The following is a 117,827-nucleotide window of genomic DNA, read 5'->3' as shown; positions in this document are numbered from 1 at the left end:
TCAAATATTATCCTCCATGCCCTTTTCACTCTTGTGAGTTTACATCTGATTTTGTGTAGGTGCCACAGTGATAAGAATGTTACTGATATGTTGCTGCACTCAATATGCAAAATCTCTTGAAAGTCCTGATACAACCAACCCTTATTTAACAGATATAAAGACTGCAGCAATACAACTGAATGTAAACACTGTCAATTTTGAACCTCATATTGGAACTGTTGTTTCTATAGATTATAAATCTATAGTCAAAGTGGCTGCTTGCTCAGCTCTTGAACCAGTTGGCTTCTTGGCGATACCTAAATAACACTTGGGTAACTTCTCCTGTATAGTGTTAAGCCTGCAGTCTATGCATTAACCTCATGGCACAGCCATCCGCACTGTCCGTTATAAAAGAAAATGAGGAAAAAAAAATCCATTTCTAATTTAAAACTTTTATTTTAAAAGAAAACACAACATAAGGAAAAATGATGCCTTGTTTATAAAAATACCTCCATTTCATAAATTTAGGAAAAAAAAAAACTTTCCAAGAAACGGACAAAGTAAACACAGTAAAACTACATAATCTATTCCTAGTACAGTCATAGGACTACTGTTAATTTTAGCTACTTCAGCTATTCGGCATCATCACTGTGGTTTTTAATGAGTAAAACACAGAGTGGTCTAGAAATGAGTCCTGAAAGAGTGTCTCTCCTCCTGTAAAGTTATTTATAAATGGGAATAAGCTTCTAAAAGACAGCTTTCTGGAAAGGAAATGTATTTCCTTTTTTGTCCAAAGGTCTGCCTGCTGACATGCAGGAAGGTTAAAAGGCATTGGAAAAGTAGGTGAAAATATCTTCCACAATGAATAGAAAATGTGCTACAGCATAAAAATATACTCTAGGAAAAGAAGTTCATATACCTGAAATTCTGCTGTGATAAAACAGCATTACTGATCATGATGCTCATCATGGACAGTATTTTTAATCTACTGGCACATGAGGCTTCATGTGACCTGTAATATAATTTGTATGCAGCATTTCAGGGTTACATGACTTAGGTACATGCATGTAGTCATGTGAAAGGTACCCTGTGGCATCACAGGAGTGGATGTTGCTACCTTTGATTGCTCGTCAAGGAATGTGTGATTCTGCTTTGCGTTTTTTGCAGTAGAACAGCACTGTGGATTCCCTCTGGCCTCAGATTTTGACACGTCAGATACAGCCCGAAACAAGAGACAAGTTATATTGCTGTAGTGTGAAGGCATGAGTTTTCTCACACCCCGGCTGTGGTGCTGACAGAGGGGACAAATGTAGCAATCCCACTCTGATAGCTCTTATATGGTGATTATAAGATGATAAATGTAATTGTGAGGTTTTGGAATTACTGAGATTCCAATCTTGCAGACACTACTGGTTAAAAGACTCCTTCCTGTGAATGCACCTTCTGAATTTTGAAGTTGTTTCTTGGCTACTGCTATGCTGTTTTGATGGTTGTCCTCCAGTTAGGACATGTGGCCTCTGTTGATTGTCAGACCATACCATTAAAGAAAAGAAGCTTGCTTTTATCTCTGGAAGAAAAGGCACACCTTAAAGGGGGCATTTGCACCTTTTATAGCAATAGAAGTTGTAGAGTTAGGAGTGTTAATGGCAAAACAGAAAAAAAACAACAAAACCCCACAGAATATGAGCAGTATGAGGTGTAAGGTAAACACAATGAATTTAAACTCTATTCAGCTGGAGATGGGAGGGAGAGAATTGCATGGAAAGTACACCATGTTGGTCATAAAATTGGGTGGTATTTGTCTTTTATCTTTAGATTTGTTTGATTCTGTAGTGTTATTAAGTATCAAAATCAATGCCATAACATAAATTCCCCTGAACAGCAAAAAACAACCAGTAGTTCAAAGTGACTGCTGAAGTGAAAAGCCTGTATTCTCTTGATGTTGCTGCTTGGCATTGCTACCGACTGGGTAGTGAAGCGGATAACAAATATTGGCATGGGTAAGTGGGAAGTGTTGCTGAAGACCTAGATTTTGTTTGTAGAGCAAACATCCACAACAGACGGAAAGATCCAACCTGGCAGACCAGCCAGGGCTTGAAGTCAGTTAAGGCAAAAGAAATGTAGTTGAAACATTATTGTGTGGTAATAAATTAGAGAATGAAAGTCATTATGAAAGAAAATAATATACATACTTCACAGCTGCACCATACCAACCAGGAGAGACTCCAAGGAAAAAATAATCTTAAGAAAAGCAAAGGATGCATTTTTTTAGTAACTTAGTGAAAACATGATTGATGGGTCTCTGATATTTCAATTACAAAGCTGATAATTCTCAATTCATATACAATCTGTTAACAACTCTAAAATGTTTCTGATTCTAATTTATTTAAGTACTGATGAAAGCTTCAAGACTCTGGTAGGAGAGAGTTTGTCTTCATCAAATCAAAAGCTGTGATGGATAAATTTGGCACATACACACTAGCTACGTCTTTTAGGTGTAAGGTCATAAAGTAAAAAGCATTTGGGATGAGAGAATGAACACCTAGTAAAGAGGCCAAAGCAGCTGTCTCAGTCGTACAGTGTAAAAGAAAGAAGCTGAATATAAAAGAGAGAACTGGAAGAAAATGCTGTCTAAGATAGTGTGGAAAGGATTAGATAAAGTGGATACATGTGCATTAATAATAATAGTAGTATCATCCTCTAACTTGCAGAGGCACATCTTATTGCTGTCCCATTAAGATAATTAAAGGACAGAGCCCACATGTTCTTAGTGCAGGGATGTGCATAGGTGCTGTTGCAGGAACACAAGGTTTCTGTGTGCCTATATAATCTCTAATCTCTACTCCTTGAAGAATTGTTATTACCAAAAGCCTGTGGACTGCACTGATCACACTGATCTGTTTTCCTCCTGGGGTTAAAGATTTTCTTGTTTTGACTTTCAGTTTGCAATTTCAGAGTGAGCAGATGGGGTTGTGTGAGAGAGGGCTATGGAGAACTATCATGTTTGAAAGGCATTTTCACGCAGCTGATAAATAGAATCTTGGAAAAAATGTAGCCTGGGAGGGATGTTTCTTACTTATTTTGGAGTCCCATGAAAGCTGTGCCAGATAGGCTAAGGTCCCACTTTGGTCGCATTACCCGTGATGGCAAAATGTGTGTTTATGTCACCAGCATGGTATCTATCATACGTATTGCTAGAATCATCCAGCTAAAAAACTTGAAACCAAGCTGTGGGTAACCTTACCACTTAGCAAAGTTCAAAGAAGCTGAGTCTGATTATAACTCAGTATAAATCACTTAACACCTCATAGGAACAGACTCACCATTATTCTTTAAAGAAGGTCTTGTATCACAGTGGCCTATGGTAGGAAGCCAAACCATTCACCAAGAATGCTTTGGAAAGAACGTACTGCAATGTGACAGAACACACAATGAGGAAAGATGATATTGGTTAATTATTGGTTATTAATTGGTTAGTTATTAACCTCACGACTCCGCATGGGAGTCTTGGCCTCACTGCTCTGACAAAGACAAACCAGAATATGCACCAGAATACTTGTAAAGGAATGAAGTTAAATTCCTTCAGGATCTTTGAACAGAATATTTCTATACTTCCCCTACTGCTTTATAAAATGTTTCAAATTTCTACCACTTGCTGACTTTATTTTCCTGCTAAGCTTTGAAACTTTCCAATGGCAAAAAGTTAATAACAGGAATTCACAACATAGGCGCAAAATCAAATCAGCAACACCCCTCAAAAACAACCACCAAAACCAACCACCACCCATGGTAGTTACACATTTCTTCTCCTCACAGTTCCAGTAAAGAGAAAAAAACCCATAGATTTGATACCATATCCAACCGTATCCCTGAAAGCTAAAACTTTTTCAAAATAAAAAACATATCCAGCATCCACTGCTTCTCTTTGGGATATGTGCTGAGGATCCTCTAAAGCAAGTTTTCTGAGGCCATAGTGAGGGACACAGGTGTGTGTGGTGTGTGTCACCTCCTGTTTCATTTGTGGAACAGGGATAACCACAGCAAATGCTCCAATGGAAAAATAATGTTAAGAAAATATTTAGGTTCCAGCCTTCACTTTCTTTGTGAGGACACTGCATATAAGGATACAAAAGGTAGTTAAGATACTTATATCTGTGCCATTCCAAGTTCTTAAATAAGATCCCTGACTTTTTTTTTTTTTCCTGGCTACTCCTCTGAGTATCTGGAAAGAAGAAAGCAGCACTATGTACCATATCATCTACAGACCATTAGAAAATTGCCTGCTGATCCCATCTTGGAGATTGCTGCTATGGAAAACACAAAAGTTGTGTGCCTGTAACTGTAATAATAAATCCATTTCACTTGATTGTGACATAAAACTTCTGTAATAGTTCAAGCTTATCAATAGCTTGGTCCACTGCTACAAAGAACCAGGTATTTACAGAATATCTTTCTCTCATACCAGTACTTGTGTGACAACCCAGCTCCTCCTAATGATGTGACTGTGTTCCCACAACTGCGTAAGCCTTTCACAGAGCAAAGAAAATATAATTAATAGGGAATGTATTTGCAGCAGCTGAAGCAGAACAGAATATTCAGGTTGGTGTTAGTATGTGAAAATAAAGTTTCCTGATTAGCAAGGGGTTTATTCATAAAAATATGTCACTGGATATGTAGCATGTCATGTGTATTTTGTGACACTTCATCACAACTAAGAGAGATTTTTTTCTTCCAAGTAGCTGAGTTTTTTCCTGAGTGCAGTCCCAGTATTCCTCTCTTAGTTTATCCACATACTTTTCTACAATTAGTGTGTTTTGTAAGCACACATTTCCAGTATCTCTGGACTTGCTTCCCAGGGTATGACCCAGTCATTAAGGCTGAACTAAGTCAAGTGATTTAACATACAAGGATTTCAGGTAGGGTGTAACCGGAGAAGGGAATGCAGCCCACCCAAGTCTGAGCCTGTGAACGCCAAGTTTAAGTAAATTTACTAGAGCAGGCTTCTTCCATTTAACCCCCCTTCTCCCCCAACAAAACATAATCAAAAGGTGAAAAGTTCAGTTACGGAACAAACAGGACCTCTTTAAAAATATGTAGCTTGCTGTAGCCAGAGACAAACTATGATGTCATTGGGTGGGAACTTCCCCTCACTGTATGCGAGCAGCATTGGTGGGATGTGATGCAAGATGAGAATAAAATCACACGGGTGATTTTAATACATTCTGGGGTTTAGTTGTTACAAGTAATCTGCAATATCAGTGATTTTCTGTTTGATACCTTTGACCGTTGTTCATCTGCCATAAATTGGGGCCCATGCAATTTTTGGTTCCTGGCCACACTACTATCATACACAGACTGAAAGCTAATCTGATTTGCAGAGCTGTCAATCACAGCATCGATTAGGTGGTAGATAATGCTGTTAATGCAATCATTAAATGGCAAGCAGCTTTTGCAATGTTTTCTTTGAATAGCTTGTGGAGCCCCATCTATATTGCAACCATGGCTGATTCAGGGGACGTGGCTATTGACAAGTTACCCTATAACTGGGTTTTTATGTTTGTATTGATTGTCCCAAGGTTGCTAAGACCTCAGTCCTGCAGACCTTTAGGTACATAGTTCATACCTTTTGTCTGTTTGCAGAGCTAGAAACTAGGTTTGCCCACAAGAGATTTCCCATGCAGCCTGTTAGGCTTATACCTTCATAGCAAATTCCTTGAGAAAAGACCATGTGCACTGTTGTCAGAAAATGTGTCAGAAAAATGTATTTTAAAGCAAAATTGTTACTTATGTTGATGTTTCTAATTCTCACTATTCCAGTAGAAAGTCCACTGACTTCAGTGGTGGTAGGAGAAACAAAGGGCAAATCCTGGCTTCACTGCATCACTAAAAACCAACCTCTCTTGACAGTAATGGGACCTGAAATTTATCCTGTATGTTTTACATTGAAATATGGCCAGTAGTGTGAAACAACTCTTTAGAGCTTAGACAAAAATAAGATGAAGAAGCAAATGAACTTGGTGGTTTGTTCTTACACAGTGTTTTCTCATGGAAAGGTCAGGATTGACTTTTGCAAGTTTTTATGGTCTGTGATGAACTATATTAATATATATATCTGAGAGAGATCCAGATAAAACATCCACCTCTTCTACATTTTGCTTCTCCCAGGAAGAATGGAATGAGTATTTCATTTTTAATCAATTACAGTTTACAGTTTCAATTATGTGATGTTTTATTATTAATCACACTCAAGAACAAATAGTGGGTAACAAGCAGCTTCACAACTGGCATTGATTTTCAAAGAAATCTGTTACCAGTATTCAAGTACTGTATTCCAAAAGGTCAATAAACTCAAAATGCACAGACTTACAGTTCAGACCTACAGAGTGATGAGGGGAAAATGTGCATCACAAAGAGCTAATTTCTTCAAAATCATCTCTCTCAAGTGTTTGCCTCATGTCCTTTCTTAGCATAAAAAAAAAGCATACCATGTATAGCCATGACATTCCCAAGACATCTGTGATGTCTTGTATCAAAAATAATTAATATCCTGATTTTCAGGTAATTTAAAATTTGCCTGACCCAGAGCCGAAAGCTTCACACTCTTCTTTTTTTCAATATGTATTATTCATTTTGCTTCTTGAAAGGAAGAAATTACAATGAATATAGGGCCTAGTTATTCAATTTCCAATTTTTTATTATTGCATGTATCCATAAAATCTTTAATCAAAATGGTTACTGACATTTGTCATGATACTAACTTTGATTGTTATTCATATGACATCTAGTAGTATTTCAGTTTCATACAAATAAAAACATCCCCCACTATTAAAAATTTATGTGGCTAACTGTATCATTAGTGAGAAACATGGTTATCCTGTCTGCAGTTTTAGATTAATGTGAATTAGCAGTTATGTTGTCCTCTGGGTGAGTGGAAATAGCCATTATATATATACATATATATATAAAATCAGAGACTAGCAGTAACACAGTGTATTTGTTTGCATCACTAGTGTTTTGCCCAGAAACTCTGGGTAACTAACTTTTGCATTCAAGATCTGACTTGCACACACACAGTAACACATACTCATGGGAGTTGTGCCCAGAGCAGGTTAGAGTTCGTTGCCAATTCCGTATGCACAAAGTAAGTTCACTTTAAATTGATTTACTGTGTCTGCACAGCAGGTGTGTGCCAAGTGTGTGATTCAGGGGAGACTAGGAGTGCATTTCTCTGGAGTTGGCCTCCGACAGCTTTTGAAAAAGAAATGACAGCAACATCAGTGTTGCTTGTAATGTCCTTTGGAGGTGAGCAGAACAGTGGTGCCCTTTACAGCCCCTTCCACTGACTCACTGCACTACTGAGAGGGAAGAGGAGCCTGGAGTAAGGCATGGCTGACTTCTCCTCAAATGCCCTCACAGTCCGTAATCCACAAACCCCGCTAATCTGCACTGGGGCTTCCCTGCATTATTGTGGATTAGTGATGTTCTGCTGTATCATATAGTGTTTGCAGACCCTATGCAATTTAACTCACGGCAAGCATTGGTCTGTAATTTCATATACCTTCAACCTTGTTTACTACAAGTATAAATAAAAAAAAAGTATATAAAAAATAGGTATAAATAATGTTATGCTTATTTTACAATAGAGTTCTATACTGCATGTATACTTTATAGCCAAACAGTTTTTCACAGCCTTGCAAAGGGAGGTTAAATATCTCTCCGCACCTTCAGCTTTTCCTTCGCACAATGGCAGCCTCTCACAAATATGTCATTTGGAGGTGGTGGTGATCAGGGACTTCGCCTGGATTCCCCCTTTACTCCACAACTCTTTTCTAGTGGCTCGGCTTCCAGCCTAGCAGCGTTATTCATTCTCCCTCTCTCAAATAAAATCAGTAAGCCTCTATCCTACAGGAAGCCTGAAGGTCTTAGCCTCTCTGCTCCTGCAGGCATCAGTCACCCTGGTTTTGTGAGGTCTATTTGTAGTTTTCTGCCAAGCATGGCTCTGTTGAAAAGTGGCCCTGACTAATTCAAAAGGAGCAGCAATTTACAGGACCCACTGAGTTCCTTTAATCATAGTATTTGTTGGCTCTCTTCCCTACCCATCACCATCATTGTCTCTTTTCCTCCACTTTTCATGGTGAGCCAGAGGGCAAGTTGCTGTAGGTGAGATCAGGAGGACCAGGAGAGACCTCTGCCAAGCTCCCCATGCTTCTTCTGGTCTAATGTGAAAGGTGCCTGGCACCCAGGATGGTGTTGGCCCCTTTCCTCCCCCTTCCACTACTTCAGTCCACAGTCTCACTGTGTATAGTTGCCATGGGAAGCCACCATCGCAAATGGAAATATATCCCCACAGGCACTACAGAAGAATAACAGCACTGAACCATTTTCTCTTGGTCGATACGAAGGGCTGGAGCCAAGCAGCATGGTGCAAAGTGCAAGACCCAGAGAGGAGATTTGGGGTTCTGTGGAAGGACAGGGGGGTGACTGTGCAGGGAGAAAAGGCAACCAAATGCCTCCTAAGAGTCTGCTAACAGCACATGGAGAAACACACAAACAGTTCTGCATGCCTCGCTAATGCTTGCATTGCAAATCCTCTTAAGTTCTCTTTCTTTAAGAAGAGAAAATATTATAGCTGGAGTTGCTGGGGATAGTCATGTCCATCCATTCCTTCAGGGCTCAGCCAGGGCACCCAACATGAAACACCTCTCCTCAACATCACCTATCTCATCTGCAGGCTTTTCCCTCTCTTCCTTTCCCTGTTTGACTTGTTGCAAGGCCCTGTATTAAATCCCTGCTTTCTGTTAAAGCTTCAGCTGAGTGACAAAATGTGACAGGGACAAGGGGTAGGAAATAGGCATCACAGAAACATGGTGGGATGGCTCCTATGACTGGAGTGTTGGAATGGAAGGTTACAGGCTCTTTAGGAAAGACAGGCCTGGCAGGTGGGGAGAGGGAGTTGCCCTTTATGTTAGGGATAGGCTGCAGAGTATGGAACTCTGTCTGGGGACAGGTGAGCAGTCCACAGAGAGTTTGTGGGTCAGGGTTAAAGGGAATATAGCTATGGGAGACATTACTGTGGGGATCTGTTACAGACCGCCTGGTCAAGGAGAACTTGCGGATGAAGCACTCCATAGACAGATAGGAAAAGCCTCACGCTCGCAGGCCCTTGTTCTCACGGGTGACTTCAACCACCCTGACATCTGTTGGACGGACGGTACGGCCCGGCACAAGCAATCCAGGAGGCTCCTCGATTGTGCAGAAGACAACTTCCTTCTGCAAGTAACAGAGGAGCCAACAAGGAGAGGTGCCATGCTTGACCTTGTGCTCACCAACGGGGAAGGGCTCGTTGGAAATGTGACTCTCCAGGGCAGCCTTGGATGCAGCGATCATGAGATGCTCGAATTTGAGATCCTCAGGACAGTGAGAAGAGCGTGCAGCAAGCTCACTGCCCTGGACTTCAAAAGAGTAGACTTTGGCCTCTTCAGGAACCTGCTTCAGAAAGTTCCATGGGATACAGCCCTAGAGGGCAGGGGGGCCCAAGACTGTTGGTTGATATTGAAGGATCACCTGCTGCAAGCTCAGGAGTGTTGCATCCCAACCAGAAGGAAGTGCAGCAGGAGGGCCAAGAGACCTCCTTGGATGGATAAGGAGCTCCTGAGGAAAATTCAATTGAAAAAAAGAGGCTTATAACAAGTGGAAGCAAGGACAGGTGGCATGGGAAGAGTACAGGGATGTTGTCCGAGAAGCTAGGGACCAGGTTAGGAAAGCTAAGGCCCAGTTAGAATTAAACTTATCTAGAGGTATTAAAGATAACAGGAAGGGATTCTACAGGTACATAGCAAATAAAAAACAGACTAGGGAGAATGTAGGCCCCCTCAGGAAGCTCTCAGGAGAACTGGCTACACAGGATTTGGAGAAGGCTGAGGTTCTGAATGACTTCTTGCCTCGGTCTTCACTGGCAAAGGCTCTGACCAAACCACCCAAGTCTTGAAAGGCAGATGCAGGGACTGTGAAAATGAAGACCTTGCACCCACTGTAGGAGAGGATCTGGTTTGAGACCATCTTAAAAATCTGAACGTGCACAAGTCCATGGGACCTGATGAAATCCATCCACGGGTCCTGAAGGAGCTGGCAAATGAAGTTGCGAAGCTGCTGGCCATCATATTTGAGAAATCGTGGCAGTCAGGTGAAGTTCCCGATGACTGGAAAAAGGGAAATATAACCCCCATTTTCAAGAAGGGGAAAATGGATGACCCGGGGAATTACAGACCAGTCAGTCTCACTTCCGTGCCTGGCAAAATCTTGGAGCAGATTCTCCTGGAAGGCATGCTAAGGCACATGAAAAACAACAAGGTGCTTGGTGACAGCCAGCATGGCTTCACTAAGGGGAAATCCTGCCTGACCAATTTGGTGGCCTTCTATGATGGGGCTACTGAACTGATAGACAGGGGTAGAGCAGTTGATGTCACCTACCTGGACTTGGGTAAAGCGTTCGACACTGTCCCACATGACATCCTTGTCTCTAAATTGGAGAGACATCAATTTGATGGATGGACCACTCGGTGGATAAAGAACTGGCTGGATGGCCACACGCAAAGAGTTGTGGTCAATGGCTCAATGTCCAGCTGGAGACCAGTAATGAGTGGTGTCCCTCAGGGATTGGTGTTGGGACCGGTCTTGTTCAACACCTTTGTCACTGACATGGACAGTGGAATTGAGCGCGCCCTCAGCAAGTTTGCCGATGACACCAAGCTGTGTGGTTCGGTTGATACGCTGGAGGGAAGGAACGCCATCCAGAGGGACCTTGACACACTTGTGAGGTGGGCTGATGCCAACCTCATGAATTCTAACCATGACAAGTGCAAGGTCCTACACCTGGGTCGGAGCAATCCCAGGCACAGCTACAGGTTGGGCAGAGAAGAGATTCAGAGCAGCCCTGCAGAGAAGGACTTGGGGGTGTTGGTTGATGAGAAAATGAACATGAGCTGGCTTCAGTGTGCACTTGCAGCCCAGAAAGCCAACCATATCCTGGGCTGCATCAAAAGGAGCGTGACCAGCAGGTCAAAGGAGGTGATCCTGCCCCTCTACTCTGCTCTTGTGAGACCTCACCTGGAGTATTGTGTGCAGTTCTGGTGACCTCAACATAAAAAGGACATGGAAGTGTTGGAACAAGTCCAGAGAAGGGCCACAAGGATGATCAGGGGACTGGAGCACCTCCCGTATGAAGACAGGCTGAGGAAGTTGGGGCTGTTCAGCCTGGAGAAGAGAAGGCTGCGTGGAGACCTCATAGCAGCCTTCCAGTATCTGAAGGGGGGCTATAGGGATGCTGGAGAGGGACTCTTCATTAGGGACTGTAGTGACAGGACAAGGGGTAACGGGTTAAAACTTAAACTGGGGAAGTTTAGGTTGGATATAAGAAGGAAATTCTTTCCTGTTAGGGTGGTGAGGCACTGGAATGGGTTGCCCAGGGAGGTTGTGAGTGCTCCATCCCTGGCAGTGTTCAAGGCCAGGTTGGACGAGGCCTTGGGTGATATGATTTAGCGTAAGGTGTCCCTGCCCATGGCAGCGGGGTTGGAACTAGATGATCTTAAGGTCCTTTCCAGCCCCAAGGATTCTATGATTCTATGATTCTATGAAAGATTTTGATGCCGGTGAGAAGGTGCAAGCCTGAGTCATACAGAAGAGTAATTTTTGTGACAACTATTGACTATTGCTGTACAGTCTTCAGCTCTAACCCTAATTTCACTATGAACAAATTGCTGCTATTCCTATAGGTACTCTTGTGGCTTGCCACACTTTATGTACCATTTTTTTATGAAAAGACTTAAAATAGAACTAAAAAAATATGTCCTTCTTCTCTTCTAATGTGGATGAAATTTTAAGTTTCCTTCTTGGTCTATTTTATTTTTTTACTGGGATCATAACTAATGTGAAGGCAGGAAAGTTAACTCAGATGAGTTTTGTGGTCTGTCAATTTCTCCTCTACTTCCTTCAGAGTGTCTGGAGATGTTACCTCTCTCTGTTCTCCCTTTCCTGTTCCATCCGTTGTTTTGGGTTTTTTATGATGCACAACTGTCTTGGGAAGCTGTCCACAAAAATTAGAAGTATATGCAGGACCTCCTGCATACAGTAATGACAACACTGAACTGCATTCTGCACTCTCTGAAAACTGTAAAGGTTTACCACAGGGGTGCTGTATCTATGGAAGCAAACCGGTAACACCTACTGAAGTTATTATCCTTATTGAAGCACTTTTTTCTCTTGACTTGGAAGCATCTTGGAGAGGCTTCTGTAACTTGCATCTCTTGAATTTTGTACTAGATGCAGCATTTGCCAGCATTTTTGAGGAAATTTCTAAGCAAACAGAACTGTAAATTGGCTATGACTGTGGCATACTCAAACAAATTGGAGTTCCTGGAGCAGGAACAGTCTTCACACAAGATGCACAAAACCTCTTATGATTTAAATGTGAACAGACTATGTATCTTTGCCATGTTAGTTCAGTAATCCAAACTTCCCTTGGGCAAGTTGCCTGTGTGTCTAAACAGCACACATCTGTTCTTTTCCACCACTTGTTTACATCTTCTTCCTATCCATGTGCCGGCACCATCCTTATTTTAAAGACATTCCTTAATGCTTTGTTTATTTCTCACATATATTTCACAATTGCGTGCTGTAACAGTAATTATGTCTTGAGTGATGGTTTTATACAATTTATGATCCAGTGGGATTTTTTTTTAATATATTAGTGTGTATTAAGAATAACTCCACAAAGTCATTCAAGGTTCAGATCTGGCTTTTTGGCTTCAGGCTGACTGGGCAGCATCATGAAATACCACATTGCATGGTAATGTAACTAATGAATCTACAATGATACGTATTATAATACAGAGTAAGGGATTTAGGAGAGCAGGAAAAAAATAATTAAATTTAGCAATTTAATAGTTGCATTCAGAACAATATATTTTTACTAAGCATAGTAAGAGGAAAATACACATTGAATTCAGAATCACAGAATCATAGAATAGTTAGGGTTGGAAAGGACCTTAAGATCATCTAGTTCCAACCTCCCTGCCATGGGCAGGGACACCTCACACTAAACCATGCCACCCAAGGCTCTGTCCAAGCTGGCCTTGAACATCACCAGGGATGGAGCATTCACAACTTCTCTGGGCAACCCATTCCAGTGCCTCACCAACCTTATGCTAAAGAACTTCTTCCTTATATCCAATCTAAACTTCCCCTGTTTAAGTTTTAACCCATTACCCCTTGTCCTGTCACTACAGTCCCTAATGAAGAGTCCCTCCCCAGCATCCCTATAGCCTCACTTCAGGATACTGGAAGGCTGCTATGAGGTCTCCACGCAGCCTTCTCTTCTACAGGCTGAACAGCCCCAACTTCCTCAGCCTGTCTTCACACAGGAGGTGCTCCAGTCCCCGATCATCCTCGTGGCCCTCCTCTGGACTTGTATCTGATACATGATTATTTTTTAAGTAATGACTTTAATTTTCTGTTCTCAGGTGTTAAACAGCCTGATTTTCAGACATGCTGAGCAAATATGTGTTCAGTAGTGCTGAGAAAATAATGCTGAATAGGTAGATTCTATGAAGTCCACCATCTTTGCAACATTAGTACAATACTGTACAAATATTAGGACAATGAAGATGCTCATTTTACCCTAAGGATGGAGGAAAGCATTGCTGCTGTTTGAGAATTCTTGCTAGAGCAACCCAGTTCTGAGCACTGCCTTAGAGAGCTTTTCACTTTACTTTGTGTTTTACATCTTTACTATTTAAAGTGTTCTACAATTAGATTTACTATTTAAATTGTTCTACAATTCAGATAGTCTGAAGTGACTTGTTTGTTCCTCTACTGAAATGACAATTGGTGCTACCAAAACAAAGCACTCAGCACAGGACTTGTTTACATGCTTAGTCTGCCTGCTTATCATATTTGAGTGCTGATTAGTGCTGCCTCAGTCTCTTTCTCCAGAGCCTCTGCTTGCCAGCGTGGAGTGGAGCCTGCAGTGTGGGGTTTTATGAAAGGCTTAGCAATAAAAGTAAAATTCACAGAGAAATATTTTCCCTTCCTATGTAGAAATCAGAGCAGTAAAGCATATGAAAAAATCTATGACATGAGAAGTGGGCATATCTGACATTTCATACCTATAAAATGCGCCCACAGATTAACAGTGCGTTGTTCAGAAAGGAAACCCAAGTATTTTCAAGGTACAAACACAAACTAAAAAAGTATTCCGGTACATAACTGGAAATTGCTGTAAGAAAAATGGTTTCAGCTGATCTGTGGGAATTACAAGATCTTAAAAGTGGCAGAACAGATTGGTGTGGAATTAAAAATCAAACCCTAAGGAACTCATTGAGATAATTATTCTGCTCCTTAGGCTGTTTTTTTTCTTTGTAAAGTAACTTAGCAATGCACATCTCCTGTTTGTGATGGCTACAAAGAAACATTTTTTTTTTTTTTTTTTTGATGTGTATGAATACTCTTGCATATGCGATATTGATTTCTGGCCATTGCAAAAGCAATTCCTTACTTCAGACAAAACCCTCTGTTCATTAGCACTGAATGGTATTTATCAGTCTTTTTCCTGTTTAGACAATTTGTTCAGTGTTGATATATTTAAAAACATTCAATTGGTTGGAATAGTATCTGCAGCTTCCCATCAAAAAAGTGATGGCGGTAGCTGTGGGTCTAAATCTCAAAGCACCACTCTCTAGACTTCCTAAGTGATTAGTACAGAGTATTATCACCCTCCACCATCTGGCTATCTAATATGGAAACGATATTAAAGGAATCAAAGACCCATACAGGCTTCGACACTTTGGGCATACAGTGTTTCACAGGGAAAACGTGAAAGCTGTGTTTAAAACAAGAGATATGTTTAAACATAAAAGAATTATTTCTGTTTACAGAGAAGATATGTGTCTGTCTCCCTCATTTTAATTACTTGCAAGTGTACAAAGCCATACATATGTATGGCTATGTATGAGATAATACAGCTTAGCACATACACGCAGGCTGGATGTTTAGCATGCTAGGAGTGAAATCTGTTTAAGAGTCTTATTCTGGTTTTGATGTCAGACAATTAGTTGATGTGTTGGATGGATTCTGGGACTAGGATTCATCTATGCTTTAAGGGTTTTGAAGTTAAATGCTTTGGATGAGGCGGAATTAAAGAATCATCAGAAATTTCTGTGTTAAAGGCTCACAATCCAATACATAAAAACTCTTGTCATTCAGTGTACTGTATATTTTTGTGTATAAAAATATCCCTTTATAAGGAAGAACAAAAGATACGCTTCCCCACTCCAGGAACATTACATGGAATAAAGAGCCTCTGAAAACCTCCAAAGCACAGAATGCAAGCTTGTGCTGCCAGACAAAAGTGAAAGCCTATCCTGTTTTCTCTCTCCCTGATGTAGTTGCTGTGTCAGATGAGGGCATCAGGGCAGATTCAAAAGTCAGAATGAAGAAAAGAGAAACGGTGCAGAGAGAAGTGTGGTGAATTCAGTCCTATGAACACCTAGGTTTTCCCTGGGCAAGCTCAGATTTAGGCTTTTTAATTTGTTTGGTTTGCAGAATTGCAGATAAAGGCGGTAATTAAAAATGGACTCTCAGATTCCACTTATTCATAGGTGTTATGCTCCAGGATACTGGGAGCTCTGTATCCGGTAAAGAGGAAAGCAGAAAAAAGAGAGGCCTTTTCTCCTGTTTCCTTCAAGCTGTTCAGGAAGTTATTTCTTTATTTATTTCTTCATGGTTTTATTTTTACCTCATAATAAAAATCAGTTTATTTGCATTGCCAGAGAACTCAGAGCTAGTGATCTTTTCATTTGCGCTCATGTCAGGAACGTTTAGTAGCTGTTAATGAGGAAACAACAAATATTTTGCTGAACAGCACAACTGATGGAGTCTGGTTAGGTAAAAATCTCTGTCTTCTGGTCCTGAAATCTCCTTCCCTACTGCAGTGATCTCAGGTCCTCCTCTCTCTTCCGTGGCGCCTGCCCTAGACAAAGGAGAATGTGACCTGCAGCTAACCTGGAACAAGGAAAGTAGCTCAGCCTAGGGTTCCATCTGCTAAAGAATTATTTTGTTTTCTCTTCTAGCCAACTGTGGGGTTCTTTTACAAAGCTTGTAAAATGTTAATTGTCTTTAAGGTCACTACCCTCTTGCACATACGGATCAAATTGGTTACTGGCTTCAAAAGCTAAAGGGCAATGTCTGACAATACAATCACATGCACCTTAGGAAACTAGGCGAACTATGGAGCACTGCTTTTGGTAGCAAAGTCAGCTCAAGTCAAGTCAATAGGCTCTTTTCTACTGCTGATCTCATAAAATCTGTATTGTGCTTTGCATCCACATCAGTTGTGTGAACACAGGTGTCTGTGGACACTAGGGTAAGGTGGATTGCTAAAATGACTAGGAATAAATATAAAAACTCAAATTGATTTTTTTTAAGGTACTGTTAATCCAATTTTTTACAACATTCTCATCTTTTCCACTTCAGTGGTGCAGGGGCAAATGTGCACAGCTGCAGTGAGGAAAGGAGCAAGATGAGTCTTAAAGTGGATCTGCTGTTAATGGGGAATTAATTTTGAGTTACCCCTGAAGTGTGAAATTCTGTCCTAACTGAAGATACCAGAAAGTTTGTCTTTTACTGCAGAGTGGGTAGAATTCCATTCTGTGCAGCCACAGAGCAAGGGCAAGAATCCAGCCCCCACTGACATCAGGAGTAAAATATCCCATGAATTCAATGTCTTGGCACTGAATAAACTCCAATAGTTATGACTCTGTGCTAGGATAGGAGTAAAACCTGTGAAACATTATCTGTGGGTAGAATCTGCCCTGCCATTATGAATTCCAATTGTTAACTATGGAAAAAGAATTATTAAAGGACCAAAAGATAAAATTAGTATTGCTCCAGACTTAAAACTATCCTGATCTTTTCAGAACTTAGTTAAGATACAAAAAGCTTTTAATTCTGCTGCGCCTATATTTACATTCATAGTTTAGGCGAATATTTTATGCAAGTATTTAAACTTTCCTGGTTCAATTTTTTTTCTTAAACGGGTGTCAGTTAATACAGACTGTGACCTGTTTTCCATAAAATTGGTATTAACAGTGCAGACAGAGATATGAACACCAGAAATTTAAACAGTTTTGCAGTATTAAAAATATGATTTTCAGATGCATCAGAATAAAATCAGGTGCTGGCAGGATATACAAGGAGAAAGAAAGAGAACTGCCAGCCTCTGTGCTCAGTGTTCAGCCAGTTCCTAATGACCTTCCACGTGCTGGTTCATAATGTACAGAACCTGCTCACGAAGTCCTAATTCTGGCAAAAATTCCTTTTCCCTGAGTAAGAGGAATACAGCAGCCTTCACAGTGAGCACTCAGTGACAAGGCATGGAAAAACTAGCACAAGATAGTAAGGAAAAATACAGTAAATACATTTTCTAAACAACTTACTTAGATACTTTATCGTCTGGTTTATACTCAGCTATTTCAATATAGTCAAGAAACTGTAATAAGCTAACTCTGTTAAATGTATTTGTGCTCAATTTTTGCTCATTGTTAGGCATGTACAGTCTGGTTGAAAGCAGGAACACAACAGCAACAGTGTTGATTTCTGATCCTAAGGGGACTATTTTTGGCAGAAATTGCCCTGGTATTCCAAAAGCTACTGTCTCATTCAGTGTACTAGTAGTTTTGTAGTAACTGTTTAGCAAGAAGCAGACGGATTTAACCGCCCTTTGCCAGCAAGAGGAGAATCACACACACACAAAAAATCTGTGTCCAGCAGAATCATGGTAAGCATATACCCCTTTTGTCTGCAAAGGATTTATTTAATATTCTAGTGTCCTCATTGTAGACAGGCAATATACATTATTTCCTGTTTCGTGGTGTAAATCAGGGGGAAAAAACTCCCACCACTTTCAAAAAGGCAAATTTAAATAAAATATAAAGGGCTTTATAATTATATGGATAATTCCTTCTAGTACAGATTTTATTACAGCTTTACATCCTGGATTTCTACCAACATAGATGTCATCTCGTGTAATTAACTGGATCATTTTCACAGTGTTGGATGCAGTAAGTCCTTTAGAAATCAACATTAGGAAGTATACCTGGAGGAAAGTATACTTTTCAAGTAGTACTACCTTAAAAGATTCAGGAATAGGTATTTGCAGCAAGATGTGCCTTTTATGACACACAATTTACTGGTATTCTTATGGGTTCTTTTTGAAGTTATTTACTAATAATAATTTAAAATGAGACTTTAAAATAAAGGTTTACAAAAGGGTATCAGCTGTTCTGTCAAGGCTTGAACTGATGTATACATCACACAAACAAGATGTTTTCTTGTCCAGTTTTCATGAGCCAGATTATTTTTCGTTGTTTTTCTAGTTTTAAAGCAGACAAGCTTCATCTGAGACAGAGAGGGATACATACAAGGGAGCCATAAGCGTTAAATGGCTTAGAAGATTGTCTTAGTGCATTACTAGCTCAGCAGTTGTAAGGATTAGTGGTGGTGGTGTTTGGGATTTTGTTTTTTCTGGCAATATCATAGCAAATAACAGTTTCAAGGAGAATAACAAAGAAGTTTTGCTGGTGCTAACAGCATTTTATTTTTTTTTTTGCAAAAGCAAGAAACATAGATTTTGTGTCTGCACAGTACTAATGTAATGATGAGCACAGATATCTGAGCTGCTTTCGAATGAGTTAAAATCACACTGGAAGCAGAACAAATTCATTAGTGCAGTATTATCTTTGCGTTGTTTACCCAGCTAAGGATCACAATATATTCATCCAGATGTACAGCCACAGTAATACAGCCACCTAGTTTCCAGTACCCAAGACCAGTTGTTAAGATCTGGTCTGTTTCTCCTGAGATATGCAGGCACAACTGATAGCTCCTGTTTAGAAATGAAGTTACAAATCTTCCAGAAAAATAAATCAACTTTCTCAGTATTAAACAAAAGACAATTAACCATAAAGAATGAGTCATGACACCTAAATTGTTTGCTAAAATACATGAGCTGTGGAGGAATTTACAGATAGGTGACACTGCCAAAGCTGAAATTCTAGAAAAATTAACTTTCCAAAAACTTTCTAAATTACTGCATAGTGGTATTAGATTGTATTTGTTGAGGCAAAAAAAAAAAAAAAAATTGTTTTAGTATTAGAGATGTAAGGTGAAGACCTGGACAAGAATTTCAACAGTAAGCTTTATAGGTTACATTGACAAGATTCTATGTTAGATAAAAAGTTAGGTTCTGCATAACACATCTTATGACAGATTGAGCAAAAACCTTTGAGAGGTTTGAGACAAACACTGCCTATGTGATTGATAGGTACTAACTGACGGGGAGGAAGCTGTGGCTTGTGACTGAAGGAGTATGGAGAGATAGGACAAACTGTGTTTCGTGATGCTGTATGTGGGCTGGAAGCCAGGCATCCACAGGCAGACTGACAGTCATAAATAGGCTGAGACAAATATAAAGGACAGAAAGACCTGGGAGTGATCTTGATAAAGATGGTAACTTGTGCTTTAAGTAAAAGAGGGTAAGAAGTGAAGGGTACACAGAAAGGGTAAAACAAATCCTCCAAAGGCAGTGCTGAAAAATGGGAGGATCATAAGTCAATGTTGTCACAAAAAAAGCAAGCAAGACAAGACTTCAGTGAGAGAAATCTGACCATATGATTTTCAAGATGTCAACTAGCCACTAAGAATAATGACTGAGTCTTGTTTCTAGCACTTGAGACACTTGAGATGTGGGTGAAAACTTTTCAGCTGCAAGACACAAACTGCACTGTAGAACATGCAATTTTAGGAAAATTTAGATAGCAAATGTAAAAAGTGTATTGACTGAGTCTGGAGCTGAATGAGTAAGATGTGTAACTTCTATAAATGCAAGTATATACAGACTTATCATCAAAGGGACAAAGGCTCCCTACATTGCCAGTTCTTATGGGAAGTCAGTGAACTCTGCCTAATCACTCCCTCTTGCTCTGAAATCTCCCTAATGAACATTCTAATTGCATGGATATGACAAGTCAACTGTCATTAGTGGTACTTCCCATGTCTCTGGAGTCCTCCAAATACAGTACGTAATTGGTAACATCTGCTGTAGACCCATACATACATTTGACAAAAGTGCAGCTCAACATTTCCTTTGGCAATTCAGTTTGCTTTTTTTCCGCCTTATTCTTCTGCTGGTCCTGCTCCTCTTCAATTAAGGGAGCAGATCCTGGCCATATTACACCACTGAAGGAAAACATGACTTCTTTCACTGATTGCCCCTCAAGTGAGTGATCCTATTACTGCTCTTCCTAACTGTCTCAAAAGCATAATACAACCTTTTCTGGGGCAGGATCTCACTTTTTTTAAAAGTCTCCATGCAGCTTACCTGTCTCAGCCAGCCTGACTGTGAGGAAGTCTATTCTTAGGATTGTAGATACCATTGTGCCAAGACACAGCAGGAAAACAACTGTATGTCCCATAGTATTGTTTGTTGCTATTTTCAATTTGCCTGTTATTTGCAATTTTGATGCTTGTCTGTTTTGCTCAAAATAATGATGATGAAGTTTTTTAGGACCCAGTACAAATTAGAAAGAAAGAGAGCATCCATGTCACAGTGCTATGTTACATGGGAAGTTATCATATCATTTGGTCAAAACTGAATGCAAGCATATCTGATACTGAAATATTTTGAACTGAGTTTGAATTATGTGTCAAAGAAAAAAAAAAAAAAGATCATTGATTCTCTGGCTGCCCACCAAAAGTAGAGTTCTTGACAGAGTTCATTTTCATATATACCTGAGCTCCTGCCTTTCAGTGTTTCAGAACATGTGTTCACCTTTCATGACTTTTAAGCTGTAGGCTGATTTCCTTACATAGAAGTGAGTCTGGAATATTCAACTCTTCAAATGAAAATCACCCAGAAACTAATTAAAAATAAGACTTTTTTTTCTCTCCTACACAGGTACAAGTTCTTGTGGTAAGACCAAATACCTGTTGTGATCAGACCAAATGAATTACAGTTCTTCTGGAGCCCTGGGAAGATGCTTTTCCCCACCCTCTCCTCCTCCCTTTATACTAACTGTATTAAACAGCTGTTAGTCCACTTTCACAGATATATGGTAATGGGCATATGCTGGTTTATGGAGACAGGCTGGATGCCTGACAAAATGACCCAAATCTGGTCCTTGCAATAGGGCTGCTGAAAACACTGTTGTAACCTGGACTGAAAGTCAGATTTACCAGTGGAAATGTAAATGGTTTCCTACCTTTCAGTTATTGCAACATATCTAGTGCTACTGTATGAGTATTTTTTTGGTTATACTTCTGGTTAAATATAAACAGACATCTTAAGAGACTGCTGGTATGAAAGCAGTGGGAGGGATTTTTTGCACAGCTAGGCCCAGTAACACCAGGGGTAATCAATTTCAAAATTCGTGTGAAACACAAAACAACACTGCTTAATTATTTCTTACTAGGTAGGCTCTAACTTGGCAGAGTCCCAAAACCTACACTGTGTGAAGTTTTCTGAGCTCTTGGGCTTTGTAGCATTAGCCATAGCCATCATCAGGTTCTTCTAACTGGATGAGGGTTAATATAACATTTGAGAAAGGCTGTTTTGACACAACTGTTTCCAGTTAGAGAGTAGATGTTGAATTTAATTGTCTGGGCTCCAAGAGATTTTGCCAGAGGCTGAAATATTGAGGCAGAGCACAAAGCTTTTTCCCTAATTCTGAACAAGGTGATCACAAAACTAGGGCTTGATCCAGTTCACCCAACTTGAGCCTTCTAACTGACATGGCTAAGCAGGACACAAGTCGAGTTGTCCTGGCCAGCTCTGTTGTCCATGGAGAGAGAAGAGCATCTCTAGAACTACTCTTTATCGTGTGAATTACATTTTCCCTCTGGAAAAGACTCAGTCTGGCTGAAGAGTCCCAGGGCAGGTACATTCACATCTTAGGCTAAGTTAGCAATTGGCTGAAGCTCTGGTAGTGCTTGTGAACTAATGTCTGAGCTGCTCTTATGAAATGCTTGCAGGGCGAACAATGATGATCTGAACTTCAGGAGACACTGTCTTAGGTTCTGGCAATAAGAAGCTTGGATTTGTTTCCTTTAAATTGGACTTCGTGCTCTGCAAACGTACATGAAAGATACTGCCCCTATTCCACATAATATCGTAACTCTACAAAAGACCACAGGTAAAAGAGGAAAAAAGATACAAGGCCACACATGAAACCTACACAGTGGTGACAAATACATGGTGTAGTTGTGCAGTACCTGGAGTGGGGAAGGTAAGGAAGCCACAGCTAAAACAGAAGCTTGTGGCTGAAGGAAGAGACAGACAGAAGAGCAGGAAAGAAGAGGAGAGCAGGGAACACAACAGAGAAGCAGCTAAGAATCAAGATTTTTGACTTTAGCCAGTAAATACGTATTTCTCCCACCCACATCTGGAATAATATGAATTTTGGATTGAGAACTGCATTCTTTACTTGCCTAAGACTCCCAGTAAAAGTGTCTTTTGCTCAAGGAATGCAGGATCTAGTGTCTCAGCTGTATGACTTCCTCATGTAGTTGGCAATATTCACTGCACTGAAAGTCAAACTGTTATTTCAGGCAGCATCTTTTTAAATAAAACACTTTCCCTCCACATTTCCATTGCATGGACTTTTTAAAAAACTTTATTTCAGTCAGAATATAAGAGCAGTTCCAGGAAGCTGGAGATTCTGGATCAAACCTAACTTGACCTCTAGAGCTGAAATGTCCATCAGGCTTACTAAAGTTCCTAAAACAGAAATGTGCTTTTATTTCAGTTCATGTTGCTGATCTGTGAAGTCTTCTTATCAAACTAAATGGTGTCTTCACTTTGCAGACTACCAGTGAGAAAAGAGTGAGAAAAACAAAATTGTAGTCATCAAAATTGCTTATTTTCCATTTAATGATTTTGTTTGTGTGTGTATAAATGTTTAGTAAAAGGAAAGCTATCTTCTCATCTCACAAAATATGAAGAAGTATTCCATTATAATATTTGTATTCTAGTTACCCTATATTTTGGAAATTGAAGCTATGTATATCACATTGTTTGATGGAATTTGTACTTCTGAGACAAAGGTAAAGAAATTAATAGCGTCATTTAACCTGATGGTGGAGCAACACAGGGAAGACTGGTTTTGTAGACTATAGAAGGATGATGTAATTGCTGCAGAAGGAGGATTTACCTGCACTACATGACTTGTGGTGGATTTTCTGTGCTGACAGGTGAAAGAAGAGTTAGCTTAGGAAAGCATACTCTACTCTGCTTCAAGTATTCAAGAGGGAATGTTAAAACTAGTCAATAAGATACAATTTGCAGGACAAATGGGTAAAGGAACTAGCCCTAATAGTTGCTTTTTTTTCAGGGAACAAAGGCTGTAGAAGTTCAAGCTAGAGATTACACCCTATAATAATGCCCAGCGCACAGTCCAAGTTAGTAAAAAATGTCATGGACTGTAAGTTAGTGCAGATGTGTATCCAGCTGCTTTTGCCAAACCTCATCTGTCCCAGATGCAAGATTTTATATTTGTCTTTGTTGAACTTCATGCATCAAGCATCTGTTGTTCCACTTCTCCAGCCTGCTGAAGTGCCCCTTAAATGCTAGCCTGTGTGCAGGAATGTGGAAGGGTGCCCAAGCATGCTGCTTGCTCAGGTTGAGGGAGAGCCTCTGCCACCATCCTATCCTGCATCTGCTTTCCCATTATCTACCACTAATCTGTCAGCACACTTGCCAGTTTTCTTCCAGCTTAGGTCTGGTGGAACTACTTCATCCTTCAGTAACCTAGTTTAAAGCTCTCCTTATGAGACTGGCAAGCCTGTTGGCAAGGACATCCATGCCTCATTTTGTTAGGTGAATCCTCTCTGCACCCAACAGTCATCATTCATCAAAAAGCCTGCAGGAACCTGGAAGTGTCTGAAAAAACACCTTGACATTAATGGCATACAAGTGTCCATGCTGATCTTTAGCCAGTGTCCCTCCTAACAGTCACTACCTAGAAGGTAGCAAGTGAAGAGTTGCTGCACTGGGTAATCGGTTAATTTTTTTCAACTGATTCCCACTGTTCCATTCCCTCTTCCTGCAATGTAAATGAACTGCTTGTGATCAACAGATCATGAAGATATCCACTTACCTTATTCCTTTTCACATTAATCTTCATGTTAGATGCCAGTCAAATGTAATTTATATTCATTAAATACAACAGAAAACATCTTCATGTGCTTCTTCCTTTTATACCAGTTATTGTAGAAACTCTAGCCTTTGTTTTTTGATCTTTGCATTAAATTACTTTATCCCAGGCACTCCACCACCTCTTTTACTGCAGTTCTGCAACTCACATTTTTCTTTGTTTCTGTAGCAAATCTTTTATGACTACCAGATCACAGTCCATTCTTCTCCATTTGTCAGAAAACAAGTTGCTGTATCATAGTGTCACTAATGAAGCCTTGTTTTGTATCAGTTATGTCCTCCCTTCTTATCACAATAACCCAAGCTTCCCCTATAGTCTCCATGCCTTCCCACTACAATACGTTACCTCCCTCCCACGTCCGACACAATATCCCAATGTTCTGATATTTAGGCCTTCCTGTAACACATCCAGTTCCTTCCCCTTTATTTCCTAACTTTGCATAGTGAGTCATGTCCCAGATAGTCACAACTCCCCCATATCTCTTGCTTGACTAAGATAATACATAATGGGTATTGATAATATGTATCATGACCTATCATATAACAAGCTGCCCAATACTCATGGCCAGCCACTGTTTCATGGAAAAACATACGCATAGCACTGATTCTTCTTTTCCTCATTTGGAATCTAAAGAAGTTTCTCTTTTCTCCCAAACCACTAATTTTCAGGAGAGGTATGGGAATATCATACATCTGAATCCTTTTACTCTCTCCTGAATTGAAGTTAGAGGGTGGATTAAGAGACCATAAGGTGGGTGAGAAGCTAACAGGTATGGGCAGTGTGATTGTGTAAGCAAATACATTTGCAGAGCTTACACAACTGCTTCCTCTGTCTGTTAGTGTCATTGTCATTATTTCTTTTTTCCTCAAAGGGACGACTGTAGGGCTGAGAGGCTAATCAGAAACTCTCTTTAATACAGGCAAGGCCACATAAAACTGATACAGTGCTGGCTTTGGCCCCAGCCTCAGCAGTGGCGAGAAACAGTTTCCGCCAGCCACCAGGTCAGTGACCTCTGTGAAACTTGCGCAGTATTTGGGCAGCCAGAAAAATCACAAGTTGTTACTTCATCTTTTAGTCCCCAGTTGAACACTTCCCTCCAATGCCACTTCTAGGACTTGTAGGGACAATTCATGGCAACTGTTACTAGATCCAGCTAAGGTACTTTTCATTTCTTCCTTCCCCTCATCCTGGAGATTGTATAATATGGAGGCACATTGTAAACCTAAACAATACATGTACATGTTTGTGCTAGGCTAATGGGTTAGATAAAATTTTAGCTCCACTAAAAATACATTTTGTTTTCAAGAGAACCATTAAATGCTAACTTACCTAAACATTGCACTGGACTTCCTTGTCAACTGTACAAACAGAAATGTTTTTCTCCAGTGTTTTCTTGCTGAAGATTTCTGTGAAACACCTAATGAATTGATTTGGAGCAGTTTCAGATCCCAAACTGCATTTTAAATTAATATTTTTTTTAAAGACATTTGAAAAGAGAAGATTTTCTCCCAGTATTTGACTCTCTGGAATCAAATTTTTGTGGAGGTATCTTACTTGCCAACGCTAGCAGGCTAGGAACAGATGAACACTTACGTATTTAATCTCCTAATGATAGCTGACATTCAGCTGAAATGCATACAGTAAGAAAAATTGCCAGAAGCCTCACTCTAAAGCTTCTCTTGGATCCCTTAGAATTCTGACTTGTGTCTCACATCCAGCCTTTGGTCTCCACAGGACTATGCAGACCAAATGAAAACACTGTGTGAAAGATGGCATAAGCAAACACCACACAAAATCATTCCAAAGAGTGGTAAAATATTTCCAGATTATATCTCCCACAAAGTGACAACCGAAAAGAGCCAAATACAGAAACTGACCTCATTTTTCACTCTCAGGTTCTAACATCCAGCACCCATGCACCTTCAACTGACAACTGGCTCCCTCAGATATGGTCTATGGCCACAGGCTGATCTGCAAAAGCACCAGGCAACACTTGGCTTGGCTTCTCCCACAGAACACAAGGATGGGATGTGGCTTCCCAGTGGCACAAAGTCTTTATTTAAGCAGGAAAAGCACAACTCCCAGGCCTCTCCTGTATGCTCCAGAAGCAGATTCCCAACAGAAGACCGTGTGGTCACCTCAGAGGCCTTGGTGTCAGCATCCAGGAGAGGCCAGGGCCATCCAGAACAGCTATGTAAAGGAAGGAGTTTAGAGCAAACTTAGAGCAGGACTATGCATTCTTCCCAAGACCGTAGCTAAAGACGTCAATTACTGTTGTGCAGCCCTAAGCAACAACTGGTTATTTTGGGGAGACACCAGCCCAAACCACTTCTGGTGGCTGCAGCCCTTCTGTGGGACGAGCGCCGTCAGTAAAATATTGAGTGAAAGCAGGACACTGAAATGCGGACCCCACGTTTCAGGACACGCTATCCCAGTGTCTTCGCTGTGACCGGTCTGCTCTGCCACATACTGTCAGCAGACAGCAAACTGCGGAGGAAGGTGACGGCTGCGGACGCTCAGAACCCCGGAGCGCCGCCTCCCCAAGACCACCTCCCGCCATGCCGCACGCGGGCCGCTTGGCACAGAGCACGCCGGGAGCTGTAGTCCCGCGGCCGTGCGGCTCCGTTCCTGCGCTGCCGGGTGCAGGCATTTGCGCTGCATCCCCTCCGTCCCCGCGGTGTCGTGGCGGGCCTCCCTGCTCGCCTTCACCGGGCATGCAGGGGCTGCTGCGGCGGCTTCTCCCACCGCTTTACGCGGCGCGGCCGGCGGCGGCCCGCGCCCTCCTCGCCCGGCGGGCTGTACCCGCTCTGCCGCGCCTCATGGCGCTGCGGCTGGCGGCGGGAGCCGGAGAAGGAGAAGGCGGCCACCTCTTAAACGCAGGCGGCGAGACCCCGGAGCACGGTGAGAAGGCGAGAGGGAAACGGGCAGGCGTTTGCGAGGCCCCAGGTTCCGCCTTTCCGGCCGGCTGTGGAGGGAGAGGCGGGAGAGGTGAACCCGGGGCCTCGCAGACTCCTCCGCGCGGTCCTGGCGCCCTCCGGTGCTGAAGGGCAGCGTGTGGGTCTTACGGTTCCCCCGCCGTTGCTGGTGCCCGTTAGGCGTTAAACAGTCACGTTGGGCAGAGCGGCTGTAAAAACTATGGCTTGTATAGGCATATCCAGGAGTCGTAAGGAGAGGGTTCACAGCAGGGGCTGTGCAGATCGTAGGGGGAAATGATTCAACCTAAGCGCGGGCTGTGGCTAAAAAGTCTGGTGTTTGTTTTCCCTGCCTGCCCAGTTCTGTGTCTGGGCTTGCAGTCAGTGTAAACGTTTGACCTGGCCGAATACTACATCTGCAGGTCTTTTCTCCACGAAGTTCTCTGTTTGTTGTTGTTTTGTTTGGTGGTTTTTTGTTTTTTTTTTTTCAACTCCTTCAGTTCTCTTAACAGTCTAAGCACTGGTGCCAGCACCGGAGGTTCAGAATGCCTGGAGAGTAAGACCATCTAAGTTAAATTGTGTTCAAAGGATTACTTTGTTATTAAACATATGAACACAAGCAAACTAAACATATGAACATAGAATCATGGAATGGTTTGGGCTGGAAGAGACCATTAAAGCTCATCCAGTTCCAGCCATCTGCCACAGACAGGGACACCTTCCATTAGACCAGGTTGCTCGAAGCCCTGTCCAGCCCGTCCTCGAACACTGCCAGGGATGGGGAAGCTACAGCTTCTCTGGGCAGCCTGTGCCAGTGCCTCACCACCCTCACAGTAAAGAACTTCTTCCTCATATCTAATCTAAGTCTACCCTCTTTCAGATTAAAGCCGTTATCCCTTGTCCTATGTATAGTATAAACATATTAAACATAAACATACTGAACAGGTAATGGTGCCTGGAGACCTAATCTCACTGTGATCTGTGATGTGTAGGTGTCAAGAAATAGAAGATTATTTGAAATGATCTGAAACTGTAATCTGTGTGGGGGAAGAGGGCCGGGAAGAGGGTGCAATCAAATAGGTTTTATTGTTTCTTATTGTTTGTATTCCCTCCTTTATGAGCTAAGTGTATGAGGATTTTTTTTTTTTCTGTTGGAACAGATGACTTAAATACTGCTGAAGGTCAGCAGCCACTTAAACAAATACAGATATGGGAATAACATATGCACCTGTTCATATGTGAAATTCAGGCTAATTAATTAAGCATGCAATTAAGAAAAAGCAGTTTATCTTCTAACAGTTTGATGGTCAAGGAGTTCCTATGGAAGCTGATTTTGTTACCCTAGGTCTCAGATTTTTGAGCAGACAGAGCAAGGTAAACACTGAATCTGCAAAATATACCCCTCAGATTCATAAGAGTCCTTGTTCTGTAGCTGGTGCTACCTTAAAAAAATCCCTTTTGCTCCTAGCTGGTTCTGATTCTGCATTTCTGAGTGGTGTTAATAACTTCTACCTCAAACTGACCTGTTCTTTTGTTGGCTTCATAGATTTCTGTCTTGCCCTTCACTTCAGGATCTCCTCGAAGGAAGGGCTATTGTTTTCTGTATGCAACAATCTGTTTTGTGTGAACTTTAATCTGAATGTTAAATACGAGTTTCATTATTGCTCTAACATGTTTGTTGTGCATACTTCTTTAGTGTCAACAGAGGGAACAAGCAACAAATCTAAATACTTTGTTTCTCTTTAATAGCCTCCAGGGTAAAGACAGGTGTCAGACTACAACCACAGAGTGATTATGACTCCCTGCTGTAGACTGGAGTGAATTAGCATTTGGTCAATTTCTTCTTTTACTTATCTTTCCTAGCATAAAGCAATATATGCAAGAAACATTCCATAGGATGATAATAACCCAGACTGGGTCTGTAATGTTTATTCTTATATATGTAATGTAGTTTTGCATGACCCAAGAATATAATATACACTTTTGCTGCCAAATTTTCCCCATGGGCCAGATTTGGACTATCTGCACTGGTCACAAAAGGAGCTTTGAAAATGTGTTTTCTGTAGTAATGAGCTGTCCTGGGATAAACTGCAATTCTGACATAAGGCTTCTTCCACTACAGTAATCCCATTGTGGAGTTGTCCCGAAAGAGTATTGTTAGATGCCTTGTTATGTGCACATTTTTTTGCTGCTAGAGGAGATTTTATTCTTTCATTTTTTAAGGTATAACTCAATATGCCAATATTAGAGTTTACTGATGCAGAAACACGAAGCAGGCTTAAGGAAATGACTCATGCTTAGTTAGTACTCTTGGGGAAAAAAAGACATTTTTAAAAACTTGTTAGTGGAAATTATTCTGTCATTGTGGTATTACTCTGAGATACAACTGCATGCATATCTTTATACATGCAAGATGAAGTTTGATTTGCATTGATTCCTTTTTTAGCTTAAATACTAAAAGTCAGTTTTCAGAGTGAGAAGTTCGGATCATTGCTGTTTTATAGTGTGGGAAATGCAGGAGTAGAATAATTGTCTCGTGTCTATATGATTTAGTGAGCTGAAAACTCTTTGTTATATGAGGAGTGGTAGGATTCCCTTCCTGTTCCTTCAAGCCTCATTTTCTGTGTGTTTACGCATTGGAATTAATTTGCCAGTGTTTGTCTGCACTGAATTCATATGCCATGCAGTTTTTCAAAGTGAATGTTATGTGATGTCTGAAGACTTTATTTTTTTTATGCTCAGTTCTATCATTTTTTTTCTTGCATGTAATTGCTTTCACTTAGAACCACACAAGACCAGAAACTATTAAATTAGAATGCTCAAGTCCCTTGTTGCTGTTCCACATAAAGCAGTATTTTGCTGATATGTTGACAAGGAAGAAGAGAGGCATTCTGGAGGGGCTTATCTGTCAATATTTATTTACTGATAATTAGAGAAATATATGCTTGGTATATTGCCTGTGTATAATGTCTCTTCACTGTCAAAACCTAAGACCCAGTGTGTTATTTTAATATATTTCAGGTGGGCTACAAAATGTACAGCAAAAGAAAATCTTTGAAGAGAATAACAAAGAGACAAAACAGATGGAAGAGCCATGTCCTGCTGATACAGTAGACTCTCTGATGGCAGAAATGCCATTTGTCGACACAGATATTGAGGATAAATTTATTAGTAAGTACATTAAACAATAACGTGGAAGCATAGACACATCATACACACAGCGGGCTGTGCACATGGAACAGAGTCTGTCTGCAAGCAGGGTCCAGTCCAGAGTCTCTCTTATTAGTATTCAGTCTTGCAAATACTGGAGTATATTAAAAATTTACCATTTGGGGATTCATTGCAGCAATGAGTCACAGAATAAAGACACCTTGTATGTCACATTACTGTATATGAACTTCTCGGGTGATGGCTTTTATGAGCTCTCTTCCAATATGTATATTCCCAACATGGGGCTAGAAATGCACCTCTATGTAGACAGTGGATATCTGCAGCCTGGTCATCTTACGGGTATTTTTCAGGCCACATGGTGGGAGAGGGTCTGCAAAGGCCTGAGGAAGTAGATAGGAGAAAAAATAATTTATGGTGCAGGAGAAGAATTGAGGACACACTTTCACCATGCTGGAAAGTGTTTTTGGGAAAGAAGGTAGAAAATAGATCTGGCTTGGATTAAATTTTCTTCTGGGCTGGGTTTGGTGCTTGAACTATAGGTTGGCCAGTCCTAGTCTAATACAACCTTTTTCCTTAATATCCCTATGTATTATGTATGTATTATGTAATGTATTATTGTGCTTTCTATTTCAAAATGCAGCATGCGTAGGATTTTTAAATCTCAATATTGGCCCTTTTGCTCTAAAGTCATGTCTGTATTCAAGTGTAGACAATTTGGAGGTCCGTTACACTGGAGTTGGCTAAATGAAACACAGTAGTTTGGAAGCTGCATGTTGGTGTTAGCTGCTTGTAAACTCTGCTTAGAAGTGTAGGCTCTTAGTTCAGGTATGCTCTCCACTTGTCTGACTACAGTAATTCAGGCTGGAGTAGGATCTGCCAGTTCAGAGCATGGGGAGATTAGATGGCTGGCAAGACACCCTCCAGTCAGTTAAGTCCAGCTCCTGTTGTCATGATATTGTTTTTGTTTTGATTTTCTATATGCTGAAAGTAATTTTTTTATCTCTTCAGTGCACACAACCTCTGAAATAAATATAAAAAAGAAAAGAAAGAGGACTACTGGGAAGGAAATTGAGGAAGACACTGAGAGAAAGAAGAAAAATAAAAAGCAGTATCAGCCAAATTATTTCATTTCTCTTCCAATTACTAATCCAGAGGTGAAATTCTTTATTATACTGATTTGGTATAACCAGAATTATCTCAACAGTTGCATATGTTTGTAGAAGAACAGTGTTTGATCTTGAGCAAAATAGTTTTTCCCAGGTAGTTTTAAAGGAATATTAGAAGCCTATTCAAAGAATAACTTTATATTATGTAAGAGTTTTGTGAATAAAATTGCCTACCTCAAAAAGAGTAGCGGAAAAATATGTTTTTATTCAGTTTGTCAGTCTTATGGATTTCACAATATTTTGCCTGAATTTGTACTGTTCCAGTATTGCCTGAATTTGTACTGTTCCAGTATTGCTTATTTTGTTGTTTACTTAGAAAAAGGGAAACATTCCAATTTAATTTAATAAGAAAATCCCTAGCAATATTTTTAGCTCTCCTTATAGATAGGAATTTGGATCTTTTACTGTTTTAACTGGTCAGTTTGTAGCTTAACATTTTCCATCTTATTTAAAATTTATTGTTTAGTGAGATAATGTTCAAATGGATTCAAGAAATACAGAGAGCTCTTTAAGAAAATGTATTTTCTTGTAATAGCATGTGTTGTCTGATTTGGACAGTAAATGAGAATGATTTCTTGCATGCTGCAGGATTTCTGGTACAGCTTTGATACCTTTTGTGTCTGCAAATAAGGAAAGTAGATACATAATGTTAAACCAATCAGTTTACCACCATTTCCAAATTTAGGTGTATTTTTTAATACCAGAAGCTATCTCAAGTGAATTTTAACTCATCATACAGCTATACTATCTGTTCTCTGACAAAGTCAAATATTAAAAAATCCAAAATGAAAATAAACCAACATAGGTTTGAAAATTACACTGCAGTCTTTCAATCTTTAAAGCATACTGCGTGAAGAAGAGATGGCAGGGGCTAGTTTCATAAGATCCAGGATGGCCTGACACAAATATTGTGGGAGATCTTTTGTGCCATCTTAGTCTGAAATACCTTTTCTCCCTGTCTGTTCCATGATTAAACAAGTGCAAGAATAATGTAGGGGTTGTATAATCTGATTAATTGAGATTTCCTGCTCACAATTGTTACTATGGCTGGTTAAATGGCTGGTTGAGTGGAAAATTCCTAACTGTGCATGCTTTTTTATTATCATGTACTTAGCCTTATATAATTTACGGAGGTAAAGGAGCAACTATACTGAATTTCAGAGCATTTGGGAATTCCAGGACTTTACTAGAAAGTTTTGTTTATACTTGCCTCCTTAAATGTAGAGTTGTTCTGAAACAGAAAATACATGCTGGAATTTGTATGAGCAGCATTAACCAAAATTTAGACTTAAGACACCTGGTTTCTTGATAGCCAGAGGGAATCTGATAATTACTGGTAGTATTTCAGTTAGTAATGAGCGACCTTTCTTTTTTTTTTGAGCATCTGATTTTATTTTGCTGAAGCGTTTTAGGCATTAGCACTCTTTCTTTAAATTTTATGTCGCATTACAAGCTTTACAGAGAGAATCATTTTGTAATAAGGGATGTTTCTGGACCATTTAATGAACTCTTCCTCTTGGAAATTAAGCACTTTCCTTTTTTTTCCCCTTTTTTTCATTTTAATTATGTGTTGAATCTTCAGAAATAAAATGTGGTATACCATTAATTTTGAATTTATCTTGAAATTTGCATTATTACTTGTGCAAAAACAGTTAAATGGATGATTATCGTTGTATCTTTTTCTTGTAAATTTTTTTTATGTTGTGTTTCATCTGATGAAACCACTTGGTCAGTTTGCCTTTCAGCGTCCTCCTGTCTTGCTTATAATTATAATTAATCTGTTAAATCTGTAAAGCTTACAGTCTTTATATTCACTTACTAATAGCATCCTTGCAGTAAGCAGAACTAAGTTATTTTGTTACTCTTCAGAATAACATATGCCAAGTAATGAGAGAGGGGACCTTGAAATCAGAATTTTTAGCCTTATTTTGGAGCACTTTTTAAAATCTGAGGGGGAAATTGTTAAGTATCATCTGCCTTCTGACATTACTTTAAGTTAGGAAACATCAAGTTAAAAGAAATAGCATGATAGCAGTTGATATGTAACATAAAACTCTGTAAGGTAATGTAAGTAGCAGATTAAAAAGCAATTTAAAGTTTTCATTTATGCAGTGGGTCATAACTAGTTATACAGAGAAGTTGGAAGAGTCCTGTTTCACTTAATTAAAATTCCGCACACTCAACTGTCAATTGCACCTTAGATTTATTGAAGAAAACAGAATGAATCTGAAGTTTTATTATGCATTATGATGTCACAGCTAGGCTACAGCTACTGTGTTACATTTTGACAACATAACTTCTGGGAAAACGTATTAAAAATAAATTCCTGAAATTCACCAAAAAATTCTTTTTTCTTTTTTAATTAATTCCAAATAGTATAGATTGTGTAGAATAATGTCACTTTAGGCAGACAAAAATAACCTACAGTCTTCAATAGAAATTTTGCCTTTATCAGAAAGGCAGCTTATTTCATACTTTCTTAGTGGGTTCAGCAGTAACTTGTCTCTGAAACTGCTAACTGTCCGTCTTTGGAATTAATCCTGTTCCAAAGATATGTTATTTGTTATGTTATTAGCTTGATTTCCTAGTGGATTTTATATAGGTGTGAACCTGCTTATCTCTTTGCCTTGTAACCCCTCTGGGGTTTTGTGGGTTTTCAGCCTTTACACCAGAACTCATGTATCTGTTAGGTCTTGGCTTATCATGCTTTAAGAAGTAACTCATTTTGTCAGATGGTCAAGGTTATTTGATTTAATTTAATTTCCAGTAACATATTCAAGAATTGTTGCAGATTTTTTATTTTGTTTTGTTTGGTGTTTTGGGTGGTTTTGATTTGTGTTTTGTTTTGTTTTCTGGTCTGTTTTGGTTTTTTGTTGGCTTTTTTTTTTTTTTTTAAATCACTACAATAAAACTATTATAATGGCAAGCACAGTTAACATTTTGTATACAGTTTATAAAGCAAATGATTTTCAACAAAGAAAACGTAGTTCAACTAATTTTAAAGAAAAAGACTGAAGTTTGAACTGTGTACACATTGTATGGAATTTCATTAAAATATGTTTGATGAGAATATATAAATTATATCTGTCTATGGGGTAGTGTAATCAGAATTCTAGATCAGGAATCTCTACAAATTATTACTAGATATTCCTGAAAGTGTCTTTCCAGACACATATGCACATAGCAGCACACAAGTTTAGCAAAGCAGGCAGAGAAAGTCCTTGAAGAAGCTTTTTATTTGGATTAATGGCAGTATAAAACTGATTGATCTTAATCTTTTCCATGAATTTATCCTACATATGGAAGCAGGCTCCTATTAAGATGTGATGGGGAGTGTCCAGTGATTTATTAATCACTCCATTTGTACCCACTTTGGGTTTACTCGGCTCAATTAACACAGCTTTGTCAGAGGATAAAACTTTCTTCTGCTAGAATGGTTTTTACATAAAAGTTTGATTTCAGTTTGTATGTTTTCCTTTCACTTGCATGATGGGATACAGTAATTGTAACTGCTAACTGTTGTTTCTACCTCTTTCTTCCCAGATTAATAGGAGTATTCAGGCTGTCCAAGATGCAGTAATACAAAAGGATCAAAGATTTTCCAAAGCAATGGTTCACTCTGGCTCATTGCATGTCACCATGTTTGTGATGCATTTATCCAATGAAGAAGAAATTAGCATGTAGGTATTTGGTGTTAAATTATATACAAGTGTTAAATTATAATTATAAATTATATGTATATATAAATTTATTTCATTTTTATTTTATTTAAAGGATAGGTATATATAATTATCAATTATATGTATATATACAGGCATTAAATTATATACAAGGCATATACAAGTATTCTTGCTGGAGGAGTTCATAAAAAAGGGTTCATAGAAGGGGTAACTGACGGTTATTTTTTGCAATACAGGGCCTTAAAATACTAGGGTTACTGAATATTTAATTCCTGTTGTTCTTAAAATACTAATCTTAATGTTAGTAATTTTCATAATTTGCAGTATGTCATGAGCTCTGAATTAAGTATGAATTTTTCCCTTGCATTTTCCTTATTGTGTGCTGAACTTGCATGTGCAAATCTCGTATTTGCTAAAGTAATCACTTTAAAACAGTGTTTTGTTGCAAAGCACAATGAGCAGATTATTAGGGGAATTTTCGTAGTTTAGCAAATGTTATAAGCTGAATTAGTAATTGTTGCTGAAAGACTTCAATGAAATAAACCCTAACTCCAAGGTTTTTTTATGCCTCATGCAGTTACAGGTTTGCTGCTTTTTTTCTTTTAATGTCCCTAAATTACTTTATTATACTCAAAATCTAAGTACACTTAAAAGAGAGGTGGCTATTAGACCTTCTCAAAAGTATAATTTTTATGTTACTTCAGTGACATAGCTGATTTTTTTATCATATAAAATGTAGAAAAGTTGTGGAAAGATGTGCTTATTATTATACAATGATGTCTGTCATGTCTAAGATGCAACTACTTCCTTTATAAAATGCAGTTCTTTGGTTATTTTTTTGCTATTTATCACAGGCCTACTTTAATGTACAAGTTCAGTGGTTGATACAAAGATGTTCAGACTTCTGTCTATACAGCTGTAATTTATAAATGTTCAGAATAATAATTTACGTGTCTAGTTGTAATTTTGAAATGAAAACAAACAGTGTATTTAATAGTCCTACTTTACACAGACTTTCTTGGCAGTTTCTATTTATATGTAGTACATAATGGCATGCATATGTGGTGTCTCAATCTTCACATATTATAATTGCAGAATTGATACTGCAAACACTTTGGTAACTAACAGAATACTATGTGAAGTGCTGATAAATGGCCTACTGGCATTGTAAGAACATCTGGGAATCCTCTATGGCTTATGTGTCAGTTTTGTAGTGAATTGCTAACGAATTAAAATTCATCATACCGTTTTCAGTCTGTGAAAGAGAAGCCTCATGGTTTCGTCACCCCCAGATGTGTTCTTTCAGGGCCTCTCTGTCATATATATGTGTGTATATATATATATATATGTTTATCTTACTGGCTTTCTCTGCAGTGTTAGCACGCATGTGGTCCATGTACTGAATTACCTAGATAAAATACTGAGTAAGTGCAGTGAGACATTGCTTTGGTTATGGTACAGTTACAAAATAAGGTGTCTGGTAAGTATATGTTGAATATTTTTTCCTTCAAAGGTTTGGCTGTTAAAGTGCAGATTGCTCATAAGAAAGCAAGAATCCAAGACAGAACATAAGAACCATTTGGTAGTCAAGGGCATGCTTCTAATAAGGAGTATTTTAGCTAAAAATATTTAACGCACCTAAAAATAACGACATACACCAGTATATCTAAATCAATTGCCCTGCTTGTTTTTCACACTCATTTCCTTGAACGCTATATCCTTGAGGACTCTACACTGTGAGTATGCAAGTCTGTCAGCAGCCTTGTCTCCAATGGTCTGATCTAAAGGGAGAGAAACAGGCAGCCAGGAACATAGAATGTAAAGGAAAGCTGAGGATATTACATCTGGTAGACTCTCTTCTCTCCATGTGCCTTTTGTCTCCTGGGGTAGACACATCAGCTTCCTCCTGCCCTGCTTGATGAGCTAACTCTAGTAGCACCTGAACATGGGTGAGAACAACCACTGACTGCATGCCTGAGATTTTTTTTAAAAAGGGTTTGAAGCATGAACTTTTTAAAAAGGGAATGTGAGAGGATATCTTGAAGGCAAATATGCCTCCTCATAAATACTTTTTAAAGTCCTAAACTATATCAAACGAAGATTCTCAAATTCAGTGTACTTTGCTACTCCTGGAACTCCTTCTCAGCTTTCATTGTCTGACTGCCACCCAAACACTTACTTATGGAGTTCTTCTCTGCCTCTCCCAGCAGAACTCCACAGTCGAGGCACCCAGGAGTTGTCCTTCTAGTCAGAAGCAGCTTCTCCAGATTCACCCCCTTCCCTGGCCAGATGCCTCCTGTATGCATCTAGCTCAGATATCTTCAGGTATTCTAGACTGCATTTTCTATTAGATGGGATTCTGCTTTCTGTTTAATCTTTTGGGAGAAATTGAAGGTAAAAAAGTTGAATTTTCTTTTCTTTGCTTCACCGGTTTTTGATAGCAGGTTAATGAGAAGAAACCAAGATCCAGGCTGGCAAAAGGACCTGTGTGTAACGTAGGCTGACAGTAATCCCTCAAATAAAGTGCAGGTAGTCAGTTGGGTATGGGAGAGTTCACAGATCCTTAGGTTTGGATCCATTAAATTACTTAGATATCTACAGTTTTTCTACTGTACAATAGTGCCTCTGTCTATACAGCAATGAAATGTGTTGAATGCTATTTGTAGTCAAAATGCGTGATAAGAATGTGCTAAACATAACATTCAATTCAGCACAAAGCCCTTTGTATGGTATTTTAGTACATACAGCTTTCACCCTGAAAATGGAAGATCTGTATTCCAGGCCACTCTTTCTAAGGGAATCCAGACCTGCAATACCCATGCGAGTTTCCTGACTGATTTGCTGTGGTCTAGCCTTCATGAATGCACTTCACATCTCTCTTTGTAGGACTATATGAAATCAAGAATGTGAGATTTTAAAAACCATAAAGAAAAGCAAGCACTCCCTTCAAGCAAAGAAGTTCTAGTCCATGATAACTGTATGCATAGCTATGTGATCAGGTACTAGAAATCAGGATACCTACCTTTGCAATAAATGCCTTCATTACCCGACCATAATGTCAAGTTCTTCCTTATATGTCAAAGACTCTGTGAATCTAACCTTTTCATTACAAATATGAGAGCTGGAAGGATTCAGTTTGGCTTTTTTTTTTTTTTTCAGGGTTACTTTTTCTGACACATAATCAAATTTAACAATTCAGAAATTTCTAAAAAAAAAATCACTTAGAATTTAAATGCTATAATGTCAACATTGCAACAATACAGAAAAAAAACAGGCACTGCTTCTGTAATCCTAGTTTGTATTCACTTAGAATATTCTGCTTCAGGCTTTTTTTTTTTTTTTCTTAATTCCCTTTCCCCACTTCGGAGTAAAATGCTTGTAAACTTTTTTGTTATCCCTGAGGGTTAATTGCACTGAGTGCAACTATTTGGCATTGTAAATACTATTTGGTATGAAACAACAAGAAGATAGCACTGTTGTGTTTGTTACTATTGACTTCAGTGGAAATGTTTGTCCTCATGCATTCTTAGAAAGCAATTGTTAGATGTTATAAAGTGATCGATAGAATACAAAAGTACAAAATATGCTAGAGTGAGATGACAGCTATTCTTCTAAATATTTTAGTGTATACAAGATTATCTATTAAAGAAAAAGAAGAACTAAATCTTAAGTGACACAGTGCTAAACTGACAACACACTTCACTCTTTAAATTGACTTTTCATAGACCTAATCAGGTGGAGTTGACCTGGTCAGTGAGTTCTTCTGCGCATCCTAAAGTATGGAAATATAATACTTTGTTCAGCTGGGGATCAGAGCTTTCCATGGCTCTCTGTATACTAGTTCTCAGATGCAAAAAAATCCAGAGATTGGTTTTAGGTGTTTGCATGATTCACTACTTGGAAGCCTGCTGCAGTCTGACACAGAGTATTTGAAATACCTTTGGAGTATTTGGTTTGGAGCAATTTTCAGGTTCATGTGAATAAATAAACCTACACCTGAGTACCTGAGAACTAATCTGACAGGTATAATCAATATTAGATGGTGGGTTTAAAGGGTCTTGAAATATAGCACATACGGAAGACACAGGAACAGGCTTGTTTAATGGTAATAAAAGGGTAGTTAAGTGGCAGAGATTATGCTGAAAGAAAAATATCTTTGCTAAGGAACAAGTAATGGCATTGTTGTTTAAAGTGGCTATATAGGATATAAAGTACTTGCAGGCTGTAGATTAAAGTCGCATAAAAAGCCACAGGAGGACTACATCAAATAAAGGTATTTTATCATGTAGTCCACCTTAACACCTTTCTTATCCTGGCCTAGGTTTCAGTTAAATGCATAGTTCTCATCAAGAGTCCGTCTTGTTAAACACAATGGAAACGTGTGTAGGGTTGTTTGTAATTGTACAGGCTTAAAGACTATAATTTAGCCTGCTTTAGAAATCATAGTGATGGTTTTCATCCAGCTAGGACAGAAAAAGTGAAATAAACTCTCTTGAACGTTTTTAACCTGTTTCTGCCATCTAGCGTTCAAAAAGTGAGTAGGTTTAGTGAAAATTCAGTTTCTTTCAGTAGAACTAAGAACTGTGAGCGTGTGAGAGCGCTTTAGAAGACACAAGAATGCTTATATAGTTTTTGCTTAGCAAGTGAATCGCTTCAAGTGCAGGTCAAAACAAATATTTCATGTAGTCATACGTAAACTTAATGTGGCTAATAAAATTATTAAAAAGCTACCAGGCTTGCACCTCTTTCCTAAGTTACATGTACATTATATGTGTGTGCTGCTTATCCCTTAAAGAAAGTAAGCATCAGTTTAGAATGCTGCTTCTTTTAATAATCGGAAATTCCTGATAGCTCAGCTGAAAACATTAATGAAAATTAATGAAAAATGTTAATTACTTTAAGAATGGGGCTGCCAAGTAAGAATCTTATTTAAATGAGATATACAGAGTAATAGAACCACTGTCATTGTAATATGTAGTCATGTTGAGGACTGAGATATACTCTTTTGAGGAATTACATCTGTTGCCAGGTCTGCCTTATTATTTCTGTGGTTTTACAGCTGGGTGTATGAACTAGTTTACCTTTATAAAATGGTAATAATACTGAGTGCGTTGGCAGGAAGTAGTGCAAAAGTATCTGAATAGATAGTAAATGGATAGTAATAAAACTTTGTGGTTTGTTGTTTTTTTTTTACAGAGAATCATAGGATAATGATTACTAGCAATGTAAACAACTTCCAAATATTTTCTTTCCTCTTGACAGAGCAGTTGGTGCTCTTTCAGACAGCAAAGATTTTATAGAAGATCTCCTGAAAGGAAAAACTGTGGATTTGTCTTTTCAAGGAATTCATCACTTCAAAAATGAAGTTGGATTTGTGAAGTTGGCAGAAAATGATCATACAGCTATACTTAGAGAAATAGCAGGTACAACTTGTCAATCTAGTTTAACTGCTTTAAAAACATTTTGGTAACCTAGATGACAATGGAACACAAAGATAAATTGGTGCTAATTTAGTCAACATTAATTTACCTTTAGCGTCTATAAGGGCTACGTAACAAATTTCCCAGCAGAGTTCAAAAGGATATTAATGAATTACAGACAGTACTGTTCTATGATACTTTTATACTTAGTAAATGTAAAAAACATAGTAGTTGTAGATGGATATAAAGATTATGTTCTACCTTGTTTTGGTCCAAGTACCATCTGCTGTTTCTCAGCTGATATTTGTACCCCTTCCGGTTTGCATATTTGTACTTCCTGAGTTTGAGAACTGTATCCTTGATATATCTTACCTGGCTTGCAAAGTTACATAATCCTCTCATTTGTGTTTATTCTGAGTAGATTACTGAGGGACAGTGATGTTCTTTCATCTTCCATTATCTGGGGAGTCTTTTAAGTTTGCGTTTCCTGCATGTTACACATATCCCTCTTAAATCTCAGTCAATTAATTGTGACTTACCACTCCCACATGTGTAAGCGCATATACAGACACACACAGGTGTGTGTGTATAGGTGTATGTATGTACTTCATGCATATGAAATAAATGTAATAATACTGTAATCATAAAATGTACTTTTATACTTCCATATATGTGTAAAGTAAAATCTGAGCTTTCTCTGCACCCCTGGAGGAATTGGGGGCATTCAGGAAAAGGACATGACTTGTCTGCCAAAGTTGGATTTGATGCTGCTTTAGCTTGATGATTTTTTTTTTTTTTTTTTAAGCAGCTGTGGAATCAGTCTGTGGCTTGTTCAATATTAATTGCCTTCCTGTAGCAATTAGGAAGTTACTGAAAGATGTGGCAGAAACATGCTACTATGAGAGCAAACCTCTCAGTTCTTTCTTGCCAGTGGAGCTAAAGCTACTGCCTTTGCCAGTCAGGTAAAATGCATCCAAAGATACAGTTCAAGTCAATAGGAGTCTATAAATTAAAAGGAGTATAAATACCAGCTGAGAAACAGCTCTCAGTACCTAGACCAAACCAAGGTGGAGTTCTTATCTGTCTATGAGTCTATATACCTAAAGTATGTTGTTTACAGATCCTAAATAAAAATTCTCAGAGAACAGTACTGATTGTAATTCATTGGTGTCCTTTAAAACTATCCGGACAATTCCAAGTATTCCTTGGAAAAGTTTCTTTAAAAGAGTTTTTCAGTATTGATGAATTATCTTTTGTGCTCTGAGGAATGTGAGGTCACACCATTTTTTAATAGTGCAATAACCCATATAGGACATTTTGCAGAGCAGCAAAGACTGCTGCTGTCACGCTACTTCTTTGCAGTCCAATACAGAGGAAAAATGGGGAAAGCCTTTATTATTAATACAGGCCTTTCTCGAGCAATTCATTAGTTTAATTTCTGAAGTGCCTTTATAAAATATTTAGTATTTTTTAACTTAGGTTTTAAAGAACAGTTGAAGACTGTGAGCTTTTCAGCTTACTAAATTGCTTATACTGTTATTGGGGAATGCTTTATTATTTTAAGCAGTGCTTGATAGCAGTATGGTAGAAATTGAATGATTGTTAGAGTTCCAGAGAGGCTTCCATTGTCAAATAATCCTATAACTATTTCCAAGATTGAATCTATCAAGTATTTCTTCAGTCCTTTGGACAATATGCTTCCTCATCCTCGTCTTCGAGTTTGTCTTTAGATTTCTTTGAGGGTGACAGAATATTGTATGTGTGCTGTTCTGTAAACTGAGATAATTAATAAAAGGTATTCCCATTCAGGACCTCTTGTGGAAGGAGATGAATGTTTTTTTTTTAGTCACAGAAACTTGATTTTGAGAAGTTTATAGTTAAGAACTCACAAAATAATTAATTTGCTAGACATGGAGAGCTAAATATCTTTTTAACTACAGGTAATAAAGGAGTTCGTTATGCGTGACTTTCTACACAGCTGAGACTAGTGAACCAGATTTTTATCAAGAATTAGAAAAGATGAGATCAGATTTTGACCTGTTTTTCAGTTTGACAGTCCTTTGTAGACAAACTTGTAGTACAGTTAAAATTTAGCAAACAAGCAAACCTGTGTTTTCTTTGTAAAGCATAACTACTGACACTCACTGGTGAGCATTCTTTGCTTGTATTAGAACTACAGCTGTACATCATTATTTTCACAACACTGCTGTTTAGTAAAAATGTTTCTTATTTCATTGCTACATTTTGCCAACCCAGCAAAGCATTTCTTGGCTTTAGGCCTGTCCTTCAGTCTCTGCACTTCTACAGTGATGTTTGCTTTCTCTGGCTTTAGTTCTGAAACAAGGTAGGAAGCTGAACATTACCAGGAGAAAATGATAAAATGACCGGAAATGTTTATTGGGCATGACTTTAGGATATGCTCTCTTAACATTTCTTAGTGACTGTTGTAACCTAACTTCCGAATTGCTGCTGATTTTGGAGTATCTTTTTGTGCTTTCTTGGAAGTGGTAATATTATTTCATAACACATAACCTTTGTGAAAGCAAATTCAGTTTTTATATTGATGCTTTTGCCAGAAGAAAAGACTTTACATCTGTAACTAGGTAACACTGAAGGTTATACAAGTGTGTTTCAAAAGTTAGCTTAGTTACACGTCAAATTAGTGGAAAGGCCAGGTATGAGCAGGGAGAAAATGAATGCACTGAATAGTTTCTATGTATGTCTTCATTAGATTAAATAGCAAAGCATTTAATGTAAGTAAACTGATAAAAATAGATAATTTCTTATTACATAGACACCCTTCAGGGCAGTGCAGTTTGGAATAGAAAATAATATTAAATGAATCCATGTGAACTCTTCAAAACTGGTGAGGTAAACAACAGAGTCGTTAGGATTCTCTCTCCTCCGCAAGTGTATAACATGTATAATTCCTTTAATGTAAGAATACACTTACAGAGTTCATTGCAACACAATTTAGTTTGCGTGCAGTTTTTACAAAACATTAGCAGACAGTCCTCTAAGGGCCAAACCTCCCATGGGAAGTGTTGCATTTTGGAGAAAAGAACATATAGTACTTCCTTGAGGTTGTATGTGACACAATAAATACACCTTCCAACTTAAAGGATCGTATTAGCAGAAATGTGCCATTGAGTTTATTTTCTGTAATACATTTCATTATTAATTCAAAACAGGCTGTATGTCAAAATTATGCCTGGTATTCCTGCTCTGTGGATGGTATCCTGAATAGACAATTTTAGAGCTGCAGGAGAAAATATTGTAAATTCTTTTCTGCTAGGCTGCTATTGTCAGGATCTTTGTCAAGATTGCTATTCAGCTCTTCATCTGTACCGTTTTAAGCTTATATATGTTTGACAAATTATCTGTCACGAGTTTATTCTGGCTCCTAGTATGTCTTGCCCTTGATAAAATGTGTCCCTATAAAGCTGCTACTTTAAAACTGAACCTGGCAGAAAGAAAAATATATGTACAGTGCTGCCTGCAAAATGTTAATCATTCTGGTGTTGTCCATGGAACAGTAAGGAGAAAACACTTCTGCAGCTGGTTTGATTTCTTTGCAAGACCTAAGTTCAGTTCATTACAGAGTTACTCTTTTGCTACTTCAAGATTATGGTTGGTTTCTGCTATGCTCTAAGGTGAATTTTGACTTCATGTGTTGTGTTCAGCATGAATGTTGTAGGAAAAACATTTGTAACAAGCAATAGAAAAAAATATTAAGTTAAATTAGATTATTGTAAGAGTCCATTTAGTTCCATAAACTGTATGGAAGTTTGTTTGATACCAATAGTGTCTGAGTGTGGTACAGCATTATAATGGTAAGTGCATGTCTAACACAATTTAAATGTAAGTTTGCTAGAACCAAAAGTTCAGGAAAAGCAGAGCTAATATGGATCTTCTGTTTGTTGTGATTTGCTAGTTATTTCCCAACAATCCATTAAAAGACATTAGCATTATAGAAGTATCAACCAGAAATAGTGCTAAACAGTTATGATAGAAGTTTGAGGAGTATTTTAATCACTCTTTGTCCAAGTCTTTTTAAAAATCCTGACCTAAAAGCGATGTATACAGTTACAGTGATTTTTTTAAAAGAAGCTTTCATTTCTTGTACTTTGCTACACTACAGAGTATTTGAAGGACTGTTGTGGTTTAACCCCAGCTGGCAACTGAGCCCCACACAGCCGCTCACTCACTCCCCACTGTTGGGATGGGCAAGAGAATCAGAAAAGTGAGAAAACTTGTGAGTTGAGATACAGATAGTTTAATAGGTAAAGCAAAGCTGCATGCACAAACAAAGCAAAACAAGGAATTCTCCTCACTTGCCATGGTCAGGCATGTGTTCAGCCATCCCCAGAATAGCAGGGCTTCGTCATGTGTAATGGTTACTTGGGAAGACAAATGCCATCACTCTGAACATCCCCCCTTCCTTCTTTTCCTGCCAGCTTTATGTGCTGAGCCTGAGCATCATATGGTATGGAATATCCCTGTGATCAGCTCTCTCGCAGCTCTCAGTGATCTGAGATCAGCTGTCTCAGCTGTGTCCCCTCCTAACTTCTTGTGTACCCCCAGCCAACTTGCTGGTGGGGTGGGGTGAGAGGCAGAGAAGGCCTTGACTCTGTGTAAGCACTGCTCAGCAATAACGAAAACATCCCTGAGTTATCAGCTCCGTTTCCAGCACAAATTCAAAACATAACCCCATACAAGCTACTATGAAGAAAATTAACTACCCCAGCCAAAACCAGCACAAGTACTAAGTGAATTTGGAAAAGGTAATGGATTGTTTGGCTTCAGTTTTCATTTTGGTTATTATATTGTGAATGCTGTTTGAAGCTGATGAAAGTGAATAGATGAATCCTGTTTTTTACCCACAGATTTGCAGATTTTGATTTTATGGATGAGTGATGCTTGTTATGGCATGACCATGAGGGGGAGCTTGTACTTCATGAATAAAAAAGTTACATTTCTGTTTATGCAGATAATTATTTCCTTTGCATTTGGTCCCTTGTTTTTAAGAAACGTTGATTTGTTGAGTCAAGTGTTTTACAGGAATGCACTGGACGGACATACAGGTACACCGAACTAGTAATTTCCTTTAGTTTTATATAAATGACATTTAGTTCAATTTCACTAAATGGATTTTCCTAACAGCCCATACTGGAGAGACAAATGGAAAGTGAGTCGTACCGCCCATTTTCTCTAGGTACATTACAGCTTTACTCAAGCATAAGCTGGCATTGCCACCATACCAAAACAGTCTGGCCATTTTGTTGCGCTGGAAATTTGTACAGCCACAAGGTGAATTCAGCTGCGGTTAAATTAACGTTTCTACCTTTGCCAGCTAATTTTTAACCTATTCACAGTTTTGCAGTGCAGTTCACTGAATAGCTCCATGACTGTTGGCACAGAAGATAGGAGCAGGGGCAGGCTTGGGGCTGGAGAGGACTAGTATGTTTTGGCGAGGATGGTGGTTTATGAGCTTCTTTAAAAATTATGAAACCACATGTTTAGCATCTATTTTAGGGTGAGTTACATTGTCCTGACTTCAGAGAGCCTAAGGAAATAGTTTAGTTCAGTTAATTTAGTTCATTTTAGTTCCAGATAAATTGAGTTTGCCTCTTGTCAGTTATTCTTCAGTGATTTCACTTGACAGAAAAATTCAGAACTTAAAACTGTTGTAATTTTCCACTAAAACAACTGATTTACACAAAGTGAACAAAAAGCTACCAGTCCAAATCCAGTTGCAAATAACAAATGTACAAATGACCATTACATTAAAAATGTACTGCTGTGACATGTTAGATTTTCTTCTAGTCCATGTGCCATTAGTTACAGTTCCCACTAATGTGTATAGCAGAACTTTACTGAGTTCATTGTAGAAATTTGGCTCCATCCACAGCAAGAAGTGAAGCATGCTCTCAAGCTGAAAGTTGCAATGTTCTGCTGTCTCAAGAATATAATTATCTGTGCCAGCAAATATATATCTACTGTGTTGTGTGATGAATATAACCAGCAGGAAAAACAAACAAACAAAACAAACACACACACACGCACACCCCCCCAAATCAATAAAAGATGTGATTTTATCTGTATAATGGCATTTTTAGCAAGGTACAGAGAGGATAGAGTCCCCTACAAGGGGGAGAGTACGGGTATGTAAAATATATGAAACAAATTAACGATGTCCATGCCTGGCTCTCAATCTGCTGTTTAATTTCTCCTTGATTGTTTATTATGAGATGTGTTTGTTAACATCCTTCTGTACAGAACAAATACGCTGATCTGGTTAAAGGCCAGTAAGCACAGTTGTATTATTTAATGAAACTGGATGTGCTGTTCACTATGTTCTTTGCCTTCATTCCTCTAAAACACCCACTAATGATCTCCGCATTTGGGTTTTTTTTTTGATGCTAAAAATGTAAAGGATGGAGCTCTGAAAGCAAGGATAGCAAATGCTTTTAGATTTTTGTTTACGTTCTTCATATTATGCTGCCAAACACTGAATAACTCTGATAAATGCCTCATTAAAATGAAGTGATAAGATATGTTTTTTGTGATTTAAAAGATGGTACTTTCACACACTTCTTTTTGTGATTGCAACAAACTTTTAGGATGTATTGGAACAGATTAAAGCCAGTAAAAGAACTAACTTTTAGGTAACTAAATTTTTAGGTAGCATCAAGAAATGCCACCTAAGTTTCTGTTTCAGTCGAGCACTTTGAGCCTTCACATTATCATTGTTTGTCTTGTAAGGCTTACCTTACATACTGGCATCCATGCACAAAGTGGGGATTGCTTGGTCCAGCTGTTCCTTGGGTTCTACTTTATGAACTGAATGAGCACATCTTTCTTCTATATGTATGTATGGTGACGGAAACAGAACCTATGCATTCTGCTGATCCATATTTGAAATAATCATATAGCTCACTGATACATGATAGTGGTGTGGTACAGTGGCAACTCAGTGTGGAAAAGCCCAAGTAATAAAGAACCAAGTAGCAGTGGAAGAATCATCAGGAAATTGGCTTGGTTCTGTTTTACCTTTTGGCACAGTAAAAAGCTATTACTTTGATGTTGCTTTGGCAGAGTGAAGCTAACAACTAGAGAACTGCTAGTACCGAGGGGGAGAAAAAATATCCACTTTTCATATGAAGAGATGAGAAACAAGGCCTTTCCTTTCCTTACATCCTGTGGATAAAAATAACCAGCGCAAGAGGTAGTGCCTGACCCTGGTTTAGCCACCTTTTTTTTTTTTTTTCTCATCAGAGACTGGGGATTGCTGAGGTGCTCAAGAGTCAGTAGTTTTTGCCAGGCAGCAGCCAGGGACATTCCACATGCTGATCCTATCCTTCATAATGGTCTTAATGGTAGGATAGTAGAAATAGCTGGGTTGGAAGGGACCTTCAAAGGACATCCAGTCCAACTCCCCTGCAATGAGCAGGAATATCTTCAGCTAGATCATGGCAGAGAGATTGGTGCTTGATGCAGCCTTTGATTGTGTATTATATATTTTAATATATACTGTATATTTCAAGCATAACATGATATCTAGGATATACTTCTTTAATTTGGGGTGGTCTCCTCTGGTAACATATAGTTGAGGTCATGCAAAATATTAGCATCAGCATTATTCTCAGTGCTATTAGGAAAGAAAGGTTGACCAGAAGACCTTCTTTGTAAACCCCGAACTTCTGCTGTCAGCCAGCAGAATACTCTTAAAAATGATGAACTTAAAAAATCTAACACAGCTTAACTTGATAGTTACAATTATAAGTTATCAATGTTTGGCTTTTCTTCTGTTCAAAGTGTGAAGTCAAAAATTTGTCAGTAACAAGACAGAATACCTTTTATAAATTCTAAACATTTTAATTGAGGGAACATTTCCTAGTGACAAGCAGAAATTAATAGACTGGAAGAAAATGTACACACATTGCAGTTTTCCATATCTCGTGAAATCTTGGAAAAGGAAGGTGGCCCTTTGTATTGAAGAATATGGCTCAATGTGCAATTTTTTCCATAAATCATTCTGTATTAATCTAGCTGTTGAATTTTTGAGCCTTTCCAGTATGTAGTAGTTCTGAGTAAGTTTCATGTAGCACATTTCAAGTCTAATTATGGGGAAACAGTTGTATAATGGATTCAGCTGCATCCAGTGTAAGGGAGGCAGATGACATTCAGTAATTTTGACATTATAAAAATAAGGTACAAAATGGTATTGCAGAGTACTTCAGATTGCATGAAAGACATCCTGAAAGCTGTCCAAAAATTTGTTCCAGGAAGTCATTGAGCTTGTAAAAATAGCCTTAGACTTTTCTAGGGTGTACTTGAAGTTGCAAACATTGTGCATCCTGAGACTAATAAAGGAAAACACAGATCTTGTTTGATTTTTCTGTCTGGCTAGGAATGATGATGAGTGGGGAAAGATGGCAGATCCTTAAGACCCATTGTCTGTCTGTGACTTGTCAGTGGCCTCTAATTTCTTTCAGTTCAGGCAATCCCTACTGTAAACTTTAACCTTCCTGTATTTGCTCAGTCTTCAAATTCACTTTCATGCTGTCCCATAAGTCTGGAACTTTCTCTTGCCCACAGCATCCATCCCTCCTCCCCCATTTATTTTAAACCTTTCTTGTGGCCACTTCTTCAAAATGCTGCATGGCTATTAATAATATTGCATTATCTTTTAACCTTTGTGTGCTGCCAGGAAAACATTTCCCTTTGTTTCTCCTCTCCCTCCCCACTCTCTTCCCCCATCTACGTAGATTTCTTTCTATTCATTATCTTAGAAGAAGGAAACATTGTGCTAATTATGTTTCCAAGTCACCTACCCAGTAAAATGTCACACTTTTCCCAAGTGTCAAAAACTTCAAAACTGGAGATATTTATAGTACCAGCAGGTGTGGCTGATCTCTTGAGCCTGTGATGTTTAGGATAACTATGCCGTGACAAAACTGTGTGAGAAGTCTGATCATCATGAGAACATATGTGGACACATGCACATAGACACACATTGGCAAACCACTGGTCTGACACTAAGTTCTTACTGGGGTAAGGGGGACACCCTCAAAGGGACAAATCTTTCCCAGCAGAGATCTTAATTGCAGACTGGGAGATAAGGCACTGCATGGTATAAGACACAATGGCAAAAGGAATTTGATCTTTTAGGGGAGAAAAAAAAGACTACAGTCCACAAGACTGAGCCAGAATATCACAGGGTAGTGTAAACCTGGTTTTGATAAGACTAATCCTTTGCTGCAACATCAAAGTCAATGAGTCCCCAAATTATGCAGTTCAGAAGTCCAAACACAGGGACCAGAAAATGGCTTTGTTACAGGTAATTTCAGTTTTAAATAAATGTAGGGTTTTATTAGCTTACCAACATAGAAAATAAGCAGGCTGTTAGATGCATGGGAATACGTGCACACCATAACTAAATGACTTAATTTGAACTTCTGTATCTCAGTTTGAAGAAGCAGCAAACATTTATTTGTAGTCTTCTATTTTGATATGTTAATAAAGTTGTTCAGAAGCATTCGTGTGCAGAGCTGCACAATAGCTTAATGGGGCTTCAGTTTAAATTTAGAAATGTTCCCCACAGGCACAATTTAAAATAATACAAGTAGGTAAGCTGTACTTGTGGATAGATATATAGCTGTATCCACAGATAAATAGTAGGTCTACGCATCTAGGTATGTAGTGTATAGATTTAGATATATAGGTCTATAATAGATCTATATATCAGTTATGCTTGCCTGTACATGTATACGTACCTGGGGCAATGGGTAGAAAGAGAGAATGGGCATAAACTGAAGCACAGAAAGGTCCCTCTGAACATTAAGAAACACATTTTTACTGCAAGAATGACCAAGCACTGGCACAGGTTGCCCAGGGAGATTGTGGAGTCTTCATCCTTGGAGATACACAAAACCCAACCGTAGTCCTGGGCAGCTGGCTGTAGGTGGCCCTATGTGAGTAGGGAGTTTGGACCATATGTCCTTCAGAGGTCCCTTCCCACCTCAACCATTGTGGTAGGTTTTATCAGCATCTGCCACGGTAACATAACCCCTATTACTATTGTGTAAATCCTTCACTAGTTTTAATCTGGTTGTCCTTTTGGCATCCTGTGAGTTAGAATAAAAGGTTGGGCTATTTTTTTTAGTAAAATACATTAGCATCTTCGAAGTGGGGAGTGACATTAAAAGAGAATTTTCAAGTGGGCCTGTGTAAAAGATGGCATTTGGGTCTGGTTTCCTTGGCTTCTTTCAGAATCCCAACTTTTGCATAGCCTATGGAGCCTAAGGTTATAAATCATATATGGCAGAGAAGGTGAAGTGAATTTTGATCTCCAGGTCCCAAATGAATATTCTGAGCTGCTTCTAGAACTTTTCTGTTGCAAAGTAATGCATAAGCTTGTAAAGTCTCTTCTTAAGTGTGATGTCAAAGTAGCTCACTTAAATAGTTAACTATAGAAAACAAAAAATGGTAAGAGTAAGGATTCAGGAATGACGTGTTACAGAAGCAGAGCTGGCAGACTTATGCTAGCCAGCTTTATGTGCTGTATGCCCATTCCTTGAGCCTTCCTTTTTTTTTTTTTTTTTTATTCAGCCAGCTATGCTGTTCACTTTGCAGTGTAATGTATTTTCTTCCAGCTGGGAGAATAAAGCACCAGATCTTTTTGTTACAGTTGAACTGTCAAGCCAAATAACACAGTTAAACACAAATAGATGGTTATAGTAAGGGTTGATTAAATTCATGTGATAGGATTGATTATTTTTTCCCCCATTTTGATTTTAGTTCAAGGATAGTGTGAGTCAGCTAGACCTACAGCTGCTGGAAAATTGGAAGTTGTACTTGCAAGTAAAAAAATGGGTTTCAAGATATTTCTGTAGGCAGATAAAAGTATACATTCAAAACAGTAAATTAGCTTGGAAGGCAGCAGTGAAGCATAAAAAAAAACCCAGCAAACAAAAAGCATCAGCATACCTGGTATGTTCTCTAATTCTGCCATGTAAATCTAGGGCAAGAACTCTGAGCTTTCAGTTTCAGATTTCCTTTGGTCTGAGTGAGAGGTTATCCAAATATACATAATAGAATTCGCCACAGAACAGTGCTTTTGAAGAGAGATAATTCTGTTAGATACTCTTGAGTTTTCCTGAAGTTTCCAAAGCTTCCAGTGAGAGTACCTCCTGAACAGTTCTGTCATGTTCCTATTTTGGTAGCAAAAGCAGACAGCATGGACAGCTTTCTACTTGCCATTATTTCAGTAAATCCAAATTTGTGACCTATATTAACTGCAAATATAAGACTATTTTCCATGTGAAATAATATGTACATTTGAAGTTAACTAGAAATCTCTCTGCCTTTTAAAGTACTCATCGTCTTGTTTCTTCTATGTGGAGTGGCTGTAACTGATATTACAGTTGTAAGCACATTTTTAAGCATTCTGTCATGCAACATCTTTGTACCTCTACATTTTTTCTTCTCTCAGAGACTATGAAGAAGATATTTCAAGAAAAGGGCATATTGGCAGGAGAAGAAAGAGATTTTAAACCACATCTGACCTTCATGAAGTTGTCAAAATCCACACCACTACGTAAGCAGGTGAGCTCACATTTCACGCGGCTCAGCAGCAATCTAGAAAGTTTTAATTTGGAGTCGAGGAAAGGAATTGCTTATGCAATAGCATCATCCTTTCTACTTTGTAGCCAGCTGAAGAGGTAAGATTTTATAATACTGGAGTTTTAAAGAATAAAATAATCAGTACATCTGTCATACACCTGTATTTTACCACTCTTGATATTCTTGGTACTATTTTCTGTTTTTGTTAGGCAAGACCACAGGATGAAAGTACTTGTTCAAAATTACAGAATTATTATGAGGGTATAGATCATATGTATGCAGTTTGTTCGGATACTTTTGTTTTCTTCCTGTATGGGAGGAAATAAGCTAATAAACAGTGGAATTTGTATTATATATAATAGGCAGACTGTCAGTTCAGTCTGTTGAATATGGTTTGGTGAATTTCAGAGTAGGGATAAAACACATCTTCCATAGTCTCTCTTGCAGGTACTTATTTCCTGCCTATTTATAAGCTTTTTGTAAAAAATACACGAATACATTAAAGTAGGTTGTGATGATAAATATATATGAGCAATACTAGTGTATCTAGGATTTTATTGCATACTAATTTAACAGAAATACTGTATTATTTAGCATAAGGTATATCCTTTTTTTTTCTTTTCTGACATTATCTAGAATGTTTAACGTGCTCCTTTAACATTGACCAGGAAAATAATTTCCAGGGAAAATAAATAAGAATTGAAGTACATAATGTAAATATTTTGAGGTGTTTTTTTTTTCTTTAAGTATTAAAGAAAAACACTTAAAAATTTCATTAGAAATAGCTCTAAAAATGCTGAAGGTGCACATTTTAATTTAGTACTGTGAAATCAGTTGAAAGAAGATGCTGAGATCTGAGAAACTTCAAGAGCACACATACCTGCTCTGAAACAGAAATAAGGACTTTTCCACAAGTTGTAGGTGGTATATTATAGCTACTAAATTTGTAAGCTCACATAAGCTTTTGCTTGTATTAACAGTTGTTAACACTCATTTTTAAAATCCACAGCTCTTCTACAGTATCGGCTGCTCAGTAATATACCTCTGGTTAAAACATCTGAGAAAGCCAGGGTGGGGGTTTTGCTGTTCTGTTTCTTGGTTGGTTTGGGGGGGCTGTTTTTTTGTTTTGTTTATATTTTTCTACCTTGCATGAGCTATTAGTCAGGATGCATACTTTCTGTGTTCTGATGTTTACTACTGCTGACAGAACCAGGTCAGTGTCATTACAAATCATCTTCCTGAGTCCTCCATAATGCTGGATAATGCAGCAGCTATGGTTTTATAAAGATACACTGTATAGAAACATACCATGTTTCTATAAATAAACCTCTAAATTTTTCTCTTGTCAATCCACTGTCAGGCATAAGCATTGGTGTTTGCTATCTTTTGTTTTATTGTATCAGTGCATTTAGTGAGATAGTTTTATGCATTTTCAGAAAATAATAAGAGCATGAAACAAAAGGCATAACTATTTTGTAATATGTTTCAATATAATGTCTAATTACATTTTCAGATCATACAACAGTATGAAAAACAAGAAAGGGGGTGTGGATGAAGATTACATGAGAAAGCATAAAAAAGAGCAAACAACTTAAAAGTTGTTGAGTATAGTTCACAGCTACCGCTTTATAGCTATATTAATATTTTTTAAAATGTAAGTTTCCTTATTTGAATCAATATTAAGAAATTCTCCTCATAATGGCATCTAAATCCCACCAAAGTTATCTTTGAAAAGAAAAATAACCTGTTTTTAAAAACCTTAATATAGCTAAAAGAATTTTTGAAATGCATGTATTCTGCAAATATTTTAACTTTCCCAAACTGTTAATATTATTTACAAAGCAAAAAATTTGAGAATTTAAAATTAGTAAGTATCTTAAGAAATCAGCTTTCCACTTTGAAGACACAACACTAAGCTAAAAATGGTAAATGCAAAAAACTTGGAAACAGCCATTTATAAAGGGTAAGAATGTGAAATAAAGTGGTTTAGAGAAGAGTTGTGTGGGTTACTATACTCCCTTCAGCTTCTCAGCTTAAAGAACTTATTCACCTAGTCAGAAGTGGGAGCAGCTCATTCTTCAGGCTTAGTTGGGCAATTCTGAGATCAATTGTGCCACTGGAAACTTCCCCAAAATAAGGAGATACAGTGTGCTCCTAGGTGTCCTTGTGGAAGGACGCAAAGGGATATAATTTACTTGCACATGTTCAGCTGTTTCCCCAGTTGTTTGAATGGTAAGAATCGAGTTAGCATCATCTTCTATTCAAAGAACCTAGTGAAATACAATGAAAGAAGCAACTGGAGTTTTGCACTTGAAGATAACATTTCTGTTCCTGCTTCTTCCCCTAGCCTGCTGTGTGGCCTCAGGTTTGTCACAACCCTTGTGGTTTTCATTCGTCCAGACTGCTGTTTACCTCAGGGCATGTTGTGAGGCACACTTGATAAATGCTGTATGACATTTGGATATCCTTTGATATACCTAGTACTGCTAGAACTGCAGATACTGTGAAATGGATTTCATAAGTAGAAGATGACTGACAGCTAATGACAGCATGTGCTTAATTACTATGGAGCATATCCTTAGCCTATACAGTGGTTGACAAGAAAAAATACCAAAAAATATAATTTATGAATACTTAATGTATCATATTCTTCTGTACTGTATATCTTTAGAATGCTGTATGTATAATTAGTAAAAGAGAATATATTAGTGAGAAAAATCCATTTGTATTTACAACACAAGTGTTGTACATGGCCTGATTCACTATTACCATTCAGCTTCAACAGTAACATCATAGGGTGCTAGGTACTATTTTGGAGACAGTATTATTATGATTGCACTGGAAATAGCAATAACTGCATGATTCAGTTATTTATTCTTGTATTTTTTAATGTAAATTATGTAAAATTTTTGCCACTTAGTTTCATATATAGATAACATATAAGTTATTTAATAACAATAATAATAGCAATAGTAATAATAATAGTAATAATAACAATTCCTTCATCATGAAGGAGGGAAAATTCCACACTGAATCAAACCGAAAGCAATGTCTCCAAATTGAAATCTTTCTGCTGTGCAGTCACATTTATCTTGTTGCTGTTTTCAGGTAGACATGACAGATGTTTAATACTGATAATTATGAAGGTAATTACTTTCTTTGCATGTAAATCTTCTCTCAGTTTATTTGACATTACTATTTTTGGCTTCTCGAAATCAAGGATAGCTGAAGAGAGATGTAGTACATCTGCTGATGTCTTTTATTAGCCATACTGTAAGAAGTTACAGCAAGTTTTGGCAGTCAGACAGTAAGCTAACTCATGTCTCTTCTGTCTTATTTAGGTAAGGAATCTCAGGCACTTATTGCAGGAATGGCTGTTACTTCTGTTGTACTTAGATAATATGTCTCCTGCATCATTAATTTATCAATGAATTTTTGTTGCATGTGCATGCATCAAAAACTGTGTTCAGTAAAGATGACAAGAGAAGTGAAGGGACATCTTCCCCTTCTGGTATTACTCCTTTAATATTAAGTTTTACTCAATACTAAAAAATAGAATATAGAATGTGAATTTCTGTATTACATTCCTAGTATACTTTTCAGTTTCCTAGATTTGTAATTCTGCTTTTATTTATACCCATATACATAGATACATAGCTGTACCATATAGGACCTCATGAGAAGAGAGTGATTCTCAGTATAACCAAAACACTTCTCCTTTATCAGTCCCTGCTGGTTATTACCTCCAGAATTATTTTTACAGTAGCTCCTGGGATCTCTGGCATTTTAAACAGGAATGCTGGCATAAGAAGAGCCACAGAGCTCATTAAATCTCTCTGTATTTACATTTATCAGCCTGTAGATCAGTGGTTTGTATTGTGACAACTGTTACTTGCTGATATGGGAGTCTGGGGCACATAACTTATTTGGAATCTTAGATGCTGATCCTAAAATGGCTGAAAGGATCCCTTTGGCACAATACAAAGCAATAAACACTTTGCTTTCACCGTGTTATGAGATCAGCAGAAGTGTTTTGTGATTTTTCTACAGTATTATTTTAATCTGAAGATCTAACAAGGGCAGAAAATGCACAAAGTTGTTGACTCCATGGCTGGAAGAGGTTCTTAAATTCTCTTCTTTCAGTCTTCCTGCTTTCATATCATACACCATATTGTAGAGATATGTAACTACAGTATTTGGTGGGGTTTTGTGTTTGTTTGGTTTTTTTTTAAAAAAAAAGGTCGTAACTATAGACAGTATGTTACAATGTAGTACTGTAGTGTGAGGCATTAGTCATAGCGATCATTCTTCAGATTACCAAACTCTGACTGAACATGGTAGACATTATGTTATCCATGCTTTTACACACACCACACTTGTTACATGACTGAGGCTGCAGAAGGCAGCACCTCTTTACACATGAACTCTTCTAAATCCACATGGGGATCATCAAGATCTAGGCAAAGAAACTTTTCCACAACAGATTTGCATTTTTCCATCCGTTCATCTTTTGAAGGATCATCAATACGTTTGATAGCTTTTCCATTGCGAATCAGTTCTGACACTTCCACTCCTCTTTCAATAATTTTGGCTGGCATTCCTGCTAATGCAGCAATGTTGGCAGCATGACTAACAGTGGACATGCCCTGTTTGATCTGATAGAAAAATATCAGCTCATCTCCATCTTGGTGGGTCTCCATGGTCAGGTACTCCAGAAGAGGTGTGTCAGGCAGGAGTTCTAGCTGCATTAAACTGTGAAAATTAGTGGAGACAAAGACCTGTGGACACTGCGTTCCTTGTCTGATCCAGTACTTCAGGACAGCAGCCAGAAGGGACAGGCCATCCAGTGTGTTGGTCCCTTTACCAAACTCATCAATAAGTACCAAGGATCTCTCTGTGGCATTGTTAACTGCCTTGGCAACCTGGTTAAGATCAATCATGAAAGTGGAGAGCCCTACAGAAACAGATTCCCTAGTGTGGATTCTTGTATAAATCCCATCAATTGTTCCAATCTCTGCCTCTGCTGCAGGGACATAACTGCCAATTAGAGCCATGAATACTATAAGACCTACTTGCTTTAAGTAGACACTCTTTCCAGATGAGTTGGGCCCTGTGATGATCTTTATGCGTCTGGTGGCCTCTCCACTGTTCACAGGGTTGGCCACAAAGGTCTTTGCACATAGTTCCATGAGTGGATGTCTTCCATCCTTGATGTGGAAGCCATGGTGGTGAGTAAAGCTTGGCCGGCAGTAGGCATTCTCCCGGGCCATCAGTGCCAAAGCCAGAAGCACATCCAGATGTGCAGTATACTCAATCACACTGTTAAGCACTTCAGACTTCTCCAGGATCTTTGTCTGCAGCTGGTGCATAATAAGTGTTTCCTGGTCTCGGATCTCACAGTGCAGGTCACCCAGCAGGCTGTCTAGCTCCTTAGTCCTAGCACTTCTGTAGTGCAGCTTATCCTCTGACAAGAACATGAAGTCCAAGCCTTCAATTTCAAAGTCACTCTTATCCACCATACTTGGCAGCCGTGGAATGGAGAGAAGGAACCCAATCAAAGGAATGTAGATCACACAACAGGAGGGAATATGGTTGTCCAAGTCCTCCAGTTCTTTTCGTGCCACTTCTGTAAGGAAGTTTGACAGGCCCATCAGCTTTCGTTTCTTCTCATCAATGGTGGGGTCCACATTGGGTTTAACAGTGAAGCGGCTCTCTGAGATGCTGCCTTCAAAGTCCACCACTTTGCTGATTAGACTAGCAATGTACTGCAGATCATCAGTGAAGACACGTGAAATGGTCTGGAAGAGTTCAATAGTTTTGGGCAGAGAGCGACATGTATCTCTTAGACACACCGCACTGCAAGCTGTCTTATAGAGTGCTTGCCAGTCAGTAACTTTTGTGTGAGAAAGAGTCATTCTTTTTAGAATAAGAGGCACATTTTTAATATTCTTGAGGCAGCCTTGAAGAGTGAGGACTGTTTCATGATTCTGAGCCTGCAGGAAGAAGTGGATAACATCTAGCCGTTTGTTCAGCTCTGTCAAGTTCCGAGTAGGTCGTGTGAGCCACAGCCTCAGCAGTTTTCCTCCCCACTTACATCTGCAACGGTTTAAAATTCCATATAAACTGAATCCTTCTTTTAATCCACTGGACAGCTTATACACGGAAGGATGGATATCACTTTTAAATATCTGCAGGACACTGTAAGTGTCTTGGTCCATATTCACAATCTCTGACAGCACAAACTTTTTAAAGGCCAGAATAGGAACTGCAGTAGAGCTTTCTTCAAGCTCAACTCCAACCCTTCTCCTGTCTAGAAACTTCAGGAGTCCCCCTAGGGCTCGTATCATAAGCGGGCTCTCAAAAGGGATGACTGAGGACAAGTAGAGAATTTTCTCTGTTGCAGTCATATGAGATGGGATGAATGGAAATTGCCTAGATAGGATCCGTTGCTTGCTGACCTCTAGGCCAAAATCTGTGTTAGGAAAAAGGATAATTTCTGGTTTTCGTATGTCTGTATCACCAGCAGTAAGGTTGGTCAGGAATTTGGCAATATTCTGATCCTGTTTTGCACTGGTCACTATGCACCGAGGATTAATTTCCCCAATTACTTTTTGCAGTAGCCTAAGGTCTTCATTATCAGGTATGTCAGGCATGAAGTAGACTGAGCAATCTTCTGTATCATAGTAAGTAATTGCAAGCTGCCCTGCATACCACATAACAGACATGTGTGTCTCAGAACACTCTTGGTCCTCTTGTTCAGGCCCAGGCAGTTGTGGCAAGGCACAGTTCATGGCTGATGTGGCAGTCATTCTGTTGGAAAAAGACATTTTTGTTCATAACTCATCCAAAAAGTCCTGAGAAGTAACTGACAACAGCAGGTTAGCACTCACTCTTTCATCCCTTGAGAAATTGAGATGCTACCTGCAATTAAAGATACATGTTACCTGTTTGAGTGCAAAGATGCAGCCAGTAACTGCTTAGAAGCCATCTTGCTTCCAAGCAAGGTGTAACTGAGCTAACTACCAGCAATGCTGGAATAGTTCTACAGTTTGTTTTGTTTTGTTTTGTTTTGTTTTATCCATTATTTGTCTAAGTATATATTTGCCTAAATACCAATAAATACAGTAATGTACATGTACATCCACACACTAAATCATCCTCCCTCAAAGGTACAGGACGCACGTGTGCTGACCCCTGCCCCTCACAACAGTACATCCACAGAAACTGTTTTTCAGGGTCCTACCCTAGGATTTATGCAGTACCATCACATAGTGCCAGTTTCTGTACAGGTTCACAACTTCTATAGATCAAGCTGCAGGGATCAACCATGCTGAACAGTTTTCCCTATGGAATCCATATCGCATCAGCAACCCCTTACAGCCCTCACCCACTACTTTCCCACTCCGCTCACCCTCCTCACCACAGCCGGGCTGCTCGACTCGGCTGCTGCGTCTCCTTGCGGCCAGCAGGTTCTACCCTGCCCGCCTTCCCCTCCCGCTTCGGGCCGGCTTTCGGCGCTCAGGGCGCTGGGCTCCCCGCCCCCGGGCCCAGCCAGGAAGGCTCCGCGCTGTGGCGCTGACCCCGCCCCCGCGGCCCTGCCAAGCTGCCCTAGCCGCCCGGGCGCCCCCCCGCGGCCGGGGCCCATGGCAGCAAGCCCCTGCCGTCATGTGGGGAATGGAATCTCGGCCTCACTTGCAGCCTCCCAGCCCACTCTTATGCGCTTCAGCTCCTCCTGCCAGCCCCTGCCCATCCCTGGGAGCAGTTCACTACCTCCTTCCCAGCCTCTTTGGAGCCCTGTGCTGAGCACAGAAGGGAGAGGAGGTGGTTAGAAGCAGCCCCATGAGCAGCCCAAGCGTGCTGCCCGCAAGGAACACCACACATCCCCTCCCGCTTGGCCTCTGCACTGCCTGCCAGCACTCAGTGGGACCCTTGTCTGTCCCTGCCAATGCTCTCCTTTTTCAGCCATTGCAGCTGCTGTACTTCACTGAACAAGCTACTTCAAGCAACTCTAAATGAATCTTCATGTGCAGCCCTTGCCTTCAGAGAGCTGGATGTGTGGTGCTGAAGCTGGGAATTTTGGCTGTGGCATCTGGTACATGGAAACTGAAGCTGCTGGCAGGAGGATGTTGGGTGTCTCACTTTCCAGCTCTGTAAGGCCTGTCACCACTTGAGCCTTCCTGCCCCAGGTCCCATGAAAGGGCGAACACTGACTGGCCACTTGCTGTCAGCAGCTATTGGGCACTCCATGCAGTTGGAGGGTTTAACTGCAGGCCAGGGACAGCAGGCTGCACCTACCTACCTGCACACAGAAGAGGCTCAGACAGGCAGGGCAAGGCTACCAAATGCTACCCTTCCAGTCTTGCAAGAGCTCCATATATAATGCCTTTCCAGGCCCATGCTACATAGCTATGTCCCTTTAAAGGCATCCGTTCACTACAACATTTCTTCAAGAGTCAGGTGTCTTCTTCCTCCTTTCCAGCTTCACAGTGGCCTCTCAAGTACTCTTGTTTCTCACCCCCCCGAACTGCAGCATATCAGCATCTATAGCTTTCCCATGTGGTAACAGCAACTCTCTTTCATCTGTACTGTGCCAGACCCTTTCAATTAAGAAATGAACCGTGACTTCTCCGTGCACCTGCATTGCTTCATCCTTTCACATCTCATTACAAACAGTGCTCCAGAAACTGCTCCGAGTTACTAAAAATAGCTCAGTTTTGCCATGGCTGCTTTTCCAAATACCTTTCAGCAACACATCACAAGCATAACTCATTTTCTGAGCATTCAGCATTTGATTCACACCTTGCCAGTTTTTGACAAGCAATATCCCAACCTATCATAAATATTTTTTTTTTAATTGGAGTGATTTTGGTATTTTCCTCATTTTGTTCCATGCTACTCAAGGCTTCACATTTTTGACAAGTGTTCTGCTGCCTGAAAAGGCCTTTTTTATTACTAATGCGTGTATAAATATATTTTAAAAAAATGTCAGCCAAAAAAGGCAAAGAATGATGATTTAATGTCAGAATAAGTTGAGTACATAAGGACTAATCTAGCCATAGAATATCAAATTTTAAATAGTGGCAATGAGGATGGAGTTAAGTGTGTACTTCCGAGATTGTGTACCCGAAATAAAAAGCATCCACCACTAGATGTCACCGTTTCAGAGATTAAGGAAACGGAAAGACTTCTGACCTTCACTAACTTAGACTTTAGGGGCCAAAAGTCTCTAAATTAGACTTTCTAAATTAGTAGAGGAACAAATAGGCAGGTACTTACTCAAGCAAAGTGCCTCTGAAGTCAGTAATTTTGTACCTAAGTAGAAGCCCTGTAGACGTAACAACACTGAGCCTATCTTGCATAAGAGTAACTGTAAATAAGCACCACAAGAAATGCATGGGTGTGATAGTGTTCAGATAAATCACAGAATCCCAAGGGTTGGAAGGGACCTCAAAAGATCATCTAGTCCAACCCTCCTGCAAGAGCAGGGTAACCTAGAGTACATCACCCAGGAACTTGTCCAGGCGGGCCTTGAATATCTCCAATGTAGGAGACTCCACAACCCCCCTGGGCAACCTGTTCCAGTGCTCTGTCATTCTCACAGTAAAGAAATTTTTCCTGATGTTCACATGGAACCTCCTGTGCTCCAGTTTACACCCATTGCCCCTTGTCCTATCACTGGACATCACTGAAAAACCTAGCTCCATCATCCTGACACTCACCCTTTACGTATTTGTAAACACTGATGAGGTCACCCCTCAGTCTCCTCCAAGCTAAAGAGTCCCAGCTCCCTCAGCCTCTCCTCATAAGGGAGATGTTCCACTCCCTTAATCATCTTTGTAGCTCTGTGCTGGACTCTTTCAAGCAATTCCCTGTCCTTCTTGAACTGAGGGGCCCAGAACTGGACACAATATTCCAGATGTGGCCTCACCAGGGCAGAGTAGAGGGGGAGGAGAACCTCTCTTGACCTACTAACCACACCTTTCTAATGCACCCTAGGATGCCATTGGCCTTCTTGGCCCCAAGGGCACATTGCTGGCTCATGGTCATCCTCCTATCCACCAGGACCCCCAGGTCCCTTTCCCCTTCACTACTGTCCAGCAGGTCAGCCCCCAAGCTGTACTGGTACATGGGGTTGTTCTTCCCCAGATGCAAGAGTCTACACTTGCCCTTGTTGAATTTCATTAAGTTTCTCCCCGCCCAACTCTCCAGCCTGTCCAGGTCTCACTGAATGGCAACACAGCCCTCTGGTGTGTCAGCCACTCCTCCCAGTTTAGTGTCATCAATGAACTTGCTGAGGGTACACTCAGTTCCCTCATCCAGGTCGTTGATGAAAATATTAAACAGCACTGGTCCCAGCACCAACCCCTGAGGGACTCCACTAGTCACAGACCTCCAGCTAGATTCTGCCCCATTAACCACAACTCTCTGCCTTCTTCCTTCCAACCAGTTCTTGATCCACCTCACTACCTGAACATCAAGCCCACACTTCCTTAGCTTATCTATGAGGATGCTGTGGGAGACAATATCAAATGCCTTACTGAAATCAAGAAAAACCACATCTACCGCTCTACCATCATCCATCCACCCAGTTACTTCCTCATAGAAGGCTATAAGGTTGGTCAAATATGACTTCCCCTTGGTAAAGCCATGTTGGCTGCTCTTAATGACCCCCTCATCCTTGATATGCCTAGAGATGGTGTCAAGAATAAGTTGTTCCATCACCTTTCCAGGGATGGAGGTAAGGCTGACCAGTCTATAATTACCCAGGTCCTCCTTCTTGCCCTTCTTATAGATCGGCGTGACATTTGCCATCCTCCAATCCTCAGGCACCTCTCCTGTTTCCCACAACTTACCAAAGATGATGGAGAGTGGCCCAGCAATGACCTCTGCCAGCTCCCTCAGCACCCGTGGGTGTATTCCATCCGGACCCATCGATTTATAGATGTCCAGATTGCTTAACTGATCCCTAACCCAATCCTCATCCACCAAAGCAAACTCCTCCTTTATCCTGACTCCTTCTGGAGTTATAGGAATCTGGGTCCCCCGGGGAGAGTCTGCAGGAATAAAGACAGAGGCAAAGAAGGCATTCAGCATCTCTGCCTTCTTTATATCCTCTGTCTCCAGGCCACCCACCTCGTTCAGCAGTGGGCCTATATTGCCTCTTGTGTTAGTTTTATCTGCTATGTATTTGAAGAAGCCCTTTCTATTGTCCTTGACCCGACTTGCCAGATTAAGTTCCAAGGAGGCCTTAGCTGTCCTAATTGCCTCCCTACATCCTCTAACAACTGTCCTATATTCCTCCCAAGTGGCCAGCCCCTCCTTCCATAATCCATAGATTCTCTTTTTCTGCATGAGTTTGCCCAGCAGTTCCTTGTTTAACCATACTGGTCTCCTGGCTCCCCTACTTGACTTCCTACCCATTGGGATACTCTGATCCTGAGCTTGGAGGAAGTCGTGCTTGAATGCTGACCAACTATCTTGAGCCCCTTTACCACCTAGTACCCTTTCCCATGAGACTTCCCTTAGCAATTGATTGAAGAGGCCAAAGTTGGCCCTTCGGAAATCCAGAACTGTGGCCTTGCTAGGTATTCTGTTCCTCCCACACAGGATATAGTGTAAGGGTATGAGGAAGGAGGCAGCATCTGTACCCTTTAGGGTGACTGGCAAAGGACCTTTTAAGTGCAGGAGGGGATAATAAGAAAAGGAGGAGACCTTAAACAGCATATACAGTGACACAAACCTGACCAACATACAATGAGGGAGGCAATAACAAGAGCCAGAGCTGGTCTGCTACATGGACTGATGAGAGCATGTGGAGTGTGGGGATGTTTATTACTGTCGGGTTGTCTGGTTGTGGGCCTTGTCAAATAAGACAGTAAGGGTGAAGGGGAAGCCATAAACAAAATAGAGAGACAAAACCCTGTCAAACAACACAAAACCAAGAAACAGACCTCATCAGTCACACTGATGGACTGTCAGTAAATCACAGGCAAAACAGGACTTTGCAGCTGTTGGGGATGTAAAGCTGAGGGTTCAGGGTACTTGCAAATGGATGTGGCATGTACAGGGGAAGGGGATGGGGAGGAACAAATGAGGAGTGGAGAGAACTGTCTGTAAAAGGGGCTGGTCCTGTGTAAAATGGGGCTGATGGGTGCAGTAGTTCGACACAGCCTGGGCTGGAGCTGCTGGAGGCAGTGGTCACTCCTAACATCCCGTAGCATGTAGTAAGTCTTTAAAAAGCAAACAGCATTACTGTGAAGTAGATTGAAGGAGAAAATGCTTAATTTCTACAGAGATCATGTATTTTTAATGAAAATATGATGGAAGAAGGAGCCCTACACTCTTAAAATAAATACTGAAGTTAGGTTTACCGAAAACAGCTTAATAGAATATTTATTATGTTCCACTTCATATATACAAAACTACATAATTATACTGATATTATAAATCACTGTATATTTTTAGATTTGTTGAGATAAAGTCTAGTGCAAGTTAAATACAATCACATTTTGGTTGTATTTATCCTGCTTGGTGATTTTAAAGACCCAGAAAAATGGCCTTCACAAGCATTTGAGATTCTTCCTTCTGGTCGCATGTCCAGTGATGACAGCAAGAATAATTTCCAGTTACATGTTCCATTGGAAGTTAAAGCAGAAAATTTGTTTCCTACAGGACTGAGGAGGGAGGGGTAGAAAGGAGATAGAATGACACTTTCATTTCATATTATTAATTCTATGGTGGACAGTACTTAAACATAAGATTTGACACATTATTTTGCTTCAGTATTATTTTGCTTCTTGAGGTAGTTTTCCATCTTACCTATACCTCTGGTTAAAATGAAAACTATAGCAATTAAATACGAAAACTCAGTTTTCTAGTCAAATGCCTACTTGAATTTTATGTTGCTATTTAAAGGTGAAAAAAATTGACCCAAGCCTGTATGAAGATTTTAAAAGCCATTATTTTGGAAATGAAATCCTGCATCGCTTAGATCTTTGCTCCATGTTGAAAAAAAAGCAACCAAATGGTTACTACTACTGTGAGTCCTCTATTGTTTTTGGTAAGTACATCTTAATTTTTTCTTATATCATTATGTCTCTAAGTTGTATGCCTGAAAAGCCATTTTTTTTCTGAAGTCTGTGTTAGGCGATTCTTGTAATAATACCCGTAGAGTCTGACAGAAGTCTGTCCTTCAACCCTGGCCCTCCAGGGACACTCTGCACTGCTTCATGCTGACAGCTAAAGTTTATGTTCAGCTATCCATCTCCAGAATCCATTTCCATTTCTCATTCTAAAATGAGTGTTTAAGGTAAGTTAGATGGATCACTTTCCGGAGCTGCTCATCTCTCTGTTTACTATGAAGACAGCCTGTGTGACTAAATTGGATTAGATGCCATAATTAAAGGTGATTAAAGCTAGGTGAAATGTCTCTGGCTTGGCAGAGATGTGACCTTACTTGGACTATATTCATGTACAGAGAGATTTCAGTGATACAACAGATTTCATAAGACCCATTCAGCATCCCATCAGGACTTTAAATATTGTACAGACACCTTGCCTAGATCAGTACAATGCTAGAAATCACAGTTGTGTCCTACTGCTTTATTTGAACAGAAGCTTCACACCCCTATGATTAATATTCATTTCCGTCACAAGTTGTGTATAGCTGGAACTTCAGGTGGTGAACATGGGAGGTCTGTGGACTGAGAGACTATGGCAAAATGGCTTGTACAAAAAATGCCTCTGTGATGGTTAGTTCCCACTTAGCTGATAGTGGATCTTGGGGCTGCTATTGATCATAATAAGAGCATGAGTTAAAATGCTAAGTGGAATAACGAGAATGTTGAGGACTTTTTCTTAAATGCAGTTGCCCCTTTGAATCTAGAAATCTATTGTGTAATGTGTTTGGAATATCTTTACAAATGCCACTCCTATACCTGCAGATTTTTAAGAAATCAGACAACATGGGAAGATGTAATAGTAGCAATACAGCAAAATGCAAGAGTTTTTGTATTAATTGCTTTTTTCACTTGTCCTAATTAGGCTCATTCTTTATATATTTCATGTTAGAGGTGAATCTTAAAAGACAAGATTTATAGCCAGGAACAGGTCATGGTTTTGGTGGTCAGTTTGTATTTTTAATTCTTTATATTGGTACAGCTTGGGTGTTATGTTTTGGGGATAATTTTTTTCTGCAGTCATGTCAAAGGTTGAATGTAATGGTGTTGGAAGACAATGAGATACTGAAATACATACAAAAAGTTCATGTGAAGACTTAACTTTGTTTTTTTTTCTTTAGAAATAGAACAAAACTGTATTTGGTATGTTTTCAATGAGCAATAGCTCCATCTCAACAAGAATATGGACAGTCTTCATAAATCTTAATAAAGCGAAGTCTTAACTGTGACCTACTTAAGAAAAAGAGAACATCTGTTCTTGTATGGACCCTTTAATTATAGGAAAGAAATTTAAAAAATCTGCCTGATTAATAAGCAGGTTTTACCTGGTTATGCTTTGTATAACCAATTTATAACTTGGTGCCTCACCTGCTGTTTTTCAGCTATTTTGCAAGATCTGAATAATTTCATTCTTAATGCTATAAAACACCATTGTGGAGACAAAGTTGGTGCTGCTTCCCGGTCTCCATGTAGGGCTTTAGTGATGATTTGGTTTCTGCCTTGAGGTAACTCGTTTTCGTGTGCTGCAGTATTGCTGGTGGAAGTGCTCACGCGCCTTGAGGACTGTTTTGAGGACTTGTGATTAGATACTTATACAACATTTTAAACACCTTAGGCACTTGAAAATGCCAGTTGCTATTCATGCTTTTGTGTGGGCCACCTTTATTTAGCTGAGGTAGACTGTTACAAAACAAATCAAAAGCAGTACAGATTTAAAAAAGGTGTAGCATATTTGTTTAGTGTCAACACTATTGCAAAATCCAGACCAGTCCCAAACCAAAGTGAGATATATTTATATGTATCTATCTAAATATATTGTCATATTTATGACCTTGTTATGCGTGTCTCATGTTTATATTTGTGTATATAACTGATGTCTTCTGTTCATGTTTGTACATTCAGATATTAGTTATGTGCATCCAAATGTTTAAAGAAAGGGAAATTACAAGATTATATAATGTGGTATGAAATTTCTCTTTTAGGTGAAATTGAGGCTCCACTGTTCACAAATATATATAAGAATATTTTGGAATATGTATCTGATTAAGGAATTTGGTAAACAACTCATTTAAATAAAAGCTGATTAGTGCTGTGTTTGGTAGATACTGACAATGTTTTTTCAAAACATTTGTTTAAATCCTTATTCTTGAACTTGTCTTGTTACTGATGTCTCAGAATGCTAAAATGAGACAGACAGTCTTTCAGCTGTCTTTTGAATATGAGTCCCATTAAATGGCTTATAACAGCAGTCAATCAACTGGTATTCAAAGCAAGAATCAGATGTTTGTTTGGCTTTAACTCAATCCTGTTAAGGGAACTGTCATTTTCACAGTCCTAACAGAATTGTCCCTAGAATTATTTTCACACAAGTACTACATCTGTCTTTCTCTAGCCATAGGATTGAAATGGATGTTCTTCACTGACACCACATTAAGAAAGTGTAGCTTTATTATCTCCACTTGTCATGAGAGACACCAGGACACCACTTTCCTCAGTCCTATATGGACATAGGTGCGTCTTGCCCAGATATGTGCATTTAATTTTCTGGATTTGTGCATGCTAATATATATCTATCTAACACCAGTAGGAGAAGGGTAATAGCTATATTGGAACAAAGTTTGAATTACTTATTTTTTAATTTCAGTTAAAAAGAAATTATATTTTAATGAAATTTTAAAAACTGATTTTAAAATTTAATTTAGTAACTACAGGTAGCCAGGACCTTAAAGTTAACACAGGAAGGAGTTAATGCAGTTCTATTAATACATCCGAAATACAGACAAAACACCATATCCAGTTCTGGTTCTTTCTGCCTGTACATTTACTCAAGCAGTTATCTTGTTTCCTTGAAGTGCATAGAAAATACAAAAACAGTATTTAGTTGGGTGTTTTTTTTTTTTTAGCTAGAGTTTGGGCCAGACTTGCATCTAAGAAGATGAAAATATCTCAGATCAGAACTAAGGGTAGAAACAGAAATTGATACATGACAAAGAATTGCTAATAAGTGGCTTCATACATAGCTTGGTAGCTGCACATTTTAAAAAACATGTTTAAAGTTACGGGAAGCATAAGAGATTTGCATGAATAAAAGCAGAGGTGAAGCACCTGCTGATCTGCAGCAATATGCACAGCAGGTAAACAGGCTTTGACAGTATATTACAGAGCAGCATGCACTGTCTTCAGCAGAGCTTACAGACAGCTGCACTAGAAGATTCCCTGCATCTGCATGCCAGCCACACAGGGTATGTGATCAGGAGTTAAAATTTGACGTGACAGTGACAATAATGTGGAAGCTTCATCCTCAAAGTGGAGTTCAGTTTATTCTTTAAAGCAGACAAAATAGTAAGCCAACAAAGTGCCCTTCTTCAGACCGCCTACCTCATAGCAGCTTTTGTATGTCACCTTACATCCCAAGGAAGACCAGTGAATGCTGGCATGAGTTGAGCTTTAAATCATGGTAAAGATGTTCAGTAGACCCTCTGACCATCAAAGGGAGCATTATGTAAATCTTCTTATGTTAAATATACCTTTAGCATTATGTCTCTCACTTAAATATTTTCAGAATCCATTCCTGAAGATTTTAATAGACTTGTATTAAGAAAATTTGTTTATAATAATGTATTGTAAAATAACATTAAATATACATTAAAGAAAGTTATGATATGGCAAGTTGTATTCAGCTTGTAAACTGTGATAAGGTTCTCCTGAGTGGCTAGTAAGAAGTTTATACATCAGACTTCCCCTCTGCTATCTCTGAGGTAGAAAAACTTCAAGAAGTCTGTTCCTTGGTGGAAATCATCCTAGCAGGTTAGTCTTAATTTCTGCACAGCCAGAACCCGTTTATCTGGAATATCTGCCCCGGTGAAGGTTACAGTGCTGTTACAGTTTCCCTTAACCATTGCAAACTAGCAGTAGCAACATGGAAACTGAAATATCAGACTACAAATACTGATTTTATCTGGATAAAAGTTCAATAATATGGTAAAAGATAATGTTCCTTGCTGCTCAAGTAATGCCTCAAATAGATGCCTTTGTAAGTAGCAGAGCACTACTGGGCTGATTTACATTTCAGTGCAAGTAGTACGTACAAGTTCTGGGTCCAGTCTGACCTTGTCATCGAGGCACCTTCTGCAGTCTCCCTGAAATGGGAGACCTACAGAAAGTCATTCATGCCATCAGAAAAAGAGTGTGTCAGACATAGGCAAGATGTGAGTCTAAGATGCACTACTTGAACAGTTGTTAATATTCATTAATTAGCTTGCTAGCTGATTTTTTTATATATGTATTTAAAGATGCAAATGTTCAATTAAAAGAGAGAGTTGGGAGGTAATGTCATGAATGGAACATGTTGCAAACAAAATTTATTCTTGCACATTGATGCTGGTAGGCTATTTGAATAATTTAAGTAACCTCTCAAGTTACTTAAACTTTAATAACCTTGAGTTCGATTTTGATGGGGCAGTTTATGCTTCCACATTTACATTTTACAATGTTAGCCAGGCAGCTGCTCAACACCAGTGTCACAAAGAAAGATGCTTCTTCTGGTGCCTTGTATAAGAGCTCTCCAGACTGAAGATAAGTTTGTCAGCAATAGGTTTGGGGGATACCCACAGAGAAGAAAGAATTATGGAAGAAAGAAGAACAGAAGAAAAGAGTCATCTATACCTGAAACAGAAAATAGATATGATAACATCTGTGAATTCAAAATAAAAACTGAGAAGAAATAGAAAACTGAAAACAATTGGAAACCAAATGATAGTTGGGTAGATCATCAAAAGCCCTTGGTTTGCTCTTTTTTTAAAAATACACTTATGGTGTCAAGCAAAAAAATACAATAATATTTTGTCTCCAGCATCATGGAAGAAGAGAGTTCAAATACAGTCTGCAATATGAAGTTTGCCCAGTTTGTCTGAAATCTTTTTAAAGTGGCACTGACTTAAATGAAGAGAAAGACTATCGTTTCTCTCCTTTAGATACTGTTCTGCTTCTCTGTCTACATAGTTTGACCTAAATGTGATTGATTTTATTCATGACAGTAACTCGCTTCTAAAATAATTAATCATTCCTTAATTTTGTATGTCTGTTTTTCTTCTTTTTCTGTAATTTCAGAATGCCCTTACGTCTCTTTCTTTCACTTCTTAATTTTTCTTTCCTTGATAGTCTGTTTGTAGGCTAGCTTCTACTTTCTCCACTCTATTAGGTTGTGAGTAACTGCTCTTTAGTTTCTTGCATATCTTTGGCACTTTTCCCAAATTTTAATTAATAATATAGCAGTCGTACAGCTTTTGGATAAAAATGTCTTGGGCGGCTTCCCAGGGGCTGTCTCTTAACATTCAAAATTATTAATTAATTCACTGTTTGTGTTGAGCTTATCCACAGCTGCTGCAATTTTGTGCATGCAGTATGCTTAATAACTCTGCCTACATAGAAAGCAACAGGTAATGCGTGCTAATCAGAAAAGTCTTTCCCTAAAACACTATTTCTTAGAAGAGTCATGAGGTATAACTTACAAAAATGATTCTTTTAAACATGGCGAGGAAACGCAGACACTTTAGGTATTAACGTAAAAGCCAGGATTTTTAAGGACAGTGAATAGAAAGTGGTGATCCAATAGTTTGTTACACACATTAAATATTTTCCATTCACTACTGATAACAGTGGTCCCCAATTCGTTTCTTTTCACTAGTCTTACATTAAAACTTAAGGGATGTTCTTTTACGCTCTAGTATCTTGTATCACTACACTGAGTAGTTTCTTCTGTATTTGGTAATTTTCTGATATTGAAAAATTGACTATTGGTATAGTATTTTTCATAATGAGATTACATTTTATATAAATTTTGTAATGCCAGTCATACCTTAAAAGCTATATTTATACATTCAGTGTGTGGTTAAGGAGAACAAGCTGATTGAGAGGGAAATAACCAATGTAAATATGGTTTGAAAGTGGAAATTTTAATTTCAAAATAGTATTTCATTGTTTTGAGGGCAAATTCTAATGTCCTTGAGTCTGAGTTTTAATGTTGGCAAATGTGTAACAAACTTTTCATTAGAAAGTGACAGGGAGCTTCAAAAACATGAACGTGAGGTTTAGAATTCAATCATTCATCTCCCAGTACTGAAAGAAAGTAAAAACTTCTCATCACTTTCTGTGATTCATGATTCTGTCATTATGAGGTATGTAGTATTTGCTTTATTGTACAGAGTAATTTTTGCAGTTTTCTTAAAAAAATACCATAATGTAATTCTATCCAAAAGGCTGTTTGTCTTTATTTTTAAATAAAAAGGTATTTGAAGCAGTGGTGTGTTTTCATGCCAGAGCTGTTATCAGTAGCTGAAAATAGGTAAAAATGAGATTTTCCACTAATTACTGTCAAAATATGTGCAGACAGTGGGCTAAAACTAATGAAGTAAATCTGACAAGAAAGCACAAAACCATATTTGACATAAGTAAGAATGTAATTCATGACTGAAAATTTGGTTGAGTATATAAAAAAAGCAGAATTGATTTCTCACAAAATAACATTGTATGCTATAAAATGCAATTTAATAGTGTCCGGCAGATTTTTTGTATGTTAAGTATTTCTGCTTTAAAGACATTTTTCTCCAAGTAGACTTTGGTGTCCAAACAACTAACTTATTCATAAATGTAATATATTAAAAATACATTGAAAATACGTAAACCATTATTTTCAAGATATGTTAATGAATTAATTTTAGAAAGTAAACAGACCACCTAGGAGGAGAGAAATAGAATCATAGAATCATAGAATAGTTAGGATTGGAAAGGACCTTAAGATCATCTAGTTCCAACCCCCCTGCCGTGGGCAGGGACACCTTACACTAAATCATATCACCCAAGGCCTCGTCCAACCTGGTCTTGAACACTGCCAGGGATGGAGCATTCACAACCTCCCTGGGCAACCCATTCCAGTGCCTCACCACCCTAACATGAAAGAACTTCTTCCTTATATCTAACCTAAACTTCCCCTGTTTAAGTTTTAACCCATTACCCCTTGTCCTGTCACTACAGTCTCTAATGAAGAGTCCCTCTCCAGCATCCCTATAGGCCACCTTCAGATACTGGAAGGCTGCTCTGAGGTCTCCACGCAGCCTTCTCTTCTCCAGGCTGAACAGCCCCAACTTCCTCAGCCTGTCTTCATACGGGAGGTGCTCCAGTCCCCTCATCATCCTCGTGGCCCTCCTCTGGACTTGTTCCAACAGTTCCATGTCCTTTTTATGTTGAGGACACCAGAACTGCACACAATACTCCAGGTGAGGTCTCACGAGAGCAGAGCATAGGGGCAGGATCACCTCCTTCGACCTGCTGGTCACGCTCCTTTTGATGCAGCCCAGGATAAATTAAATATATAATATTCTTTCACTGAATAGATCAGTAAAAGATAACTACTTTTTATTCTTAAAATGTTCCTAGCTAAGCTGTTGCTTGTGTTTATCTGTATTTCATTTTTAGTAGTTTTCTTATTCTAGACTCTACAAAACTATTTTAGAAGCCCCTAATATTTGTAAAAGTGGTTTCTTTTCAGAGGAAATAATTTCAAGGTAAAATGCAAAAAATTTTGAAGAAGCATCGCTAATGTGGCATATAGTGTTATTTCTTGTTTTCTAGAAAGCAGCAATGGGCTGTTTCTTATGGAAGCAATAGAATGTAAGAGTAAGATAACATCAACCACGAGCTAAAACAGTAGCCTGCCAAATTACTTGAAGTTTTAATCTGTTCTTAAACACATCAGAAAGGACCATTACAGTACCTTGTGAATACAGAGTATGTGATCTTCTGTTTTTCAAATGAAGACCAAGCATTTATGATCTGAATTAAGCTTTAATGACAGAAGAGAAATCTGAAACCCCACTCTGTTTATAGGACAGTTAGAAAGATCTCTTGGGTACGAACAGTTGGAGGGTGTCACTCATGGAGTACAGAGAACTTTCTGGGAGGGTATAGCACAGAATTCAAAACACATTGCTTTGTTACGTAAGTGGAGAGTTTCCATTTCTTCCTAGAGAAGTACGTCTGAGTCTGCATGTGGACCCTTATTTGTTAACAATCCTGTTGGGGACAGTCCAGCATCGCACTTAATCCCCCTTCCCCACAGCTTGAAAATTTACCAGAGGAAGTATTTTAGAATAGAGCCACTGTAGGCAGAACAGTGCCAATATTTGCCATTTACAGCTAGTAATAAACAGCTGCACAATGTGTAAGAAATAACTTTTTTACACTGCCTTTCATCTTGCATGAACATTCCTCATCTTTCCATTGTAAGATTAATCATGTTACCCACTCACAATGTAAACTATCTGATATTACTTTATTGTAAGGTACCCAGCGTGCTTATGCTGTGGAACCAACAAGGAGCATTTGGCATCAGATGGAGATGACAATGCTTAATGAAGCTTAATAAACAACTCTAGACTGATGCTGTAGTGTTTAGTGATGTACTAATTTCTACACAAGCATCACTAAATCAAGATTATGTGGCCAGAGCGATGGTACCAGGCCTATGCCAGTCAGGCATACGTATTTACACTTGCTAGACATACTTACAGACACCTGAAATTAGGCTTCCAATTTTTTGCATTTCTAAACCTGCCTACACTGTATTTTCCATGTGAGAGTGGATTCACACCACTTGCATTCTGAGCAGGTATCTGGGTATATGTAGTTGGCACAGTACTGAGTTTGACAGCTTGAGTTGGCATCACAGATTCTGTTCACCTGGATTTGAGTCAGCTGTGAGTACTGGAAGAGTAAGCTTCTCTTGTCTTCTCTAGACTGCATAGGTTTACTTTAGGTAAATAGCACAATTTCTGAAGTGCTGAGATACTACAGTTGACACTTTGGCACATACTTTTAAAAACCTCTGCTGTAACTTCGTGTTTTGCAAAGGGCAGATTGTCTTAAAGATTTCTGAGTAACCATCCACAGCCTATGAATTACAGGTGAAAGTAGGTTCTGACTGAAAACTTTTTAAAAAACCTTTTACCTTTGAAATCACTTATTTAAGGAAACAGTAAAAATGTCACAATTGCATTTTAATACCTAGGCACTGTTTCATAGCTTGTTTATTTTATTTTATTTTTAATTGTTTAGGCTGTTTTGAATCCGAAACCCTAGATACTGAACTTCACTGCTTTAATCAAGAGAACAAACAAAAGGCTTTCTTACACATAAACCTGTTCCTAATTAAATACATTTGGAAAGTGGGTCAAGCTGAACAGGAACAAAGCGCTCTTATTCCAAAATAAGAGCATTCACATATGGGCTTATTCAGAAACAGCTCTTAGTGCTTTAAAATTCCCAGTCAGTGTTAATCTATCTTTCAAATGCAGGCATGCCCTATAATTTTCCTTTCCCATACTTACCTATCATCCTGCAAACACAAAACACATTGCATCTTAAAAATTTGCATCATTTGATTAGGATGTTCTACAGCCTTTGGCAGAAGAGGAGACTTGTTAGTGTATCTTTTAATATTAGAGATATTATTTTCACAAGCAAGTAAAACTAATCATTATTTTACATGGCAAATATACCTACTTATGAATGTACTCTTTTAAAGCATATGTTGAATGTCATCTTTATTATTGGTGAATTCTATTTTCTATACATTGTAATTTCTTTTCCTGACATACTACCCAAGATGGAGAGATGCTAATCTCTAAATATCTCTATTATGATTCATAGAATCATAGAATGATTAGGGTTGGAAAGGACCATAAGATCATTAGTTCCAAGCCCCCTGCCATGGGCAGGGACACCTCACACTAAACCATTGTCACCCAAGGCTCTGTCCAGCCTGGCCTTGAACACTGCCAGGGATGGAGCATTCACAGCTTCCTTGGGCAACCCATTCCAGTGCCTCACCACCCTAACATGAAAGAACTTCTTCCTTATATCTAACCTAAACTTCCCCTGTTTAAGTTTTAACCCATTACCCCTTGTCCTATTACTACAGTCCCTGATGAAGAGTCCCTCTCTAGCATCCTTGTAGGCCCCCTTCAGATACTGAGAGGCTGCTGTGAGGTCTCCACGCAGCCTTCTCTTCTCCAGGCTGAACAGCCCCAGCTTTCTTAGCCTGTCTTCACAAGGGTGGTGCTCCAGCCCCCTTGGCCTCGTGGGCCTCCTCTGGACTTGTTCCAACAGTTCCATGTCCTTTTTATGTTGAGGATACCGGAACTAAACAATACTCCAAGTGAGGTCTCACAAGAGCAGAGTAGAGGGGCAGGATCACCTCCTTCGACCTGCTGGTCACGCTCCTTTTGATGCAGCCCAGGATACAGTTGGCTTTCTGGGCTGCAAGCGCACACTGCCAGCTCATGTTCATTTTCTCATCAACCAACATCCCCAAGTCCTTCTCCGCAGGGCTGCTCTGAATCTTTTCTTTGCCCAGCCTGTAGCTGTGCCTGGGATTGCTCTGACCCAGGTGTAGGGCCTTACACTTGTCGTGGTTAAACTTCATGAGGTTGGCATCAGCCCACCTCACAAGGATGTCAAGGTCCCTCTGGATGGCATCCCTTACCTCCAGCATTATCAACCAAACCACATAGTATCATCAGCAAACTTGCTGAGGGCACACTCAATCCCGCTGTCCATGTTGTCAACAAAGATATGTTGAACAAAATCAGTCCTAACACCAACCCCTGGGGGATACCACTCGTTACTGGTCTCCAGTTGGACACTGAACCAGACCAGAACTCTTTGTGTGCAGACAGTTCTTTATCCACCGAGTGGTCCATCCATCAGATTGATGAGCTGCCGGCTCCTGGGCAAGTCCTGTTGAGGACTTGAGGCTCCCTTGGTGGCTCTGTCTGCTCAGAACTGAGGCCCTGGACGCTGTGTTTCCCCTTGCTCCAATGTTGAAGGTTTCCTCTCTAGAGCTGCTCACCTTGGCAAATGACCAGTTCATAATTCATATTAATTTATCTCAATCATTTACATCTTACAGTTGTCTTGTAGTTATCTTGTTATCTAGTCAGGGCTTCTCATATACTTCTTTTCAGAAATATAGAGAATGTCTGGTTTATATGCTCAGACATGCATGTCTGCATAGCATAACTTCTGGTATTTGCTGTGATATAACGTGAAAGATTCCATTTAAGCAGCTCTTTTCTTGGTGGAAACCTTTTAATCAGTTTAGCCACATGTCCTGGGTTCAGCGGTAGCAGTCATTTTTCTCCTCCTTGGTAGCTGGTGCACTGCTGTGTTTTGACTTTTGGCCTGGGAACAGAGCTGATAACACTGATGTTTTGGTTTGGCCAAGGACTCTGTGAGCCTCATGCTCTGCCAGGGAGGAGGGGAAGCCGGGAGGAAGCAGAGACAGGACACCTGACCCAAACTGACCAAAGAGGTATTCCATACCACAGCATGTCATGCCCGGGATGTAACTAAGAGTTAGCCGGAAGGGCTGGGAGTGCGGGGTTGGAGGAGGTATCGGTTGGTGCTTGGTTGGGCTGGGGGGGGTGAGTTGTCAGTCAGCTGGTGGTGAGATGTTGTATTCTCTTCCCTTGTTATTTCCTTTATCATTATTATTATTGGTAGTAGCAGTAGTGATTTGTGTTATACCTTAGTTACTAAACTGTTCTTATCTCAACCTGTGGGAGTTGCATTCTTTTGATTCTCCTTCCCATCCCTCTGGGAGTAGGGGGAGGGTAAGAATGGGTGGGAGTGAGTGAACGAGTTACCTGACTGGGTTTAAACCACGACACTACAGAAGTGGGTGGTGTTCACATGGAGGAGGTTAAGAAAAATCACACCAGAAAAGCATTGAATAAATGTGGGCTTGGACAGCCTTTGACTATGGGACCTGTGTTGTACCTTGACATATATCAAAGCTGCTTCCTACTAGTTGCACAGTAGATTCCCTGTGATAGGCTTTGGACTGAGTATATCCCAGATGTTTGTTTTCTGATGTATTGTTAGTACATGATTCATTGAAATGTTCCTTCTCTTTGGAAACAGTTGGGGTAGTCTCATACACTGACATGCCTATGAATGTCCGTTTAAAGGAGCATCTTTTTTGATTGTCATATGATGTTGTCTTTTGTATGTGAGCTTATTTTTCAAGCTATGCTATCTTTTGCGTTCTTACATAAAAGCTGAATTAGAACTCAAATAAAAAGTTCATGTTTAACATTGTAAATAAAATAAGTAGATAAATCCTATTTTATTAATTAGCATAAAACAGGAATTTAAAAATCAGAGCAGCATATACTGAAGGTATAACTAGTAACTTCTCCTATCTCCAAAACATATTTTATTGTTGCTAAGGATGAAAAGAGATGTCTCTCTCCCTTCTCCAGGAGGGAACCACAGTTGTAGTTTGTACAGTACACAGAAATTTAATGGAAAGAAACAGGATCCGGAGCAAACAAAGGAAACCATTTTACTTTTTCTGAAACCTGATTATACATGAGTACATTTTGTAAAGAAATATTTTTCAATACATTGAGGAAGGGAGAAAGAATTTGTTATTTCACTTAGTAGATATTGTATCCTCTCATTCTGACAGCAAATGCAGGAACACTTTCGTTTTATTTTGACCTTTATAAATATCACTGTGTCCTTGAAATATGCCCACTCAGTTACTTATGTCGTACTCGGTTAATATAAGCATCTCAGTCAAAACTCCCAATTCCTGAATTCCTTGTGAAGAATTAAAATACCTTTCTCACAATGATGTAATTTTTGTACAAATTGAGTAGGTGTTTATACATGGAACTAAAATTCCAGAACACTTTCCCCTCACAAATTTTAAAACCTGAGGTTAAAAGAACTCATGTTTTTAGATGAAGATAAGTCTTCTAGGTGTAGTGCTAGCTGTTTGCTGTTTTTTTTTGAGAACCGTGCAGTAAATGACTCCTAGCCATTAGCTCACTTGTGACTCCGTAGGTTTTTAGGAGGGCTTTCAGGTTATGAGTTTTCAGTGTTACCAACTTCTTATTAAGTAGATGTCACTTCTACATCTCTTTATAGAGAGGTAATAGAAAATCATAATGCAAAAGCTTTGTTTCACTTGTTCTTACTTTACATTTTACTTCTTCCACGTATACATAACAGATTGTTGTCAATACTCTTATACATAATGACTTACAAAATAACTTCCTGATATGAGTTTATTTAAAAACGTGTTTATTTTTAATTAATTGTGTTATTTTAAATTGAAAATGTGTTAATTTTAAATCTGTAAGTATGCTCTGTTCACATTTGAGTCTCTTGGGTAAGTAGTTTAGTTAGCTTTACAGGATTTTAATGAACTGTTAATATATCATCTGGAGTCAGAGACCAGTAGAAAACTGGAAGAACTATTTGTTTAAATCTGTATTAAAATTAGGAGGCTGCTGATCTGTAGAAAAAGAATGGTTGGGTTCCAGCAGAAGTAACTGTTAACATTGGAGCAGGACATGATTTGTGTGTTTCTTAGGTTTTTCTGAGAAGAATATCTAAAAAGAATAACTAGAATCTGTATATGACTAACCAAAAGGAGTTCAGTCGTGTGAGAAAGCAAAAGCTGGCTGACATTCCCAGTTCTCCTTTCCTTTACATTTAGAATGAGTTTTCTGCTTTGGTCCCAAGAAAACCTTGGAACAGACGACCGAAAGAAATGAGTCAGTGTTACTGCCTGTCCTGATCTTTTAGTAGAGATTATCTGGCGCTCCTCTTCATGATGATGAATCTGACTGATAGAATCACCACAGGCAGCCGTGGCAGTGTAATACCTATTGGTTGAAATTACACCAGCAGTTATTCAACTTTCAATCCTTTGGTAGGGTGTTTATGATGTGTGGGTAGACCATACGCTAAGGGTCACCTGCAAGTGATAAATGCAGATTATTCAATACACGTGCTGCAAAGATGCATTAATTAATACATTTTTGTGCCTGTTTGTGAGAATGAGCATTTCGAATTCCATGCTGTTTTTCTTTTTATAGTGTAAATTAAAGCAGCAAGGAAAACAAAAGCAAAAGGAAAGAAACAGCTTTTTAAAATTAGAGTCAATAAATGATTGCTTGACTAAATGTTTACAGTAATCTAGAATATATGTGGACTAGATCCTGAAATATTTTCCATTGCCCCATTTTTGTCTTTTAAGAAAGGACTGAGAGCAAAGTTCTTCTTGAAATGAGTTTGGTTTAACCAGTATACTCAGAGTAGAGCTTAACAGTTTAGCACATTTGCTATCTGCAAAAGGTTGTACACCACGTATCAGTTCTAGCTGGCATAGATATGGGTTTAACTTTGTACATACTGCTTGAAATGGTGCATCTCAGATGAAAGATACGGTGCTGCACATGAACAACTAAAACAAGGGCAGCCTGAAGGGTCCGTACTTGACTTCTGTTTGAAACTCAAGGTGGAGACTGCTGAATTTCTCAAAAATAGCTGTTGAAGCTGCATGAAATATAAAGACAGAGATGGTTCCATAGCCTAGCCCGATCTCTGCTATGGTGTGGGCTGTTAGCCCATCTGGCCCTTTGCTGAGCTGAATGGGTTTAGGTAGGCTGCAAAGATGACTTTCCTATGGAGTCTTACAGGTGCGTGGTGCAGGCATGGATCAAGGATGTTTACCTGCTGCCAGTGCTCAAAGCCCTGGCAATGTGGAGAATTAAATGCTGAGAAGACTAAGCTACTTTTTCATCTCACTGGCGTGGAGGAAGCTAGAGTTCCTCTGGGGATCAGTCTTGGTCATTAATCTGACTTTTTGCATGTTTTGTATGTGTGCCATACGTCAAGCACTTAAAATTGAGGATTCTCTTTAGTGTACCTAGTCACTGATCAGAGCATCCTTTTTTCCCACTGCTCCATTCACAGGCTTTCTGCTCGCTGTGGCTCATTTTTTCAAAGGACTGTTGGCTGTGAAAGAAAAGGATGTGTTTAAGGATATATTCAAATCTAGAGATTCCTTTTCTGGAAATCTTAGAGGTGAAATATGGTTTTTCAAAGGAAAGGGAGTCAAGGGTTAATCCTTTTCTCTCAGAATGTATTTTTTTCTTTATAATCTGAACAAACAGATTGGTTAATGTGTGCTCCTTGGTTAGCTGCTGTTTGTGAAAGCAGATGACAGCACACAGGTGGATTTCAGTGAACCATGTTAAGGTGCAGCAATCTATCAAGTGCTATCAGCTGACATCAAAACCTCATTTGCTATGTTTATTAAATACAAGTTTTACATGGGTTCCTTTGCTGACTCATGAAAAGCTTTTGATACAATCTTAAAAACATAGCTGTAATGCACAGTAAGTAGCACTGGTCCCTTCGTGTCTGTTCTATAATGCTAAGTATTTATTTGCACAGCACCAAATACCACGTTTTCACTGGCATAACAGAATAAAAGGGCAAAAGATCGAAAATTGACCTAAAATGCTGGGATTTTGTTGTCACCAGAAAGTCAGCAGAAATAACCTATTACTGCTGATTTCCAGAGCTTCAAAGAGCATAGGGCAACTATCTGTGCAACATTTACTTTTTCTTCCGACTGTAAAAATACACATTTAAGGGGTCTTCTGCTGTTGTACTATCAAGTACCTCTTAAATAAATGAGAATTAAGGACTACCTTAAATCTCAGCTCTGTTCTGAATTGCATTCTTACCAGCAGCTGTAACAAGCAGGAGAAAATGAACTTTGTAATATTCTCAGAAAGTTAACAAATCAGTCTGTGGAGCTCCAATGTAGATTGGAGAAAAGTTGCAACACTGAAGAGTGTTGCAACAGGAATGGAAGGGGGCTGTAATCATGACCTCCCTGTGCAACCTTATGCCAGCTGAATTTTGGGTACAGTCAGTGAGCCAACTTACATAAGTGATCCAAATCCCAGAAGAGTTCTGGTATAGAACGATAATGAAGAGCAGTACATCAGCAATAAAATACTGACTGCATTCAGCGACACCAGCAGATCTGACACTCTGTGGTACAGTGATGGTGCATTTAACTGACTTTATTGACAAAGTTTGAAGGGAAAGAATATTAGTGGTCACCTTTTTTTTTGCCTTTAAAAAAATATTCATTTCTAGTGGAAAATTAACTTTTTTTTTTTTTCTTAGCAAGAATTGTTCTTCTAGGCCATGCATAACCCTCAGTGTTCCAGAAAGCAAGTTTTACCATGCGATCAATAATATATATGTATTGCAAAAAGTATCTCACTGTGCTGTGTTCATATTGCATTTTAAGTGTAAAAATTTGTCAGGGGAAGGAAGGACAAGAACAGACCTCTAATTTCTTTTTGTTGGTAGCCAGGTTTCCTTGTTCTTCAAAATAAGCATTTAAAAATGCAAAATATAATCAGGAAAGTAAAGAAACTAGTCAAAACAGCAGCTTTGGAATGTTGGAATTCCTCTTAAAAAAAAGGCAGTTATCACAGCATAGTGATAATTTGTTGGAAATTAAGGTTTATACCAATGTAGATATCAGAACATAGTCATTAGAGCCTTTCCACTGCCACATCTGTCTCTTAATTTTTATACACATAAGGAAAAAAAAATAATTATTTTGCTGTAGTAAATAAGTTGAAAGTAAGGGAGAGTTTTCATATTCTCCTTAAAACTTTTTTGGTGTTAGCACAGTCAGGTTCTCTCAGTAAGCCATCATCAGACAATGATAGCTGTCTCTAGCTACTTACAGCTTGGCAGGATCGTTGAGAGACTGCCAAGCTATGAACATATCTCTTTTCAAGCCTCATTATCTTAACTGTTCAGTTCACCTTTGAAAGTTTAGAAGGGAAAAGTATATAAGTACTAAAATTTTTGCCTTGACTTAAATAGCACTATTTTTTTGAAAAGGGCATTTAATAATTTGTATAAAATTAAGAGATTCAGTTTCTTTTTGTGATTTTGGAGAGGTTTTCCCTCACAATAACTAACATATTGTTTAGTTTTTTTGTCCTCCAACTTTTACACATTCCATAATCTTTCTTTTCCACATGAACTAGCTGAAAATTGAATTAAATGAATGCTTGATAGACTTCAGAGGCTTAGCCTTGTAAGGTGAGCCTTGGGAAGACCCTGAAATATGAGGTGTACCTTGCCCCAGCATTTCACATTGTCATTGTCTTGTCACTTATCTGCAAGCGTCACATGTCAAGGGGGACACATTCATGTATGCTGGGGTCCACTATGAAGTCCATCTTGTACACCTGCACTCAGCCAGGTGAAATCATTGCAGAATTAGTTGGGATACCTCGGATGTACACACCACAAATAGACAAAGACTCTGCAAAGATGTGTGCCATGAGTACTCTGCAAACCTTGAATATATTTGTGGTTTTCACCCAGAGGTGCTCAATGGCTTATTCTAAACTCAACTCTGAAAGTATTCCTGACAGTAACAGTCTGGACAGTTGGCAGATTTGGTCTTGAGCCTCGCCCTGAGGTTGCACTTAAAATAGAAGACAGGCATATCTGTGGCTGGTGTCCCAGCCTTTGCTATAAAGGTACAAAGTGTTCAGCAAATGGAACTCCAGAAATAGTGATTCACAGTGAATAAGAGCAAGATTCTCTCTCTAGAAGGCAGTATTGTAAAACAGGTATTAGCGGTGAGATTTCCCTGGAAGAATTTTAATGTGGTTTTAAAAAGCAGAACCAAATTAGGCACTTCTGGTTTAGAATGCAAATGCCAACGCAGTATCATTTTTTTCTTTATAATGCATGTTTCTAGGAATATCTTTAAGACATTGGAGAATAAGAAAATCAAATACTTTAAAAGTAATTTAGTCTAATCATTTAATCTTTTTCTCCAGAAAAGAAAAAAAAAAAATGAATTGGAAGTGTTCTCAGAAGGACACAATTGAAAATTTGATAAATTACACATTGTATTACAAAGAAAGTATCAGAAAGAAATGGGAGCGTAGTCTGCACCACCAAACACAGTAGGAAAATGTTTGCATTTTGGAGAGTCCAACAGGTGACTTGTTTATCCATGGTTTTAATTCTAGATGGGGATTTGTCATGGTTTAAACTCAGTCAGCCACGCAGCTGCTCTCTCATTCCCCCACGCTTCCTCCCCCCGCTCCCGGACGGATGGGGAGGAGAATCGAAAGAATGTAGCTCCCACGGGTTGAGATAAGAACATTCCAGTAACTAAGGTATAACACAAACCACTGCTGATACCACCAATAATAATAATGGTAAGGGAAATAACAAGGGAAGAGAATACAACCTCTTACCACCCGCCAACCGATACCCAGCCCAACCCAAGCAGTGATCTGTTCCTTCTGGGCAACTGTCCCCCAGTTTACATCCTGGACATAACATGCTGTGGTATGGAATACCCCTTTGGTTAGTTTGGGTCAGGGTCCTGTCTCTGCTTCCTCCCAGCTTCCCCTCCTCCCTGGCAGAGCATGAGGCTCACAAAGTCCTTGGTCAGAGTAAACATTACTGAGCAGCAACTAAAAACATCAGTGTTATCAGCGCTGCTCCCAGGCTGAAAGTCAAAACCACAGCACTGCACCAGCTACTAAGAAGGAGAAAAATGACTGCTATTGCTGAACCCAGGACAGGATTGTAATTCTGATTTGGTAGGTGCTCCCAAAACACACTGTCTTTTGCACTCTGTTCATGTATGTGTGTTTATATACATAGGCTTCAGAACAGCTTAAATTTTAAGTGCAGAAATAGTTTTAAGTTGAAATGCAGATCAGCTTTTCTTCCTCGCCCACTTTATACATAATTTGCACCACAAGCGTAATCTAAAAAAAACTTTGCTAGGTTCGTTCTGCATCAGCTGAACAGTATTCAGGAGCCTTAAGAAGGCTGAAATTGCCTCTGCTTAGAATGAAAATGTTTTAGTTTCTCCTAGTCCTTACCTGCTCTGAAAAGAGACAACTTTCCAAGATCCAAATTACAGGTTTTGCTTGGTGGCAGCCAGTATTTCTGTTTGCTGGTTCTGCACCAGTTTGCCTTGGCTAGTCTAGACAGCGCTATCCATCGTTGGTAACGGATGGCGCCTTGCTGCTCCTCACCTGGAAAGCATTCCATGCCTTAGTTTCAGTCCCAAGGTGCCCTCCAGCTTCTCCACCTCCCAGCAAAATACATGCCAGTGTCTTTTGGGGATTGTTTACTTTTAATAATACTTTGGCTGTTTAGGCCTCATATAGCTAGAATTATTACTATTCTTATCCAGTCACACTTATGTACCTGAAACAGCTGAGAGCTGTGACACTGTGCTGTAACTTCTCTCAAAATATATGTTGTATATCTCACCAAAATTGCAAGAGATGTCAAACAGAACATACTACAGACCTTGAGGTAGCAAAACACTGAAAAATGTGATCAGGCCCGCTTTTCTTACTAAATATATGCCCAAATACTTACAATGGACCAGTTCTTAAGGTGGATGAAGCTCTGGAGGTTTCTGTTGACTTCATGGTCCTTACCCACATCTTTCAAGCTAGAGAATGTGCATTGATCTAGCCAGTGTTAAAAGGCCATCATCTTCCCTGAATCCTTTTTTTTCTTCCCTGTATCCACATCTGTGCTTGTGTGGGTTTTTTTTTAAATTAGTTTTAGCTAAAAGGTGGCTAGTAGATGGATGAAAGAGATCTGTCACTATTTATGACTATTCCAGAATTGCTTAATAGAGTACTGTCAGCCTGACATTCATGGATTGCCAGGACTGCTTAGAAAGTGATCAATAAGAACTATAGTTTTAACAGAAGGACGCTTGGTTTTAAGTACAGGAGGACTTTATGCTTCCTATGCTGCTTTGTTAAATATGCTTGTCAAAAGACCACACTGGGAGTTATATTCATTTAGATTCTATGTAGATGTGATCAGCCTGTAGAAGGAGATTATGCCTACATAAACCCAAAAAATATTATTGGGTATGTTACTTGAATGCTTCTAATGTGTTTTTTTGTTTATTTCTGGTTGTTTTTTTTTTAATTTTTGCTGGTGGAGAATATTTGTTTTCTTGCCTAAAATGTTGCCTGTGTTCTCATTTTGATCCTGAGCAGAATGGAAGATACTGCTCATTCTTAGAAATAGTCTCTCTGTGCTTTGATGACTGGCTTCACATATGCCCTGTAGTATTCATGTTTAATTCACTGATGTTGTAGAATATGGGTCATGTTCTTTCCTTTTTGCTCTTGGTTAGGCTGGCAGCATCTTCTCGAGTGAGGCAATGGCACAGCTGAAATGAATTTCTATGAATATAGAATTTAATAACTGTTATAGTTATTTTAAAAACTTGCATACCATCCTGATTTTTTGTTTCTGCCACTGGAAGATATTTTCTTAAAACAGTAGATGATTTAAGTATTGTTAATAACAGAGTAATGATGGAAAAGAATAAAAAACATTACAACCTCTTAGTCTTATTTTAATTCATGTTAGTATTGGAATAAAACTTAAACTAAAGAGAGTTCTGTTTTCATAGAGAGCCATGCCCTACAAATGTATTAAATATATTATACTTGTTCTTCCTAGATAAGCTGACTTATCTCTGTAAGAAATCTGAAATATTCATAGGACTCTCCAGTCTGAGATTTTTACATGTAGGAAAACAAACATATAATTTTGTGAATCAAATAGTAGTTTGAATATGAAACACTAGACATTTTCATGGGGAATTTCTGCTACTGGTGAAATTATTGGTGTCACACAAACAAAAGCACTATAAAAATGCAGGTTAATAGTAGCACAATTCATAGCCTTATTTTGTGATAAATGGATTCTTTATTCAACTGTAAATATTAATCTTTAGTATAAAAACAAGAATATAAAAAGAAGCCATCTAAATCTTATTGTTTATTTTATCAGTGTGATAAGGAAAACAAGTACATGCTTTATCCATCCTTCATATTAATATTAAATGTCAAGAACCATTGCTGTCACAGGCCCTCTGTTACATTCAATACCCAACATGTATCAATACTCAAAATGTGTCAGTGACCTGCAGATATTATCAGAGGAGGTGTGCAAGAGTAGCTCTTTTAATGGAAAGTATGTCTAGATTTGGTTTCTTCTCTTTTTTTTTTTTTTTAACATTCTGAACACACAAAAAAAATACTTTCAAAGGCAAAGTGACTGCAGGCATGAAAGGCTGCTTTTCCAGTGCATGCAGATGGTCTTCCAGTGAAACACCATGGTTTTCCTGGATCTCCTGGCCAGGAAATTGTGTGCAGGCTTTCTATACTGTAATCCCACAGTTTCTAGGCATATGTGCATGTGTTTGTTAGTAGCCTAATGATGTGAATGTATGTGTGTTGTCTGCCCATTACAGCAATAACATTAAGAATTGTTGGCAGATTTCTGGTAAATTAAACAGATGTAGAAGTCTCAAAATATTAAATATCTACATGTTAGCAGAAATACACATCCAGGTAGAAGAGGCAGATTCTATTAATTCCCACAATGATGGAAAAACTGCAGTATGAGCTCAGCTTTCAAGAGCCACAGGGCATCCAGTGGCTGTTGTTGTTCTCAATGGCTTACTGTGGGTCAGTCTTCCATAGGAGTTCACAGAACTCCAAAGAGCTACATCTCAGCAACATATCTCATGTGCTTTCTTTGTTGTCTAACAGAACAGTTGGTGATGACAGCTGTTTGCAGCAAAAGCTGGGATGTTCACAATTGGCTTACCCTGCAAGGATGCTTCTATGGCCAACAGCCTGTGAACACCCCAGTAGTGTTTGTCTAATTCCTTTAGAAATTCAGTGAACCCAGAACACACAATAGGTAGGAAGCCGGTGGTTTTGGTTCTGGTAAATGCAAGAATACTTAAACAAAATGCATGTGTTTACATTTGGCTTTATTTACATACTTTGAATGAATAGACCCAGTTGGCCAAGCCATTCGGGCTGTGCTCATTTGCTGTCCTGTCTCCCTGTGTGTGCCAAGCTTCCATTCTTAGGTGTTTTATTACTTATTTACTTTTGAGTAATTAATGACTGTGTTGGGTAATGTTGGGACTCCTTGGTTATTTTTCCTCTTCAATCACTAATTTACTCCTTACTGATGTTGCATTCCATTAGTTTTTTATTACCTGAGAGAAGCCAAAGACCATTACACCCCCAGGTGACCTTCACCCCCCATACCTATAACACACACCCAGCTGGGAGGGAAGGCTGGTGGCCGGGGTTGAAGGTGACCAGCTCTGTCTCTGCTGTAGTGGGTATGGAATCCCCACTGATCCAGGAGCAATAATCACAGTTTGTTTCTCAACATCTCCTGCTAGGGCTGCTGCTCCTCCCACTGCTCCATAGAATCATAGAATCCCAGAATAGTTGGGTTGGAAGGGACCTTCAAAGGTCATTCAGTCCAGACCCCCTACAGTGCACAGGGACATTACCTAGTTCAGGTTGCCCAGAACCACATCCAGCCTGGCCTGGAATGTCTCCAGGGACAGCACATGCCCCACCTCTCTGGCCAGCCTGTTCCAGTGTTTCACCCCCTCATTGTGAAGGATTTCTTCCTCACATCCAGTCTGAATCTCCCCTCTTTTAGTTTAAAATCATTACCCTTTGTCCTATCACAACAGCCCCTGCTAAAAAGGCTCTCCCCATCTTTCTTCCACCAGCTTTTTCCTTGCTTATACATAGTCTTACAATCTCAGGTTTGTTTCTGGGGGGAAGGAGAGACCCTTTATTAAGTATAAATACGTTAATATATAAATGCTTAATATATACTTAACCAATCATATTTTATCTCCTTTCTCAGCACCCTTTTGGGGAGGGGCGGGGAACTGTGATGTCAGGCGGCACCCGGCCACACTGTCGCTTTTAAGCGGCCGGTGCCTTACTTAATGTGGCCACAGGGTGCCGATTTTTTTGAGTGCCCATCCTTCCTGTAGCAAAAGGGCGAGCAAGGGAAGACCGGGCAGCTGTCTTTTAAGACACAGTGCGTGGCAAGAAGGAGGGCGCAGGGTGTGAGTGGTGCCCGGTCCCCCACCGGGGCCGGGGCCGGGGCTGGGGCTGCCAGTGCCCGTGCCGAAGCGGAGCGGAGCAGAGGGGCGGAGCGGGGCGGGGCCGGCCCTAACGCTCGCTCCGGGTTCCCCGCTTCTCCTCGAGCAGAACTAGCAGTTTTTGCACGGACTATAGCCTGATCTGCAGCTCTAGCTTGCGGTGCACGCGGAGGGGACGAGGAAGAGGAGAGCAGTGAATGCCATGGGCCAGCTCTGCTGCTTCCCTTTCTCCAGAGGGGAGGAAAAAATCAGTAAGTGGGCAGCAGCGGCTGCGGGCAGCTGCCGCCGCGGGCAGGGGAGAGCTGCGGGGATAGGAGCGGGCGGCGTTCCTGGGGTTTGGGGTTTCCTCTTGGAAAATTAACCGCCTGCTTTTTAGGGAAAGGGTGGGGATAGGTGGAGACAAATCGGGTAGCATTTCCACTAAGCAGATTAAGGTTTCTCTGTAATAGAGATAAGTCATCATGTCTGATTTTGTTTCTGAGCATTCTTGGCAGCCCATTGCTCTGTGCAAATGTAGCCAAAGTGAGCATTTTAATCTTCCCTTTTTGGTAAGTGTGATGTAGAGTAAGAGGTGAAAAAGGACGAAATGCAAGTGCGATTTTCACAAATGCAATTCAGAGTAAAAACGGTTTGATGCTGGGGTGCACATGCTGATGTTAATGGTCATTAGCAACAGATAGAATGGAAATCTTGTTGGTGGCAATGTTGAGGGATAGTGAAGGAAACCATCAGTACATTTTCCATTTGGGTGTTGGTTGGATGTGCAGTTTTCAGATGAGTGGGGTAATAGTTACACTTTATCTCTGTGTATTCATCTTTTAGTGCCTGGAGTGACTAGCAAGTATGTATCTCTGGTTTTGCTTTTAGTTGAGTAAATACAAGTTGAATTAGAGGAAGCAGTTCCGATTGCTTTATCCTTTGGCGCTCTGAATCAAGCTAGCTAATTTGGCTGGAATGTTGTTTCTGTTAAATTATGTGCTGAAAATGATGTTTGTCCTAAGTTTGGTTACACAATAAAATATTTGCTGTTGACTTTTTGCTTAGTGAAATATTTTCAACCTTTCTTCTAGAAGATACAGCCAAATTTCTGTCACATTGTGTCTGAAATGAGTTTTAGCTAAATTCATATAATTCATTAGCTGTAGGCTAGAAAATCCAGTTTTCTGATCTGGTTTATATTTCACTCTTGATACTCAGGAAAATCTGCCTAGGCATAAATAAAATGAGAGTCTAAAAAGTAAACATGTACACCAGTAATGCAAAAAATCTAGAAGAAAATCTCAAGAAAATGAGTTGGCTGTTTTGAAATATCTTTCCTTCACAGGTCATGGTATGGGGGTAAATGTTGCAAATATTGCATGGGGAGAATGGCTAGGAATTTTTTACATTTCAGAACTTTTTAATCACATAGCCAGTACAGAAAAGCAAGTAGTGCATCTCAGCTCTAATATATAGAACAGGTGAAGACAACAAATACCAATTGTTTTTAAGCTTGCTCTGTTGACACAGAATACAAGATACAAAAAAAGCAATAGATTCTTCTGCATCCTGCTTCTCTCAGTCACCTCACTTCATTGCTGTTCAACTTTTCTGGCATTACCTGTCATGCACCAGCTTTCTTCATATGAGCTCCTGTGAGTGCATGGAATATATACTGAATGTAATTTTCAACGTAGCATGACCTAGAACTGCTTGTAGTCAAAAAAATCATTCAGAAGATGTCACTCCATGCAAAGTCACAAAAGCTTTCGGAAGAGGTGGGCTTTAGGCATGTAGCAACTGAAAGGTGTGGCACAAACCCCTGAGAGTGGAGGAAGGGACAAAAAGGATAGTTGAAGGGCAATGGGAATCTGAAGCAAGGTTTGGCTATGGACAAGGTAAGAGAGCGGTGTCTGAGATGAGAAAAAGTAGGTGTGGCACTGTTTTACCAGTGTTCCTTAGGGAGTAAAATAGACTGAGACACCTTAAAGACGGAGAGATAGAGGAAGTATGTGACAAGCACGGTGGTTATGATTGGCTTTTCTGGCAGTCCCGCCCAGTCTGGGGGAAAGTGAGAGAAAAGAAAGGGCTCTCCTTTCTGCTAGTCCCATGCTCCCCCCTCCATCTCTTCTGCCTCACCTGGTTCTCCCTCTGGGCAGTGGGAGGAAATGCTGCTGTGTATCCAGCGTGGCTGTGCCCCAGTCAGACAGGTAGTCTGAAGCGGGGCACACAGAACAGGAGGAAGGGAATGACTTTCACATCCATTTTTATCTTCCTGTCATGTTATCATGATGGCCTTTAAACTAATTGTGTTGGGAAATTAACCTGGGCTTTTTATCACCACTAAATAATCCTGGTTAGCAAACATACAGGTGCAAATCACAATCATGTGATTATTGTATATGCGAAACAAAAAGCACATTAAGTAAAGGCAAGCATTTGCAGCAAACAACAGCTTGCCAGGCAACCTGACTTGCTTTGGTGACAGTGAAGATGAAAAAGTCCAAACTTCGTAATGGTCTTCCTGTAGATTTTGTTTCATCTGCGGTTCTTCAAGTTAAACACAGCTGACAAAACCAGTTACTGAATTGCTGAGATTTCATTGCTTACTCAGTAAGAAAATGTTTCCATTTCATGTATAGCATGGTTTCAAAAGGTGTAGTGGATTATACTATCTAGTACTGTTACATAGTATGTATTTGTGTTGAATGAAGTAAAAGCTCACTGCTTTCATGGTGTGCTTATTAAAATTTGAATTTAGATCTATTTTACATCAAGTCTGGATTTAATTCAGCCTCAACTTATTACCTAACCTTCATTTAAAGAAAAAATAGGAAAAAATGAAAGAAATTTAGAAATTAAGAGATGCCTGTGACTGAAATGCACCAAAGTACTGACAAATGGAAGCTAAGTTGCATTATCAGGTTTGAACAGCCGCTTGCTTACATCCTGTATCCACACACAGTATGTATTTCACATCCCTCTTTGTTCTCTTCAGATACAGGTATAACCTTGGAAAACATTTAGACAAGTTATGGTTATGGTAAGACCATAAGAGAATGGTTCTGGACCAGGTTTAAGATCCCTCTCTTCAGCGTAATAGGCACAGGGTGCTTTATAAAACCATTATGAAAGGGCAGGCATAAGAAGGTTTTTTCTCAAAACACAGCCCAGTTGCTGCAGCAGTTAAAGCTTCTAGACTTTGTGAAGTGCGGTGGCATCCTTGATAATTATAAGTCTTTAATAGATTTTTCTTCCAAGATTTTTTACAGTCACCTCTCGAATCCATGTAAACTTTTTAGTGTTTCTGCTAACATCTGGCAATGCTTAAATACATATTTGGTGAAGAATCTTATTAACCATGCCAACAAATAGAATGTTTACTGAGTACTATCTAAATAAAGAGTTTTTCCACCACACTTGATAGAAATCAATTCTCATAATGTACTCTGGGGAGCAAAGAGCTAGGGTTTTCTGAAGAGAAGGGAAAGAAGCAAGGATCTGTCCTCACCACTGTTTGTGGAGCAGAGGCACAAGTGAAGTTGTTATGATTTAGACATCTAGGACCTTCACAGACTGTTCTTTCAGTTGTCTCAGTGAACAGTCATGTAACCTCTCTACAGTGATGCAGACACCTGATCAGCATCTCCAAATGCTGCCTTTATGTCTATTCATCTATGCATCTTCTGCAGAGTCCTTTACCAGACAACTTGTCTTAAACAACTAGTGGCTTAATGACTTTTTCTTTGATTTTATGTACATTAGATGAAGCCGTATCGATATTATTATCCTGATCTTGTGCAAGAGATCACTCAGGTTCCTATAAATTTGATTGAAGTTATGCTTGTGAATGGAAATCATAGTTTTTGAGGTTACATGAATTTTGAAATTTTATTAAAGTTACGATGATTTTCCTTTTTTTCTTTTTTTTTTTTTTCAAAATAAAAAGTCCTAAGGTGAACATCTGGGGTTTTGTTTGGTTGATTTTTTTTTTTTTTTAAAAAAAAAAAAAAACAAACAACACAATAAAAAAATCCCAACTGTATTTCTTCTCATTCAAAAATGTTAAATTCCAGTGAGGTTGGTGGGGGTTTCAAAATTTGGCTTGCTATGAATAAGGAGGAGCTTTTGAAAAAGTGTATATTCCAAAAAAGGGCTAGTGTATAGTCAAACAGTTAATTCTTCATGAAGCAATTCCCTGTATGATAATCCTGGAACTAAAGCTGGTATTGATTTGCTTGTGTTAATGCTAAATAAGTACTTTTTCATTTTGGAAATGATCTCAAATGATCTTTAGCTGCTTTTTGAAATTATGTCATTGAAAGCTTGCTGATGACCATTGAAAGCTTGGTCTAAAGTTGTTTGTTTACTTTAACTTCATAGGATGACACTTTTTAATGTGGCATAAAAGAAAGCATTTTACAAAATAAACATTGTTACACTTCATTTTAGCTGCACATGTGTTAGCCCAGTAGGAACCCAGAGATTAAAGTCTTTGTTGTACTGGCCAGAAATTGTTAAAAAAGGCTGTTGAGTATTGGATACATACAGAATCCCCATGTCAGGCAGTTATTGACATGAAATAAGTCTGGTCACATCAAAATAGAATGCGAAACTTATCTGCGTTCTGAAAGATGAGATTCACAACTTGAGAGGGCAGAGAATAATAATGTGAGTGCTTTTACATGTTTTGATTTAATGAGATTAAGAGCTTGATTTGTTTGATAGCTGTTATACGCTATTGCTTATGGTGCACCATATTGAATATAACACATGCAAATAGTTGTGGAAATAAGTAAAAGAACACAGAGCCTGGGGCTATGCACTCTGTGCACAGGAACCAGGAGAGCTCCAACACACAGCCAGGCCAGCGACATTCAGGCCTTTTTTGGGCCTGACCAAAAATTGCCCAACTGCATTCAACTAGGGCTTGGTTGCTGAGGATAAAAGAAAGTTCAGTTAATAACATGCAGTTATTTTATTTAGTTCTATACTGATTTTGAAAGTCCTGAAAGTTACATTTGCAAATCAATGGCTTGGTCAAATTTGCAGTTCATTGTAAGTTATGAATTATTTTGCATTTATGTGGCAATAGTACAGAAGGTGCATTGTCTGGCTTTGTCAGGAGGGAAAGGACAGGTTTCCCTACACAAATAGTAAGTCGATCCCTGTTTTCGAACAGCCCTAGTACATTTGCCAGGCTGTCAAACTAGTTTCCAATACTGGTAGCTCCCTGTCCTGCAGGTTGTGTGTCCTTTTCCTTGTGAGCTTTTAACTCTTAGCTGATCAGAGTGATACCTGCTGTGGCAATATAAAGACATTATCATTTTCCCTTCTTCCTAGAATGTGAAAACACACTCATCAGATAAGCTTGGTGAGTCCTAAATACACTCCATTCTTCAGTGCTTATACTCTGTTGTGTCTTGCCAATCTCCGTGTGTGATGTTGTTTCTTCACTCCTCCGCATATGTTCACTCATATACACAAGATATACACAGGCAGAGGTGGAGGAAGAGGAGGAAAGAGATTTTTAAAGAGCCTTCAGCAGTGGATGCCTATTTTTGGCCTCAAAAAAAGAATATAGTAATCTTCAAGAGAATAAAAGGAATAGTGACTGTGAAATTGGGGAGGTTTTAAAATTACGTTAGGTGCATCCTTAGGCAATTCTCCTTGAAATTAAATTGCCTCTGTATTTTTGGGTTTGTGGTGGGGTTTGTTGGTTTGTTTTGGTTTTTGCTTGTTTGGTTTTTGTTTTGTTGTGTTTTGGGGTTTTGTTTGTTTGTTGTTTTGTTTGTGGTTTTTTTTAAATTTTGAAGCACAGAATTGTATTGTTTTTACAACTAAGCTATGTTTTCCTATTTGATGAGTATGCAGCAGACTGTCTTGCTGTATAAGCTATTAAATTGCAGATGTTAGTCTCCCTTCCTCCTTCCTGGCAGGGTGTTCTCTGTAAAATTTATTGCAACCTGAAATTCTGGACATAAATCAAGTCAAATGTGGTTGCCTTGCTATTAAGTTATGTTACTGATGGAGAAAAAAGTAGCAGTGTTTATGATAGAATTTCTTTAGAGGTATGGCAGAACTGCTTTTTCCCTGAAAGGAAACATAAGGAAAGACAGGGAGTTCTTTGGTTCATAATCAGAAAAATATCCAGGCTAATTTGTAACTGTTCTGAAACAATGAAAATTGTAAATTCGGTTAAAAGTCTAATCTTTATAACTTGCAGTTATGTCTGAGATGAAGGCATGTGTGAGTACTTTGGACCACAGTGATCCATAACTACTGAACACTGAGAAACTTGAGCAAAGCCCTTAACCAAACCTGTTTGTATTAAACAACTTGAATTACCCATGAAAAGTTAGGAAGAGATTTCATTTCAGCTGTAGCAAGCAGAAGACCAGGATTAGCTCATTGGTATAGGTGACTATGATGAGTTTCATGATGGGACGGGTATCAACGCTTCTTGATCACGCTAAGAGATGAAAAAAATTTAAAAAAAGTAATAAAAAAGTTCAGAAGACCCCAGTGAGAAACTCTGACATGGAGATGAGGTTGCTAAAATTGACTCCATGTTGATAGAGGTGGAACTTCAATTAACTTAATGATCACCTTTCAAGAAATGTGTCAGCAAAGAACCAGCCCCCAGTCATTTGTGATTTTGTAGCAAGATGAAAACTGCCCAAGTCCCTCAGGGTAGCCTGCTGTTAGTGCAGTATCTTGGTGGTTTTCTGTGTTCCCCTGGTACCACTGGGGACTGGCTACAGAAAATATCTGTGATGATGGCTAAGATCCTCTTGAAACTTCCCTGCTGGATGGTTTTTGGGGCAGTTTGTTCCTGCCAGGTTTATCTAGACTGTCCATTATCTGAAGTATTCAACAGTAAATAGCTAAATGTCCATCTTGCTGTCAGTGTATTTGCCAGACCATCGCTTGAAGTAAAAAGGAATGAAAAAATAAGGATCTTTTCGGCTATAGGGTGATAAAATGTTTTGCAGAAGATTCCTCCTATATTGTTGAAGTTGCATGTATCGTCCATATTGAGGTCAAGTGTACCATCGTCTATTCTTATGCCACTATTATTTTACTGTCAGGACCTCTGCAACTGTATTAGATCCCAAACACATTGGGAGAGAGAGAGTTATATATATATTTTGTATCTGCTTAAATTGACTGGCAGAGGAGGCGTACGATATCTCTTGTGTTTTGCTTTCACCTTCACTATGATCACATTCCTCTTTACCCACTATGTGCCAAGACGGAAACTGGCCACATTTTTGGTAACCATGCCTGTGCTTTGTGGTGTGTTGCTACAAGCTGCCATCTTTCATAGTGAGTTCTAGTAAGAAGTACATGATCATACGAGGACACATGACGGTAACCATCACCTAGCCACAATAACTTCTTCCACTATATGACTGGATCTAGTAAAGAGTATCTGTTGCTTCAGAAATGCACAGGGTTAGTTTTGGAGAGTGCTGAGCAGCCTCAGTACCTTGTGAACGTGTGCACATGTGGTGATTCCGGCTTCCTGCTGCCTCAGAGGTTACTGGGGTGACAAGGAGCTGAAGCTTTCCTTGCATGTGAGAAGGATTAGTTGGGCAAGGGAAGGGACACTGACCAGAATAGGTTGATTATGGTGTCTTTCTCAACAGACTCTGTTAGTAATGTTTATATTGAGATAATGTAAAACTTCACTACTCCCTTGGTGCAATGAAAGGGATTTTACTGTGTCTAAAGTAGTAAGCTCTGTTTTGTGCAGATTGATACACTGATACTTGTGGGTCAAACACTAAATCATGTAGACACCAGATGGGCCAGTCTTCCCACTAAGTTCAGCATTCTCAGGACAGTGAAATGATGCCTCTGTACCTACACTTGGTCAGACGGAGAGAACAGGGAGAATCTGCCTGATTGTAGTCCAACACTTTCGTGGGCTGAAGCAAGAGTAGTTGGAAGGATGAATCTCTGAGAGGTATATGGACTATGTATCTCCCTTTTGCCATCCCTCTCAGTTGTATTGCCTCATGTGTCTTCTGTCCCACAGGATAAAGTGCTGTACTTCTCGTTGGTTGGCTGACTTCCAAGGTCCTGCACCATTTATCATGTTTATATTTCACAAGAAGATTAGCTTCATATTTGTATGCTTCCCCATCCTCTTCTAATCTGCAAAACCATAATTCTCTGAGAATACCAGAAATTGATTTATTGACAAAGAAGTTATAATTAATGCCAGTCCGGGAATGTTAAGAGCCACGGAAAAAAAAGAAACAAGTAATGCAAGATTACACCTCATTTCTTCTGTGAAGGGCATTGTATGAGCCATTTGTGGATTTTTAGGCTAAATAATCTATTTAATTATACCAGAGCAGATTCTTCATTGTTTAGTCATGTTAGTACTGCAATCGATAACTTTGTTATGGGATTTTTTTCATTGAGCAAAGATGAGAGTTAGTATTGAAATAGTTTTGTTTACAGGTGAAGGCTTCTTTGAAGATTATGAGAACTGAGCCTGTGATCTCAGTGAGCCCATGCAAAGGTCACCACTGCTGCAACTAGTCAGCACACTTGTCAGATGAAGAGAGGCTGCTGGTTGAAGGGGCTGTGAAAAAGGCACTCTTAGTTATACTATGGGTATGCAAATCTTTCTGGGTGGAAATAAAACATAGTAAGAGATGATGATCAGTAGCATGCGGTATTGCTGCTGTTACATGTATAGCACTGTAAAGGAAAGAAAAAATAATCCCCTGTCAAAGAGAGGCACCTTCCTTAAATATTTATTTTACTGCACATTGATACAAGGACTTGCTTTCTTCGTTTCCTTGCTTTTGCTGACTATTTTAAAATTTATGGCCAAGTAACCTTTTAGTACACTTCAGAACTGCTATGAGGTCAGGCAGTCCACGTGGAGAAGCAGTGCACTGAAACTTGCTTATGTGGAGATGTTTAATCATGACATTAGCCAGACATTTTATAAATTGTTTCTGGAAGGTATTTCATTCAAGGAACCACATGAATAAAAGAGCAGATTCCATTCTGTATTGTTGAGTAGTATTTTCTTGATTTCTTTACTGAGTGCACTGATGCTCCTTCAATTAAATGGATTGGCAAATGTTTGGGGAGACAAGAAGCTTAAGTTAGATACAGAATTGAGCCCTGTATTTCTTAGGTAATACAGATACTGGTTTAAGTTCCATCCACCACAGGTTATTTCCTTGCCTTTTTAGGGAGGGGGAAGCACAAGAATATATCCACAACACTTCATATGGCAGTCCAGGGAAAAGGAAACTTTACAGTGATTTAGAATATGAGTAAGTTTTGCTGTAATAGCTTTCAAATGTCCCTGGGCATTTTTGTGGGCCACCAGCTGCAGTGGCAGATTACATCTGAAAATTACATTTAATATTCCAAATTGTGCTTCTTCTTGGTGCAAAAAACCGAACAGTAGTACAGACCAAAGAATGCAGAATACGATTTCTTGTTGGGCCACATTTTCGTAGCGCAGTCGGTTTTGTTTTGTGCATCTCCAGCATAAAGTTAGAACAAAAACTTGAGTAGACTCTTTTTAAATAAACTATAATGGACAATAACTTCTCATTTTTTATAAAGGGGAAATAATGATAGTTAACTATTGTCTGTCAGTTTGCAACATAATGTAAATAAGAATACATGTTGCTTTTGCCTACAAATTTATTTCTGTATAATAGAAATGATACTTTTCTGATAGTGATGAAATCTCAGAAAAATATCCAACGTACAGTAACTGAACTGGAAATTTTAATAATGTTTATACTCACTAAAAACAATAATTTCAATTATAATATACCATTTAGCACTTCAGTGCTTGAAAGCTCTCTAAAAGGACACTTCAGTTGAAATATTTAATTAGAAGCAAGCTATTATTCAAGAATAAGCATTTAAGGGTTTTGCTAAACATGCAAGTAAACCCATGAATGTGAGACAGATTATCTGGGGCATGAATCAAGCAGTAGTGAAAATGTCAAGTGAAATCCTTAGCAGCAGTGAGCAAGAACGGTGCTGATTTATACCAACTGAGGACCTGGCCTGCCAAGTGTCATGGCTGTGACAGTCACCGGCAGTCGCTGGAGTCAAGGGCTGCAGCGAGATGGATGAGAATATCAGCTAGCCCATTTGAAAGCAGACCTTCTATAAATACTATCTGAGAGATTGGTTCAGATGGCAAACCAACAAATTGCCAGCTCCATCTGGAATCCTCTTTGTATGTATGTACATAATAAGGGAAGGAGCGTGGGTAAAATGCTGTTCTTGCAGCCCTGGGCATTACAAATCAGGCTGCTGGGTTGCTCCCATGGCTCTTGCAGGAGACTTCCAGCACGATTTCTTAAAGCAAGGGTGATCCTGGAAGGAAAATAAGATCACTTTTAAATTTTCGGCATTTACACCAGTTTGCTTAAGCAGTGAGTCTGCTGATATCCTTTTGGGTTTGAAAGGGAGGATAAAGAGCAAAAGACAAAGAAAAGATGGGTGAACTGAAGAGAGTAACTTCGCTGACTGTCCTATATGCAGATGCTCCACTTCAGAGGAAGTGTATTAGATTTCTCATACTTTTATAGGTACACAGGATAAACATTATTGCTCATTGACGGAAATTATGTTTTTATTTACCCCGTATGCACCTACATACGGGATTCTGTCTTTTTAGCGGTTAAGATGATTTAAAAATTATATTAGTAATGCCATTGCCACAACATAGGGAAGACTGAGTTCTCAAAGGAACTCTTCTTTACCCAAGCATACTACTGAATAAGGCAAAGGCTACAACATTATCTTTCTGTTGATTTGCAAAGAGTAAATTACAGGTTGTTGCTATCAGGTAATATGAAAAGCTGCCCTATACTCCCAGTGAACAACATCCAAATACCTTATTTTGTACCCTGGAAGTCCAGAAATCCCCTTAGTATCTTTTCTCATATTCATTATTATATGCTCCTTTCTTAGTTTACTGAGTTTTATGTATACTCTGACACAGTGCCTCTCAATTCTCTTATACAAATTGTGCCACTTGTTACTCACCAAACAGAAGGAGCAGCATGCTATTCTGAGGTGCTGTAAGACCTGCCCTGAAAAGTAGAAAGCATCTCAAAGTTTAAATATTTAGTTATGAATTTTACTGTTCCATTTCCTCACTTCTGGAGATCAAATCAGCACTAACGCAGTAGGTTTTCATTGTAGTGGAAGTAGAAATGAGGATTGTGTTGTTCCCACAGCTTTACTGGAGTCACGAGCCAGATCCTGGCCTCTGGCACACGTTACTTTAGATACTACTACATTACTCTCTGAAACTGTTTTTAGTTCATATTTCAGTTTTCATTGTGTAGGGCTGCTTTGAAGTTATGAGTCAAAACCTCTGCCGGTAGAAATCCACAGAAGTAACTGTTTCGTGAATGCAGAATTTGGCTCAGTGTGTTCTCGGCTTTGCTACCTACAGACACACCCCAGCTCTGCAGACCACTCTACATGTCCTATACTCCCTTGTACTGCACAAGGGAGTATAGGACATGTAAGTCCTATATGTCTGGGTCATGGAATGGGCAAGGCAGTCCCAGTGCCCAGGCTCATCCCCAGACATAGTTCTGACCCCGGCAAAAGGGCACTTTCTGCAGCAGCTCCTGAGCAGGAGTTAGGACCAACCCAAGTCTGTTCTGAGCAGGCAGTTTGGGTGCAGCCACACCATTTCAGAGGCTCGCAGAGCTGGGTAGGGTGGACCTGATCTGCTCTGTGCTAACTGACCTCATAACCAAAGAACAAGTACTGGCACTGCAGAGCTCACTTGTGTAAAGGTAGCCAGGTACCTCTGAACAAAACACTGGGTATCAGAGATGTTACTGTGAGGACAGGGGGCTTGACTAATTTTAACATAGAAACCAAGCTGAATTTTCCTTCTCTGCTTGAAAGTGATGTGTGAGCAAATCCATATAGCAGCTAAAAAAGAAGTGTGACATGATAAACATGAAAGAGCGTTCTCTGTTACTATATATGAACCACTACCCCAATTTAGATACTTGTTTGCTTCAACCTGTTGTATTGCTATATGACAGGTCCTACTGTAACCTAATCCCTGTGAGTTTATAGTGGAGCCAGTCACAATGTAGAAGTTGTAACATATGGAAAAAATATCTGTTACAGAAATAGAATAGCCACACTTGGGAGTGGGAAAGTGTTATACAACCAAAATGTGGCAGTTGTCTGCTTCTTCCTAACCTGATGTTTTAAATGTGGCTGTTTTTCTTTTATACTCTCTTGTTTGTGATGCTTAATGCTACCTAATGGAGTGCTTTATTTTCTATTGGAGAATGGTATTCCTGGAAGTAGGCAGGCAGGTTTTAACCTTCATTCCAGAAACCATTAAAATATTACAATAAAATATATATAAAAAATAAAATTAGTCTGCACAGCCTCTCTTAAAGATACCACATAATTAAGAAAGACAAAATAAGTTATTTTATTTCATTAAAGGTCTCTAGAAACGAATAATCAGATTCTCAAATTTGACATTTCTATACTGACCTGGAATGATCAGGAGGCTGTACTGAGTCCTCTCTGAAAAAGGGATAAGGGATAAAGGGAGGAAAACAGGTTGCATCTATGGGAAGGTCCACCTCTTGAAGTTAAAAAGCAAAGCCAAACCTCTTCTCTTTTTCCAGCAAAATCATGCACCACCAAACCTACAACGTTTTAGCAGAAACGGCATATGTGCAGTGCTAGCTAACTGCCCTGGAAGGATCAGTGTAACTGTTGTCCTCGAAGCTCAGGAGGCACAATCCTGGAGCAGAGGAGGAAGAAGCTGGGAGGAAGGGTTACATTTTCAAAAGAAGATAATGCTCCAAATGAGAAGCAGGAGCCAAGGCTGCACTTGCAGAAAATGCCTGGGGAGCTGTGGAGCTACATCTTTGGGAGCCCACGTGCTCTGAGAACAGGAACCAGCTAGTTTTGGTGTTAAAACAGAAAAAAAAGTTGCAAAGCCAGAAAGCAGGAGGGGGGACTGGTTAACATGATTAAGCAACTCTTAAGATAGTATGGGATTACTTCAGTTGCATCATGTGAAATGAGTACAAGAGAGAACATTTTGTATATATTTCAGGGAAAGCTTCCTGTCAGTGACAGATGCTGGACTGAAGAGTCTCTACATTTTGCAATATTGTGACCAAGATTTTCAGATAAATGCAGACAAAGAAAACAAGGCAGGCAAAGGTCCTAGCTCCAGTGAGAGGTTGTCCTTTAGATGACACTGATCTGTTATTATTTGTGGAATTATACGCAGAGTAGAAAATAATGTTATCTTGAAATGTATTGTACTGAGGCATACTGGCACCTTGGTCAGCAGCTGATTATCACTGGTTTAGTAATGTTTCATGTATAATAATTTTTGCCTTTCCTAAAATGTGAGTGATTCCATAAGCTTAAAGTGTCGAATTGGCAGAAGAGACTGGGATTTAGGGGGATTTGGAGTATAGGCTTGTTTATGCTGTAGAAGCTAGCATGGACAAAGGGCTAGGAGATGATTCTGCCTTAACGAAAGGAAAATGGACTGGGTGTCACAAATGTTTAAAATTCACATACCTTCAATTGATAAACATTTGATTATAGACTAAGTCTTTGGGCCTTAAGTAGCTGCAAGTACACCGCACCAGTGATAGATTTGGCACTGCCAAACTTTTACAATAGTCAGTGCTTTTAGAGTTGTAATCTGGATGTTAGCATATGCAGCTGAAATTTTATCAGGCCCTTCACCCTGCCTGTAACTCTCATGAACCTCAGAAACTGCTGTCCTAAGTTGGTATAGAGAAAATTTACTTCTTCTTAGGTATCTACTCTGGATCCAATCCCCAGAATCCTCAAATCCGCTATTAACTTTATCATTTCTGCTGATGATTTAATCCCCTTGAATGTCTGCCAGTCTCAGGTGAATTTCATCTGGGCACTTGCTGAGTTTCCTGTGAGTTAAAATCGTCAGGCATAGATAATTCACTTGCTCTTGCTAGAGAACTTGTATCCTTTTGCTAAAACAAGAAATGTCTTATGCCATGGTCTATTATTGTGTTATTCTCTGTGTTTCACATCATAGCAATAATTTTTTAAAAGGCATTTTATCCAATTTTCCACTTTAGCACAAAGCACAAGGATTGAACAGAAACATATTTGGTATCAGGCATGTTTTGTGCAACACTTACTGTAGCTGAGGAGAATGAGCAAATGAGTAATGTTTTTTGCTGCCTTAAAAACCCATTATAGCCTAATGCCGTCCATTATAGCCTAATGCAATCAAAAAGATTTTCTTTTCTTCCTTTCTGCTCTCAGCCCCTTTGACTTTTCACGCACACGTCATTAATAGAATGTGAGAAGATTTTCCAGCACAAATGGAAAGTTTATTCTTGTAGTTCTGCAAAGTAGAACCTGTGACTAATGAACTATAGAATCAAATGCATTGCTGTTTAACAGGAGCAAGAAGAAATACCTGCTTTTGATTTCACAGTTGGTTCTGAATGTGGTGAAATGTAAAATTTGGTTTTGGCATGGTCAACCTTTATTATTTTAATGTGAGTTGAAGAAAGAAAAATATTAAAGTAAGAGGGGATAAAGAAACAAAGATGAAACTACATTTTAGAACTGTTAAGCCTGATAGAACTAAAGGACCAAAAGACCAGCTGGCATAAATAAGCAGTTCTCCATTGATATTAATGGGACAGAATTAGAATTATTAGGAAGCTGAAGAGGAAGGGATGGAATTGCATATACTGCGTAGGAAGAGATAAAATTCTTGAGTGAAGAAAGGAATGGAAAGAGAATAATCAGTTTTAAGGCATGGTAATGAGCAGTCCATTATGGTACAGAGTGTAAGCTGGTAAAAGTTGTGAGGATTAGTTCAGGTTTTGGCATAGCAGTTGTATTTTTCTGGATTGATTTCATTGAAGTGCTGTTAGAATAGGCTTTGACTCACTGAGTCTGAGGAAGTAGAAATATAGGGGAAGAGAGGGAAGGGACTTACTCTTTTGCTAAAGTACAGTGTAAGAGCTGTAGGAAATTACTCTTGGGGAAGAAGTGTTGCTATTACTTAATGATTTTTTTGTGACATTCAAATTGACTTAAGGGTGTTCCCAAAACTATTAACAAATTTAGTCAGATTCTGTAGGCTTGATCTATTAAATGAAAGACAGCAGCAGTACCACTCTTACATTCAAAAATACATAGCCTCCTGTTTTGCCCAAGAAACTGATGAATTGGGTGCAGTTCCTTCATGCAAGACCCTGAGGAAAAGGGGTTAGACCCAACTATTCTGACAGCCTTAGAATATAGTAGCACTACCAGTTCAAACCTATGTAAGATGCTTCTGCTAAAAGAGGTGATGCTAACCTTCCATTAGATTTAGGGTCTAAATAAGTATGATTACAGTTACATTAAAAACACCTTGCAAATGATGTTTTCCATAAAAAATTCAATCGTATTACAGTATTTTATGGATGTGTGCAACACATTTTTGGACATCCTGTTGAATTGCAATTATGCTTTCATCTTAATCCTTTCTGGACAAGATTTCATCCTCTTTTGCAGTTCAAGCAGTATGCAGCTGCCTTTCACAACTCATGTTGCTGCAATTGAAATAAATAAATGAAAATGCATGTTGATTAAAATTTGACTTTTATCTCCACAGTTTACAAATATATTCAAAGTCATTTTCCTTGAGTAAAGCCACATACTGTGTGAGAGACTATTTGATAGCATGAGTTTGTATGGAGTCTTTTTCTGTGGTCAGGAGGAGCAACAACACAGGATCAGCTTGTTAAGATTCACTTATAAATACTTGTTTGATATCTGTCTTAGTCCAAAAAACATTTCTTTTTTTAGACAACTTGAGAAAAGAATGAAGAAGTCTCAGCCAAAACAGTGCCCCATTTTAAGCTGTATAGTAACAATTGAATTCTAAAGAAATAAAAATCTGTCTCAGAGAGAGTTTAAGGAGGACAGGAGCAGATTCTCCTGGAAGGCATGCTAAGGCACATGAAAAACAACAAGGTGCTTGGTGACAGCCAGCATGGCTTCACTAAGGGGAAATCCTGCCTGACCAATTTGGTGGCCTTCTATGATGGGGCTACAGAACTGATGGACAGGGGTAGAGCAGTTGATGTCATCTACCTGGACTTGTGTAAAGCGTTCAACACTGTCCCGCATGACATCCTTGTCTCTAAATTGGAGAGACATCAATTTGATGGATGGACCACTCGGTGGATAAAGAACTGGCTGGATGGCCGCACACAAAGAGTTGTGGTCAATGGCTCAATGTCCGGCTGGAGACCAGTAACGAGTGGTGTCCCTCAGCGATCGGTGTTGGGACCAGTCTTGTTCAACGTCTTTGTCGCTGACATGGACAGTGGGATTGAGTGCGCCCTCAGCAAGTTTGCCGATGACACCAAGCTGTGTGGTTCGGTTGATACGCTGGAGGGAAGGAATGCCATCCAGAGGGACCTTGACACGCTTGTGAGGTGGGCTGATGCCAACCTCATGAAGTTTAACCATGCCAAGTGCAAGGTCCTACACCTGGGTCGGAGCAATCCCAGGCACAGCTACAGGTTGGGCAGAGAAGAGATTCAGAGCAGCCCTGCAGAGAAGGACTTGGGGGTGTTGGTTGATGAGAAAATGAACATGAGCCAGCTTCAGTGTGCGCTCGCAGCCCAGAAAGCCAACCGTATCCTGGGCTGCATCAAAAGGAGCGTGACCAGCAGGTCGAAGGAGGTGATCCTGCCCCTCTACTCTGCTCTTGTGAGACCTCACCTGGAGTATTGTGTGCAGTTCTGGTGTCCTCAACATAAAAAGGACATGGAACTGTTGGAACAAGTCCAGAGGAGGGCCACGAGGATGATCAGGGGACCGGAGCACCTCCCGTGTGAAGACAGGCTGAGGAAGTTGGGGCTGTTCAGCCTGTAGAAGAGAAGGCTGCGTGGAGACCTCATAGCAGCCTTCCAGTATCTGAAGGGGGCCTATAGGGATGCTGGGGAGGGACTCTTCATCAGGGACTGTAGTGATAGGACAAGGGGTAATGGATTAAAACTTAAACAGGGGAAGTTTAGATCGGATATAAGGAAGACGTTCTTTAGTGTAAGGATGGTGAGGCACTGGAATGGGTTGCGCAGGGAGGTTGTGAATGCTCCATCCCTGGTGGTGTTCAAGGCCAGGTTGGACAGAGCCTTGGTGACATGGTTTAGTGTAAGGTGTCCCTGCCCGTGGCAGGGGGGTTGGAACTAATGATCTTAAGGTCTTTTCCAATCCTAACTATTCTATGATTCTATGATAAACTAATGAGAGGTTAATGGTTACTGAATTACTTCCCTCACTATGCTTGCTTGATTTTTACAGTTGACTGGTCCATGAGCAGGGACTTTGAGAATTTGGCAACACATTTGGACTTTGGTAATTAAATTCTGTGTACATCCTATTTTGGTTAGCTGCTGAATTTTTGGGGCCTAGACCTCTCTCTCAACTTAGTAACCTAGCAGGGAAACTTTCTGCTTTCAAGAACATCTAGGTCTGTGGTCACTGGCAACTAAGATTGATGGGGAAGCAACCTACACTGTCTCCCATAATGCATTACATTCTCAGTGTATTTCTGGAGGGCCACTGAAGATGCTGGGTCTGTCCTATTCCAGAATTCAGCTTCTCACAAATGCCAGGAAGCCTGGTCTTTCTCTCAGGCTCTGTAAACAGTGGGAGACTTCTGCCTTGGAGGAGTAGGGACTCTTCTGCTCTTCCTACTAAGCCCTGGCATCCCAGACAGCTCCTGTTCCTGCTGCTGGCACCACGCAGCACTGTGGATGGTGAAGGGGGTGTATGTGAATAATTCTGCCTGGATGTTTGCTATTATAATCTGACTGGAGATGTTTTGGTTCTCCCATTATCAGCGTGCGCAGTGGATGTTCCTCTTGTTATGTAAAATCTCTTCTGTCATTTTGGCTTTTTCCTCTACTTGCGTATTGATGAAAAAATTGAGTAAAACTCATAGCTTTTTAAGCCATCTTCTTTCCTTGAGCTGTTACATTATCTTTGTTTCCTGTTACAGTAGACTTCTTATAAACTGATTAAGCATTAAACTGCATCATTAAGGGAGTCAGGAAATTTCTTTTTCAGCAAGTGTCTTTTAATATAAAATAAACCCAAGGTATTTAACAGAGCTTGAGGTATACCAGAAGTAGAGTCTTAGTTACCTTTTTCGTATGTTTGTTTTGAAGGTTCATGCCTGTGGCATCATATCCTCCAGTGCTCACAGAAGGAAGAGCAGGTTTAGCAAAGCACATCCTGTTTCTCCACTTTCAGTTAGAGATAGTCAGAAATTTTAGATTACTGAGCTTCAAAGGGTTTTGTCTGAAACAAAACAAACTTTTGGCATGTTTGCCAAGCCTCCAGCTCAAAGAGAGCTGTAGGTATTTTTGCTGTCACCACTGAAACTGGAAAAAGCACCATTTTCCCTGAGTAGCTGCAACACCCTCCATTTCCTCTTTACTTGATATTCTCAGTTTTGTTGGGTTTATTCCATGGTGGTCCATATCAAATTAAAAAATCTGTCCAGCAGACTAGAAACTCACGTATTGAGCATGAAGGACAGTATTGCGTGTTTAGCCTTGTTAGACAGTCCTGTATTCACAGAGCAACATATGTAAAGCTAAAGAAGTTTGTTAGATTTCCAAGAGGAGAGCTAAACTAAACATGTTGCTTAACATCAGGTGGGAACATCCAGCAACACAAATGTCCCCACCATCATGTCATAATGAAATTATGATTTCACCCTTCCTCTCAGGTCCTTATTTGTGCCAATTCCTTAAGTGACCACTCAAGAAACATTTCATGCAAGTCCTTCCTAATTAACAAGGAAATGTTCAGAATTGTGACTTTCCTGTCTATGCTTACCGTGTTGATTAGATATGGGCACATGTTCTTGTTTGTGTTCATTACTTCAAAACCATGATCTTGAATGTGCTGGCTCATTCACAGGCTGTTGCAGGGGTGAGAAGCAATGGTCTGGTGCCTCTTTATAGCTTGTTATTTAGTTTATTACCGACTGTCAACTCACTGTCTCTGCAGGGCAAAGGGGGATGGTATTTCTCTAATGCTACAGTTCTGTCAATTTATATGGCCTACCAAAAGTCCTTAGTAAATAAAATCTTAAACACATTGGTTTGATGCACAGGACACTTCAGTTCAGTATATAGGTGTGGGAGCCTTATCTGATTCCCATGGAAGTCAATGAGATTTAAGTTTGAATCGGATTCTGCAGACACAATAGTGTAGCAAAAAACTAGATGTTTCCACAGGCTGCAGCCAAGCATGGCAGCCTTGCAATACTCTACGTCTCCCTAAGTGTTCTGAGTATAAATTACTTCTTCATTCTTAGGTCTTCTCATACTAACATAGAGACAGTGAACTATGATAAAGGCACAGGCATTGACATCACAAACTGTATGAATTCACATGCTGAAGTCTATCTGGCATTTGTTTTGTTTACCTTCCTTTGTTTTCTCCAACCCTGCCATATGCAGAAGTAATTGATAGTAATCTGCTGAAGGTTTCTTAGTCCATCAGTGGCTTAGGGTAGTTGTCTCCTTCCTTCTACTGCACACCAGCAAAGCTTTTGCCCCTGCCCAGAGGCATTAATAATCAATTAACTTACAGTGAGGGATTATTATGAGTTGGAGCCACTGAGGAGTCACCATAGAAAAGGAGTCTTGTGGTGAAAGCATTGCATATATGCAACAGCAACTTGGCTTATCCTCTTGCTGTCAGTAAGAGGCACAGTGTAAGTAGAAAAATTAACTTTTCCAGCATTCACAAGGAATTTTTTTAACATTTAGGTTTTGAAAGATTGCCTGAGTCCCTCATGGGTTTTTTTGTTTCTAGAGTTTGTAAAAACAGTGTTAGAAAACTGATGAACCAAAAGGTAGACAGAAGCATGTCTGTTAAACCACAGCCCTACCCAGTGTACATGCTGTAACCTCAGCTGCCAGAGCATGCCAGCTGGTCTCGGTCACCTGTTCAGAATACCAAGGGTCTTCTTTATAATTTGTCCAGTGTTAGCATTATTTTGTGGTGATGAAAATTTGTTGAAAGGAAAAACAAAAGCCAGTGTGTTGAGGCAAGGATTTCAGAACATTGTCTTGCAGTGTAGGTGGTAAAAGGTTGTAAAACTGGCTTTTCCTGTAAAAGGGATTCACTGTTGGTTCCTTCAATTAAATCTCTCACCAAAAAAAAAGTATGTTCTAATAGTATAAATAGGAGAGGGATCCAAGTAACTGTCTCGTCTCCCTTCAAATCTGAGATATTCACATGGACTCTAAAACAGGCTGTGTCCATGTCACCATGAAAATGCTGTACCAGGACCACAAAATCTGATGTGTTCCAATGCAGTATTTCAAAATCCCCATCACAGTCTTGAAAAGAGTAAGGGGATGTAGAGCTGGAGAATAAACCTAGTCCAATAGAGAGATACAGCAGTGACTTTGAATCCAACTTGGATTTGTGTGCAGATGTGGTTCATGTCCATACCTGCTAGCAGCATGCTGTAGGATCATAAAACCCCTTTTGAACAATTCTGTGTAGGTGATACTTCCCTTTTTGTAAAAAATGGTGGTCATTTCAGGACAATAGGTATGCTTCATTTTCAGTAGTAAAAAGCACTGCTTAGTGTGGATGCACTGAGATACATTCACAGAACACCAGGTTGGACGAGGCCTTGGCTGATATGGTTTAGTGCGAGGTGTCCCTGGCCATGGCAGGGGGGTTGGAACTTGATGATCTTGGGGTCCTTTCCAACCCTAACTATTCTATGATTCTATGATTATGGATTTGTTTTCGTCTTTTGAAAACTCCGGAAGAGAATTCTGGGATAAACAAAATGAAAGCTTTTGTTTGTTTGTTTTTATTCTGAGCCACGTACAGGAGAATGCAGTGGAGGTTTTATATTCATGGACAAAGAAATAAAGTAGTGGCGTAGCACATACTGAGAGGCACAGCATAGATACAGATACAGTGCACATGGTATATCTGTTCCCTTTTCAGAACAGAACTTAAAAACAAAGCAGTTTTTACTTTTCAGACCTCCCTTTTAAATCTAAACCATTCATATCTACAATGACTTTTTGTCATTGGTGTTCTGATAATTCCAATAATGTAAGACAGTCCACGCAAAGAAGCATTTGCATGCTGCAAAAGAATCATATATATCTAAGAAGCAGGCAAATAGTAGATGCAGCATGGAGAGAGAGATACGAACAGGACATATATGTGTGTTAAATATTCAAGTGAATATAGAGGATCAATACCTGTTATTACGTGACCTATTTCTGTCAACGGCTGTGAATAGGAATGATACAACAGTATGCAACTACCTTGCCAGTAAGCCTCAGCATTGCACAGACACTCACAGAAGTGCTATTTCAGGAGTCTGAGAATATAAACAGAGCATGAGTGAATCACATAGCCCCATGTGCCAGTCCACCAAGGTGGCTGGACAAATAAATCCAAGGGCACTCTTTGTACAGGGATGTGCACTCATTCACACTCACCTGTCTATCGGTCAGACCACATGTATGCCTTCCCAGTGGGAGTGCAGAGCTTGCTTAGGAGGTGCTATAGCTCAACTCCAGGCTGCTGGTGAGCCGTGAATATCTCAAAATACTAAAACAAAAAAAAACCCAAACATTCTTCAGTAGCTATATAAACTGTACTTTTCAAAGGCTTATTTTAAGTAGTCTGACTTTTCTTTCATGCTTGAGAAATTACTTGCACAGTGAGCTACCTACTTACTTTGAAGTTTTGAATGCAATAGTAGATACATGGATTTTATACATGTGTATGTAAATGTGAACTGTTTTGCAAAAAATGTAAGAGTTCTGTCCTTTTTTAGACTGTAAGAATAACACATAATGTACTACAAGTAAAATTACATTCTGAGTAAATATAATCATTACTGTTTTGTGGTATTTGGAGGCCTCTGTAACTGATTAGTCATGTTCTGCATATTAAATACAGTAGGGTCAAGTGTTAGAGTGGCTGAGCACCATATTTCCTATTGATTTTGTTTAGAGTTACATAGATCGTTAGAGGTTTGTGAGTAACAATTTCTGTGATTCATTAGCAGTTCTGAAAAATGAGAGGCTCTCTAGCTGGAAACCACAACAACATTTTTTCAAGCATCTTTAATAAAAGTGAAGGAAATCTGGAATCAAAGGGTTGAACTGAAAAGAACATGTGAGATCAATTCGTAAAAAAGCTGGGAGGAGATGCTGCTCATATATATCTGAGGTCTCCTGAGAGATAAGAGCCTGAATTAAGTCTCTTCTCTAAATCAACTAAAGGATAGACTTAAACCCAGGATTTACAGGTAGCAAAGGAACTTGGTAAGCAGTGGGCCAGACAACATGGAGTATGTAGCTGTTGGAGTGGGTTTGAGAATAGTGCCTGTGCCTCTGCCAGACTGTCATATTAACCTAAAATGTTTGGTTTTGGAAATGCTAAACCTGTTTTAATGGTTTTGGTTGGTTGGGGGGGGGATTTGTGGGTTTTTTTGGAGGGGGTTTGTTTGGGTTGGGTTTTTTTGTTTTTGTTTTGGTTTTTTGTTTTAACCAAAACTGTTCCCATACCTGCCTTTTAAAACATTTTGTTAGAGTATTTTTCCAATTTTTTTTTTTTCCAAAATACAATAAAATGCTTTGTCAAGGTCTAGACTGAAGACCTCTGAGCTGGAGGGTGCAGTTTTTCCTTCCCCACAGTAATGATGCTGTGGAGGCACAGAACTGGAAGAGTTTGATCTGTCTTGCTGTTCCAGAGTGAGGTGCTTATATTAGCAGCTTATAAGAGTGCTGCCTCTGAAAGTCAAGAGTTTTGTGTACCTCTCCCTTTCCCCCACAAATCCCCATATGAATTATGTTTTATCAGTGAAATCACTCCCGGGTTGTGCAAGCCACTAGGAAGACTAATAAAAGTGCTTTATAATTATAATCTATATATGCTGGCAAACTTGAATAAATTTACTTGTATGAAAAAGAACAAATTTAGATAATTGAACAGTACAAAGCTTTGTGCGGACAGCATACAATAGTATCTCTTTCACCAGATGTGTATGAGTAAGCAGCCTCTTATTACTGGTTGCAGAATGCTAACTTCAGAAAAGGACATTAAAAGTGTGACCTTTAAATACAGATGGAGGGAAACAGTTATATACCTAACACAAAAAATTGCGTAGTGGCAAATCACATGGCCAGTGAAAATTTGCATTCTTCATTCAGAGGATTTCATACCTCATAAAAGGAGGATGCTGCAATAGGCTATATATTTAATTGGGAAAAGTACCATTTCAAAATACATGTAATGCTGTATGAGAGTCCTTTCTATGTATACAGTTATTTTGTTGTATATATTTATTCATGTGAACTCGTAACAAAGCAGGGAAATGCCAGCTTCTTGCTTTTATTGGCAGATATCTAAGAATAGACTGCTGGTGTTTGCATTCCTTCAACGTGAGAGCTTTATGTTAGAAGACAGAAGGGAAGCAGGGAGGGAGTATATGGTTTTTCCAAGAACGTTTCTATCCTGTGCTTAGAGTAATTTAGTCATTTTTCCTAGGAGAAACTATTTCATTACAATCAATGAATAAATAGATTTTAGATTTATTAAGCAAAATCACAAAACAGGGGAAGCTAAATTTAAGAATGCTGCAAAAATGTAGATTTATCATGTGCCGTGTTCTTCATCTTTGCACAGGTGATTGCTGGCAGAAGAAATTAAATTTGCACACTTACAAGCTGAGTGGGTGCTCACAGTGTTAGCCAATGGCTTTTATTGAGGGTTACAATAAAGATGAGCAGTGAAATATTTTTTATGATATACTGTATACATTTCCATGAAACTCTTCTGATTCAGAGCTTGAGGGGGAAATTACTTTTTACAACCAAGAAGAGGCAGTTAATAACTTAAAATCCAGCTCAGACAGAGGCTCCTGATACAATTACATCTCCTATCTTTCTGTGGCAATGAGTTCCTTCTCTTGTCTGTTGTGACGCATAGGTGAAAAGCATGCAGCAGAGCCAGACGATGCAGAGCTGGTGAGCCTCAGCAAAAGGCTGGTGGAGAACGCAGTGCTGAAGGCTGTACAGCAATATTTAGAAGAAACTCAAAACAAAACCAGACAGACTGATGGAAGCCCTGTGAAAACTGAAGAAGCAGCAAGCGGCAGTAAGAATGAGAGCGACAATGATAACAGCAAGTGAGCACTGTGCAAAAAGCCCGGGAGCAAATATCCCACCAAGAATAACCACAAAAACATGTCCTAGCTCCCTGCTGAAATTTGCTAAGTGGTGCTGGGTGACAGGCGCTCTGCTTTGTGAGTCTCTTATCAAAAGTTTGTTCTGAGTTGAAGGACACAGTCTGCTGGTGTCGTAGGTGCTTGCACTGCTGAAAATCTGTTGAATGCTGGGAGGGATGGACGCAGGAAAAAAGACAGGAATGGCGAAGCAGGCTGCTCCAGTCTTCACTTGTTCATGATACCAAGAGTCCCTTCCTTGCTTCTGAAGAGAAACTGAACCCTTTTCGTTTGCCTTTTGGATTGTCATGAATGGCCGTGGAAGAGGCCTGGCCATAAGTGGAAGCAATGCCCTCTGCCCGAGGGTTTGGCACTGCCGCAGGGCTGCTTACTCCATGTGAGAGCACGTGCTGTTTCCTAGTCAACAGCAGTCAACCCCAAGCTAAAAATTACCACTACAGATATTCATCGCAGATACTATTACACAGTATGTAATATGACAGGAGTTTCTCTTAAATGTGACGCTGTACTGTTCTTTACTTTTTGGTATTATTTGTTGATGTAAATTATATTTTTTGACAAAGTTCCTTTTTATAACAAAAATATGTGCAAAAAGGCTGAGCATTTACTACTGTCCAAGCCAGATATGGTCTCTTTTTCTCCATACATTAATGATTCTAAAAGACATTAGTTGTTATAAAACATATTATATTGTTCTTTTCCTCTAGGAAAGAGCCATGAAGCAGACTTAGTAAAGGAATCTTTACGTAGAGAAACGCAGGCCCTGTTATCCAGACTGAATCAGATAAAGGAGCTGTTATCCAGTCCTGAGATCCGCACGAAAATCAGCAAAGAACTGTTTGAAGACAGGCACAAGTCTAACAGTAAATGGAAAAGTTGTATTGACTCTGGATCTCCAAATGCATGATTGGAAATTGCCATGATGTAAAATGTCATCAGGTTGTTTAAAGACAGAAAATATTTCTTCAAGGAACTTTCTGTTTCTTTTATACAGAAAATATGAATGGGTGCAAATGGGTCATGAGGGATCATGCTGGAATACTTGCACAGAAGGACTATGTCTCATAATGATGGAGTGCAGTCACTCCTCAGCACTCCTTCGAAACATGCTTGAATGTGCAGGTATATGTCATGACTCCAAAGTGGAAAAATACTGGTTTCCAATAAATCTGAGCAAACACTGTGCCCTTCCTTTATCACTGCAAATAATTCAGATTTTTCTCATAGATCCCTTCCCTAGCAATGATATACAAATATTAAAAAATGGATGCTTTTAAATACTTTTAAATGTGTATTTGAAAAGAAACTTTTAATTATCTGCCTTTTGGATATGTACTGGCATTTTGGGTTAGCATTGTCTGTTTTTCGGGGTTTTTTTTGACCAGCACTTGAATACATGTATAAATGCTGACATGTTTCTGCTGATGTTTACACTAATGCAAGAATGTTTTAAATTTCTGAATGAAATTCAGGCTCCACTAATCTCAATGGCAGACTCTCATTGGCTTTAATGGAGTCAGGATGCTGCAATTAAGATTTCTCGTGAAAATAATAATATTCCTTGGGATAATACTTGCCTTTTTACTTTTGTAGAACAGTGGGTTTGTACTTTGTTTCTGATGTTTCCTCCATCTCTACCTTCTGCTGCCCGCGGTGGGGTGTCAGTTTGCCCTCATTGCTCCCTCCACACACATGCAAGATTCACTGAAGCTTTGGGTGTACAACAGTGCAGGAGTAGGTCCAATATTTACATTTTTTATAAACATTGTTTAAAATTGCCTCTGATCATAAAAGCTATAAAATATGTGTTGTGATTGGTATCAGAATTGTGCTGTTAGAACAGCTGTGTGCATATACTTCGTTGGTCTCAAGCACTGGTCGTTTATCTCATGCATCAGAGCGCTTTTTTCTCATACGTAACGGTATATTCAGAAACGTCTCATACGTGCTATGTTCACAATAAAGTATTTTTCTTTTGCACCCTATGTATGTTTTCACCTGTCTCTAAACGGACTTCAGTAAAACAGAGCACTTGCAAATAACAGGGTTGACAGAAACAGTGCTGGAATGAATCACGCTATTGACTATGGTTGTTGTGCCAAGATGCTGACCTGAAATCATGTGGAAACATTAATGCCGATAAGTTAGTCTCAAAGAATTCTTGGTTTAAAGAACAAAATTCTGAGATTCCAGCCATTAATTTATATTCTGGGCAGTGTGGGTGTAAGACGGAAGTACTGGTGCAACTTCTAGAGGTCTGCTCTTCAGTGTCAAAAATTGAGTTTAATGACTATTCTCAGATTTGCTTTAGAATAATAATAATAAAATCTGTAGTCATCCCTGGAGATTAAAAAAAAAACAAAATACACAAAGCTTTCACAGGTGGATCTGTACACCCCTGCACAGTGACTCTGAGCTCAGCTTGTTCCTTTATTGCATAGGCTGAATAGAGAAGTTTCTGTATTGTATCAGACTTTACTGAGTACTAGTTCATTCAAAGATAGCCTTTCATATGGTATCAAGCATTGTAAATCCAACTTGCAAACAAGACTTAAATCCAACACAAAACCAGACAAGCAGCTGAGAAAACAGGAAAGTAATGTACTGTATTCTGTCTAAATCTCAGGTTAGCATCTCCCTTTGCTTTATACAAGTCATTACCATGATGATTAAATGACTTTCTACATCATTCAGATTGTAAGAGTCATTGCTAGTTTAAAATAAAACTGTAGAAATTAATCACTGAATTTATGTCAAGACACTTTGATGAGTGACCTGGTTATTAGAGACTTTGCTTCTTAGGGATGGGATCAAGAATAGCAACTCTGAAAAAAATTATGAAATATAGGAGACTTAATGGCCTCAATATAGGCAGTATCATCTGAGACACCCTGGAGTGGGCCTGGCATGGATCTGACAAATATGACACGAACCCTACAGGAAACATGTATTCTGGATCAGGAACTGGGGGCTAGAGGATACCCCAGAGCCTCTAAAAAGGTACTGGATACCTATGTTTAAGCAACTAAACCCCATCTTTGATTTTCAGATGTCTTGACCGATGCAAATCAGCTTTTGTTTCTAAACCATTCATACTCTTTTAAAATGCCAACCGTAGCCTTTATTTCTGGTTTTGACGAGACACTGCTATTAATTTACTTGAAAACAGAACAGGGTTAAAAAAAAAGAAACCCAAAACTTGCATCTGGACTATTTCTCTTATGGCAACATTTCTTCTTGCTTTCTCTATTCTTCTTAATTAAGTTTTTTTTTCTGCTGGTAGTGAAGCCTGGCTGCCAAATTAAAGCATAAATCTCTTGTATGGAACTGTGAGATGAGCACTGAAGAATGCAGATACATAGAGACTGTGAAGCTCTGAGCCACACACACCAGAACAAATATGTTGCCTTCTTCACACTTATAAATCATTTTCATACAACAATTTGTTTTTCCAATTAAGTGCTTCTTTTGGGGAATGTCTGGAGGCAGCGATGAACAGGTTATTCCGGGAAAGTGTTGGCATTTCAAAACAGATGGTGCAAGTTTGTCCATGTTTTATTTTCAGTTCTACCTTCTACTTTGTTCATACTCAAGGGTATTTATATACTGCTGATTGTAGTGGTGTCTGTGACAGGTTTAAAAGCAGTAGCTCAGCTTCCAGGACTAGGCTAGCTAGAAGTGTTTTGACTGCCCATGACCCACAGAGAAACTGTTCCTGACAGTTTCCTATGATTGGTCTGGGTATAGAGCCCAGGAGTTGCAGAAGCCACATGTTTGATACCTGAGTGGCCCTTGCCATAAATTGCCTGCACTGTTGAGATGTACATTAGAGGTGTTTAAGAGTTGACAGAGTAACCAGAGAATTCACTAAATCCATGTAAGTCCTGACCAACAGACACCAACTTTCTGATGTAGGAAGAAAGGCTGTTGTGGAAAACAATTACCTCCAAGCATGGCTGAACATGCCATAAGGATGCTCAGTCTGGTAGCTAAATAGTAACGCAGCAGATGAATGTGTATCTTTGTGAAAAGGAAACTAAATGGTGTTTCTCTGTTGACTGAACATGATACAAATCTAAAAAGCATTGGAGCTGAAGGTCAGATTCAGACACTGTAGCCAGATATACAGATATGGGACCCACACTGGATAATGCCCGTTATCTACTAATGGTCCTACTGAAGTAAGTATGATGATTTGAGTGGTAAAATACTGCTTTATGGCAAGGTTATACAACCTGCCAGTTAGGATTCAAGAGGCTTCACATTATATATTTATAGGAGTTTGTGATTATAACTGCACACTAGTGTATGCTATTTTAGCCTAAAGGCTATGTGAGTGTGTCATGGATCAAAGGGTATCAGCCATGCTTCGTTCTGGTGACAAGAATGATACTATTTCATTTTTATATCGGTCTAGACATGACTCATATATTCTTGTTAGAATTCTGATTTTATAAAGGTCTTGAGAGATATCCCACGCATTTATGCTGTCTCCAAGCAATAAAAATAGAAGAGCAAAGCCACAGCACTCGGTACAGCTGTAAGTTCAAGTTTAGTAGAAATATATACTTACTTTCAGTATTCAGTTATGCCTCAGAACACACTAGTAAAATAAAGTGTAAACAGAAACTTTATCACTGCAGATGAAATATTACCTGCAGAGCCGCGTGCAGCCCTGTGGAAGCCAGGAGGAAATCTGGTTGCCTAAGGTGGACCTGGGCGCCTCAGGGTTGCTTCACTCTGCTTCTAACCTGGGGCTTTGTTTTGCACAATATTTTTCAAAGTGGTCTTATATCTGTGAATGCCCTCTGCCTCTGTTCAGCTGTTAATGGCGTATTGTCTTGGCCTGAGAAAAGAAGGGACTGAATCCATACTGTAGCTTTCCGCTGTTTCCATCCCTTTGGAAGAGGGCAGAAGTTGTCACTGAATTCCCAAAGAGGTTGATGTCTTTGCAGAGACACCTCTGGTTTGACTCGAGCTGCCAGAGGTCAGAGGAAGCCCTGCATGGCTGTTTGCTGAAGTCTTCATCTAGAGATGACTACTGTCTGATCCTGAGGTAGCAGAGACAGCCCAAAACCACAGACAAGCGGTTCCAAAGGGGTGCACCTTCCAGAATTGAGAAGGTGAGTGGGTCAACTGCTTGATTAGTGGGCAGTTGGATAAAGTAAGTGGTGTTTTAGGTTTATGAAAATTGTACTAATT

The 117,827-nt window shown here is 39.3% G+C and overlaps 2 protein-coding genes and 1 long non-coding RNA gene across 9 annotated transcripts; 1 reads left to right on the top strand and 2 right to left on the bottom strand.

Moving 5' to 3' along the window:
* Positions 1-23,791: 23,791 nt before the first annotated feature.
* Positions 23,792-26,739, bottom strand: LOC133280321 (uncharacterized). The gene is made up of 3 exons (XR_009747120.1): positions 26,117-26,739; positions 25,569-25,656; positions 23,792-23,965 (listed from the first exon to the last, which is right to left on the bottom strand). It is a non-coding gene; the product is annotated as an uncharacterized LOC133280321 (long non-coding RNA).
* A 49-nt stretch (positions 26,740-26,788) lies between these two features.
* AKAP7 (A-kinase anchoring protein 7) lies at positions 26,789-113,805 on the top strand. Of its 6 annotated transcripts, none has more exons than XR_009747110.1 (9): positions 26,789-27,140; positions 30,173-30,322; positions 31,331-31,476; positions 35,032-35,168; positions 40,431-40,591; positions 52,086-52,198; positions 65,132-65,276; positions 74,060-74,162; positions 112,370-112,497. XR_009747110.1 is itself a non-coding variant. In XM_061474881.1 (9 exons), exons 1-8 carry the CDS (start codon positions 26,798-26,800, stop codon positions 93,652-93,654), a joined length of 1,221 nt encoding a protein of 406 aa, XP_061330865.1. In that variant the 5' UTR covers positions 26,789-26,797; the 3' UTR covers positions 93,655-93,659; positions 112,370-112,496. The 6 variants fall into 6 exon arrangements, 5 of the variants coding, with proteins under 5 accessions (XP_061330865.1, XP_061330863.1, XP_061330862.1 ...); XM_061474881.1 differs by lacking the exon at positions 74,060-74,162 and adding an exon at positions 93,629-93,659 and having other exon boundaries at positions 112,370-112,496; XM_061474879.1 differs by lacking the exons at positions 74,060-74,162; positions 112,370-112,497 and adding an exon at positions 113,333-113,805.
* On the bottom strand, positions 56,271-59,765 carry MSH5 (mutS homolog 5). Of its 2 annotated transcripts, none has more exons than XM_061474876.1 (2): positions 59,628-59,765; positions 56,271-59,026 (listed from the first exon to the last, which is right to left on the bottom strand). In XM_061474876.1, the coding sequence occupies exon 2, from the start codon at positions 59,023-59,025 to the stop codon at positions 56,596-56,598; it is 2,430 nt and encodes an 809-aa protein (XP_061330860.1). In that variant the 5' UTR covers position 59,026; positions 59,628-59,765; the 3' UTR covers positions 56,271-56,595. The 2 variants fall into 2 exon arrangements, with proteins under 2 accessions (XP_061330860.1, XP_061330859.1); XM_061474875.1 differs by having other exon boundaries at positions 56,271-59,137; positions 59,628-59,759.
* Positions 113,806-117,827: the final 4,022 nt, after the last annotated feature.

The sequence above is a fragment of the Pezoporus flaviventris genome, unplaced genomic scaffold (genome assembly GCF_033815535.1).
Source record: "Pezoporus flaviventris isolate CSIRO_AGI_PZ_B2104156 unplaced genomic scaffold, CSIRO_AGI_Pfla_v1 ptg000081l, whole genome shotgun sequence".
Classification (NCBI taxonomy): Eukaryota; Metazoa; Chordata; class Aves; order Psittaciformes; family Psittacidae; genus Pezoporus; species Pezoporus flaviventris.
This window is presented reverse-complemented; position numbering and strand designations above follow the sequence as displayed.

What these genes read in the sequence shown, in the direction of transcription:
- AKAP7 (XM_061474878.1), top strand. Translation starts at nt 26,798, where the DNA reads ATGCCGCACGCGGGCCGCTTGGCACAGAGCACGCCGGGAGCTGTAGTC. An exon ending in CGGCGAGACCCCGGAGCACG is followed by an intron (nt 27,141 to 30,172) that starts GTGAGAAGGCGA and finishes AATATATTTCAG; the next exon opens with GTGGGCTACAAAATGTACAG. An exon ending in TATACTTAGAGAAATAGCAG is followed by an intron (nt 40,592 to 52,085) that starts GTACAACTTGTC and finishes TTCTTCTCTCAG; the next exon opens with AGACTATGAAGAAGATATTT.
- MSH5 (XM_061474875.1), bottom strand. Translation starts at nt 59,043, where the DNA reads ATGTCTTTTTCCAACAGAATGACTGCCACATCAGCCATGAACTGTGCC.